General features: G+C 51.1%; 10 protein-coding genes across 18 annotated transcripts in view; 4 read left to right on the top strand and 6 right to left on the bottom strand.

Annotated features, from left to right (window-relative positions):
• Positions 1 to 2,924, bottom strand: part of LOC139165539 (uncharacterized protein AH6.3-like) — a 13,796-nt gene extending 10,872 nt beyond the window's left edge. The window contains exon 1 of the mRNA XM_070748721.1: positions 689 to 2,924. The gene's annotated coding sequence lies outside the window, so the exon portion shown is untranslated. The remainder of the gene's footprint in view (positions 1 to 688) is intronic.
• Positions 2,925 to 9,984: 7,060 nt separating this feature from the next.
• Positions 9,985 to 17,913, top strand: DNTTIP1 (deoxynucleotidyltransferase terminal interacting protein 1). 2 transcript variants are annotated; one of them, XM_070744322.1, is made up of 13 exons: positions 9,986 to 10,145; positions 10,235 to 10,305; positions 10,399 to 10,495; positions 11,416 to 11,514; positions 14,180 to 14,248; positions 14,353 to 14,409; positions 14,502 to 14,563; positions 14,775 to 14,820; positions 15,413 to 15,471; positions 15,598 to 15,658; positions 17,274 to 17,345; positions 17,432 to 17,487; positions 17,649 to 17,913. In XM_070744322.1, exons 1-13 carry the CDS (start codon positions 10,041 to 10,043, stop codon positions 17,809 to 17,811), a joined length of 1,017 nt encoding a protein of 338 aa, XP_070600423.1. In that variant the 5' UTR covers positions 9,986 to 10,040; the 3' UTR covers positions 17,812 to 17,913. The 2 variants fall into 2 exon arrangements, with proteins under 2 accessions (XP_070600424.1, XP_070600423.1); XM_070744323.1 differs by lacking the exon at positions 17,274 to 17,345 and having other exon boundaries at positions 9,985 to 10,145.
• Positions 17,914 to 19,660: 1,747 nt separating this feature from the next.
• On the top strand, positions 19,661 to 22,632 carry UBE2C (ubiquitin conjugating enzyme E2 C). The gene is made up of 6 exons (XM_070744324.1): positions 19,661 to 19,878; positions 19,966 to 19,993; positions 20,088 to 20,174; positions 21,035 to 21,239; positions 21,435 to 21,494; positions 22,398 to 22,632. Exons 1-6 carry the CDS (start codon positions 19,787 to 19,789, stop codon positions 22,454 to 22,456), a joined length of 531 nt encoding a protein of 176 aa, XP_070600425.1. The 5' UTR covers positions 19,661 to 19,786; the 3' UTR covers positions 22,457 to 22,632.
• Positions 22,633 to 26,065: 3,433 nt separating this feature from the next.
• TNNC2 (troponin C2, fast skeletal type) lies at positions 26,066 to 39,626 on the bottom strand. Of its 4 annotated transcripts, none has more exons than XM_070748717.1 (6): positions 39,448 to 39,626; positions 30,322 to 30,373; positions 29,353 to 29,496; positions 29,125 to 29,239; positions 27,466 to 27,602; positions 26,066 to 26,305 (listed from the first exon to the last, which is right to left on the bottom strand). In XM_070748717.1, exons 1-6 carry the CDS (start codon positions 39,466 to 39,468, stop codon positions 26,274 to 26,276), a joined length of 501 nt encoding a protein of 166 aa, XP_070604818.1. In that variant the 5' UTR covers positions 39,469 to 39,626; the 3' UTR covers positions 26,066 to 26,273. The 4 variants fall into 4 exon arrangements, with proteins under 4 accessions (XP_070604818.1, XP_070604820.1, XP_070604821.1 ...); XM_070748719.1 differs by lacking the exon at positions 39,448 to 39,626 and adding an exon at positions 36,881 to 37,451; XM_070748720.1 differs by lacking the exon at positions 39,448 to 39,626 and adding an exon at positions 32,383 to 32,555.
• Positions 39,627 to 40,639: 1,013 nt separating this feature from the next.
• Positions 40,640 to 45,455, top strand: SNX21 (sorting nexin family member 21). Its single transcript, XM_070744318.1, has 3 exons — positions 40,640 to 40,925; positions 42,286 to 42,443; positions 43,212 to 45,455. The coding sequence occupies exons 1-3, from the start codon at positions 40,640 to 40,642 to the stop codon at positions 43,881 to 43,883; spliced, it is 1,116 nt and encodes a 371-aa protein (XP_070600419.1). The 3' UTR covers positions 43,884 to 45,455.
• On the bottom strand, positions 44,254 to 48,812 carry ACOT8 (acyl-CoA thioesterase 8). 2 transcript variants are annotated; one of them, XM_070744319.1, is made up of 6 exons: positions 48,620 to 48,812; positions 47,739 to 47,875; positions 46,831 to 47,056; positions 46,318 to 46,475; positions 44,732 to 44,923; positions 44,254 to 44,613 (listed from the first exon to the last, which is right to left on the bottom strand). In XM_070744319.1, the coding sequence occupies exons 1-6, from the start codon at positions 48,745 to 48,747 to the stop codon at positions 44,492 to 44,494; spliced, it is 963 nt and encodes a 320-aa protein (XP_070600420.1). In that variant the 5' UTR covers positions 48,748 to 48,812; the 3' UTR covers positions 44,254 to 44,491. The 2 variants fall into 2 exon arrangements, with proteins under 2 accessions (XP_070600420.1, XP_070600422.1); XM_070744321.1 differs by having other exon boundaries at positions 47,994 to 48,732.
• Positions 48,813 to 56,583: 7,771 nt separating this feature from the next.
• On the bottom strand, positions 56,584 to 59,674 carry SPATA25 (spermatogenesis associated 25). Its single transcript, XM_070748716.1, has 2 exons — positions 59,614 to 59,674; positions 56,584 to 57,374 (listed from the first exon to the last, which is right to left on the bottom strand). The coding sequence occupies exons 1-2, from the start codon at positions 59,672 to 59,674 to the stop codon at positions 56,584 to 56,586; spliced, it is 852 nt and encodes a 283-aa protein (XP_070604817.1).
• Positions 59,675 to 61,718: 2,044 nt separating this feature from the next.
• Positions 61,719 to 84,150, bottom strand: NEURL2 (neuralized E3 ubiquitin protein ligase 2). Of its 2 annotated transcripts, none has more exons than XM_070744316.1 (2): positions 83,379 to 84,143; positions 61,719 to 61,926 (listed from the first exon to the last, which is right to left on the bottom strand). In XM_070744316.1, the coding sequence occupies exons 1-2, from the start codon at positions 84,058 to 84,060 to the stop codon at positions 61,811 to 61,813; spliced, it is 798 nt and encodes a 265-aa protein (XP_070600417.1). In that variant the 5' UTR covers positions 84,061 to 84,143; the 3' UTR covers positions 61,719 to 61,810. The 2 variants fall into 2 exon arrangements, with proteins under 2 accessions (XP_070600417.1, XP_070600418.1); XM_070744317.1 differs by having other exon boundaries at positions 61,740 to 61,926; positions 83,392 to 84,150.
• Positions 84,151 to 85,397: 1,247 nt separating this feature from the next.
• CTSA (cathepsin A) lies at positions 85,398 to 102,048 on the top strand. Of its 2 annotated transcripts, XR_011558494.1 has the most exons (15): positions 85,484 to 85,849; positions 85,939 to 86,050; positions 86,679 to 86,729; positions 87,512 to 87,598; positions 87,691 to 87,846; positions 89,301 to 89,392; positions 89,487 to 89,571; positions 89,682 to 89,773; positions 89,947 to 90,025; positions 90,613 to 90,758; positions 90,835 to 90,910; positions 92,432 to 92,521; positions 98,173 to 98,228; positions 99,929 to 100,033; positions 101,620 to 102,048. XR_011558494.1 is itself a non-coding variant. In XM_070744315.1 (14 exons), exons 1-14 carry the CDS (start codon positions 85,671 to 85,673, stop codon positions 101,701 to 101,703), a joined length of 1,434 nt encoding a protein of 477 aa, XP_070600416.1. In that variant the 5' UTR covers positions 85,398 to 85,670; the 3' UTR covers positions 101,704 to 102,048. The 2 variants fall into 2 exon arrangements, 1 of the variants encoding a protein (XP_070600416.1); XM_070744315.1 differs by lacking the exon at positions 98,173 to 98,228 and having other exon boundaries at positions 85,398 to 85,849.
• Positions 102,049 to 102,272: 224 nt separating this feature from the next.
• On the bottom strand, positions 102,273 to 116,920 carry PLTP (phospholipid transfer protein). Of its 2 annotated transcripts, none has more exons than XM_070744314.1 (16): positions 116,861 to 116,920; positions 114,750 to 114,873; positions 114,423 to 114,522; positions 112,507 to 112,635; positions 111,360 to 111,515; positions 111,143 to 111,206; positions 109,852 to 109,915; positions 109,662 to 109,753; positions 106,284 to 106,460; positions 106,134 to 106,193; positions 105,014 to 105,178; positions 103,966 to 104,033; positions 103,567 to 103,609; positions 103,387 to 103,450; positions 102,582 to 102,658; positions 102,273 to 102,490 (listed from the first exon to the last, which is right to left on the bottom strand). In XM_070744314.1, exons 2-16 carry the CDS (start codon positions 114,859 to 114,861, stop codon positions 102,383 to 102,385), a joined length of 1,479 nt encoding a protein of 492 aa, XP_070600415.1. In that variant the 5' UTR covers positions 114,862 to 114,873; positions 116,861 to 116,920; the 3' UTR covers positions 102,273 to 102,382. The 2 variants fall into 2 exon arrangements, with proteins under 2 accessions (XP_070600415.1, XP_070600414.1); XM_070744313.1 differs by lacking the exon at positions 116,861 to 116,920 and adding an exon at positions 116,585 to 116,756.
• Between the last annotated feature and the right edge of the window lie 19,999 nt (positions 116,921 to 136,919).

The raw sequence follows: 136,919 nt of genomic DNA, 5'->3' as shown, positions 1-136,919 counted from the left end.
TGGATTTTGTGGGGCCAAATGAGGGGTAGCCAATCCTCATAGTGGTGGATGCATATTCCAAGTGGTTGGAAGTCGTGCCCATGAATTCAACTACCACAAGTGCGACAATCCAAGCACTCAGGAGACTGTTTGCCACCCACGGATTACCAGGCACCCTAGTCTCGAACAATGAGCCCCAATTCACAGAACCCTTTTGTCCATCCAGCAATGGACAAGCTGGACAGATGGCATGACTGGCCAAGGAAGCTTTAGCTAAATTGGGTCCGGGAGACTGGCAGGAGCAAGGAGACCAGTTCCTACTCACCCAGCATATAATCCCAAGCACAGCAACAGATAAAAGTCCGGCTGAATTGTCGATGGGCCATAAACCTACATCACATTATACAGCAGAGAACAAACACGCCAAGCCCAGAAAGACCGTTGAGGGTGGGCGATAAGGTATTCACCAGGAATTATACTGGTGGAACCCAATTGGAAAAAGCTATAATAGAAAGCACCGGCCCTAAGTCATATAAACTTTGGCTGGAGGATGGCCGGGAATGGAAAAGGCACATCGACCAGCTCCAGACACAACAGGACACCACCCGTCTGCGATAGCCAGAGGACAACTCAGAAGAAACCGCCCAGCGAGAAGACTCTCTATCCCGCAGCCAATCCAAAAACAACAGAAATAGCCCCAGTGGCCTACCTGATCTTTCCAGGACTCCAGCGGTGGTGGTGCTGCAGCTTCAATGTGTGACGGCTGATTCCAGATCCTTCCAGGGGCCTCCAGCGGAGCTACAGCAGAGATCAACGCAGGAACTGAACTGTGTAGGTCAAATCGGACTACCAGGTGACCAATCTTCCTTCAGGCCTATATCATGTGGATCAACGCATGATTGACAACTAGGAACTTAGTGGAGGAGGAGTGTGGTGTACGTGAATACATGGTCCAAATTTACATGCCGGTCACTGATTGGTCAAACCACAATCGGCAAATTCAAGTGGCTGTCTCCAATCTTGGCAACTTGAAGACTTGTGGACTTCCAACACCCAGAATTCCACAGCCAGAGTAGCTGTAATCTGTAATTTTATAAAATCTTTTATGAAACATCACAAAACGTTTTAGAATATGTTATAAAACATTTCCTATGATCAAGTGAATCAGCCCACAATTTCAAGCCTAGTAGCATTAGGGATTCTATTGTGAGTAGAGGAGTGGATTACTCTTCTCCAGAAATTCCTCTGGACCTGATTAATCTTAACGTCTGATATACAGTGTGGATTCCAGGCAGATGAGCTGTATTCAAGAATTGGTCTGGTAAAGGTTTTGTATGCTCTAGTTAGCAATACAATGTTACCGGAGAAGAAGCTTCAAAAAATTATTGGTTGATTGTTTTCACTGTCAGAAAAGTCAAGACGGAAATCTTACACCACTTCAGACAAATTGTTGTCTAATCTCTTCTTAAAAGCCTCCAGGGATGAAGCTTGCACAACTTCTGAAGTTGTTCCACTAGTTATTTGTTCTCCCTGTCAAGAATTTTCTCCTCAGTTAATTGCTTCTCTTTCTGGTTAGCAATAGCGCTTAGACTTATCTACCACTTCCTAGTGCTTTTACAGCCCTCTCTAAGCGGTCTACCGAATCAGCCTCTTGCCCCCAACAATCTGGGTCCCCATTTGACCCACCTGGGAAGGACAGAAGGATTGAGTCAACCTTGAGCCAATGGTGAAATTTGAACTGCTGAACTACAGTTAGCAGTTAGCGGAAGTACTATACTCTAACCACTGCACCACCCCGACTCTCTAGCTGATTAGTTTCCGCCCATTGCTGCTTGTCCTGCCTTCTGGTGTTTTGGAGCATAGAAATAGTGGAAGACTGCTGCCATGTCTCCCATAGTCCTTCTCTCTCTTCATTAAAGTGGACAGACCCAGTTCTTGCAACCCTTCTCCATTCGTTTTGGCCTCCAGTCCCCTGATCTTCTTCGTTGCTCTTCCCTGCACTCTCTCCAGAATCTCCACCATCTTTTCTATATCATGACCACCAAAGCTGGATGTAGCATTCCAAGTGCGGCCTTACCAGGGCATTATACAATGCTAATACGTGGGGTTGCTGATAAGTCTTTGGCTTTGCCCGGAAAGAAGCGAGATGGGAAGGTGAAACTTTACATTTATTCCACATGCTCTCCACTGAGGTCAACACACAGATGTTGGTATTCCAACATCTGTAAGCCTTGAAGGAAGGATTTCAGTTATGCCTGAAAGCAGGCATCCGTAGCAGCCATGGCATCAGAAATGGTGTGAAATTTGGAGGAGGTTTGGAAACAGATGAGAGTCAGAGGGAGCTGGTGAATAAGAGAGTGGTCAACCAGCTGGAAGCCCAGCTCCACCAGTTTTGCCATGGTCGCTTGTGCAGTGTGAGTGGGGGTGTTGTCTTGCAGGAACTAGATTCCTTCGGATGGCTTGCCATGGCTTTTGGTCTCCAGAGCTGCCTTCAATTGGTCCAAATGTTCCGTGCAATGCCTTGCATTGATGGTGGGGCCCTTTTGAAGGTAGTCCACTAGCAGCACGCCCTCCTTCTCCCAAAACACAGACGCCACCTCCTTGGGGGCTGATTTTTGCACCCTGAACCTCTTTGGAGGAGAAGAACCACTGGGCCTCCACTCTTTTCACTGCTTCTTCATTTCAGGGTCCTACAAATAAATCCAGGTCTCATCCATAGTGACCGGTTGATCCAGGAAGTTCTTATCAGTCCGGAAACACCATGAGGTTTTCACTCGTATGCTGTTCTGATCTGTTGTCAAACGTTTAGAGACCCACTTTGCAGACGGCTTCTTCACGTCTAAATGTTCGTGGATGATGACACAAACATGTCCACGGGAAATCCCCATGATGTCTCCTATTGCTGTAGCTGGAATTCCACGACTCTCCAGTATGAGGTTGCGCACAGCATCCACGATCTCCGGAACAACCACCACTCTCGGTCGTCCAGGACATTCCTCACCACTGGTGCTGAAGTGGCCCGTTTTAAATCTGGCAACCCGGTTCTTAACTGTAGAATACGAAGGGGGTTGATTCCCCCAATGCCTGCGATATGTCAACACCATTCGTGGACTTCCCTTGCAGAAACACGAGTTTCATCTCTGCTCCCATTTGCTGCGAATATCACCTTACGTTCGGCCATTTTGTTTTCCCAGGTGCGTAGAGCAGTGTTGCCATAAGCTACAAACACAAAATTTTGAAAACATATATTAGACACATAAGGCTTTCAGGTGATGTAACATTCGTTACCGTAGAAAGAAAGAAAAAAGATCACAAAGCCAAAGACTTATCAGCACCCCCTCATATTTAACTGTGCATCCAGGCTACTTTCAAGGCAGAAATAATAATAATAATAATAATAATAATAATAATAATAATTATTATTATTATTATTATTATTATTATTATTATTATTATTATTATATTTGTATACCGCCCCTCTCCGAAGACTCGGAACGGCTCACAACAAATATACAATACAAATCCAATGATTGAAAACAAAACAATTAACACCCTTAATATAAAAACAATCATACATCCCAAACAAACCATACATAAAACAGGGCGGCCGAGGGGAATCCATTTCCCCATGCCTGGCGGCAGAGGTGGGTTTTTAGGAGTTTGCGAAAGGTAAGGAGCGTGGGAGCAGTCCTAATCTCTGGGGGGAGTTGATTCCAGAGGGCTGGGGCCGCCACAGAGGAGGCTCTTCTCCTGGGTCCCACCAGATGGCATTGTTTTGTCGACGGGACCTGGAAAAGGCGAACTCTGTGGGAACCTAATCGGTCGCTGGGATGTCTGACTGTCTCCCTGAATTCCTAAGAGTTTCCCAACAGGAGCCCTACACTAGATGGCTCTGAGGAGCCTGGTATGGAAATATCTCTGCCACGATGGTGCAACCAGTCAGGGTTCTCTAGTTCCGGTTGAAAGAGGAAGCTCATGGAGGTTCCTGGGTAATGGCTGCCTTTTAACCACATCTGCAATTTTGCAAATGTTGCTTAGGGGGTGGGAAGGAGAGAGAAGAGGGAGAAAGAGCGCACGGGACTGCAGAGGTTTGCATAACGTATGTATGTGTTGCACATAGATGTACATGTACATACATGTTTGGGGAGCCTCATGCCTGAGCTTTTATTAATGGGCAAACAAAGGGAGAATCTGCTTCTTTGATGCAAACTGCCTTCATACCCAAAGGCCCAAAGGCTTCCAGGCATATTTCCCTGTCCACATCCTCCTCCAAGCTAAGACCACCTGACTTGCAACAGGTCATTTGTTGACTATTGAAAACTACAAAGGGACTAAAAAAAAGTGGTGGCTTATGACCTTTTTTCGTTTAAAAAAAAATAATATTGATTTTCAAAAAATAAGACAGAAAAAATACATCTCAGTAGTCTTTTATGGATTCTAACCAGTTTTCATTGCAAATCTTATTTACAATTCAATATGCAATATGTTCATTCCAATAAACTAAAGATAGAGAAAAATAAAAATAAATAGATATATGTATATATGCATTTGTGGTGATTTAGATGAAAAGAGATCTAAATAAGTAGAGGTTTCTATTGATCTAACAGGTAGAGGATAAGTAATATACGTAGATATATTGATAAGAATTTATTTCATCTATTATTATTGTCTAAATCTGCTTTGTGTACTGTAATATTTCTGTTTGTTGTATACTCTAACATATTGTGTCACTATATCTTGTTTCTGTTTTGGATCCATTTATTTATTTATTTATTTATTTATTTATTTACTTACTTATTTACTTATTTACTTACTTACTTACTTACTTACTTACTTACTTACTTACTTACTTACTTACTTACTTACTTATTTATTCAATTTTTATGCCGCCCTTCTCCTTAGACTCAGGGCGGCTTACAACATGTTAGCAATAGCACTTTTAAACAGAGCCAGCCTATTGCCCCCACAATCCGGGTCCTCATTTTACCCACCTCGGAAGGATGGAAGGCTGAGTCAACCTTGAGCCGGTGATGAGATTTGAACCGCTGACCTTCAGATCTACAAGTCAGCTTCAGTGGCCTGCAGTACAGCACTCTACCTGCTGCGCCACCCCAGCTCATATTTATGCCACTTGTTCGATTTCCTATTAAGTTCTTTCACTCTTATAGCAACAGCATTTAGATTTTTATACTGTTTCACGGTGCTGCCCAGCCCTCTCGGAGCAGTTGGCAGGGACTCAGCCTCTGGCCCCCAACAATTACCCACTTTGGAAAGACGGAAGGTGAGTCAACCTTGAGCCCACCCAGATTCGAACTGCCAAACTGCTGGCGGCCGGTGATCAGCAGAGGTAGCTTGCAGGACTGCACCACCGAGGCTCTTCACGGTGACCGTTTCATCCTCCCCGTGGTCACATGATCCAAATCCAGCCACTTGGCAGCTGATTCATATTCATGACGGTCCCGTGGTCATGTGATCCCCTTGGGTGACCTTCCGACAAGGAAACCGAGTGCAAGCTGGCCGTGTTATTCACAACTGCAGTGATTCCCTCCAGGCTGCAAAATGGGGCAAAACTCACTTAGCAATGAAAATCGGGGGCTCAGTTGTGGTCCTAAGTCGAGGATCGTCTGTGTTATCTCAGCGGATACAGGAGAGAAATTGGGCAAGGGCCACCAAGTCCTTTCCCCCATGGAGGATTAGAAGAAGCAGCTGCTCCAACCTGGTCTGCAGTGTAATCGATTCTGCCTCGGTTCCTCATTCCTCCCCATTGCTCTGGCTTCCAGGGAAAAGGAGCAGCAAGATTACGTGGGAAAGGAGAGAAAAACTCCCCTACACCTGACACCTGCATCGCCAGTGACCCTTGGGCCTCTCGGCTTCCGTGGGATGAGTTTTCCGTTTCTATTTTTGTAAAGCAACCAGGGTCACTGATGTGATCTGATGGCTGCTATTAGTCCCGGCATTTCGAGGTTAAAAAAGGCCTGGAGAAAAAGCCATGTGCATATAAGAATTCACTTTTTTTTTCCCTTTCAGCCTGAGCGAAGCAGAGAAAGTGATGGACCTGAGAGTGATGGATATGAATTCTGATCAAACATTTTCTCTTCTCTTCATTTCTTTGCCTTACAACAAACAGACCACGTTTGGAATCCTGTGTCCAGTTCTGGAGACCTCACCTACAAAAAGAGATGGATCAAATTGAAGGGGTCCAAAGATGGGCTACAAGAATGGTGGAAGGTCTTAAGCATAAAACCTATCAGGAAAGACTTCATGGACTAAATCTGTAGAGTCTGGAGGACAGAAGGAAAAGGGGGGACATGATCGAAACATTTAAATATGTTAAAGGGTTAAATAAGGTCCAGGAGGGAAGTGTTTTTAATAGGAAAATGAACACAAGAACAAGGAGACACAATCTGAAGTTAGTTGGGGGAAAGATCAAAAGCAACGTGAGAAAATATTATTTCACTGAAAGAGTAGTAGATCCTTGGAACAAACTTCCAGCAGACGTGGTTGGTAAATCCACAGTAACTGAATTTAAACATGCCTGGGATAAACATATAGATTAGATTAGATTTATTGGATTTATATGCCGCCCCTCTCCGCAAACTCGGGGCGGCTCACAACAATAATAATATAATATAATAATATATCCACCCTAAGATAAAACACAGGAAATAGTCTAAGGGCAGACTAGATGGACCATGAGGTCTTTTTCTGCCGTCCGTCTTCTATGTTTCTAACAAACAATTAAGCAGCTTTGCTTTTCCTTGTCTTCTCTCACTTCAGAAGGGTGTGTGTGCTGCCTTGACTGCTCTGCAATGCCACCTCCCCTGTTAGAAAACCACTAGACAGGATAGTAGACACAACAGCTCACTTAGAAGAAACCCCCCCACCCCACCCCCAAACCTTGCCATCCTTAAAATCCGGACAGAGACAGGTCGTATGCGCCAGGGTGGCCTTAGCTAGGAGGGAGGCTTTGTGGGAATTCTTCTTCGTTTTATGATAGATGTGTAAGGACGCCCATCTCACAGCCTGGGTGGCTGACGGCAGCAAACGCTGCTTCTATTAGATTTAATCAAAGGTGACACACAGAGCTTCACGCAATGTGCCAGTTCCAATCACTTCTCCAGAATCCAGGAATGACCTTGCAGGGATCCTCCCAAAGGTGGATTTATTGTGCAATCTTCTTGATCTAGAAGTCAGAGAAGAAGGAAAGTCCTCTGCTCGTATCCCTGACTTCTCTTTATTCTTTCTTTCCCTCCCCCCCTCCCCCCCACACACATACACACACCTGAACACCTGGAGGAAAAGGTGAAAACACTGCCTGGCACCTGTTGACCTTCTCCTGGAGGCCCTGGGTGTCCTCTTTTTCCATTCTAGTTCTCCGAATCACTGCCAATTACGGTAATTCAGAAGTGGCCATCGGCTGGCTTGCCCTTCAGAAATCTGGAGCTCTGCCTTATAATAATAATAATAACTGAGTTGGAAGGGACCTTGAAGGTCTCCTAGTCCAAGCCACCAATACACCACTTCAGACAGATGGTTCTCCAACCTCTTCTTTAAAACTTCCAGTGTTGGAGCATTCACAACTTCTGGAGGCAGGAGGTTCCACTGATCAACCGTTCTGACTGTCAGGAAATTTCTCCTTAGTTCCATGTTGCTTCTCTCCTTGATGTGTTTCCACCCATTGCTTCTTGTTCTACCCTCAGGTGCTTTGGAGCATAGCTGGACTCCCTCTTCTTTGTGGCAACCCCTGAGATATTGGAAGGCTGCTATCATGTCTCCTCTGGTCTTTCTTGTCATTAAACTAGCCATGTCCAGTTCCTGCAATGTGCCTCCAGTCCCCTAATTATCTTTGATTCTTTTCTCTACTCTGCTTTCTAGAATCACAAACAAAATTGAATGCCATATTCTAAGTGTGGCCTTCCCAAGGCCTTAGAAAGTGGCATTAACCCTTCACGTGATCTTGATTCTCTCCCTCGGTTGATGCAGCCGAGAACTGTGTTGGCCTTTTTGGCAGCTGCTGCACACGGATGGCTCCTATCTCAATGGTCGTCCACCAGGACTCCAAGGTCCCTCTCACAGTTACTACCAGGGTGGCGCAGCAGGTAGAGTGCTGTACCGCAGGCCACTGAAGATGACTGCATATCTGTAGGTCAGCAGTTCAAATCTCACCACCAGCTCAAGGTTGACTCAGCCTTCCATCCTTCCGAGGTGGGTAAAATGAGGACCTGGATTGTGGGGGCAATAGCCTAGCTCTGTTAAAAAGTGCTATTGCTAACATGTTGTAAACCGCCCTGAGTCTAAGGAGAAGGGCGGCCTAAAAAGTGAATAGATAGATAGATAGATAGATAGATAGATAGATAGATAGATAGATAGATAGATAGATAGATAGATAGATAGACCACATATACTGTACCTGTGCATTTTCCTAAGACTTTCTGATTTCAAACTTCGAACTTTTTTCCGGTTCAAACCCAGTAATGGAAGCCTCCTTAGGAAAGAGAGAGATTCGGCTGAGGGAAGCTGGCTTTGGCAACAGGCCTGGAGTGGACGGAGCTGATGAAGTGGTGAATCGGATCGCATTCTTCCTGCCATTGGGAGGGAGACGGAGGGGGTTTTGAAGGGTTCTATTTTATAATCAGACTTTTACAACTTGTCTAGCCCCCTATGTGCGAGTTGGGCTGTAAAATATGCCGTAAATTAGTTTCAGAAAAAGAAACCAAAGTACCAGAGCCTGCCTTTTCATGATTTCTAATGCAGACAATGGCTTGAGGTCACGCCTCTCCTGCAGCAAACGTGTCAATTCTTTTTTCAAAAAAGGGAAGAAACCCACAGGAGGAAGCTCCAACAGGCTGCGCATTTCCAGCCTCAACTGGCTGCCCTCCGGAGACTTCCACGAAGCAACCCCCCCCTCATTTGCCCCCCTCCCATAGTCTCTAGTCCCACAAGCGGGGGCTACAGGAAGTCCTTAACTTACGACCTTAACTTACAGCCTTTCACAGAAGGTCTTAAGCATAAAACTTATCAGGAAAGACTCCATGAACTCCATCTGTAGAGTCTGGAGGACAGAAGGGAAAAGGGGGACACGATCAAAAAATTTAAATAGGTTAAAGGGAAATATTTTTAATAGGAAAGTGAACCCAAGAACAAAGGGCACAAGGGGGAGAGATCAGAAGCAACGTGAGACAATATTATTTTACTGAAACAGTAGTAGACGCTTGGAACAAACTTCCAGCAGACGTGGTTGGTAAATCCACAGTAACTGAATTGAAACATGCCTGGGATAAACCTAGATCCATCCTAAGATCAAATACAGGAAATAGTATAAGGGCAGACTAGACAGACCAGGAGGTCTTTTTCCACCGTCAATCTTCTATGTTTGTAGGTTTCATTTAGTGACCATTCAAAGGATGACCCTGAAAAAGGTCACTTATATAACCGATCCCCATGCTTATGAACGTTGCAGCCCTCCCCAGGGTCATGGGCTCAAAATTCAGAGGCTGGCCAAGAGACTCATATAAATCCAATAAATGAATCAATAAATTTATGACGGTTTCCATGTCCCAGGGTTAACAACCGCAGTGACTCACTTAAGCAATGAAGACCAGGAAGGTCGTCAAATGGGGGGAGGACTCACTTAACAACTGTCTTGCTCGGCCAGGGAAATTCTGGGCGGCCTTGGGGTCGCAAGTCGAGGACCCTCTCTATCTGCAGCCCCTGGGGTCCCACGAGGCCCATCGCCATCTCCCCCCTTCCAGGCCAACGCCTCATCCCACTTCCTTGGGGAGGGGGCAAGACAGTCTGGGGGGGCGTCTCCTTCACTTGGATTGGATGTGGAGTTTGGGGGGGATTAAGCGGGGGGCCCCTTCCTCCTGTCAAGAATGGGCCGGGCCCTTCCTCGTCGTTTGGGGGGGGGGGTGTCGGTAGCCCTACAACCGCTCGAGGGGGGTTGGAGGAGCTAATTCCCCGCCGTTGCCAGGCAACGCGCGCCGCTTCCGGGTCTGGCCGCGGCGCGCAGGTGACGTCAAAGGAGCGCGGCCGCGGCCCGGGACAGCGATCAGGGGAGCATGGGGGCCGCCCGGGAGGTCGAGCCGCCGCCGGCGCAAGACGAGGAGCCCGAGGACGACGAGGAGGAGGAAGCGGCGGGGGGCGACGGGGAGCCGGGGGCGGCGGTGAGGGCGGGGCCTGCGGGCGGGGGAGGGGCTTGCGGGCGGGGGAGGGGCGCCTCTGAACCCCTCTCCTTCTCTCCCCCCCCCCGCAGAGCCCCTGGAACATCATGATCAAGCACCGGCTGGTGCAGCGGCGCGGGCGGCGGTCCCAGATGATGACCAGGTGCCGCCCCTCCCGTCCCCGACCTGGTGGGGGGGAAGGAGGGAGGGAGGGGGCGTCGCCCGGGGCCCCCACCAACCCTCTCCCCCCCCGCAGCTTCACCGACCCCGTGGTCTCCATGGACCTCCTGCGCGCCGTCCTGCAGCCCAGCATCAACGAGGAGATCCAGGCCGTCTTCGGCAAGTACATGAAGGTAGGGGGCTGCAGGGAGCAGAACCCCCCCCCCCCCCACCTCCCAGGCGCCCCAGTGGGAGGCCCGGATAGCACCAGGGCAGGGGGCGCCAACCTGGGCCACTTTTAAGGCTTCTGGACTTCAACTCCCAGAATTCCCCAGCCCCCACGAAGGACAGAGTTGGGAGAGAAACACAGAAACCTAGAAGTCTGACGGCAGAAAAAGACCTCCTGGTCCATCTCATCTGCCCTTATACTATTTCCTGTATCTTATCTCAGGGTGGATCTATGTTTATCCCAGGCAGGTTCACTGTGGATTTATCTATGTCTGCTGGAAGTTTGTTCCAAGCATCTACTACTTTTTCAGTGAAATCATATTTTCTCATGTTGCCTTTGATCTTTCCCCCAACTGACCTCAGATTGTGTCCCCTTGTTCTTGTGTTCATTTTCCTATTAAAAACACTTCCCTCCTGAACCTTATTTAACCCTTTAACATATTTAAATGTTTCGATCATGTCCCCCCTCTTCCTTCTGTCCTCCAGACTATACAGATTGAGTTCATGAAGTCTTTTCTGATACGTTTGATGTATCAGGCCAGAAGGGTTCCAACTCTTCCAACTCTATCATTCTTGCTGGCTGGGGAATTCTGGGAGTTGAAGTCCAGATACCTTCCTGTTGCCAAGGTTGGGAAACACTGATCTAAGGCAGCGGTCTCCACCCTTAGCCACTTTAAGACGTGTGGAACTTCAACTGCCAGACTTCTTTGCTGGCTGTTGAACTCTGGGGTTGAGGTCCACAAGTCTTAAAAAGTTGCCAGGCTTGGAGACCCCTGCTCTAGGGAACCTGGTGGAGGGGCAGTGGGTTTGGGGGTGGTTACGCATCCGCCAGCGATGGTCGTAGGTCAGGGACTTCCCTCTTGAGCGGCTCCTCCCTTCTCCCCAGTTTTTCCAAAAGGCGGCAGGGAACGTGCGCGAGAACGTTGGGGAGGACGTGGACACCGAGCAGCTCATCCAGGAGACGTGTCGCAGCTGCCTGGAGCAGGTAGGGGGGGGGGCAGAGTGGGCAGCCCCCCTGGGCGAAAGGAGGACCCGGGCTCTGCTTGTTCTGCTCCGTGAAAGGGCCCGTCCGTTCTCTCTGTCTTCCTTGGGCAGAGGCTGCCGGGAGCCCCAACAAGCTCAGGAATGAGAGCGATCCTTCAGTGTAATACCCAGTTGCACTGTAATATATTATTATTATTATTATTGCATTATTGTTATTTATTAGATTTGTATGCCGCCCCTCTCTGGAGACTCAGAGCAGCTTACAACAACAATACACAATAGAAACACAGAAGACTAGCGCCAGAAAAAGGCCTCATGACCCATCTAGTCTGCCCTTATACTATTTCCTGTATTTTATCTTAGGATGGATATACAAATACAAATCTAATGGTTAAAAAAGAACAATTTAAAACCCTTAATATAAATAACAGTCATTTATTTATTTATTTATTTATTTATTCATTCATTCATTCATTCATTCATTCTCCTTAGACTCAGGGTGGCTTACAACATGTTAGCAATAGCACTTTTTAACAGAGCCAGCCTGTTGCCCCCACAATCCGGGTCCTCATTTGACCCACCTCGGAAGGATGGATGAGTCAACCTTGAGCCCGTGGTGAGATTTGAACCGCTGACCTACAGATTTAGCAGTGAGGTTTAATGGCCTGCAGTACTGCACTCTACCTGCTGCGCCACCCTGGCTCTATATGCATCTCAAATAAACCATACATAAAATGGAACGGCCCCGGGGGAATCAATTTCCCCATAATATAATGTAATAAATAATATAATATACTATTATTTATTTATTTAATTTGACATTGGTGCTGCCCAATCCCTAAGGGCTCAGGGCAGCTTACAATAGTACAAATTACAAAAACAATAAAAGAAGTCAAGCATAAAATCTAAACTATAAAATCATTATTAAGAGCCATAATAAACTAACCCGTCAACATGCATACATGACATTCATACAATCTGGCCATGATGGTTGTTAGTTCATGGCCTGCCGGCAAAGCCAAGTCTCCGTGGCCTTACAAAAAGCCATTAGGGTGGGAGCAGTACGGACAGCTGGCAGGGAGTTGATTCCATAGATAATAATGTAATGTAATAATATAATATAATATAGAATAAAATAAAGTAATATAGTGGACTCAGGCAGTGTACAGAATTATAAACCAAAATACAATATAAAACCCCACAATTTAAAAACAAGCATCCATCACTCATCCACTCCACTACCACCCTACTGGCCTGAGCAGGTGTTATCGCTCAATGGCCCCAGGCCTCCCAGCAAAGCTGAGTTTTTAAAGCCTTTGGAAAGACCAGGAGGGTGGGGGCAATACAAATCTCTGGGTGGAGTTGATTCCAGAAGGCTGAGGCCACCACAGAGAAGGCTCTTCTCTGCGGTCCTGCCAGCCGGCACTGCTTAGCCGACAGGACCCGGAGAAGGCCAACTCTGTGGGATGTGGCTGGCAGCTGGGACACTTGAGGCAGAAGACGGTGCTGTAAATAGTCTGGTCCCATGCCATGTAGACTCTGAATTGTGTTCGGAGACCAATCGGACGTCAGGGCAGCTGGCCGAGTGATGGAGATATATGGGTGTTTCTGGGCAAAGCCATAACAGCTCACGTGGCTGTGTTTTGGACTAAGTGGGGTCTCCGAACCTTCTTTAAAGGTTATACAAAATACGAAAGTGGTTGTAGGAATTGGGTAATGAAAAGAGGAGGCCTGGGGAGGACGTGTTAGCAGAGTCCTGATATTTGAGGGGCTGCCACAAAGGAGAGGGTGGGTCAAGCTCTTCTCCAAAACACCCGAAGGCAGGACAGGAAGCAGTGGGTGGGAGTTTACAAGGAGGGAAGCCCCCTGGAACACGGAGGAGCCTCCTAACGGAATCCGTGCAATGGCTTCTCTTCGGAAACTCTGCACGCTCCATCGTGGGGGCTCTGAAATGGGACACAGCCATCGGTCTGGAATGGTCTGGGGCCTCTCTCGCCTCCGGGTTCTTCTGCTTAGGAATGAAAGGAGGCCACGTGGTCCACTAGGCAAAGGTTGGAAAAGCTGGTGTGTCGTCATCCCCGCATTCTGCTGTGCCGGAAGGAGACGGAGGTTAATTCCTCTCCTATTTTCCCATAATTTTTTTCATCTTTCTGCATTTTATATTTCAGTAAACTAAATTTTAAAATTAAAGTTTCGCATTTTAAATTTTGATGTTACGCTTACAGGCCGCCCAGAGTCCTACGGAAGTGGGCGGCCCATAAATGTAACAATTAAGTTAAATTAAATTAATAAAATAGGATTATTGAGATAGAGTGATCATTGAAAGTGCATCTCTTGAGCTGTTCAAAATATTATTATTTTTATTATTATTATTTATTAGATTTGTATGCCGCCCCTCTCCGAGGACTTGGAGCGGCTCACAACAAGGAAAACAATACAATGAATAGAAATACAATATTTAAAATCACTTTAAAAACCCTTATAAAAAACAATCATGCAAACCACGCATAAACCTCAATGGCTGAGGGGTGTGCTGGTTTCCCCACGCCTGGCGACCTAGGTGGGTTTTATTTTCAAATAAGGAAAGCAGGCGCTGCCCAGGCCTCCCCAGACCCTTGGCATGTCCTCCTGGGGGCCACTCTGACCAGCCTCCCTCCTCCCTACAGGCCAAGCTCCTGTTCTGCGATGGGAAGAGGCCGATTGCCAGAGTTGCCCACGAAGTGGCAGCCATCAAGGTAAAGACTCGGGCCTCTTGGCTGGGCCCCTTTGCAGGGAGGACACACCTGGGACAGGTAGCAGCGCTCTCTCTCTCTCTCTCTCTCTCTCTCTCTCTGTGCAGCGAGCGAAGCCCCTGGAAGACGAAGTGAGCCAGCAGGGGAGCCCCATCCCCAAAAAGGTAGGCCCTCGGGGGGAGCGCCCGGCAGAAGGCAGTTGGCGCTCTCTTCCTATGGCTGGGAAACACTGAGGAGGGTCTTTTCTCCCTGGCAGAGGAAGGGGAGACCACCAGGACAGAGCCAGCCCGGTGACCGTGGGGCTTCAGCTGTCGGCACGTGAGTCCCACGCAGGGCCTTATTTGGGGCCTGTTTGCCCTCCCAGTGAAGCCCTGAGGGTGCCCCTCTGGCCCAAACACCCGGGGGCAAGAAGAAGCCAGGGCACGGGAAGAAGGGCGGGATTTCTTTTATGGGGAGGGCTGGAAGGTCCTCCCCTCCTTAGGACAAGTGCAACCTCCCAACCCCCCCCCCCCCCCCTCTCTCCTTCCAGGGCGAAGAGTAAATCCTGTGAACCGGTGCAGAGGGAGGGTCCCAAGGTATGCTGGGCACACACGGCCCCCTTGAGTTCACAAACCCATCCCTGGGGGGGGGGGGGCAGGGGAGGCCGACCTTTGTTTCCCTCGGGGGCCGAAAGAGCATTGCACATGCGCAAGTGCCCACACGCATAATTCAATGCCTGGGGAGGGCGAAAACAGCTTCCCACTCCCCCCCAGAGGCTGAACCTGGCCTCTTTCCCAACTTCTGGTGGGCCCAGTGGGCTCGTGTTTCACCCTCCCCAGGCCCCAAAGGCTTCCCTGGAGTCGAGAGAGGGTAAAAGCGCCCCCCCCCCTCCATCCCCCAGAGGCTCTCTGGAAGCCCAAGACGCCCTCCCAGAGCCCCTGAGAGCCAAAATCAGCTGGCCGGCACACACAGGCCCGTTGGAGCTGAGCTGGGGCAAGGGCTGGCCTGCCAGTGGATATGACTCCGTGTGGCACCAGTGGCCCCCATGCCATGGGTTCGCCATCACTGGTCTAGGGGCTGGATCTGGCCCCCACCCCCCCAGGGAAGCTCCCCGAGGGGGCCAAGGGGCATCTGATCCGTTTGTGGCTGTCACTGACCCGTGTCCAATTGCTTCTTCTGGCCTTGCAGTGGGACCCCCTGCGCCTCACAGAGACCACGAACTTCGTCCTGGGGTCAAGAGCCAACAAGTAAGGGGGAGCCAGCTGCATGGTCCTGGTCCTTCGGAGGGGAGGGGGTCAGACTAGATGGGCCAGGGGGCCTTTTTCTGCCGTCCATTGTGTGTCTCTATGTAACGGTTCCCCTTCTCGGTTCAGGGCCCTTGGGATGGGGGGCACCAGAGGCAGGCTCTACATCAAGCACCCCCACTTGTTTAAGGTCAGTCTGCTTTCTTTCCTGGAGGGGGGGTCGGGGGACATCTTCCTTCAGCCCCTCACGGCCACTGGGCGGGGGGGTGGCATTCCTTAATTTACAAACACACCCCAGACGCTTTCAGCCAAAACAACATCACGGGTCCTCGGCCATCAAGACTTGAGGTTACAACCAGTGGACCTGCCAGTGTGAATTGACCTGGCTTGGAGGTTCTGGGGGGGCCACTGCCCCCTCCCCCATGATAAGTTTAAGTTTAATCAGATTTGTATGCCGCCCCTCTCCGCAGACTCGGGGCGGCTCACAGCAACAGCAATACAAGACAAATCCAATATTAAATTAATTTTAAGAACACCACAAGTTAAAAACCAGTCATACACACTAGCATACCATACACAAATTTTATAAGCCTAGGGGGAAGGAACATGTCAATTCCCCCATTCCTGACGACAGAGGTGGGTTTTAAGGAGCTTACGAAAGGCTAGGAGGGTGGGGGCAACTCTGATATCTGGGGGGAGTTGATTCCAAAGGGTCGGGGCCGCCACAGAGAAGGCTCTTCCCCTGGGTCCCGCCAAACGACATTGTTTAGTTGACGGGACCCGGAGAAGGCCAGTTTGGGCCATTGGCTGCCAGCTAGCATTTGTGGGTGTTGCAGGGTCACATGACTCCCTTTTCTGGTTGACCGGTGAGTTGCCAGAAAGCACTGTTGGCTCCCCATCACCAGCCAAAGAGGCTCATTGAGTTCGGATGGTCCCCCACTTCCTTGTTTATGATTTATTTAATTGGATTTATCTGCTGCCCAGCTCCAGTTGGACTCTGGGAGGCTTACAGTCAGGGGAATACATTATTATTATTATTATTTAATTATTATTATTTATTAGATTTGTATGCCAACAATATAAAAACAAACGGGAACGACAACAATATAAACACAGAACTACAATCCTACGGGATTGGGCAGCATAGAAGTTGAATAAATTAATAATAGTAATAGTTTAATAATAATTTATTAGATTTGTATGCCGCCCCTCTGCGAGGACTTGGAGTGGCATAATTAAATTCAATTAAGCAATATAACAATATAAAAACAAACAGGAATTACAAGCACAATCGAGTCCCAGGTCCCTGTTCCAGGTCAGGAAGTTGTCGAGTGAGTTTTCACACCCGTTCCTGCCCCTGTGGCCGAGTGGGTCCCTGCAGTTGTTATGACCCGCTTGGGAAGTGAACTTGGTTGCCGAAAGTCACCACAGGGGGTCGTGTAACTCTGAGGTGCTGCGGCCGCCATAGCTCTGAGTCAGTGGCCAGAAGTCCCAGTTTTGACCACGTGACCCTGGGGGTTCTGGCCCTGCGTCCCTCTTTCTCGGTGCCGTTGCGAGTTTGAACGATGGTCAGTCGCGGAGTAGCTGCCACGGGCTCATTTGACCACAACTGCGGTCACTCACCTGCCACAAATGCTGTCAACTCAGGTGGGGTCGTGTGGACGGCCAAGCAGCTGGGACTCGGGCTTTCCCATCCCTGTCGCTCGGACGTTGGTCCCCCCTCCGTCCCTGAGGGACCCCAAGTCCTGGGGCAGCAGCTGCTTCCTGACTTCTGCCTCCCCCCCCCCCCCGTCTTTTCCTCCCAGTACGCGGCAGACCCCCAGGACAAGCACTGGCTGGCTCAGGAGCAGTACATGAGGGCCACCGGAGGGAAGATGGTCAGTGGGGGGGAGGGGGGCCCTGGGAGGGGCTGGAAGGGCCCCCACCTCCTCTGAATAACACCCCCCCCTCTCTCCCTGCACAGGCCTACCTGCTGCTGGAGGAGGACATCCAGGACCTGGCGGCCAGTGAGGAGTACAGGTGAGGCTCTCAGGGAGGCAGGGGAAAGGGGGCAGCCCCCTCCCAAGAGGATGGAGGGGGGCAAAAGGAGGGGGGGTCAGCTCCTATCCCTTGGAGAAGCTGTTGGCCCCGGCCTTAAACACCTCCCCCTGCTTCTCCCTCCCTCTTCCCCCCCCCCCCAGGGGCTCCCAGGAGCTGAGGTTGGAGGAGCTGAAGCCCTTCCCCATCCCTTCCTGGATGATTGGCAAGATGCAGAGATACATGAAGAACGTCCGCAGCGAAGGGGACCAGCCCCTGCCCCAGCCACAGCCCCTCTCCCTGCCCGAGGAGATGCGGGAGACCTAGGCCCAGCACCCCCCCTCCCTCCCTCCCCAGGATCCCCTCCTCATAACTATGTCTGGAATCTTGTATTTGCTTTGAAGGAATAAAGGCCTCGGGTGGTGTGGACTCGTGTTGCTCCTTGGAGGGTTGAGCGGGGGGTGGGGAGCAGCTGGCCAGGGCTGGGGGGCGAGGGGGGGCTCCCCGGGCTGGCCTGCAGAGGGGCACCGTGGCCCCAGAGCAGCCCTTAGTGCCCATCCACCGAGTGCCCAAGTTATGAAAGGCTGCATTCTAGCATTGCACCACCCGTGGCCTGGCAACAGTCAGGTTCACACATGGCGCCAGGCTCTGGTGTGGGTCCTGTCACTGAGCAGTGCAACCCGTGTTTACCAAGGTTGTGCACACACAGAAGCGTTTCAGTTGAGATTAGTTGTGAATCACCACTCAGCCACACACAGATATGCTAAATGGAGTCAAAGTTTACTTTCAGAAATGGCCTGTTCCTGTAAACCGTCCAAAATCATCATAAGTCAGAATAACAGTCCAAAGAGCCTTTCTTACCAGTGGTCTTTGTCCTGATCAGTAAACAAAGATATGGAGCCTAAACACATTTTCCCTGCAACACATGACTACAGTGCAGAGAGGTTGCAGTGAGTAGCCAGACAGAAAAACGGAAAACTCCAGAGAAACAAGATGTGAACTCTAGCTCCCTCTTGTGGCAATCTGCAACACCTGCAGCTGGTATATTGGCAACGCAACCATGAAGGGCAGAATCCAAACGGGTCCTTTTCTGTTAAGTGTGTGGCACCAATTCTGCCCTTGTGGCTCTTGGGGGGGGTGGGGTGGAAAAGCCAAGACCCACCTGGGCTGAGACACAAAAGACCCCCTACTCCCTTCTCTCCAGCGCCCCGGGTCTTCTGTGGGTTGGAGAAGGGGTGGGGGGCAGGGATACTTCCACTCTGCATCGGTGGGGCAGGAGAGGCTCCCCCAGGGGCCCGATCCACCAGGAGCAACAGAGCTTGCTTCTCGCCGCTTTATCACACCCCTGTGGAGCTGCTGGAGGAGGCCACCCAGCTAGTTGGGAGGGGGGCCTCTGCAGGTGAGGCCCAGTGATACATTCCCTAACACCCCCCAAAAAATCCCCCACTCTAGCTTAGCAGGCCAGAGCACAACAAGTGTAGCAGGCAGACGGAGAAGCTGGGCTGTTGCAAAGCAGTTTGATGTTGGTCTGACTGGACCTGGTTTCCCCTCCCTGGCTGGGGAATTGTGGGAGTGGAAGGACGGATGGGAAGAAGCCACCGGAATTAAGGGGAAAGTCCCCAACCGGACAATTGCCCAGAGCAAGGGCTCCCCTCCAGAGGTGGAGGCTTCTTCATCCCTGGAGGGTTTGTCTGAAAGGCCATAGAAGGGTCCCTCTCCCTCCCTCCCCCCCCCAGCTCTGTTTCCATTCTCAGGCTGAATCCACCAATCTTTAAACGGTGGGCGAGGCGGGAGGGTCCCTGGTGGCTGCAGGGATTCTTCCCCACTTCTTTAACCCAGCGACGGCAGAGGTCGCATCAGATGTGTTGTCGGGAGACTCCCACGAGCAAAGCCCAGGGCAAGTCCAGGGATTAACCAAGCCCGTGTTTTTCCTTGGGGGCTGGAAGAGCCTCGAGTGTCCACTCTCAGCCCGTGCGGTCATTCAGTGCCCCTGGACAGAGAGAACAGCTCCCCCTCCCCCAGGAAACGGCCCCTCCCCAACTTCTGCTGGGCCCAGGGAGCCCCCCCTTCCTCCGCCAAAGCCCCGCCCACATCGGGGGAGGGGGAGAGAGAGAGAGAAGCAACGGTGCGGCGGGAACCAATCGCCTTCCGCGCGCGCCGCCATTGGTCGGATCGAAGGCCGGGCGGCCGCCTATTGGCCGCGCCGCGTGGGCTTTGCAACATTCAAACTCGCGAAGGAGGCGGAGGCGAAGCAGCAGGCGAGAAAAGGGACCGAGCCTCGCCCGCCCCCCCCACGCCCGCCATGGCCTCGCAGAACCACGACCCCGCCGCCCGGGACCCCAGCAAGGCCGCCCAGGGGGGAGGGGGCGCCGCACGGGGATCCGTCCGGAGCAGGTACGAGGGGGGGGGGGGCGGGGGGGCGGCGGGGGGGGGGCTTGACCGCTCCCCGGCTGACCTCTCGCTCTCCCTCCTCCCCCGCAGGCTGCAGCAGGAGCTGATGGCGCTGATGGTGAGGCCCGGGACAGGCGGGGGGAGCGGGGGGAGAAGGGTCGTGGGGGGGGGGCTTTTCCGTGAGCGCCGCCTGCTCTCCCCCCCCCCCATAGATGTCCGGCGGCCCCGGCATCTCCGCCTTCCCGGAGTCGGACAACCTCTTCAACTGGATCGGGACCATCACGGGCGTGGCCGGCACGGTGAGTGGGGCGCGGCCCCGGTGCTCGACCCCCCCCCCCGGCCTGGGCAAAGAAAGAGGCGCCCGAAGCGGTGGGGGCAGGCAGAGGCTCAGCTGCCTGGGAGACGCCCCGCCCCGCAGGCAGGCCAGGAGAAGGGGCGCCCTCATGGGGCTCTGGACTCTCTGGGGAGGAGGCCTCCTGCCTTTGTGCAGCCAGGACCCTCTCTGGGGGGGAGTAGATGCCCCCCTTGCAGACACTGGAGCCCCCAAAGAATCCCAGAGGGTGCTTCACACCAGGAGACCAGCTGCCCTCCCCCTGCCCCCCCCCCCCGCCCTTTGAGCATTAGCCCTGGGACTTATATGCTGCTTCCTAGGGCTTTTCCTGCCCTCTCTAAGCAGTTTACACACTCAGCCCCTTGCCCCCAACACTCTGGGTCCTCTGTTGACCCACCTGGGAGGGAAGGAAGGAATAAACAGACAGAGGAGGGACGGAGGAAGGAAGGCTGTCAATCTTCAGCCAGTGGTGAGATTTGAACAGCCAAACTACAGCTTGAAGTTAACAGAAGGAGCCTGCAATGTTGCACTCAAATCATTGCACCACCCAGAGAGGGAGGGGGGAGCAATAGCATTCAGACTTATATCCCACTTCCTGGTGCTTTCACAGTCCTCTCTAAATGGTTTACAGAATCAGCCTCTTGCCCCCAACAAATCTGGGTCCTCATTTGACCCACCAAGGAAGGATGGAAGGCTGGGGCCAGTGGTGAGATTTGAACTGTTGGACTACAGCCAGCAGTTATTGGAAGGAGCCGGCCCGGCTGCCCTCTAACCACTGGGCCATCCCATCTCTTTTCCACCCCCTCTGCCCCCCAATTCCACACGCAGGTGTATGAGGATTTGAGGTACAAGCTGTCCCTGGAATTCCCCAGTGGCTACCCCTACAACGCCCCCACCGTCCGCTTCCTCACCCCCTGCTACCACCCCAACGTGGACCTTCAGGGCAACATCTGCCTGGACATTCTCAAGGACAAGTGGTCAGCCCTCTACGACGTCCGGACCATCCTGCTCTCCATCCAGAGCCTGCTAGGAGGTGAGGAGAATTGGGGAGGGGGGAGAATTGCCCCTGGAGCAGCTGAGTCCCACCCTGCAATGGGAGGGCCCGGGAGGGGCACCTGGCTCCATGCCACTGAGGCTGTGCTGGGGGGGGGGGGGAGAGATGCCAATGGCCACAATGTCAGGGAGGGGGAGGAAGGGGGGTTTCATTCTTGGTTTCCTGGCCCTTCAGAGCCGAACGTGGAGAGCCCTTTGAACACCGAGGCTGCCGAACTCTGGAAGAACCAAGCAGGTGAGCAGACCCAGTCAGTTTCAACGGGGGGGGGGGGGGAGGAATGAAAGCACGAGACTAGAAGCCCCAGGGGTCAGGGAGTTCTAGACCCACCATATGCATGAAAGGGGAGAAGACCCTGAGTTCTAGTCCTGCTTGAGGAGGGAACCACCAAAGGGGTTTTTCTCAGGAGGCAGCTGCCCTTGCTTTGAAGAGGTTTTGCTTCTCATCCAAGAAGGTTCTTCAGGTCTGGCGCGGGGTGGGGGTGGTGGAAGGATTGTGGACACTTAGAATAATGATGGCAAACCGGAGTAGAGTGGCCCCTCTACTTAAGAATTTAATTTGTTCCATGACCCGGTTCTTAAGTAGAAAAGTTTGTAAGAAGAAGCAGTTTTTTCCATAGGAATCAATGTAAAAGCAAAGAATGTGTGCGATTGGGGAAACCATGGGGCCGGTGGCCAAAATCCGGGTGCTTGGCCAGAGGGTTCCCTATTTGTGGCGGTCGTGGTGTCTCCCGGGCTCCTGTTTTTGAACCTTTCTGGCCCGCCGAGCCCATGGGGCAGCCAGGCTCTCCGAACAGTGAATGCCACGATTGCCTTCACCACCCAAGTTGCCGAGTGGGTTGCAAAACATTTCTCCCTTAGCAACATAGATTTTGGGCTCAATTAGCAACAGCACTTAGATTTACAACATCCAATTGCGTGGGGAGAGGGGGACAGGCACACAATTGTACACAAGAAGGACGGTGCCATTGTGTCTTTGTCCAGCTGTTGAGAGGGGGAGGGGGGCAGGATTGGATGCCCAGAAAACCCCTGGGTGGATTGGCCTCCGTCTCCAGCCTTGTTTTCTCAGAGCAAAAGCTTTTGAGCTGCAAAACCAACGTGTGGCTCCTTATTCTGCTCCCGTTGTCTCTTCTTTGCACAGCCTACAAAAGACGCCTGCTCGAATCCTACCAGAAACACACGAAGAGCCAGGAGACCTGACCTCCTTCCCAGGCAGCAGCATTTCACCTTGGGGGGTGGGGAGGTTAATATCTTTCCTTCTTCTGTCTTGTCCTTGGGTTTTCTGTACATCAGCCCCTCTTGTATTATAAGTCGTGTTAAAGTGATTTCTTCTCCCTGGTATTAATGTATAAATAAACGTGTTTTGCTTTTATAAAGTCAGGCCTGTTTGAGTTTGCGAACGGTGTTTCAACAAACGGGGGGGGGGGGAGTGCAGAGGAGAGAGACAAAGAGGATGAGGGGACTGGAGGCTTAAACGTATGAGGAACGGTTGCAGGAGCTGGGCATGGCTAGTTTAATGAAAAGAAGGACCAGGGGAGACATGATAGAAGCCTTCCAATATCTCAGAGGTTGCCACAAAGAAGAGGGAGTCAAGCTATTCTCCAAAGCACAACAAGAAGAAATGGGTGGAAACTAAACAAGGAGAGAAGCAACTTAGAACTAAGGAGAAAATTCCTGAGAGTCGGAATGGTTGACCAGTGGAACAGAAGTTGCCTCCAAAAGTTGTGAATTGCTCCAATCCTGGAGGTTTCTAAGCAGATGTTGGATAACCATCTGTCTGAAGTACTGTAGGGTTTCCTGCCTAGCAAGGGGCCTGGACTAGAAGACCCCCAAGGTCCCTTCCAACTTATTCTGAAATTTGGAATTTCCCTTGCACTGGCTGGAAGATGTGGGTGGGAGCTGGGTTAGAATTTTCATCTTGAAATTTCTACCTATTATTTCTCTGGACAAAATTGAGAAATAAATGTTGGCTGTCCAAATTATACACTGCTCAAAATAAAGGGGACACAAGCAACACAATAGAACTCCAGGCAAATCAAACTTCTGTGAAATCAAACTGTCCACTTAGGAAGCAACACTGATGGACAATTTCATTTTGTTGTCAGCACATTCAAAGTCTTCAAGGAGAATATTTCATTCGTTCCGATCCAGGACGGGCTCTTTGAGGGCTCCCTGGATTTTTTTGAACAGTGTATTTTAATGTCATCTGCAATGTGATGAAAAACGAGAGACATGTAGCTGATTGCAGTGGTTGTCACCATCTTGAGATCTTTTGGGGGTTTCTCTTTAAAACACTTGCCAGCTGCTATTTAATACAATATTTATTTATTATTCGATTTGTATCTCCGGGACTGCCTTCTGCCACACAAATCCCAGTGACCGGTGAGGTCCCAGAGAGTCTGCCTTCTCCAGGTCCCGTCAACGAAACAATGTCGCCTGGCGGGACCCAGGGGAAGAGCCTTCTCTAGCAGCCCCGACCCTCTGGAATTGACTCCCCCCCAGAGATCAGGATTGCCCCCACCCTCCTCGCCTTTCGCAAACTCCTCAAAACCCACCTCTGTCGTCAGGCAAGGGGAAATGGATCCCCCTTGTTCGTTTCTGCTTTACGTATGGTTTGTATGAGTTGTATGATAGTTTTTATGTTAAGGGAGTTTAAATTGTCTTTAACCATTGGATTTGTACTGTTCTGTTGTTGTGAGCCGCTCCGAGTCTCCAGAGAGGGGCAGCATACAAATCTAATTAATAATAATAATGATGATAATGCTCAGAGCGGTACTAAATACCCCACACACCTTTCCTTGTCTACAGTTTTAGAATTTCAAGATACAGTGTCCAGCTTGTGCAGAGGTTGGGGATCAGTCCATGGCCAGCCACACTGTCTGCAGAAGGCCTGAGGTTGATGGGCACTTGGGAGGGGGGAGTCTCACGAGGGAGTAGCTGCAGCCCCAAAGCCTCCTTTCAAGGGGTTCAAGGCCATCCTTTGCCCACCCACCTGGCCGGAAGCAGCAGGAGGACTTGCCAAATTGGCACAATCTTGAGTGGGCAAAGTGACAGGTTTGTGCGTAGGGAACAAACAACGTGAACTTTCAACTGGGGGAGGGGGGGATTCAGACTCGGGTTCCCCAGTGTGGGTGCCAGGGTGGTCAATTGGGACTTTGAGGAATGCCTTGACTTGGACTTTGTTTTAAATTTGGATGTTACCTGCAACCTTGACATACAGGTGAAGTACTTTTATATTTTATATTTTTGTTTTAAACAAACCTTGATTGTTAGCTAGTTTTTTTTAGTGAATGAAGCTGCAGTGAGAAAAGGTGGACACTGCTACCCATGGGCCTTGAGGGTGCAGGGACAGGACATGGGACGGGGGTGATTTTTTTTCACCTTTTGCCTAGTACCCCAGAAGTTGGGGTGGCAAAATTTCCAAGCTGCTCTGCAGACCAGGGAGACCGTGGGGAGACCAGGCTGGTGACCACCTGGAACTGAATTCCAGCTTTATGGGTTTCCTGAAATCTCAGATCTAGGTGAGTTCTGCCCCCTTCACCACTTTCCTTGCCAGAGGGGGGGGGGGGATAAGGGAATCTGGCGGAATGGTCTGGCCAAAGGGCATCCCAGCCCCCCCCCCCCCTGTGCCCACAGGGTATAATTGCAGAAACCTTTAGAATTCCCTTTTCAATCCCCCCCTTTTTTTCAGGTGAAGCCCCTCCAGCTCTGTTGCCAGGCAGCTCTAGAGAGACCCCCCCCTCCTAGGAGACCCTCACAGCTGAAGTCACGGGCTTTGGCTTCCTTGCAGGGGGGGGGGGGCAGAAAAGTCCCACAAGAGCCTCGGTGGTGCAGTGCTTAGAGGGCAGCCCTGCAGGCCACTTCTGCTGACCAGCAGTTTGGCAGATCGAATCCTTCCGAGGTGGGTCAAACCAGGACCCATATTGTTAGGGTCAAGAGGCTGGTTCTGTCAACGGCTTAGAGAAAGCTGGCTTCCCTCCCTCCTTCCTTCCTTCCTTCCTTCCTTCCTTCCTTCCCTCCCTCCTACTTTCCTTTCCTCCCTCCGTTCCTTCCTTCCTCAGCCTTCCGTCCTTCCGAGGTGGGTCAAACGAGGACCCAGATTGTTGGGGGCAAGAGGCAGATTCTGTAAACAGTAAATAGAGGGCTGGAAACAACTGAAGTGGTATAGAAGTGCCATTGCTATTTCTTTCTTGTCTCCCTCCCTCCTTTCTTTGTTTCTTCCTTCCTTCCTTCCTTCTTTCTCTTTCTTTCTGTTTCTTTCTTTCTTGGTGGCGCAGTGGTTAGAGTGCAGCCTGCAGGCTGTTTCAGCTATCTAGCTGTAGTTCAGCAGTTCAAACCTCACCATCAGCTGACTCAGCCTCCCATCCTTCTGAAGTGGCTCATACGAGGACCCAGATTGTTGGGGGCACCAGGAAGTGGTATACAGTATAAGTCTAAATATTTGGACATGCAGGTGGGGTGGGAGACACCAAGGTACCCTACCTGTCCCTGGCACAGAATTCTCCCTTCAGGCTGCACAGGAAGGAAGTCCTATGGCCTGAATCCCAGACCCCCCCCAGTCCTTCCCCCTCCATGGGGCTGGATTCCCCCAAAGGGAAGGTAAGCGACCCCCCTGCCTGGCACAATAGAACCCACTCAAGAGGGCAGGGAGGGCAGAGCTGGTGCAGGATGGGGGGATGCTTGGGGGGTGGAGAGGATTCCCTTGCCTGTGCCCTTCTCCCTGGCCAGGCGCCTCTCGGGGAGGGGGGCACGGGGGGGGGGGGTTCCGAGGAAGGAAACTCAGCCCCACAACAGCCCCTCTTGCTTCCACAGTCCCCTGCTCTTTATTGAGATGTTCAGTGTTCAAAACAGGCGTTCACAGCATGGGGCGATGGGATCCAGAGTTCGGCTGGAGGGGGTCTCTGAGCTGTGCAGAGGAAGCTGGCGCAGGAGCATGGGCTTTGGGAGCTCGGCAGGGCCTGGGGGGGAGTGGCCCCTTCCCTCCCGCCGGCCGGTCTTGCAGGAATGTCTTGACGCTTTACTGCACGCCCTCCATCATCTTGAGGAACTCTGTGGGGAGAGGGAGACGGGTCATGGGGGGGGGCCCTCGCAATCCAGAGGAGCAACCCCCTCCCAGCAGCCAAGGATGGCAACCCCCCCCCCCCAAAGAGGCCCCCAGCACCCACCCCCCAGCCCCCCCGCCCTGGATTCAGCCTGCTTGAATTGCTGGGGCAGTGAGGGCAAACCTTTTCTGGGTTAGGGGCCAAAGGGGCACACATGGGCATGATAGCACACACACAAGTGATAGTACACACGTGAAGGCTGCCCACGCCCATAATGAAATGCCCTCCCCCACGTGTGTGTGCGCAGCCTCATCCTGGAGGGGCTTCAGCAGAACCTTTGGGGGCCTCTGGGTGGAGAAAAACGGGCCTCCCAGGGCTCCAGAAAAGAGCTTGCGGTGGAACCTTTCTTCACACACACACACACACACACACCCTGTGAGAGGCTTCTTCAGGAAGGGCTCTGAAAACGGCCTCCCCCGTCCTCCGGAGTGCCAAAAATGAGCTGTCTAGCATGAACACGGGGGCTGGAGCTGACACAGGGCAACGGCTCCCGTGTCCTCGGATGTGGCTCCATGTGCCACCTGTGGCAAATATGTGCCCTGGGTTCGGCCTTCAGGGTGCCAGGGGATCCCAGGAGAGGCGTTGGCAGGGGGGCTCAGCCCCTACGGTCCCAGCCTCCACGGAGGGAGAAGCAGGGATGGGCTCCTACGGGGATGGTCAGTTACGCAGAACCGGTGGAAGATTAGGTGGGATTAAATAGTATATTTTGGATGTTGAGTCATAGTCAACAGAGAGGGAAATTGTGTCTCTTGGAGGCGAGGGGAGGCCAGGCACCCCCACCCCAACCTTTGAGGTGAGTGACGTCAATTTGGCCACCTTTAAGCCAGTCACATGACTTTGAAGCCACCCTGGTCACATGAGTCTTCGGAGAGGGGTGGCATACAAATCTAATAAATTATTATTATTATTATTATTATTATTATTATTACTATGATCGTCAAGCCACTCCCAACCGGTCACATGGCCGGCAAGCCACTCCCACAAAATAAGCCACACCCGTAGTGTGGGAGTAAAACCATGTGCAGCCCTTCCCTGGGGAGAAGGCTGAGGGCTGGGCCAGTGGGGGGAGCCGTCGGTCAGCCCCACGATGCTCCGTCTGTTGCTCACCGTCAAAATCGATGCGCCCGTCGTTGTTTTTGTCCCCGTCCCTCATCAGCTCCTGGACCTCCTCTTCTGTGACCGACTCCCCGGAGAGCTGGAAGATCTCCACCAGCTCCTCAGCATCCAGGAACCCGTCGGCATTCCTGGCAGGAAAAGGGGGCAATAGAGTGAGATGTCAGACAACAGACCCTCCAGGCTCATCTCAGAAACCTCCCATGGTGGAGCACCCACAACTTCTAGGGGCCAGCAGTTCCACTGGTCAATGGTCCTCACTGTCTGGAACTTTCTCCTTAATTCCAGATGGCTCCTCTTTTGATGAGTTTCCATCCATTGCTTCTTGTCTTCCCTTCAGACAATTTGGAGAATCAGTCCGGCCCCTTCTTGGTGCAGCCCCTCAAACACTGGACTGGGGGCCATCCTATCACTCCCAAACCTTCTGGTCTTTAGTCCAGACTGACTGAAAGGCCACAGCCGGTCTTCAGGTGTTTTAGCCTCCAGGCCTTTGAAGGGACGGAACAGCTGAGATTGGACAAGCCTCTCTCCCTGTGGGGTCAACTCTGGCCCGAAGCCCAGAGGAGCAAGATTGGCTCAGTGGTTAGAGGGCAGCACTGCCGGCTCCTTCAGATGACTGCTGACTGCACTTCAGAAGTTCAAATCTCACCACCAGCTCCAGGTTGACTCAGCCTTCCTTCCTTCTTTGGTGGGTCCAACGAGAACCCAGATTGACTCTGTCAACCGCTTAGAGAGGGCTTTCAAAGCAGTAGGAAGCGGCAGATAAGGTCTAAATGCTATTGGCCTTCCTTCCTTTCTTCCTTCCTTCCTTTCTTCCTTCCTTCCTTCCTTCGTCAAATGCAGACCCAGATTGTTGGGGGCAAGAGGCTGCTTCTGTCAATCGCTTAGAGAGGGCTGTCAAACCACCATGAAGTGGTATATAAGTCTACGTGCTAGTGCCTGTATAAGTGCTAAAATTCAAAATACAGTGATACCTTGTCTTACGAACTTAATTGGTCCCGGGACGAGGTTTGTAAGGTGAAAAGTTTCTATGATGAAACCATGTTTCCCATAGGAATCAATGGAAAAGCGATTAATGCGTGCAAGCCCAAAACTCACCCCTTTTGCCAGCTGAAGCGTTGGTTTTTGCGCTGCTGGGATTCCCCCGAGACTTCCCTCCATGGGAAACCCCACCTCCGGACTTCTGTGTTTTTGTGATGCTGCAGGGGAATCCCAGCAGTGCAAAAACGGGTGCTTCGGTGGCAACAGAAGTCCGGAGGTGAAGTTTCCCAGCGAGGGGAGTCTCAGCGAAATTGCAGCATCGCAAAAACACGGAAGCCCTCAAAACCCCAGCTCCAGAGGTCGCTTCGCTAGCAATGGAAGTCCGGAGGCGGGGCATCCCAGTGGCGGCGGCTTGGGTTTGTAAGGTGAAAATAGTTTGGAATAAGAGGCAAATAATCTTAAACCCCGGGTTTGTATCTCAAAAAGTTTGTATGATGAGGGGTTTGTAAGGCAGGATTAAAACCCCAATGAATAAATAAAACAAAGGCTGGTCCAGAAGTTGGTGAACAATCAATGGTTTGCCAGGAACATCTTCCCCGTCCCCGCAAGGCCAGCCTGCCTACCTCAGTGGACACCCCCCTCCCCTGCCCGAGGTCAAGGACCCAGGCCCACCTGTCAAAGATTCGGAAGCATTCGGCCAGCTCCTCCTCCGATTTTCCCTTGGCGTCCTCCTTCATCTGCCTCACCATCATCACCAAGAACTCCTCGAAGTCGATGGTTCCGCTGCCTGCAAAGGAGGGGGGGGAGCCCCAGGCCAGAGTCAGAGGAGGTGTGTGGGGGGGTCTTTCCAGCCCCCCTGCTCTCACCTCGCTCCCTCCCCTGCCTCCTGCCCCTTCTCACCATCCTCGTCCACCTCCTCGATGATGGCGTCCAGTTCCTCCTTGGTGGGCGTCTGTCCCAGCATCCTCATGACCGTCCCCAGCTCCTTGGTGCTGATGTCACCACCCCCGTCAGCATCAAACATGTCAAAGGCGGCTTTGAACTCTGCAGGGGGGGCACGAGGGGGGGGGCTCAGCCTCTGCCAGAGAAAGGCAGCCCCCCCCCCCCCCCCAACCTCACAGGCCTCCCTGTTGTCCAAACGCCCACTGAGTCCAGATGTCCGGAAGTGGCATTCTCGGTCTCCCTCCTGTTGCAACTATTCGTTTAGTGACCACTTGAAGTTATGACGACAGTGAATAAAGTGACTTAGGACCATTGTCTCAGCCCTTGGAGTCTCCCAAAACTCAGAGGATTGGCAGCTGGTCCATGTTTATGACAGTTGCCATGTCTTGAAGTCACCTGATTCCCCTTTTACGACCTCCTGACAGGGAAGATTCGCTTAATGACCACGCTCCCAACTTAATAACTGCAGTAATTCACTCAACCATTATAACAAGGGAGGTTGTAAAATGGGACACCTCGGACAGGGGCAGCATGGAAGTCCAATCGATCAACCAATCAACCAATCAATCAATAAATCGATCAATCAATCAATCAATATCAATAAATCAATAAATATCAATAAATCAATAAATGATTCACTTAACGACCATCTCACTTAGCAATAGACATTTTAGGCTGAATTGTGGTCATACGTCCAGGAAACTGCCCCCCTCCCTTGGCCAAACTCCACTAGGCTCTGGAACTGGTTCCCAGCGACTCTGGGGCCCCCCACCCACCCAGTAGCGGGTTCTAAATCCTCCTGCTGCTTCTGCTACCAGTTCGCCAAACTGGACTAAACTGGGAGCAACCCACCACTGTCCCCCCCTCTCCCTCCCACGTCCACCGCTGCCCCCCTGCCCTCCATGGCTTAGCCCGCTGCCCACTCACCCGCAATCATTTCCTCGCTGAGGTAGGAGCGGGCCTCAGCCTGCTGGTCCGTCTGCAAGGCAAGCAAGAGGGTGAGCGAGGGCGGGGAGGGGGCATCTCCCCCTTCTATCCAAGCTGACCTGAGTCCCTGGGCCCTTCGCGGCCTCTCTGCCTCCCAACCTTCGGCCACAGGGACAGGCAAGGCTTTGGGCACCACCCAAAAGCAGGACCAGGCACCCTCCCGGCTCCTTGGGTCCCATTGGTTGGGGGTCCAGGGAAGGGGGGCGGTTTGCCTTCTCTTTCTGCTCAAGACCCCCCTTCGACAATTGGGGGGGCCCCGTGGGACACAGAAGGCTGGACTTGATGGGCTCTGGCCCAATTCAGCAGGGCTCCTCTTAGGTTCTTAGATTCCCCCTTCCCTCCTTCTCTCCCTCCCTCCCTCTCCTTCCTTCCTTCCTCTTTTCTTCTTCCTTTCCTTCCCTCCTTCCCTCCCTCCTCCTACCTACCCTCCTTCCTTCTTTCTCTCCCTCTCTCCTTTCTTCCAAGTGCCTCCTCTATGTGGATTGAGGCAGGCAGGGTTCCCTCGGTTCCCATTTGTTGGGGGTCCAGGGAAAGGGAGGGTCCTGCCTTCTCTTTCTGCTCAAGATCCCCATGGACAATTCGGGGGCCACTGGGGTACACAGAATGCTGGACTCCATGGGCTTTGGCCCTATTCAGCAGGGCCCCCTTCCCTCCTTCTCTCCCTCCCTCTTTTCTTCTCTCTCTCCCTCCTTGTAGCTACCCTCCTTCCTTCCTCCTTTCTCTCCTTCCCTCCTTCCTTTCTTCCAAGTGCCGCCTCTGTGTTGGTTGAGGCAGGCAGGGTTCCCTCGGGTCCCATTTGTTGGGGGGTCCAGGGAAAGGGAGGGTCCTGCCTTCTCTCTCTGCTCAAGACCCCCATGGACAATTGGGGGTCACAGAAGGCTGGACTCGAGGGGCTTGGCCCCCATTCAGCAGGGCTCTTCTTGGGTTCTTAGGTTCTTCCTTGGCTCAAAGGGAGGAAGAAGCAGCCCCCACTAGGGGGGGTGTCCACTCTGGGGAGGGGCAGGAGAGGGAGGAATGGAACCCTGACATCTCTTCCAAGCATAGAGCCCCCCGGTTGAGGCCCAAGAGCCTCTGAGCTGGGGGAGCCCCTGGTGGACGGTCTCTAGGTCTGCCTGGCTGGACAATCCATCTGCCCTCCTCCTGGGCAGCTGCTGGTCAGGGTCCCCAGGGCCAAGAGGCTTCTTGAGACGGGGGCTATTCTTAGCCTGGCCGGAGCTCCTTCTATGGGCCGAGGCCTCCTGCCGGCCGGACCCGCACCTGTCCCCCCTCGGATTGGGTTACTCCTCCAAGACACTCTGGGCCATGCCAGATGCCCTCGTGACCCACGGCTCAGTTTTCTCCACCCCCGCCCCCCTCCTTTCTGTAGCCTCTGCAGCCCCCCCTCCCCTCTACCCTTCCCCACCCAAGAAAAGCCTCTTAGGGGCAACGCGCAGCAGCAGAAACTGCTCCTTCCCCCCTCCCACGGCCTCCCATGGCCTCCCAGCCCCCTGCCCCCCCCTGCCCCAACCTCCTCAGCCGCCTCGGCCAACGGGTCTCGGTGCCCCCCCCCCCCGACTTCACACAGAGCGGCTGCCCCAGAGCAGAGCTTGTGTCCTGGCAGCTTCCTCGGCCCAGCTGTGCCGGCCCTGGTTCTCCTGGTCTGTCCTGTCCCATCAGACACTCGGCCAACCACTCCAGCCGGCTGTCTGTGTGCACAGTCCGTGGCCCCGTCCGGCATCCTGGCAAGGAGGTCCAGCTCCAGCCGTCCTGGTGCCGTCCTTGAGACGGGCTCCGTGCCCACCCTCTGGCCCTGCTTACCATGTTGGCAGGTGTCACTCCAGAGGCGCCCACAGAACAGAACCTCCGTGTACCCCCGTCCGGTCCGAGCAGATGGCAAACGCTGCCCCGCCACCCACCCAGCCCCATTTGTACCCCCGGCGGCCGGGCAGGGACCCTCCTGGCCCCTCCGATTGGACCCTGGGAGAGGCAGCCCTTGGCAGGGCCAATCGCCTTCCACCTCACCTGCCGATTGGTCAGCCGGGCATTTTACCAAATTTAGCCAAGGGTCTCCTGGCGTGGAAGTGGGTGTGAGCGGAGCCCGAGGGGCAGTACAAGCCCTGGAGTGGGGGGAGAGGAATCCCCGTGGCCCCCTCCTCTCCACTACAATGTGTGGCAGAGAGGATTGCAAGGAGCTGTTCCTCTGCGCCCTCCCTCCCTCCCTCCCCTCCCCCATCCCGGCCTTGACCGAATAAAAATAGACTTCGTCCTCCTCTGCCCCATCTCGGCTCCCAGATGGAGGATGAAAGCACCAAGAGAAACACAGAAACCTAGAAGATTGAAGACAGGACAAGACCTCGTGGTCCATCTCGTCTGCCCTTCTACTATTTCCTATATTTTATCATAGGATGGATCTATGTTTATCCCAGGCATGTTTCAATTCAGTTATTGTGGATTGACCAACCACGTCTGCTGGAAGTTAGTTCCAAGCATCTACGACTCTTTCAGTCAAATAATATTTTCTCATGTTGCTTCTGATCTTTCCCCCAACTGATCTCAGATTGTGTCCCCTTGTTCTTGGGTTCACTTTTATTTGTTTTATTTATTATATATATAGTGTTTTAAGCACTTTTCGAAAGGCGGGGAGAGTGGGGCCAGTACAAATCTCTGGGGGGAGTTGGTTCCAGAGGACCGGGGCCATGACAGAGAAGACCCTTTCCCATGGCATTTTTTACCCAATGGGACCCCGGAGAAGGCCGACTCTGTGTGATCTAATCGGTGGCTGGGACATGTGAAGAAGACGACCGTCCCATAAATAATCTGGTCCACCAAAGCCTCTTCTCTCTCTCTCTCTCTCTCTCTCTCTCTCTCTCTCACACACACACACACTGTTTCCCCCCTGCCTGCACCTGGGGGAGGGGAGAGGGCCAAAGGCAGCCTCCCACCCCCTGGCCAGTGGTTGGGGACTCCACCAGGCAACCTGGACAGCGGGGGAGGGGAGAGGAGGGAGCCCCTTCACGTGCTGCCTACAAACCAGCCTGCCCTCCCCTCCCCCAAGTTGGGGCCCTGTCTGGGAGGGGGCGGCCCAGTTCCTGAGGAGGAGGGGAGCTGACAGGCAGGAGCAGCTGGGGCCCTCCCCCTATTAATAGACATGCCCAAGGAAAGCTGCGGAGGAGGCCAGGGGCAAAGCCAGCTAAATAAGGAAGCCCCCCCCCCACGCACACCTTGCCGGGAGGGGGCTGCCACTGGCAATGGCCCGGCAGGGGTTTCTACCCACAGTCCTTAGGAGGAGGCTGGGCAGCCCCTTGTGTGGGGGGGCAGAGGGTCCCCCTGCTTCAGCAGGGGGTCAGGCTAGAAGACCTCCAAGGTCCCCTTCCAGCTGGGCTCTTACTCCTTATTCCTTACTCTACACTCTACTTTATTCTACTCTATTCTATTCTTTCTTCATTCCATTATTCTTATTCTATTCTATTCTTTTCCGTATTCTCTTCTATTTTATTTTTCCATTCCATTCCATTCCATATTATATTCTATTATATTCTATTTCTACTCTACTCTATTCTATTCTTTCTTCATTTCATTATTCTATTCTATTCTATTCTATTCCATATTCTATTCTATTCTTCATTCCTTTATTCTACAGTATTCTATTTCTATTCTTGTCTAGTCTAGTCCAGGGGGCAGGCAAACCTGGCTCTTCTAGGACACATGGACTTCAACTCCCAGGATTCCTAAGCTGGCATGATTGGCTCGGGAATTCTGGGAGTTGAAGTCCACAAGTCATAGAAGAGCCAACTCTGCCTCCCTTGATCTGGTCTGTTCTATTCTATTCTTTATGTCCTGTCCTCCCTTCCGACTCTGGTATTCTGTTCTGTTCCCTTCCACCAAGGGCCGCCCAGGGCCAGGCAAGTAAGACACCCTCCCCATCCTGGTTGAGTGAACTCTGCCATGCTCAAATCCCCCTGGACTTTAAGGCCTGGCAGGCGGTGCCTCACCCTCCAGAAGCTGCCCTCCTCCCGCCTCCCCTGGGCCTCCACACAGAGTTTGGCCCCGGCAGGTGGGGCTGGGAGAGCAGGTGCAGAGGGGGCAGGCTGCCAGGGGGGGCGCCACACGCCAGGTGCCGCACTGACCCAGGGAGCCAGCTGGGAGCAGAGTTGATGCTGGGGCAACCCAGGACTTTGGCTTCATGCTCTGTCCCTTCTCTTGGGGTTACCACGATTGACCCTCAGCTGTTACTATTAGTGTTTATTAGAATTGGAAGGGACCCTGTAAGTCATCTAGTCCAACCGTCTGCTCAGGCAGGAGTCCCTACACCATTTTGGACAAATGGCCATCCAATCTCCCCCTTGAAAGTCTCCAGTGTTGGAGCTCTCACAACCTCTTGCAGGCAACTCCTGTTCCACTGGTCGATCGCTCTCACCTCCTTATTTCCAGGTTGAATCTCTCCCTGGTCAGCTTCCGTCCGCTGCTCTTTGTCTGGGTGCCTTGGAAAACAGCCTGACCCCCCTTCCTCCTCTCTGTAGCAGCACTTTAAGTATTGGAAGACTGCTGTCCTGTCTCCCTTGGTCCTTCCCTTCGCCAGACCAGCCAGGCCCAGTTCCTGCAACCTTTGTGTATTTTAGTCTCCTGGCCCCTAATCATCCTGGTTGCTCTCCTCGGCACTTTCTCCAGAGTTTCAATGTCTCTTTTGTAGTGGGGTGACCAGAACTGAATGCAGGACTCTAGGTGTGGTCTCACTAGGGCATCATAGAGTGGTATTAGCACCTCCCTAGTCCTAGATTGTATCCCTCTCTTCATGCAATTTAGGATCCCATTGGCCTTTTTGGCTGCTGCTGCACATTGTTGGCTCCTGTTTAGTTGACTGTCCACCAAGACTCCAAGACCCCTCGCGCAGTCACTGCTGTTGAGGGTGGTTCCACCCAGTTTCCCCACACCCCACAATGCAGGGCAGTCCCACGGCCAGAGGACTCCTCCTAAGACAGGCCCCCACCTGGGCAGCCCCTTCCAGGATTCCTCTTCCACTACAGGCTTCTCCAAAGTTGGCACCACTTGTGGGCTTCAAATCCCGGAATTTCCTATCCAGCAATGCAGCTGTGGACGGGACAAGAAGCAACGGATGGAAACTCACCAAGGAAAGAAGCGGTGGAGAAACAGGGAGGGATTTCCTGACAGTGAGGACCATCAACCAGTGGAACCACTTGCCTCTAGATCCTGTGGGTGCTCCGTCACTGGAGTTTTTTAAAAGAAAAGACCGGACAGGGATGGTATAATGTCTCCTGTTTGAGCAGGTGGTTGGACTAGAAAACCTCTAAGTCCCTTCCAACTGAACACACTCAAAACCGTAGAAATGGTGGTAGACTTTAGGAGAAGCCCTCCCATCCTCCCACCTCTCACAATACTAGACAACACAGTACCAACAGTAGAAACCTTCAAATTTCTAGGTTCTGTCATATCTCAAGACCTAAAATGGTCACCTAACATCAAAAACATCATCAAAAAAGCACAACAAAGAATGTTCTTTCTGCACCAACTCAGGAAGCTCAAACTGCCCCAGGAGCTTCTGATCCAGTTCTACAGAGGAATCATTGAGTCTGTCATCTGCACCTCTATCACTGTCTGGTTTGGTTCTGCAACCCAACAAGATCAACACAGGAGAATCAGAACTGCAGAAAAAACAATGGCTGCCCACCTGCCTTCCGTTGAGGACCTGTAGACTGCACGAGTCCAAAAGAGGGCGGGGAGGAAAATATTGACTGACCCCTTGCATCCAGGACACAAACTCCTTCAACTGCGACCCTCAAAACATCGCTACAGAGGCCACTTCGCAGTGTTCAAATGACGTCAGAGACCTTGACACAAACCTCTGGCTTTATATAAATAAATATGTTTAATGTTTATTATATTTGCAGCAGACAAGATAGTTAGGCACACAGGAGCCTCGTGTGGTTTTATATGTTGTAAGCTGCCCCGAGTCTTCAGAGAGGGGTGGCATATTAATTTAATTAATACTAATAAAAATAATACTAATAAAAATAAAAATAATAATAATAGTAATAAACAACAATAACAATAACAATAACAACAAAACAACAACACACAAACAACAAACAACAACAACAACAACAATAATAATAATAATAATAATAATAATAATAATAATAATAATAATAATAATCAAAGACAGGCAGTTCCTTCACTGCAATTGAGCTCAAAATTTACAAGTGAGACATTTGTTAAGTGAGTTTTGGCCCCATTTCACAGTTTTTCTTGTCTCAGTATGATTGACATAATGACTGAGGCAAGAAAAGCTGTGAAGTGGGACAAACATAAATTCCATCTGTCAAACTGCCGGGCAGCTGGTGATCAGCAGAAGTAGCCTGCAGTGCTGCACTCTAACCACTGGGCCACCGGCCACCAGGCTTCCCCCCTCCCCCCCACCCGGTGTTCAAGCCCCGCCCCCACTGGCTTTGAAGCCCAGCCTTTCTCTGGGAAGCAAACAAACTGCCTCACCTTTGAGACTCACCTGCCTGGAAGTCACCTGGACTGAAAAACAGGTTTGACCAGAACGGAGGTGGAGTGACCGCTTCCTCTGTTATCAGGACATCTTTTTACACAATGATGGTGTGCCACAGACATAAGATGTTTTCTCCGTTTCAGCAAAACATTTGACATGTTTTTTTCCTTAAAAGTGTGATCAGAGTCCATTGAATAAATGAATAAATGCAGTTGCATGGTGTGGCAGGGAGAATAATAGACTTAGACTAACTTTATTGTCACTTAATCTCCGACCTGATCTAAATGTAGTTCATAAAATCATATACCAAAATTTCCTTCCTGTTAGTGACTACTTCACCTTCAACCACAACAACACACGAGCACGTTATAGATTCAAACTCAATGTAAACTGCTCCAAACTCGATTGCAGAAAATACGACTTCAGCAACAGAGGGATCAAGGCCTGGAATGCACCACCTGACTCTGGTTTCTTCCCCAAACACCCAAAATTTTACCCTCAGATTGTCTACAGTGGACCTCTCCCCCTTCCTAAGAGGCTTGTAAGTGCACAACATGCCTGCCCTCTCGGTCATACTGTCCTATTTAATTGTTACCTTTTACTTATGTTTATACAAACTACTACTGCCCTATACATTTATTTATTTATTTATTTATTTATTTATTTATTTATTTATTTATTTATTTATTTATTTATCCAATTTTTATGACGCCCTTCTCCTTAGACTCAGGGCGGCTTACAACATGTTAGCAATAGCACTTTTTAACAGAGCCAGCCTATTTCCCCACAATCCGGGTCCTCATTTGACCCACCTCGGAAGGATGGGAGGCTGAGTCAACCTGGAGCCGGTGATGAGATTTGAAACCGCTGACCTTCAGATCTACAGTCAGCTTCAGTGGCCTGCAATACAGCACTCAGACCTGCTGCGCCACCCCGGCTCTTGGGGTGTTCGACAAATAAATAAAATAATAAATAAATAAATAAATAAATGAAATAATCAGCATATATGCAAATGAAATGTCATTGCATGCGCCTCCCAAAAGATCTCCACCTCCAATAAAGAGTTTGGTCCAAAAGGACAAAGGGCTTTGATCAAACTGCTCGAAGCTTTGAAAGCGGATCCTCACAGGCCGGTGTTTGGCCTTGGATAGAGAAAGTCTCTTGGGGATGTGCAACCAAAATGGGAAGGACACCACCACCACCACCACCACCACCAGAAAGCAGAAATATTATTCAACGTGATCCTAACAGCTTGGGAAACTGGGCTGAAATATCACCATGAAATTCCACAGAAGCAAACACCTAAGACTTGTCTTGTGTTGGGAGGGGAAACGCGGATTCCTCAGCTGGGAAACAAGGCTCTGGAGAATGAATGGAATAGCAGAGTTGCCAGAAAAGAAGCCAAGAGGAGGGACGTCCAGCAATGGTTCTTGGCCAGCTAGAAAGATTGACATGAAAACGTGATCTTCTACACCCTTTCTGAGTTTTGGTTGGTCTAAAACTGGTTGTTGGTGAGGTTTAATTCTGTGTTTATAGAATAGAGTAGAATTCCTTATTGGCCAAGTGTGATTGGACGCACAAGGAATTTGTCTTTGGTGCAGATGCTCTCAGTTGATGGGATAATTGATGGGATAATAATAGCAATAACAATAGCACTAGCATTTAGACTTAGATGCTGCTTCCCAGTGCTTTTCCAGCCCCCCCTAAGCAGTTTACAGAATCAGCCTCTTGCCCCCAACAATCTGGGTCCACATTTGACCCACACCAGAAAAATGGAAGGCTGAGTCGACCTGGAGCTGGTGGGGAGATTTGAACTGCTGAACTACAGCTAGTGGTTAGCTGAAGGAGCCTGCAGTGCTGCGCTCTAACCACTGCACCACACCCAGCTCTTACAACAACAAAAATTCCCTATTTGTCTGGAAGGAAGAAGGTTAATATTTCTGAAAGGAAGGGGAGATTGATAAATCTAATTTCTGTGTTTATTTGTTCTGGGAATTGGTCTAACAAGGAGCAGCCCCTGTGTTTGCTCTTTTGCTACAGTCTAGCACTAATTGCATTCTTGTAGTTAGATTTATCTCGAGGGTTCTTCTCACTTGAACGTGCCTGGGGTCTGAGCTCTGGCAATGAGCAATGCAGAAAGGCTTCAATCCTACACAGCTTTTCCTCCGGGAATATCTCACTACTAACAGGAGCACACAAAACTTTCGCCAGACCAATCCTTGAATGCAGCTCATCTGTCTGGAACCCACACCGCATTTCAGACATAAATGCATTAGAAAATGTCCGGAGATACTTTACCAGAAGAGCCCTCCCCTCCTCCAGTCGCAACAGAATCCCCTACACAAGGAGACTCACAATCCTGGGTTTAGAAAGCATAGAACTATGTCACCTTAAACACGACCTAAGCACAGCCCATAAAATCATCTGCTGCAATGTCCTTCCTGTCAACAACTACTTCAGCTTCAGCCACAACAATACACGAGCACACAACAGGTACAAACTCAAAGTAAACTGCTCCAAACTCGACTGCAGGAAATACGACTTTAGTAACTGAATAGTTGATGCATGGAACTCACCATCAGACTCTGTAGTATCATCACCTAACCCCCAAAACTTGACCCTTAGACTGTTGACCTCTCCCGATTCCTAAGAGGTCAGTGAGGGGCGTGCATAAGTGCACCAGAGGGCCTTCCATCCCCTGTCCTCATGTTTCCCTCTTACTAGTATCATGTATATAAACATTGCTATATCTTTGTCTACCTCCAATACCTACTTGACAAAACAAACAAACCAAGCAAGCAAACCAATCAATAAATAGCTGGAAGGGACCCTGGAGACTTTCTGGTCCATCCTCAACAGTCGGGGGTATAAAAGGGTGAAAAAAGTGACCACCTCTTCTTCCAGGGCCCCTGGGACTTTTAATCGGTCCCTAAATGAACTGTTGTAAGTGGAAGGCTGCCTGTCATGAAATAAATGAAGTCCAATATTGCAACCTGTTTTTCAGTGGCTTCCTGCTGTCCAGGAGAGCAGCTGCCCAGCCTTGGTGGTCCAGGGGTTTTAGTGTAGTCCTGCAGTTAAAATCTCACCATTGGCTCCAGGTGGACTCAGCCTTCCATCCTTCCCAGGTGGGTCAAACAAGGACCCAGATTGTTGGGGCCAAGAGGCTGATTCTGTCAACCGCTTAGGAAAAGCACTGTGAAGCAGTATATGTCTATTCCTCCCTCCCTCCCTCCCTCCCTGGATAAAATGAGGGCCCAGATTTGGGAAGAGAGACCGAGTCCGCCAAGAGCTCAGAGAGGGCTGGGAAAGCCCTACCAAGCGGTCTAAAAGTCCAAGGGCGACTTTCCTTCATTTTTCTTTCTTTCTATGTTTGGTTTCTTTAGATTGTTTTCATATGGAGAAACTTAATAAAGATTTTTTAAAAACAAAGTCTGAGGGCTCTGGCCGAGGGGTCGCCGGCCGGGTGGGAGCAGCCCCCCCCCCACCCCACCCCTCCGCTTCCTTCGTTCCAGGCCAACCGGGCGGGCGGGCGGCGGCGCTCTCCGGGACCGAGCGGCTGCAGAAGGGCGGCGCCGGCGGGCGGGTGGCAGAGGCGGCCGCGGGGCTCCGGTGGGGCGGCGGGGGGCCGTCCGGGGAGGGCCGAGGCCGCTTTCTGACCGCGGGGGCGCGCAGGGGGCCGGCGCGGCGGGGGCGAGCGGGGGCGGCGCTTGGCCGGGGCGAGGGCGCCGGGGGTCGGCGGGGAGCGCTGCTCGGGTCTCGGCGGCGGGGATGGCGGCCCGTCTGCTGCACCGGCTGCGGCAGGCGCTGAGCGGGGCCGGGGCGTCGGAGGGCGCGTCCGGGGGCTGCGCGGGGCCCGAGGACTGTCCGGAGAGCTCGGAGCTGGACGACGACACCGAGGGCCTGGCCACCCGCCTCAGCGGCACCCTCAGCTTCAGCAGCAATGAGGAGGACGGCGCCGGCGGGGACGAGGAGGAGGAGGAAGACGAGAGCGGGGGCTGCCAGCGAGGGACCCTCCTGGAGCTCCACCTGCCCGCAGATGCGCCGGAGGTCGCAGGTAGGGCGCCAAAGGAGGGAGGGGGGCAGATGCGCAGCCGATGAAGGCGCCCATCCGATACGCCAGCCCGGTCCGTCCCAGCGACCCGACGTGGCCCATCAATGGGACCCCCGGAAAGTGGGTCAAAATGCCCCTCCTGCTTTAGAAGGGACCATCCAAGGTGGGTGCCCCCCCTCCCCCGGCCCTGAATCTGGACTCCGGTAGAAAGGCAGCTCAACTCAGAATCAGAGCTGGAAGGGACCTTGGAGGTCATCCAGTCCAGCCCCTCCTCAAGCAGGAGACCCTCTTCCATTCCGGTCCAGTGGCTGCGGGGTCTCTTCTCCAGAACCCCCAGTGATGGAGCCCTCCCCCCACTGGACACAGACCGAGAGACCGACAGGACGAAAACAAGAATGCAATGGAAAGGAGGAGAGGAAATAAGTTTTGTTTTATATTTTTTATAAGGAGTTTTAATATTACACTGTGTATCTTATTTATTTATTTTTGGGGGGGTTGTGAGCCACCCAGAGACCCTTGGGAGTTGGGCCGCATACAAATTCAAATAAATAAATAAATTTGCATGTCAGAACCAGGCCTGTTTCCTCGGAGACGCCCATCATCCACGGCCTCCTCCCATATTCCTGGGGCTCCAAAGGGCTCAGTCACTGTTTCGGCCTCCTCTCCCCTCCTTCCCACCCAACCGGAAGAGGCCCCTCCCCAAATCTCTTTCCTTCCTTCAGAGTCCAGGGGTGGCCAAGGTGGCTCTTCTGTGACTTCTGGACTTCAACTCCCAGAATTCCTCAGCTAGCACAATTGGCTCAGGAATTCTGGGAGTTGAAGTCCGCAAGTCACGGAAGAGCCACCTTGGCCTCCCCCTGCTTTGCACCCTTCCAGAGCTTCCTTCGGTCTCTTATTTCTGTTACCCACACCTGTTGCCACCACGCAGGTGTGGGTAACCTGCAACCAACCACAGCCACCCTGGCGCCCACAGCAACCCACCGGTTCCTTCTTGTTAATGTACCTTTTAGTCCTAATCTGAATAAGAAAGAGATGGACGGGACCTTAGAGGTCTTCTAGTCCGACCCCCTCCTCGAGGAGCCCCTACACTTTTACAGAGACAGGGCTCTCCGGTCTTTTCTTTAAAAGTCCCTTCCAGTGATGGAGCACCCACCCCTTCCAGTGGCAGGCAGTTCCATCAAGCGTGTCACCACTGTCACAAAGTTTCAGCCCTGGACAAGGCCCTCTTCTCCCCCCCCCCCAAATGTACTGGAGAGGGAAGGACCCCCCCACACCAGATCCTTGGAATAGGGGCCCCTTTCCCAGGGGCTCCACAGGCTGACCCCCACCGACTCACCTGTTGCTCTCCCCCCCCATGGTTTAGAGCCTGTCCCCCCCCTGGCCGAGCAACGGGGGGGCCACCTGCTCACCCGCCAGCTGCAGGAGTTCTGGCGGAAGTCGCGGGGGAGCTTCGTGCCCCAACGCCTCCTCTTCGAGGTCACCAGCGCCAGCGTGGTCAGCGAGCGCAACTCCAAGCACGTGGTGAGTGACGGAAGGGGGCCAGAAAGGGACTGGGGAGAAAGGAGCCCTCTGGCCCCAGGTGCAAGGAAGTGGGGGCAGGGCCACCCCCAAAGCAAGACACAGGACTCTTGAGGAATGGGAAGGACGGAGGGCGCCCTGTTTCCCCCGGTCCAGTGATGGTGAACCTGTGGCACAGGTGGCAAGTGGAACTATGGCACGCAAGCTGTTGCCGTAGCTCAGCTCCAACGTGCAGGTGTGCCGGCCAGCTGATTTTTGACTCTCACAGAGGCTCTGGAAGGGCGTTTTTGGCTTCCAGAGAGCCTCCAGGGGGATGGGGGAGGGCGTTTTTAGCCTCCCACGGCTCCAGGGAACACGAGCCTCCTGGGCCCACCAGAAGTTGGGAAACAGGCCGTTTCTGGCCTCCAGGGGATGGGGGGAGCTGTTTTCGCCCTCCCCAGGCCTTGAATTATGAGTGTGGGCACTCATGCATGCACAATAGCTCTTGGTGCGCCATCCCTGCCCTAGTCTCCTCTGACCCCAAACGTTTTGGCAGGGTTGTGGGGAGGGCTGGGGGGGTCAGCTGGCTCTGACTGTTGCCTCTTTCCTTCTGCTGCTGCGTTGGGCACTCCGGGCTCAAAAGAGGTAAGTTCTTCTTGGAGGGGCAGGGGATGCTCGGCCTGCCCCCCCCGTCCTGGGACTCTCCATGGGCAGACTGCCAGGGGGAGGGTCAAGAGGCTGGGCGGCTGTTTCGTGCTCCCCCCTCACCCTGTTTCTCCCTTCGGCACCCAGCTCTACACCATCTACCTGATCCGGGCAGGGCAGTTTGACCAGACACCGGCCACCGTCGCCCGCTCCTACTCCGACTTCGAGCGGCTGAACCGAGTCCTGCGCCGCCGCTTCGGCAGGGAGATGGCGGGGGTCCCTTTCCCCCGGAAGCAGCTGTGGCGCAACTTCACCCCCGCCACCATCGCCAAGCGCAGCCGAGCCTTCGAACAGTTCCTCTCCCGCCTCTACGCCTCGGCCGAGATCCGCCGCTCGGCCGCCTTCCTGGAGTTCTTCTACCTGGACAGCCTGCAGGGGGCGCTGGGCTTGACCGGCAGGGGCCTCTACCCGCAGGCCTTGGCTGCTTGGATGACTGCGCGGCGGCTGCAGGAGAAGCTGGGCGCCTGCCGCTCGGGGCATTTCCTGCTGACCCTGGCCGGCCTGACCGTGTGCCACCAGGAGCTGGAGCAGTGGGCAGAGGCCCAGGAGGCCTGCCAGGAGGCCCTGCATCAGCTGGAGGGCCAGGCCGGCCACCTCCTCCGGGCTGCCCTCCTGCAGAGCCACGCCCACCTGGCCTGGGTGCTGGGCAAGGACAAGTGGCAGGCCGAGAGTCGCCTGCGTGGCCTGCGGGAATCGGGCGAAGGCCAGGAGCCACCTGCCACCTTGAAGGAGCTGCTGCTCGAACAGAGGCTGCCCTGAGGGGCTGCAGGGAGGGGGCGCCAGGTGAGAAGAAGAGGGGGGGAGCATCTGCCAGTCGGTGAGCTCTGCATCTCTGCTTGCCCAGTGTCCGGACGGTTCGGAAGAGGCTCCTGGGACACAGACCCACAATCCCCCAGTGAGGAGACGACATCCGCAGGGCTGGCTGGCAGAGGGGTGGACGGAGGGGCCTCCCGAGAGCCCCCCCCCCACAGGCTGTTCTCGATAGATTTGGGGGGAGGCTGCGAGGCGCTGCAAAAGGCGGGACTCCCGGGCCGCAGCCTGAGCAGTGAGCCGCTCTGCCCTCCGGCACGGATTCGGGTGGGGCCCCACGAACGTCTTCCTCCCCTCCAGAGACCACAGCTGCGGGGGGGACCCTTGATTCCCTTTATTAAACAGTCGGGGGGGGAAGAGAAGGGGGTCTGTGTAATAAATTAATATGCCCAAGGAAAGCGGGGTGCCAGTGCTTCCGTCCGTACATGGGGGGGGGCGTCCTTGTAAGCGACCGTCACCCAACAAAGACTTGGCCAGTGTGCGCGAGACGGGGGGGGGGGGGGCTCCCCTTAGGAGAGAAGAAGAACCGATGTGGGGCAGGGGCAGAACCCCCAGTGCTAGAGCTTGCTGGGGGGCGGCTGCTCTTCCTCCACGCGGATGACCCCTTCCTGGGCACAGCTGGCCGCCAAGACGCCGTCTCTGCGCCACAGGCGCCCTTGCACCAGGCCCCGGCTGCCACCTGTGGAGGGGAGGGGGAGGAGAACAGAGAGGCTGCGGCCACCTGCTGCTTTCGGAGGGGGGGTCTCCACTGCCCTGCCCACACACACTCCCCCTTGCAGTCGGGCAGAGGGTCTTACCGGCCCAGGGGCTCTCGCACTCGTACAGCATCCACTGGTCGGCCCTGAAGGGTGCATGGAACCACATAGTGTGATCGAGGGAGGCCAGGAACTTCACGCGGTGGTGCTGGTGGGGCAGGAGGGCCGTCCACAGAAAGGCGTAGTCCGAGATGTAGGCGGCCACACAGCAGTGCAGCTTCATGTCGCATTCGCCTGAAACGGAGAGGCCGGCAACTAGCACCAAGCGCTGCCTGGAGGCCGACCAAGGGGGCGGTGGGGGGGGAGCAGAGCGTAGGTGGGGCCACACGGGAAGAGGCAAGGTGGCCCTTCGGCCCAGGGAGGGGGGGGGAGAGAGGTTTTGGACATTCGTTCCCTGCAGTGCTTGTAATCGTCCCAAGGGCAGAATTGAAAAACCAGCCAACCACCCAAAGCTATAAATTTCTGCAGGATAGAAAATGTGGACAAAACCGCTCTGTGCTGGTCAGTCTGCCACCCTGGGGGGAAGCAGAGGGGGAGGATGAGCAGCCACTGGCTGTCATAGAAACCTAGAAGATGGACGGCAGAGAATGACCTCCTGGTCCATCTAGTCTGCCCTTACACTATTTCCTATATTTGATCTTAGGATGGATCTCTGTTTCTCCCAGGCAGGTTTCAAAATTCTTTTACATTGCTTTCAAAATAATGATCTGTTTTAACTAGTTTTATTTTCAATCCATTCATAAAATTTCTCCCAAATTTCATAATATTCCGAATCTTCTTTACCTTACACGAGGGTCGCCCAGAAAGTAATGCACCACCTTTCTTTTCTCAGCCTACACTGTTGGCGCGAATGCAAAATTTTAGATCTACATTATTTGTGCAGTCAGGAGTGTGTCTGTAAATTTTGTGTTTCTTCAGACATAGCGTAGTTGCAGCAGCGTCTGTAAGTGATGGACGTTACAAGCAGCATGTCGTCATTGAATTTCTCACTGTGGAGAAAGAAACTGTTGGGAACCTTCACAAGCGTTTGTGTAGAGTTGATGGAGAATCTGCAGTCGACAGAAGTACGGTTAGTCGCTGGGCACAGAGGGGGAGGCCATGACAGTGCGGAAATGGCTTCGTGGCCAGAACAAGGAGGGGGACCGGCCCTTGTGTCTTGCTGGAGGAAGGCCACAGAACAGGACGGAGATTATGTGGAAGATATAGGGAGTGTAGAAGAAACATCATTCATTCTTGTGTGTGAGTTTCATTGTGTTCAATAAATAATTGTTGAAGAAAAAAACCCGTGGTGCATGACGTTCTGGGCGACCCTCGTAGATTCATTTTGAAGGAGACAGTGCCTGGGCCCAGCCCCACAACAAGCACTTGAACTCAGGACTCCACTCATACAAACACGGTTCTGCCTGAGGGTGTGGCGCTGTCCTTCCAAGGGCCCCAACTGGCCCCCCAGCAGAAGGCGAGGTGGGCTCACAGGGGCTGCCCTCCTGAAGACCTACACTCCCCACGGGTCCTCCTCACGCCACAGGAGCCTCCGGCTGCTTTCTCCAGCTAGCTCTCCCCTCCCCTGGGAGCTGCCCAAGAGCCGGGCACGGTGAAGCTGCTCTTGGCAAGCAGGGTGGGGGCCTTACCGATGTAGCCCTTGGCGCGCACCCAGAAGAGCTGCTTGGGTTCCTGGGAGCTCTGGTGGAAAAAGTCAGGCGGATTCACCGGCTTCATCTCAATCGGGACTTCCTGGGCCAGCATTCTCTGCAGCCCCTGGCGGTTCCTCTCCAGGAGGTTAGGGTCCCTTTGGGGGGAAAAGGCAGAGGCTAGGAATCGCGGGGGCCATTGTGCCGGTACTGGAAGCAGAGTGGAGACTGGGACTCAGCCTCAGCAGCTGCAGCTGGACATGCCGATGGCACCTCTGAGGCCCCGGGTTCTGCACGGCTGCCAGGCACAAAGCCAGGAACCTGATGTGCTCCAGCTGCCAGAGAGGCAGGAGTCTCCAGGGAGTTTCCCAGGGGCAGTTAAACTCTCTCCAGGGCCCATATTCCTGCACCCCAGGGAGGAACGGCCGGACAGGCAGGAGCGGCTGGGGAATCTCCCACCGAGAGACACCGGGTGTGCCGTTGGCTCAGCGCCTGTTCCTCCCCGCCACTCACCGCAGGTACTTCTGGATAAGCTGCTCTTGGGTCAGCAGTTCCTCTGGCAGCGGCACAGCCGGCATTTGGAACTGGTGCTGCACCGGGCTGGGCTGCCCACGCTGGAAGGAAGCCTGGCATATGAAGATGGGCATCCCGTGCTGGACGGCCTTGACTGAGCGCACCGAGAAGCTCCTCCCGGTGCGAGTGCGCTCCACCTGGTACAGGACAGGCACAGTGGGGTCCCCTGGAAGCCGGAAGAGCCTGACGTGAGCCCCCAGGTGCCCCAGCCAGGGAGACGCCCCAATGGCCGTGAGAACCTGCTCAATCTTTCCCTTGGCAACAGGGCAGCAGTTTCAGGAGGCAGAGAGTTCCACCGCTCGGTCGCACGATAAGAAAACCTGCCTCATTTCTTTTTGATGATCATATTCATGTATTATCAGCATTTCTCCATCATTGTTAATTTTATGGTTGTAATATTTAGATAGAGCCTGGGTGGCGCAGTGGTTAGAGTGCAGCAGTGCAGGCTACTTTAGCTGACTGCTTGCTGTAGTTCAGCAGTTCAAATCTCGCCATCGGCACAAGGTTGACTCAGCCTTCCTTCCTTCCCAGATGGGTCAAATGAGGACCCAGATTGTTGGGGGTAAGAGGCTGGTTCTGTAAACCACTTAAGAGAGGGCTGGGAAAGCACTAGGAAGAAGTAGTAGATAAGCCTAAACACTATCATTTAATTTTGTTTACACTCCTTTCATTTTACTTCCTTTCCATTGTGTTAAGCCACCTAGGGAGTCTCCAGGGTGCGACAGGTGAGAAATAAATTTAACAAAATAAATAAATTGTAAGCAGAGCAGTTCACAGCACCCTCCTTTAAGTCTGACAGGTACCCTGGCTGGGCCCCCGACTCCTCCCTCCCAGAAGCTATTAATTACCTGCCCTCACAAAGTAGCAATGGAGTGAATGGACTTCGAGGTCATCCGTCACGGCCTTCGCTGCCGCCACCAGGGCCTGGCCCACAATCTGCCCTCCAAAAAGACGCTTCGTGACTGGCACCCAGTAGTGCCTTCCCCTAAGGAAGAAAGAGGAGAGTCATGGAGGGCAATGGCTGCCTCTTGTGGGGGGGGCTTTGGGGGTGAGGGGGGGGCAGTGGCTGCTCCCAAGCTCCCTTCTCTGGTGCCAAGACTCACGGCTGAATCCCAAGGATCCCAGTTGCCCTCCGTTGATGCAGGATCTCTGTGGCAACGTTCAGAGCCCGGAGCCAGATCGGCTGCTGCCCCATTGTTGGTTCACGAGGCAGACCCAGAGCGGCCACCTCCACCACTAAGCAGGGAGGGTTCTCCTCAGGGCTACTTCCACGGCTGCAGTGCAGGCAGAAACTCAACCGGTCGAGCCCTGAAGGTGCTTTTTAATTAATTTAATTTGACTTACATGCCGCCCATTCCCATAGGACTCAGGGTAGCTTAAAACAATAAAATAATGCAGGAATATAGTAAAAAGTCAAACATTAAGCAATGAAATCCCTTAAACTAATCGATCAATTATAATGAAAAATAAAAATGCAATTAAAAAACAAATTTAATTCTGTCACTTCAGAGAGGGGCAGCCTATAAATCAAATCAGTAAATAAAAAGCCCTGAACTATGCAATTGTTTCTTTGAAAAGGAAACTTTAAAGGAAAGTGCTTAAAAAAGCCCCTTCGGGCCAAGGGGGCCTGGGCGGGCGAGACTTCCCCGGGCCGAGCCTCCTCCTCCTCCTGCTCCTCCCAGCCCAGCCTCTCCGGCCCTCGGGCGCTCGGGGGATGGGGGACCCTGACCGGAAGAGGTCCACGTCCAGGGGCTCCAACTGCAGCACGCTGGTCAGCAGGACGCTGCGCAGGTCCCCCGTCGGGTCCGCCCCCTGCTCGGACTCGGCCACTTTGCCGGCTCCGCTGGAGGACGCCATCTTGGACGGTCACGTGGCCCCCTCGCCGGTGCGGAAGCGCTCTTTTCCTTTTGCCGGCTTCCGCTTCCGGCCAAAGGAGGAAGTTCGTCCAAACACCTTCAAATGATTGGCTGTCATGAGGGACTCTCCCTCGCTCCCTCTCTTTTGCCTTCCCTTCTTTCTTTCTCTCTCTCTCTCTTCTTTTTTCTCTCTCCGTTTCTTCCTTCCTTCATTTCTCTTTTTTCATTTTCTTTCCGTCCCTCCCCCCTTCAATTCCATTGTTTTTCTTTTCCTTCTCTTTCTTTCTCTTCTCATTTTCTTTCCTTTTTCTTTCTTTCTTCCTTTCTTTTTCTTTTTCTTTCTTCCTTTCTCTTTTTTCATTTTCTTTCTCTGTCCCTCCCCCCTTCCCTTCCATTGTTTTTCTTTCTCCTTTTTCTTTTCCTTCTCTTTCTTTCTCTTCTCATTTTCTTTCCTTTTTCTTTCTTCCTTTTTCTTTTTCTTTCTTCCTTTCTCTTTTTTCATTTTCTTTCTCTGTCCCTCCCTCCCTCCTTCCCTTCCATTGTTTTTCTTTCTCCTTTTTCTTTTCCTTCTCTTTCTTTCTCTTCTCATTTTCTTTCCTTTTTCTTTCTTTCTTCCTTTTTCTTTTTCTCTTTTTCTTTCTTCCTTTCTCTTTTTTCATTTTCTTTGTCTGTCCCTCCCCCCTTCCCTTCCATTGTTTTTCTTTCTCCTTTTTCTTTTCCTTCTCTTTCTTTCACAAGGCCAGACGTGATAGCTGTGTACAGCAAACCCTGTGGGGTCTTCAGTTCTGGGATCCGGGCGTGGCAGTCTGGCCAAATCTGGCCCGCTGCCCTTGCTCCAGACACCATTCCCCAGCTTTTCTCCTCACCTACTGCTCAAGAAAGTGCTTGTTTCAAGCAGAGCTTTGGCCTGAGGCTTTGCTGGCTGCAGATGCCAGAAGCCTGGAGCAGCACCGCCTTCAAATCTTGCTCGGTGTCAGCTGCAAGCAAGCAGAACCACTTGTGAATAGTCGCTAGAGAAACTTAGTCGCCTGTGTTACAAGAATCTCACTGGCGTGACTGTTTCTCCTGGGAACTATCAGATAAGGCTTCAAGGATTTTCCGGTGGAGGGGGGCGGGGTGCAGCCTAGGCTGCTTTCTGCAGTGGAAGGGCTCTTCAACTGGGCTCTCTTGCCACCTCCCTCCAGTCTCACTGGAGAATCCACCACATTTCATGGTTTGTGACATATGATAGCCAAATATGTACTCACAATACAGAGGCACAATTCACAATTCAAAGTTTTATTTTAAAGAAAAGGCATTTGTAAAAGCGGCCTCCAAGTCTCTCCCCAAGTGAATTGAGCTCAAGGAGAGCAAAGCACATTATAAAAAGTCCATACTTTTTATGTCCTGGACTTAATGCACGCCTAAAAGGCCTCTCCACACCCCTTTACTCTCCTGAGTCACTTCTGAAGTTATTCTATAGTCTAAAGGGTCAGCATGACAATTTCTCCATCGTAACAGATATCCTATCTTGTCCACTGATAGCTTCACCCTTGGCCGATGTTCTTATCTAACTGAGTTGTAGCCCGTTCATGGATGTGGTCCTGTTGCCTGGCCTTGGGGGTGTTCCTCTTTTCCAGGAGGACTTGCCACAAGTTTTGTTTTGTTTTGTTATTTTATATTTTATTTTATATGTATTTATTCATTCATTCATTTATTACATTTCTATGCCACCCTTCTCAGACTCAGGGCGGCTCATATTAAGAAAAAAAATACAACATCTAGAAATTTAAAATCCCAATTTCTTAAAAACCAGTCGCTCACATTCATCCAATCATGCATATAAATTCATTCATCAGCCGGGGAAATATGTTTAACTTAGTGGGCCCAATCCTCTTGGCAGAGGTGGATCTTTAAAACCTCACGAAAGGCAGGGAGGGCAGGGCGGTACGAATCTCTGGAGGGAGCTGATTCCAGAGGGCTGGGGCCCCCACAGAGAAGGCTGTGGGAAAGCTGACTCTGTGGGACCTAACCAGCTGCTGGGATACATGAGGCAGCAAACGGTTTACTGAATACATCCTGGGATAGTTTGTAACAGAAAAGAGTATTGTGGCTTATTTATTTATTTACTTATTTAAGAATAAATATTTTTTTAAGAAATTGGGGTTTTAGGATGTTTTTAGTTTTAGATTTCTAGATGTTGCTTTTTTTTCTTGATGTGTACACAAAACTCAGAAAAGAGAGAGAGGTAGAGAGTCACTTTATATACAGTTCAAACCTCCGGTGTTTGGAGTAGCTTCTTTCATTAGCTAGTGTCATTTGACACATCTTTGATGCAACATGCATGCTCACTAACTTTAATGTGCGACACTTCTTAACATCCCATCATAATCTTGGTATGATCTTGCTCATGCTCGTCCCCCCCCCCACCATTAGGGAGAGTCCCAGACTCCCAGCTGCTGTGATTCCACAGATTCTTCCCAGCCTGCCAAACCCAGCCAGGGAGGGAGCCTGGCCCTTGGCAGCTGCCCGGAGGTGGTTATCAGCTTTCTGAAGAGGTGGCGGTACCGGTTCCTGCCCCTGGAACAGGTGCAATCTTGAGAGCCAGTCCTCATTTGCCCAGAGTACCAACCCCAATAACAATAACAAGAAAATAATAATAATAATAATAATAACAACAACAACAACCCTAACCCTTGCAAATCACATAATCCAGTGATGTCGAACCTTTTTTCCCTCGGGTGCCAAAAGGCCATGCATGCACGCTATCACACATGTGCAAATGCTCCCACCCATAATTCAATGTGTGGGGCAGGCAAAAACAGCCTATCCTGCCCACTGGAGGCCCTCTGGAGGCTGGAAACGGACTGTTTCCCAACTTCTGGTGGGCCCAGTTGGCTCATGTTTCGACCTCCCCAGACTCTAAAAGCTTCCCTGGAGCCGGGGGTGGTGGTAAAAACTCTCTCCCCCCCCCCCCATCTACCCTGGAGGCACTCTGGAAGCCAAAAACACTTTCCTATAGCCTCTGTGAGCCAAAAATCAGCTGTCCGGCACACACATGCATGTTGGAGCTGAGCTAGGGCAAAGGCTCGCATGCCAGCAGATATGGCTCTGTGTGCCACCTGTGCCATAGGTTCGCCATCACTGACCTAGTCCAAAGAAGGAATAATGGATGGAAAGATTCCATTATTATAATCAAGGAGGGATTCAACCCGGAAATAAGGGGAAATTTTCTGACAGAGATAAACAACCAACCAGTGGAACAGACGTTGTCTTCGGAAGTTGTGGGTGTTTCATCACTGGAAGACTTTAAGAAGAGACTGGACAGCCATCTGTCAGAAAGGTCGTAGGACAGGGATGGCAAACCGATGGCACGGGGGCCACAGTTGGCACAGGGAGCCATATCTTCTGGTAGAATTCTTTATTGGCCAAGTGTGGTTGGACACACAAGGGATTTGTCTTTGGTGCAGATGCTCTCAGTGGACATAAAAGAAAAAGAGACATTTGTCAAGAATCAGGAGGTCCAACACATGACGATTGTTGTTTAGCAGAGTGATGGCATTTGGGGGGGGAAACTGTCCTTGTGTCTAGTTGTCTTGGTGTGCAGGGCTCTGTAGCGACGTTTTGAAGGTAGGAGTTGAAACAGTTTATGTCCAGGATGTGAGGGGTCAGTCTATATTTTCACGGCCCTCTTTTTGTCTTGCGCAATATGCATAGAAACAGAAACACAGAGGATTGACGGCATGTCCATCTAGTCTGCCCTTATACTATTCCCTGTGTTTTATCTTAGGATGGATATATGTTTATCCCAGGCATGTTTCAATTCAGTGACTGTGGATTGACCAACCACGTCTGCTGGAAGTTTGTTCCAAGCATCTACTATTCTTTCAGTGAAATATTTTCTCATGTTGCTTTTGATCTTTCCCCAACTAACTTCAGATTGTGTCCCCTTGTTCTTGGATTCACTTTCCTATTAAAAACACTTCCCTCCTGAACCTCATTTAACCCCTTAACATATTTAAATATTTCAATCATGTCCCCCCTTTCCCTTCTGTCCTCCAGTTTTCACCCTCCCCAGGCAATGAATTATGGGTGTGGACACTTGCGCATGTGTTGAAGTGTATATACACACTCTTTTGTGGGAAAAGGGGATGCCATCACTGGTGTGGGGTCTCCTGCTTGGGTGGGGGCTGGACTGGATGACCTATAAGGTCCCTTCCAACTCTGTCAATCTCTGTGTAACTCTAGGGCAGGCAAAGTTGGCTCTTTTATGACTTGTGGACGTCAATTCCCAGAATTCCTGAGCCAATAATGCTGGCTGAGGAATTCTGGGAGTTGAAGTCCAGATGTCATAATAGAACCATTGTTCCTCACCCCTGGCTCTAGAGAATGGAATGGAACAGAACAGAATAGAATAGAATAGAATATGGAATGGAATGGAACAGAATTTAAATATAAAAAATATAGAACAGAATAGAATAAAGTTGGGAGGGTAGAAGACGGGCAGGGGCCCAAAGCTCTGGCTCTTCTCCTCGCGAAGGGGCTGATGCACCCCAACACCCGTCCCTTCCTTTCCGGACAGCCACAGCTCGCCTTGAGCGGAGGGTCCCGGGTTGCCCGTCCGCCCAGCCTCGACCCTTCTCTGGGTTCACTCCCTAAATCAGTGTTTCCCAACCTTGGCAACTTGAAGATATTTGGACTCCCGCTCCCAGAATTCCCCAGCCAGCATTCGCTCCAAGGCCGCCTGAGGACCCCCGTCTCTTGGTCCCCCGAGGCTCCAATCCATCGTGCCGCTGCCTTCCTCCCGTCTCCTAGGCAACCAGCAGCGCCTGCCAATCCTGCCTGCTGAGATGTGTGTGGGGGCCACTCATAGGGGACAGGACTCGGGGGAGGACCGGGAGGGGAGGCGGCCGCTTCTTCTTCTTCTTCCTGCAGGCGCGGACTCAGCGTGGGGGGGTGGGAGAGGGGGGCTTCTCCGAACCAGCCAGGGCTTCGTCGGCCTCAGGGGAAGAGTCACTGCCCGCCCGGCTCAGGCATCTGGGCTGCAATTCTGGGAGTTTCCACAGATCTGACAGTTGCCACGGTTGGACAGCCGCCACCTCACGTGTCTCCCTGGAATTCCACCCGGGAACGCGGGTTGTGAGCACCACACACACACACACACACACACACTCCCCATGTTAACTGAGTTTTACAACCTTTTGTGCCCCCAGTTATGGTGACTCTGTGAAGTTGTTAAGTGAGTCACACGGTTGTTAAGCGAATCTGCCTTCCCCATTGTCTTTAGCAACAGCATTTACACCCAGGCCCCTCTGGAGACCCTGGGCCAAGGGGGGGGGGGTTGCCAGCTGAAGCAGAGAGCGAGAAAGTGTCCTGAGGAGCCACTAGGGGGGGCTGGTGTGACAGTGGGGGAGGGGTCCCAGTCAGAGGCTGAGGATGACATGAGAGTGGAAAGTCAGTGGATGGACCCTCGCTATAAATGATGGTGAACCTATGACATGGGTGCCACAGGTGGCACGTGGAGCCATATCTGCTGGCATGTGACCTATTGCCCTAGCTCAGCTTCAACATGCATGTATGTGCCGTCCAGCTGATTTTTGGCTTGCACAGAGGCTCTGGGAGGGATGGGGTAGGGTACAGGGCATCGGGCCAGAATACCTTTGAGACCGCTTTCTGCCGCACGAATCCCAGCGACCAATAAGGTCCCACAGAATCGGCCTTCTTTGGGTCTCGTCGACTAAACAATGTCGTCTGGCAGGACCCAGGGGAAGAGCCTTCTCTGTGGTGGCCCCGGCCCTCTGGAATCAACTCCTCCCGGAGATTAAAACCGCCCCCACCCTCCTTGCCTTTTGTAAGCTACTTAAAACCCACCTATGTTGCCAGGCATGTGGTAACTGAGTTACCCCTAGGCTATGGTAGATTTGTGTATGGTATGACAGAGTTGTATGGTTTTAATAATAGGGGTTTCTTATGTCCTTTTTTAACATATTGGATTTGTGACATTGTCTTCTGTTGTGAGCCGCTCCGAGTCCTCGGATAGGGGCTGCATACAAATCTAATAAATAATAATAATAATAATTATTATTATTATTATTATTATTATTATTGTTGTTGTTGTTGTTGTTGTTGTTATTATTATTATTTACTTTTACCCTTCCCTGGCTACAGAGAAGCCTTTGGAGGGTGGAGGGTGAAACACGAGCCTACTGGGCCCACCAGAAGTTGGGAAACAGGCCAATTTCGGCCTCCAGAGGATGGGGGAAGGTATTTTTGCCCTCCCCAGGCCTTGAATGGTGGGTGTGGGCACTCGCGCATGCATGACAGTTTGTGCTCATACTCTTTTGGCACCTGGGGAAAAAAGCTTGGCCATCCCTGCTACAGGAGGTTGCTCAGCAGGCGAGAGTTGTTGCAGAGCAACAGGTATTAGTGAAGTGACGTAGCCTCTTTAGGGTGTGTTGCACTTCCAGGCATTATAAAGTCAAAGGAACTTGGGAAATGGGGTGTGGAGATTCAACGTTGTTGAAGGGAAGAGATGTGAAACTGGGGATGTGCTTGGACAAAGCTTTAAAACCAGGGTTTCTGCCTCAATGGCACTCATTCTCAGCTGGAGGCTTGTGGCCAGGACTCTGGTGAGCGAAATCCAGAGGCTTAAATGATAAATGGACTTTCTCATCTATTGGAATGGTGATTAGGCCGAGCTTGGAAGTTTTTCCCAGCTCCCAAACAGAAAATCCTCCCTTCTCCGAGTCTTTTAAAACCTGCTTTTCGTTGTGTGCTTACTGTACGGAATATAAAACACACTTTAGCTTTTGGGGAGGAAAGTAGGGAAAATAATCTGCTTACCGGATATTTATCTGGATAGAGTCCTTAGTCTGGTCTATTTTATCCTCTGGTTAAGGGCTTAAAAATTATTTGGAGAGAGTAACAATGAAAGAGCTTGCAAGCCAGTAAGAGCTGGGAACATTGTTAGCACCTGGTTAGGGCTGGAAAGAAACTTACTCAGAGCAAGTTAGACCAATGGGGGGGGGGGAAACCCCTTGAAAGACTTAGAGCTTGGAAAACATTCTTTGCAGAGAGTAACAGTGAAAGAGCCTGCAAGGTGAGAGCTGGGAAGATGGTTAGCAGCTAGTTAGGGCTGGGAAAAAAGCTACATTCAATAAAGGATTTTGAGTCGGGGGTTTTGCTCCAAGGGCTGGGCACAGCACACAGATTATTGTCCACCCCATTCAGGGGGGGGCTCCCAGCAGCCCTGCGTGGAGAGCAGCCTGGCCCCGGAGGAGCAGCAGGGCAGGGATGGCAGGAGCAGCCAAATTGAGGTTCAGGGACACACAGTGAAGGGCTACCGAATTTTTTACCACCACACGGTGGGCGTGGTTTATGCCGGACACCCTGCATTTTCTTTCAACATCTTTCAATATAGAGCCAAGGTGGTGCAGTGGGTAGAGTGCTGTACTGCAGGCCACTAAAGCTGACTGTAGATTCAGCGGTTCAAATCTCAGCACTGGCTCAACGTTGACTCAGCCTTCCATCCTTCTGAAGGGGGTCAAGTGAGGACCCGGATGGTGGGGGCAAGAGGCTCGGGCTCTGTTAAAAAGTGCTGTTGCTAACATGTTGTAAGCCGCCCTGAGTCTAAGGAGAAGGGTGATATTTTTTTAAAAAAATTGAATAAATAAATAAATCTTTCAGTGCAAAATGGGTGTTCTGGGGGGGCTCCATTTTCACTCCCCCACTGCATCTCCGCCCCTCCCCCGTCCGGGCAGCCCCCCACCCCTGGGGACACACACACGGGGCAGACGAGGTCTGGTTTTTCCCACGCCTTTATGTCGGCTCTTCAGCCCGGCCCTCCCCCACCGCGCGGCTACTTGTCCAGCTGGCCCAGGAAGACGGGCAGGAGGCTGCGGTGGGAGGCCCGCCTGCGCTGCCGGTCCCGCTTGCAGGAGGAGCCCAGGCGCTGGAAGGCGGCCCACGGCCTCCTGGGGGCCCTTTCCTCGGGCTCCTCACCGGGCTCCAGGTTCTCCGCCACGAAGCACTGGGCGGCGTGGATCATGTCCTCCTCGCGCACGCCCGGCACGGGGACGGTGGGGATGCCGGCGATCATCATGGCCAGGGTCAGGATGCAGATGTTGGGGGGCCAGCAGGGCAGGCGGGGCGGGGGCTCTCGGTCCCGGTTCAGCTTGGCCGACATCATGAAGAGCCCCCCGCTGGGCAGGAAGCCCCACTGGCCCAGGGCGAAGTCCCCGCTGGAGCTGGGCAGCTGTGGCTGCGGCGGCTGCGGGGGGCCCGGCGGGAGGAAGAGCCAGCGGTCAGCCGGGTGCTCCAGCGAGAACTCCTGGGCCACATTCTGCAGGGGCAGCCGGCAGCAGGGGCCCCGAGGGGGCTCCCAGGGGTCGGGGCTCCTCTGCTGGAGGGCCCCTGGGGCCAAGCACGGCTGGGCGAGGCCGGGCACGGAGGAAAGTTGCGGGACACCGGCCGGCAGAGGCGTCGCCTGCTTGGCTGGCGTTTTCCTTCGCAGGAGCCCCGTCGGGCAGGGGAGGCCGGCGGAAGGAGAGGCCTCGCGCGGCACCTGGGTGAAGGGGCTCAGCCGGCTCCGTGGGGCCTCGTGGGACTCGCTGCTGCTGCTGCCACTGCTGCCACTGGTGGTCAGTTCTCCTGTCCAAGGGAACAACATCATCATTATTATGCCCCCTTGAGAGTCTTGCCTCAGAAGGGGAAGCCAGAAGAGCCTACGGTGTGTAGTGTGTAGTAAAGACTATGTGTTCCAATGTTGGTCTGTATATGTACTGAGTAAGGCTTGTGTTGTATATGTGTTGAGAATATTGGTTGCTGTGTCTGTGAATAGGACTGTTACTGACTATGATATTTGCCTCATGTAAATCATATTTATACAGTTAATGTATCTGGTCTGGTTATTTGAAATACTGCTCATATCATAAGAACCTAAGAACCTAACAAGAGCCTTGCTGAATCAGGCCAAAGCCCATCGAATCCAGCATTCTGTGTCCCACAGTGGCCCCCCAATTGTCCATGGGGATCTTGAGCAGAAAGAGAAGGCAGGACCCTCCCTTTCTCTGGACCCCCAAGAAATGGGACCCAAGGGAACCCTGCCTGCCTCAACCAACATAGAGGCGGCACATGGACATCCGTTTCAATAACCACCAATACACTTGGCATGAATCTGTCCGATGCTGCCTTGAAGCTCTCCAAGCTGACAGCTGTCACGACCTCTTCTGGGAGTGAATCCCATCAACCAAGGACCCTCTGGCTGAAGAAATATCTCCCTTTACTTGTCCTCACTTTCTGACCTGTGAGCTTTAGGGAGGAACCCCTCGTCCTAGTATTGTGTGATAGAGAAAATAATTTTTCTCCATCCACCTTTTCTATCCCCTGCAGGATTTTATACCCTTCGATCAAGTCCCCCCTTCAACGCCGTCTTTCTTTCAAGGCTGGAGAGACCAAGGCCTTGCAACCTGGTACCCTAAGGGAGGGGCTCCATTCCCCTGGTCCTTCTTCTCTTATCTCTGGAATATCAGCTGGGTCTCTGCTACCTCCCTGTTCTCCTCTGCTCAAGGGGAGCTCTGTTTGTTCCTGACCACCTAACAGGACGTGCCGCCACTTGACCTCTCCCACAGCCAACGATTCTCCAGCTACTTCCTGCTTCCCCCAAAGGGGCTTTTGCCCAATGGCCACCGGACTTTCTGGATGCTTTCTTTGAAAACGTTTCCCTCCTCACCCCAAAAGCATCTTTAGTTCTAACTTCGGAATTCCCCGAAGAAGCTTCATCGGGTGAGAAATGATTTCAAAGAGGGAAAAACAAGGAGCTTTTTGGAAGAGTCTCCTCCCTTCTGCCTCTCTCTCTCTCTTCTCAACCTCTGGTCCTGCCCTGGTGGCCCCCCAGGCTGATCAGGGTCGGGGGAAGCAGGGAAGGCGGCAATATTGTTTTACTACCACACTGTGGGCGTGGCTTATTTTGTGGGAGTGGCTTGCTGGCCATGTGACCAGGTGGGAGTGGCTTGACGATCATATGACCAAGGGTGGCTTCAAGGTCATGTGACTGGCTTAAAGGTGGCCAACTTGATGTCACTCCTGTCAAGGGTTTGGGCACCTGGCCTCTCTTCTCCTCTCTATTTACTATGACTGAACATCCAAAATAGGCTCTTTAATCCTATGTATATATGCCAGGTGTGTACGTACATATTACACACAGGCACAGAAAAATATACATTCTCTACTCTATAAAGTGTCTGTGTATGTACACACAGACACAAACACAGCTCTTCTAAAATGATACACATCCAACCTCATTTACTGTGATAGGAAAAACAGACCCAGAGCCCAGAAGGGGGGGGGGGGGGGAAATCATTTTTTTTCTACCGGTTTTGTGGACCCGATTGTACCCGTAGGAGCCCATACAATTACCCTCCCCTCCCCCATTAACCGTCTGCTTAGCAATCCGCCCCTCCAGCTGCCAGTTCGGGGAAAAGCAGGAAGAGGGGAAAGGAGACCACCCAGGGTCCCTCTGAGCTGTCACGGAGGGGAAGCGGTGGTGGCCGGCTGCTTCTTCTGCCCCGTCCCTTTGTCCATCAGTCCGGCTAAAGAGACTTGGGGAAGAAGCCCCTTTGGTTCTAGTTAGGGGTCAAACCCCCCAACTCTGCCCCCTTTGGAAAGAGCAGAGCCCAGCAGGACACAAGGGGTGGGGTGGGGGGTCCAGGCCATCAAACTGGCCCGGTCATCTGTGTGATTTGGCCGCAGTGTCCCCCTCATGCAACTGGGCATGGCTGTCTGGGGGTCCGTTTGCAGCGCCCGGCTGGGCTGGGGTCCCCATTTCTCGACGCTCCTGGCACGGCTGCCAAGCCAAGTTCAAACTGGGTTTTTTGGGGGGGCTGAATACCTTGTAGGGAGAGGGCAAAGGAGGCCGAGGAAGCTTTCTCCAGGCCCCCACCAAAGGCCATCCTCTCTGCTGCAACCTGGTCAGTGCGGCAGTGCCACCACTGTCCTCTGCCCCCCCTCCGAGTCCCCCCCCCATTCTAGAACCAGCATCACAGGGTGTGGGCCTTATGTCACACAGGGCCACTGAGTGGCCACCCGGAGGGTCTCTGCTCTGGTGGTCAGGTGGCCTGAAGTGACCTCCGCCCCCTCCCCCAGCCCAAACCTTCCTCAAGCTTGCAGTGCTGCACTCTAACCACTGCGCACCCCGGCTTAACTCCTGTAAACAATGTTCCTCTTAGGTAATCAATAAACCTATTTAGGGCGTGTCAAGTTTTTCAGCTTTCAATTGCCAAATATTATGGGTGCACAAAAGTTGTGATATGCCCTGGGGGGAAAAATATATTTTGGTTACTTTCAGATAGTGTATGTGCTTGGTTTGTGCGTGCTGGACTCGATGGGCTTTGGCCTGATTCAGCATGGTTCTTCTTATGTTCTTATGGTTTAAGTAACTACATAAATATCAAAACTTTTTAACATTTCTTTGTTTCATGTGTGCTTGTTTAAAATTGCATCGTGGTTCTGCCAGCCTTATGGAGGAGCCTACCTTTGTTGAGCACTGAATAAAGGTGTGACTTAAGAGGAAGCACCTGGACTCTGCCTTTTTCTTTGTGCCAAGCCACACCTGGTCCCAGCCTGCCAGGGTGAGTCCAGCCAGAGTCTTCCCTGGTGACTTAGAGAAACTGTGTGTGGTGGCCCCTCCACCTCCTGCTCAGCTGATCACGGATTCCGAGGATTGAGAGACGGGTGGGGGCTGGTATCCTTGGCCAGCGTACTTGACACCCGAGTCTGATAGCAAGGAGGTCGGAGAGGATGTGGGTTCAGAGGCTGAAAGCCAACCAGAGCCTGTAGCCCATGAGTGATTTGAGAGGAGGAGCCCCTTCTCGATGCCAGAGTGCGCAGGGTTGTCACAAGACAGGAGTGGCTGGGAAGGAAGAGGGCTCTGCCCGAATAGCTCTCTAGAACACGTGGCCAGGACTTTTGGCTACTTAAGGGTGAGTCTCGTGACAAATGGCTGAGGAAGTCAATGTTCGAATATGAGAGATGGACAATTGGATTGTGCTTTTGAACTATTTCTGTGATTTTACAAATTAAGAAACTGAAAGTTGTGTCTTCAGGCTTCCTATCAATCAACATGAGTCATGTTAATTAGAGACTGGACCAAAGAAAAAGTATTTGGGGAGTTTGGGCTTTTTGCCCAGGACTTTGATTAACAGCCTGATGGAGAGTCTGAGTGTGAGGAGCCTACAGAGGCTATAGAAACCCCACCCCCACCCCCAACTGGGGATTTGCATGTACGGGTGAGAAGGGTGCAGGGGTGGCCAGAGCAGTTAAGGAAGCTCAGAAAGAGGAAGTGAGCTCAGCTGTGCATAGTCTGCACTCCCAGGGGAGGGGTTGGGAGGGGCTCTTTGCAAGAAGCCAAGGTTTCTGCCTCCGGAGGAGAAGAGCCTGTGAAGAGTGTTTTTGCCTGACTAAAAGTACTGGACATTTATAGGGTTAATTTCTTGTAAATAGACTTTGGCTGAGAAGCAACTGTGTGGGATTTTATCTTATCAACTTGGCCTCATGCCTGGATTTTTTGGCAAGTTGAAAGACATTGTTTAGTTTTGTGCTTGGGCAGTTCAACAAATGTCTTTGTAAATAGACTCTTGTTCATTTTGAAACTTTTGTGTTTGAGTTTTAATTTGGGGCTAATTACTGGCCGGCTGCTGTGCAATTACAGTCCACTCTATATGTGTGGACCTATTTCTTGGTGGGCTCATCATCAGGACAGAACACTTGGGTACCAAACTCTTGAGGGGCTACAGAAATATCCTCACAGCCAGAACAATAGCCTTGCCCTGACACCGATTTTATTGAAAACCTGGGACTGCCCACACCCATCCAGTTCAGATTTATATGCATGAAACATTCACGCTGACCACAAGGGGGCGCTGCCCTCGTAGCACCTTCGGGGCTGCTCCTGGGGCATCAAAGGCTGCCCTGGTTCCCCCGGCAGAAACAGGAGCAGAATCGGCTGCGTCTTCCCAGGCGTTTGCACAACCAGGCCCATCCAGAAAGACCCGTCAGGCAGGTGAGGCAGGTGTGCCCGGCCAGGTGCTTCACTCGTACTTGCAGAGGTCCTTCAGCAGCGGAGGCAGGTCCAGCCAGTCAATGTCCAGGCGGTGGCTGATGTGCTTCTGGATGGCCGCACGGCAGAGGGTCTGCAGGGAGGGCACTGGGAGGGAGGGGGAGAGAGGGGGGGAGGGTGAGTGTGCGGAGAGGCAGGTTCTCTCAAACCAGCTTTAGAAATGAGGGTGAGACCAACACCAGTGGGTCCTTTGTGCAGCTTAATTCCTCTCTGGACTGGGCAAGTCCACCATTAATGGCCAGAGGTTCCCATCTCCCTCTTGCACTTCCAGCAGACTGGTGAGATTGTGGGGTATATTTTATTTAATGGGGCTGGGGGGAGGTGCCAACGGTAGAACATTTTATACATATAGAAACATATTTTCCTTGTATGGTGTGGCTAGTGCTAATTTGTAATCCCAGACTCTTCCCCATTCTGCTAAGTTTATGGCACATGCGAAGTTCTGGGCCCAGGTATCATCATTTCTTTCCCCTCCTCCTCCTCGGCTGTTTGGTCAGCAAGGAAGAGATTGCATAATCTTGTGCCCTCGTCAGACCACACCTGGAGTGCTGCGTTCAATTTTGGTCACCCCACTACAAAATGGACACTGAAACTCTGGAGAAAGTAGAGAGAAGAGCAACCAGAACGAGAAGGGGACTGGAAACCAAGATACATGAAGAGAGAGAGGTTGCTGGAACTGGGCATGGACAGCCTAGCTGGGTGGACATGACAGCAGTACACAGAAATTTGAGGGGTTGCCACGGAGAGGAGGGGGTTTTACCCTCCCCCAGTTCCTGGGAAGCCTTCGGAGCCCTGGGAGGGTGAAACACGAGCCTACTTGGCCCACTAGGAGTTGGGAAAGAGGCCGTTTCCAGCCTCCAGGAGGCCTCCAGGAGGCAATAGAAGCTGTTTTTGCCCTCTGCACGCATTGAATTATGGGTGTGGGCACTCACCCAGGCACGACAGCACATGCACATGCTCTTTCGGCACCCGAGGGAAAAAGGTTTCACCAACATTGCTCTAGACCAAGTGCAGAGAAGAGCAACAAAGAGAATTAAGTTATGAAGGAGAAAAATGATAGCAATAGCAAATAGCAATAGCATTTAAGATTTATCTACTGCTTCTTAATGCATTTACAGCCCTCTCTAAGCAGTTTACAGAGAGTCAGTCTCTTGCCCCCAACAATCTGGGTCCTCATTGGACCCATCTGGGAAGGAAGGAAGGAAGGAATAGGAAGAGCCCCTACACTTATCTACTGCTTCCTAATGCTTTCCCAGCCCTCTCTAAGTGGTTTACAGAATCCGCCTCTTGCCCCCAACAATCTGGGTCCTCATTTGACCCACCTGGGAAGGAAGGAAGGCTGAGTTAACCTAGAGCCGGTGGTGAGATTTGAACTGCTGAACTACAGCTAGCAATTAGCTGAAGGAGCTTACAGGGCTGCCCTCTAATCACTGCGCCATCCTGGCTTTAAAATGATGAGTTACTCTTTTATAAAGGATAGTTAATTACTAACAAGTACGTACGTATGTATGTATGTATGTATGTATGTATGTATGTATGTATGTACGTATACTGTATTTACATTTATACATATACGTTTATATATAAAGATAAGCTACAATACTCTTTTATAAACTAACCCAGGATGTATTGAGTAACACAAAGTAGAGTGACTGGAGATAATTCCTCCTGGAACAATCCAAGATGACTGGAGCGCCCGTGGTCAGTCTATAATGCAGGGAGATAAGAAAGACACCCAGGGCCGAAACTACCACTGGACAAGATAAGACAGCTGTGATTATGGAGAGAATTGTCATGCTGACCTTTTAGAATATGGAATCACACAGAAAATCCGATTCTATGTTCTAAATAAAGGGCTTGTGGCTACTGCCCAGACAGGGGGGAAGGCAGTGGGGCAGGGAAAACGGAGCCCCACCCCAGAGCCCCCAATTTGCACTGAAAGAGGTTGAAAGAAGATGCATAGGCCACGCCCACAGTGTGGTAGTAAAGATTTTGGTAGCCCATCACCGGTTGTGGGACAGGATGATTAGGCGTGGTGTGTATTGTGCAGAAAGTATAAAATGTATAGATTGTAAAATGTGCTTTTGTACTCAATCCAACTTGGGAAGAGACTTGGAGGCCACCTTCGCAAATACTTTCTCTCTCTCAATGAACCTTTGACTTGTGAATCAGATTTGTCCCAGTATTGTGAGTATTGAAATAATTAACGATCTTATCTCACATGTGTGATGGTCAAGGGAACTCCGCATGCTCAGGGGTGACATGGGAGCAGACTTCCAATATCTGAGGGGCTGCCACAAAAAAGAAGGGCCCTGAATGTGAGAAGACACACACATAAACTGGGTGGAACCACCCTCAACAGCAGCCGCTGCGAGAGGGGTCTTGGAGTCTTGGTGTACAACCAACTAAACAGGAGCCAGCAATCTGCAGTGGCAGCCAAAAAGGCCAATACGATCCTGAGTTGCATTAACAGAGGGATACAATCTAGGGCCAGAGAGGTACTAATACCAACCCTAGTTAGACCACACCTAGAGTCCTGCATTCAGTTTTGGTCACCACACTACAGAAAAGGCATTGAAACTCTGGAGAAAGTGCAGAAGAGAGCAACCAGGATGATTTAAGGGACTGGAATCTAAAACATACAAAGAGCAATTGCAGGAACTGGGCCTGGCTGGTCTAGCAAAGAGAAGGACCAGGGGAGACAGGAGAGCAGTCATCCAATATTTGAGGGGCTGCCACAGAGACGAGGGGGTCAGTCTGTCTTCTAAAGCACCAGGAGGCCAGACAAGGAACAATGGATGGAAGCTGACCAAGGAGAGATTCAACCTGGAAATAAGGAGGGACTTTTCTAATGATGAGAGCAATCGACCAGTGCAGGGTTAGGCAAAGGTGGCTCTTCTATGACTTATGAACTTCAACTCCTTGAGCCAATCGTGCTAGCTCAGGAATTCTGGGAGTTGAAATCCACATGTCATAGAAGAGCCACCTTTGCCTACCCCGGGACCAGTGGAACAGAAGTTGCCTGAGGAGGTTGTGAGAGCTCCAACACTTCAGACCTTCAAGGGGCAATTGGACGGTCATTTGTCCAGACTGGTATAAGCCCTCCTGCTTGAGGAGGGGTTGGACGAGAAGACTGGGCTCTGCCTAAAACTCAGAAGCACAAATGCAGCCTTGGGGGTCTCCTCTGCCTCCCCCCCTCCTTCCCCCCCTTCCTACAGGGCCAGTGTTGCAGGGGTCCTCTTGGGGGTCCCAGGGTCTTACCCCTCCCCCGGTGAGAGAAAGACATCCACGTTGCAGAGTGAAAGCTGCTCCTGGACAGAGGGATTGCCTGGCGAGAGTGGACAGCCAATTATCTATCTATCTATCTATCTATCTATCTATCTATCTATCTATCTATCTATCTATCTATCTATCTATCTATCTATCTATCTATTGGAGTTATATGCCGCCCTTCTCCAATTGTCTGGAAAGGCATCAGATCTCCTGCTTGAGCAAAGAGTTGGACTAGAAGACCAAGTTGAACAGGAGCGAACAGGGTGCAGCAGTAGCCAAAAGGGCTAACACAATCCTGGGTTATATAACCAAGTCTTTGTGGAAGGGCAGCATACAAATCTAAATAATAATAATAATAATAATAATAATAATAATAATAATAATAATAATAGCAACAACAACAACAACAACAACAGCAGCAGCAAACCAATAAAGGGAGGGATAGGGTCAAAATCATGGGAGATATTAGTTCCGTTTTATAAGAGTCCTGCCTGTAGCCTTGACCACCCTGCCACAAAATAGATGCTGAGCTTTTGGGGGAGAAAATGCGAAAAGCAACCAAGAGGTTTAAAGACCTTTCAAGCATTGGGTGGGGCCAGAGGAGAGATAAGAAGGACCAGGAGGGACAGGAAGCATGAAATGACCCATAGTGGCGCAGCTGCTTCTGCCGAGTGCTGGCTGTAGTTCACCAGTTCAAATCTCACCACCGGCTCCAGCCTTCCGTCCTTCCGAGGGGGGTCAAATGAGGACCCAGATTGTGGGGGGCAAGAGGCGAATTCTCTACACCGCTTAGAGAGAGTCCAAATGCTAAATGCTATTGCTGAGGGGCCGCCACAGAGAAGAGGGAGTCAGGCTCTTCCCCAAAGCACCAGAAGGCGGAAGAAACAATGGATAGAAACCAAGCAAGGAGAGAAGCAACCTGGAATTAAGGAGAAACTTCCTGAGGAGGACAATTGACCAGTGGAACTGCTTGCCACCAGAGGATGTGGCTGCTCCATCACTGAGGGTTTTGAAGAAGCCACTTGTCTGAAATTGCATAGGATTGCTCCTGGCTGAGCAGGGGGTTGGACTAGAAGACCTCCAGGGTCTCCACCAGCTCTATTCTGAGTGAGCAATCGAGGTCTCCTTCCCTTCCTCTTGAACTGGGTTCCTGGCAAGTCCTGGAATGAAATCAGCCCCCCCCCTTCCAGAAATCCTCCTGGATATTGAAAAAAATTCCCCGCAGCTGTTGAGTTCGTCCTGTTTATCCTGTGCAGCCTCCTCCCTCAGGAATAATCTCCAAAAATAATTTTGTTAATTATAACAGCAACATCAAAGAGGATTGTGGCGCCTGGGATGAAGAGCCAACGCCAGATGCCCTGGTGGGACACTTCCCCTGAAGCTCTGTCCCTCAGAAAATCTCCCGGATGGTTTGTCTGGATTCTGTCTTGCAACGGCTACAAAGAGCATGTGGCATATTTCGAAACACAGAAACACAGACGGCAGAAAAAGACCTCGTGGTCCACCTCGTCTGCCCTTGCACTATCTCCTGTATTTTATCCTAGGGTGGATATACAGGGGTCCCTCTACTTACGAACTTCATTCATTCTGTGACCAGGTTCTCAAGTAGAAACGTTTGTAAGAAGAAGCCATTTTTCCCATAGGAATCAATGTAGAAGCAAATAATGCAGGTGACTGGGGAAACCACAGGGAGGGTGGAGGCCCTATTTCCTCCCAGGAGATTCCTAGAGAGGCCCAACAGAGACTTCTCCCTGCCTTTTCCAGCCCTGTTTCCTCCAAGGAGATTCCTAGAGAGGCCCAACAGAGACTTCTCCCTGCCTTTTCCAGCCCTGTTTCCTCCAAGGAGATTCCTAGAGAGGCCCAACAGAGACTTCTCCCTGACTTTTCCAGGCCTGTTTCCTCCAAGGAGATTCCTAGAGAGGCCCCACGGAGGCTTCTCCCTGCCTTTTCCGGCCCTGTTTCCTCCAAGGAGATTCCTAGAGAGGCCCCACGGAGGCTTCTCCCTGCCTTTTCCAGCCCTGTTTCCTCCAAGGAGATTCCTAGAGAGGCCCCACAGAGGCTTCTCCCTGCCTTTTCCGGCCCTGTTTCCTCCCAGGAGATTCCTAGAGAGGCCCCACAGAGGCTTCTCCCCGCCTTTTCCAGCCCTGTTTCCTCCAAGGAGATTCCTAGAGAAGCCCCACGGAGGCTTCTCCCCACCTTTTCTGGCCCTGTTTCCTCCAAGGAGATTCCTAGAGAGGCCCCACGGAGGCTTCTCCCTACCTTTTCCGGCCCTGTTTCCTCCAAGGAGATTCCTAGAGAGGCCCCACGGAGGCTTCTCCCCACCTTTTCCGGCCCTGTTTCCTCCAAGGAGATTCCTAGAGAGGCCCCACAGAGGCTTCTCCCTGCCTTTTCCGGCCCTGTTTCCTCCCAGGAGATTCCTAGAGAGGCCCAACAGAGACTTCTCCCTGACTTTTCCGGCCCCGTTTCCTCTAAGGAGATTCCTAGAGAGGCCCCACAGAGGCTTCTCCCCGCCTTTTCCAGCCCTGTTTCCTCCAAGGAGATTCCTAGAGAGGCCCCACGGAGGCTTCTCCCCACCTTTTCCGGCCCTGTTTCCTCCAAGGAGATTCCTAGAGAGGCCCCATGGAGGCTTCTCCCCGCCTGTTCTGGTTACAGTTTCAGAGACACGGGTTTGTAAGTGGAAAATGGTTCTTTAGAAGAGAAAAAAAAGTCTTGAACACTCAGTTCTTATCTAGAAACCTTCCGAAGTAGAGGCGTTCTTAGGTACAGGTACCACTGTATGTTTATCCCAGGCGTGTTTAAATTCAGTTCCTGTGGATTTACCAACCACATCTGCTGGAAGTTTGTTCCAAGCATCTACAACTCTTTCAGTGAAATAATATTTTCTCACCTTGCTTCTGATCTTTCCCCCAACTGACCTCACATTGTGCCCCCTTGTTCTTGGGTTCATTTTCCTATTAAAAACATTTCCCTCCTTGTTGTGATTCAGCCTGAGGCTCCTCAGGGAACAGCTGGAACTCTGCCGGATCCATGCTCAGAGGGGAAGGACGATGAACAAGAGGGGGAGGACCAGGCAGAAGAGGAAGAGGAGGAGGGAGAGCAGCCTGAGACCCCATGGGGGGGGGGCTCTCCCCAGCGAGTAGCCTGGATTCATTAGATGAAGATGCCCAGGCTATCATAGATATGAGGCAGAGACGGGCAGCCCAAAGAAGGGGCCAATTAGCAAGGTATTTCCATCCCTGAATTGGTAACAGCTGGGTTTGGGTGTGGTTCTCCTCAGCAGGGTTGAAAAGGCAGGCCCGCCCTTCCTGTATTGTGGAGAGTTATCAATTGGGAGTCCTGTGACCTTGCTTCGATTCTTGGCGTCTCTGAACCTGGCTTGTGGCTTCGAAGGCTGAAGACTTGGGGGAGGCGTGGGTTTTATTACCTCCAGTGTTGTTTTTGCCAGCAAGAATCCTGTTTTATTGCCTGGCCGTCATGAAACCTCTGTGAAGCTTCATAACGTTCCTGTCTGTAAGAACAGTTTTTGTTACCTGTGTTTGCTTTCAAATGTATAAACTGCCTTTGCTTTTTACCAGTGTGTCTGGATACTCTTTTTAGTTGGTGTTGGCATCTGGGGGGACCCAGACAGAACACTCCTGAACCTTATTTAACCTTTTCACATATTCAAATGTTTCGATCATTTCACTTGTGCTCAAAATCTTTCCGGCGAACTCTGGGGATAACAGAATGACAGGATATCAGAGCTGGAAGGGACCTTGGAGGTCTTCTAGTCTAACCCCCTGCTCAGGCAGGAGACCTTATATACCATTTCAGACAAGTGGATGCCCAGTCTCTTTTTGAAGGCCTCCAATGATGGAGCTACCACAATGTCACCTGGAGGGACCTAGAGGAAGAGACTTCTCGGTGGCGGCCCCGGCCCTCTAAAACCAGCTCCCTCCAGAGATTCGTACTGCCCACACCTTCCTAGCCTCCTGTGAGGCTCTAAAAACTCACCTTTGCTGGCAGGCTTGGGGCCGTTGAGTGTTAGGCCTAGCTCCGGCCAAGGATTGGAATGTATACGGGATGAATGTGGACAATTGTTTTAATGAACTGGGGGTTTAGATCAGATTTTTAAGTGTAGATTTCTTACCTATTGTATTATTGTATTTATTTTTGTTGTGAGCCGCCCTGAGTCTGCGGAGAAAGGCAGCATAGCAAACAAGCAAACGTCTGGAGGCAACTTCCGTCCCACAGATTCATTGATCCATCAGGAAATTATAGGCTGGATTTCTCCTTGATTAATTTCCATCCATTGCTTTTTATCGGGTGCATTGGAAAATAATTTGACCCCGTTTCTTATATTTGGGGTGGGGGGAGTGTCCAAACTATTTTCCACAGCACCAAAGGAGACCAGGCAAGAAACGATGGATGGAAACTGTTGTGATTCCGTCTGAGGCCCCTCAGGGAACGGCTGATCCTCTGCCGGCTTCCTGCTCAGAGGGGGAGGATGAGGAACAGGAGGTTCAGGCAGACAGGGAGGAGGAATCTCAGGCTGAGGGAGAGGGAGGACAGCCAGAGTCCCCCGAGAGGGAGCTCTCCCCAGCAAGCAGCCTGGATTCCTCAGATGAAAATGCACAAGCAATCATAGATCTCCGGCAGAGAAGAGCAACACAACGAAGGGGACAATTAGCCAGGTACTTTCAGCACTAAAGAGGCAACAGCTGGGTTTGGGTGTGGTGCTCTCTGGAAAGGCTGGAAAGGCAGACCCACCCTTCCTGACTTGTGGAGTATTATCTTTGGGAGTCCTGGGACCTGGCTGTGATCTTTGGCGTCTTGGAATTCTGGTTTGTGACTTTGAATACTGAAACCTTGGGGGGAAAAGGTGTGGGTCTTATTCTCTACAGTGGTGGGTGTGCCAGCAAGAAGTCTGCTGTATTGTCTGGCCATCAGGACTCTGCTGTGAAGTCTCATAGCCTGCCTGTTGGGAAGAACAGGTTTTTCTCTGTGTTTATTTTTCAAACTATAAAGTGCTTTTGCTTTTACCAGCGTGTCTGGCTGCTTTTTCCAGTTGGTGTTGAAGTCTGGGGGAACCCAGACAGAACAGAAACTAGCCAAGGAGGGAAGCCACCTGGAACTCAGGAGGAACTTCCTGTCTGTGAGCACAAATCATTGGTGGAACAGCTGCCACTTAAAGGTTGTGGGTGCGGCATCACAGCACAAGCCTTTGCCTGATAGGATGTCGGTCTCCAGCTCAGGCAAGGGGTCACTCGGAGGCCTCTGAAGTCCTTTCCAAAGGTCTCTGTGATGGTTCACGTCCTGCAACATGGGAAGACGAATCAAGGGAGATATTTCTTCTTCACCCAGAGGGTTCTTGGTTGATGGGATTCCCTTCCAGAAGAGGTTGTGACAGCTGTCAGCCTGGAGAGCTTCAAGGCAGGATGAGACAGATTCATGGATGCCAAGTGTATCATAGATGGTTACTGAAACAGATGTCCAAGTGCTGCCTCTATGTTGGTTGAGGCAGGCAGGGTTCCCCTGAGTACCATTTGTTTGGGGGTCCAGGGAAAGAGAGGGTCTGGCCTTCTCTTTCTGCTCAAGATCCCCATGGACAATTGGGGGGCCACTCTGGGACACAGAATGCTGGACTCGATGGGCTTTGGCCTGATTCAGCAGGGCCCTTCTTGTGTTCTTATCTCTCTCTCTCTCTCTCTCTCTCTCTCTCTCATCTATCTATCTATCGATCGATCGATCGATCGATCGATCATCTATCTATCATCTATCATCTATCATCTATCTATCAATCATCTATCTATCTATCTATCTATCTACCTACCTACCTACCTACCTATCTATCTATCTATCTATCTATCTATCTTCCCTTGAGTCCCATTTGTTGGGGGTCCATTGAAAGGGAGGGTCTTGCCTTCTGTTTCTGCTCAACATCCCCATGGACAATTGGGGGTCACTCTGGGACACAGAATGCTGGACCTGCTGGGCTTTGGCCTGATTTAACAGGGCTCCTCTTGGGTTCTTATGAGGAAGAGGAGTGACCAGGCCCTGCTGCTCCTGCCTGTCACCTGCACTTGAAGGGAGGCCAACCCCTCCCTGCTCTTCTGTGGGACCTGAGTGGTTCTGCAGCAATTGCTCCCAAGTGGGAAAATGAAACACAAGTGAGTCACTGAGTTTTGAGAGACACCAGGCAATTAGAGAGAAACCTGGTTCCCTCCTTTCTAATTATTGTTTTGTCCATCAGTCAGGTCAGGGCTGTGCATAAGTGCACCATTGTGCCTACCGTCCCTGTCCTCATGTTTCTCTATTATTAGTGCCCATCTCGTGTTTATATACATGAGATGTATACTACCAAGAGGTACTTGGCAAAATAAATGAATAAATAAAAATAACCATTGAAATAGCAAAGTGCATGAAGACACCTCTCTCTTTCTCCCTCTGCTCCTAAGTCCCTCGAAGCAACAGCCTGTGTCAGGCGGCTCATCCACAGGCCTCAGGAGGAAGGACCGGGTAGTTGATGCACACAACTCACTACTAGACTCTGTAGTATCATCACCTGACCCCCAAAACTTGACCCTTCTTAGACTGTCCACTGTTGACCACTCCCAATTCCTCAGAGGTCAGTAAGGGCCGTGCATAAGTGCACCAGTGTGCCTTCCGTCCCCTGTCCTAATGTTTCCCTCTTACTAGTACCATGTATATAAATACTGTGTCTTTGTGTACACCAATACGTATGTGACAAAACAAATAAATAAGATAAATAAAACTTCCTGTGGTCAGCTGTGTCCAGATATACAGAGCTACGCAGCAGGACTGGACAAGATACCAGAATTTAATGTGTGGCAAATTCAGAACCATTGCAGAGAAATAATGAAGACACTTTTGTAGAAAAACAGTAGTAAATACTTTTACTCTTCAGTGCAAGCAAAATATCTTCTGTCTTGGTCAAACTTTGCTTTATCAATAGGCAGCAAAGCTCACTTGCATGTAAATACTCAGCCAACTCAGGTTTCTCCATATCAACACTGCAGCTCTAACACAATAATCAACTCACACTCAAAACTGCTCCAGCCAGATAACTAACAATATTCCCACCACCAAAACTCAACATAAACAGCCAACAGCTAACAATCATAGTAACGTTGCTTTGCATTTTATAATGCTCTGGACCAATCAGGTTGCAGTGGACACCCTATGACTCAGCATTTATTACTGTTTAACAAGCTTGCCTCCTTCTTCTACCTCATATGGTAACATAATGGAATGTCACCTGGGATTGAGCTCGTCCTTGACAGGCTGTGTTTCTTCCGCATGCTTGATATCGGCTGCCATAGCAACAGGGACGGGGGGGGGGGGGTCTCAGGTATTTGGGATGGGAAGAGAGCTGGTGTCGTCTCATGAGAAATGAAACGGAGGTTTGCACCTCCGCTCTGAGACTCCAGGTGGGAGAAGTAACTGGAGAGGAGCTTTCCCGCACCATCCTACTGGACGTTGATGGACCCTCAGTGCTGGACCCGCCCTGGGACGAGGGATTCTGGGTCACCTTCAATCCAGGGTTGGGTTGCTACCTGTGCAATAGGCCAGTGATTTTCAACCTTTTTGGAGCCGCGGCACATTTTTTACATTTACAAAATCCTGGGGCACACCACCAACCAAAATGACACAAATTAATTAAATAAATAAATAAATAAATAAATAAATACATACATACATACATACATACATACATACATACATACATACATACATACATACATACATAACCCCCTTGTATATACAATCCCATGTAACATCCCCTTATAAATACAGTCAATCATCAATCATCCCTACTCAAATTTATATCTCATTTCTGGGTACTTCTCCTGTCTTTCCCCCTTTTCTCTCTCATGTTTGTCATTTCTCTCTCTTCCTCCCTTTTTCCCTCATTCCTTTTCCCTCTCACTTCTCCTCTTTTTCCATCCCTATCTCTCTCCCCCCCCTTATGTGTGTGTGTGTATACACACTGGAACCATTTCCAAAACCAGTTGAGGGCTGGGGTTTTTTCTCTTTTATTCTTTTCAAAAAGAGGTGTGGGCTGGGGGGCATTTCTTATTATTTGGGTGCTTTTTACCATATGCTTCAAGAATCCCCCCTCTCTCTCTCTTTTGTTTCTCTCTCCTCTCATTCTCTGCCTCAATCATTTCTCCTTTTTTCTCCCCTTTTTGTTCTAATTTCTCTCTCCTTTCCTCTCCCTATCTGTCTCTCTTGCTTTCTCTCTCTCTTGCTATCTCTTTTTCTCTTATTTTCTCTCTCTCTCTTGTTCTCTCTTATTTTCTTTCTCTCTCTCTTGTTCTTTCTCTCTCTCTCTTTCTCTCTCCCTCCCTCTTTCTCTCTTTTTCTCACTTTCTCTCTTGTTTTCTCTCTCTCTCTTGCTTTCTCTCTCTCTCTTGTTTTCTTTCTCACACTCTTTCTCTCTCTTGTTCTCTCTCTTGCTATCTCTTTCTCTCCCCCCTTTCTCTCTCTCTCTTTCTCACTTTCTCTCTATCTTGCTGTCTGTTGCTGTCACTCACTTTCGTTCTCTCTCCGTTCTTCTCAGCGGAGGCCAGCGAAGGTGATATTCAATGTCGGGAGCGCGCGGGCAGTTGCGCGTGCTCCCTACCCCCCTGCTAGCCGCTCGGAATATTCAAAATAAGAAAAGCCTTCACCGGCGAAGGTTTTTCTTATTTTGAATATTCCGAGCGGCTAGCAGGGGGGTAGGGAGCGCGCGCAACCGCCCGCGCGCTCCCGACATTGAATATCACCTTTGCTGGCCTCCGCTGAGAACGGAGAGAGAACGAGAGTTGGGCCATTTTTTGTCTCCTGCGTTCCGGGTGCGGGAGGAGCCACGCCGAAAGGCAGGAGACAGCGGAGGAGGAGAGGGGGCGGGCGGGGGGCAGCGCCGAAAGGCCGAGGGGGCCGGAGGCACCGTGGGGAGGCAGGGGCGGCCGCGGCTCCCTTCCCTTCTGCTGCCGGCGCCTCCCCGCCCCCCCCCACGCGCTTTCGGGGAAGCGACGGTGCTTTGGGGAAGCGACGAGAAGCCATGGGCGCGAGGGGGACGACTTTCAAAGCAACCTTTGCCGGCCTCCCGTGGGAGGGTGCCAATAGTGGCGGCGGCGGGGCAATAGTGGGGGGGGGAACCGCCTCGCGGCACACCTGACCATGTCTCGCGGCACACTAGTGTGCCGCGGCACACCAGTTGAAAAACACTGCAATAGGCAACTGTACACGAGTAGCCGTCGCCAGATTGTACAATTTGTGTGCAACTGCTAGTCCTTCGGGTGCTGCCATCTTTTTAAAAGAATAAGAATAAGAATAATTTATTCACAACAACACTAAATAATGCTGTACAAATCCAATGATTAAAACTAAAGCCAAAAACCCACCATTTATCATTTAAAAATCATTTTCTTTCATTTTTGGTACTTTTTGCTTCCTGCGCATGAGCAAAAGAAAAACCTTGTGAAGGGGGGGCTTGCACACTGGAGATTTCGGCAATTTTTGTGTGGAAGCAAAAAAACCATCAAAATCTCACACACGGGTGCGTCCTCTCACAAGGTTTCAGCACATTGTTGCTGCCTGCGCATGAGCTGGGGATGCGCACGTGAGCACAGCGCACCAGTAGCAGCAGGCAAGAGGTTCCCTCCCTGCTTTCCACCTGTGACTTCAGCACCTTTGGGATCCGATCCGGCCTCGCTTTCACTACTGTCCGTTCAAGCACAGTCAAAGTAAGAGAGTCCCCAGGGAGTTCAGCAGCATAGAAATATAAAAACAAATATAATAAATATAATTAAATATAATTGGGGAACAATTTGTGACACAATTTCTGTTGAGTTTGATTTTTGAGCTTTTTTATAGTTAATTAGGCAGGCTGGTTTCAAAACTCTCATTAGTTTTCTCCTGCCACGTCACATTTTTCCTCTACTCCTTGCATATATAATTAGGCAACACGAGCATCCAATTGCATTTTTGACACGGCCTTCTTGGTAACTTCCTGGAAAATCTTGGTGCAGTCAGTGATGGGCAGGGTGAGCGATTCCACCAAGATTGGAAGGTCACGGAGTCATGGGATCAAGGCAGCTGGGATGCACATCGGGTGGCTGACTATTGCTGGAGCATCAAGTGAGAAGGTCCATAGATGTCCACACTCCAGAAAAAGCTATAAGCCAAAAGTTTTACCTTCATCTCTATAATTACCCTTCAATAAAACAAACAACTGTTTGTATGAACACAATTTAACTTGTAGTAACTATTTCAGCCTTTGTATGAATAAAATTATTCTTTGCAGTCAGTATATTTGATAACTTTTTACTTTCCCTTTTATGCACAATTTGTATGACTTTTGTGAGTATCCTGTAGCTTAAAAAGTTGATGCCATGGACAAAACCTGTGGGTATTTTTGGACCCAGAGGCCAAAAAACAAGTTGAAAACAAGTCACAGATTCAAGACAAGGGAATTGCTCTTCCCCAGTATAACTAAATGAAGTTCCTGGTCTCTAAATCAATGGAGTGGGCAGTGGGAGCTTTTCTTCCTTGAGTGTTGAAGGGAGACAGGCCTGACACTGAGTGACCCTGGAGCCTGGACTCCTCAGTGGTCATCTTGAGCTTCAGCCGCCCTCTATTAGAGGCAAGCTGGCCATAAGATATGGGAGGGGGGAGGGAATTGCTGTGCTGGAGCGAACTGGGGGGAGGGGGGGACTGAAACCATGCGTCATGCCACCCTGAGACCTTGACTCACCGCTCCAAAGCCAGAGGCCTGAGAGGGGAAGCAACAGGCTCTCCACTTGGCCGGACAGCAAAGGGACGTTACCAAAACAAACCCTTAGAATGTAACTAGGTATTTACAACCGAATCCCCTATGCAGCTAGACTCACAATCCTAGGTTTAGAAAGCTTAGAACTACGTTGTCTTAAACATGATCTAAGCACAGCCCATAAAATCATCTGCTACAACGTCCTTCCTGCAAATGACCACTTCAGCTTCAACCACAGCAACACACGAGCACACAACAGATGCAAACCTAATGTAAACCGCTCCAAACTCGACTGCAAGAAATACGACTTTAGTAACCGAGCAGTTGATGCCTGGAACTCACTACCTGGCTCTGTAGTATCATCACATAACCCAAAAAACTTTACCCTTAGATTGTCCACTGTTGACCTCTCCCAATTCCTCAGAGGTCAGTGAGGGCCGTGCATAAGTGCCCCAGCGTGCCTCCCGTCCCCTGTCCTAATGTTTCTCTCTTACTAGTATCATGTACATAAACATTGTTATATCTTTGTATACCACCAATACGTACTGGACAAAACAAACAAATGAAATAAATAAACTGGACAACAGATGGATAACAAGGGGGGAAGAGAAAGTGAACCAGGGAACCTTCACGCATGGATTTTAGTTCTGGCTTAGCTTTACTGTAACCACGTGGTCTTTAGTAAAAGTAGACTGGACCTTTCACACCAATGGAACCGAGGGTCTTTCTTTTCTAAGGAGCTGGGTCACGGGCAGGGGTGACAGGCCTCCAGCCCCACCGCTCCCCAAGGTCACAACTCCCCACCCTCCTGGCTTTCCAGAAGCCCATAAAGACCTGGCTTTTGTTATTTATTTGTTTATTTATTTATTGGATTTATACACTGCTCAAAAAACTAAAGGGAACTCTTAAACAACACAATATAACTCCAAGTAAATCAAACTTCTGTGAAATCAAATTGTCCACTTAGGAAGCGACACTGATTGACCATCAATTTCACCTGCTGTGGTGCACATTCAACTTTGTACAGAGCAAAATATTCAAGGAGAGCATTTCATTCATTCAGATCTCTGAGTGGTCTCTTTATTCTTTTGTGCAGTATATTTCCTGGCAGGACTGGAGCCCTTGAATGGCTTATGGTGGCCGTATGGGTGGATGGTTTTTTATGGCTTTATGGCTTTATTGGTGTTTTTATATTGCCGAATGGATGTATGTTTTAAATTAAGGGTTTTATAATTGCTTTTATTGTTTTACATTGCTTTTTTTATTGTTTCACATTACTGTTAGCTGCCCAGAGTCTGCGGCATAAAGGTTGCAGTGATAAACACATAATGCACAAATAAATACTAATTACATACTAATACATAAATAAATAAACTCCATGGCCAGTGAACGTCCAAGGGAAGATATTGGACGGGCTTTTCTGAAGGGGAAATGGCTTTGGGGTGGGGGGAGAATGCAGTAAGACGCAAGGCCTCAACAGAGGGATAGATTCAAGATTACATGAAGTAGAAGACCTCAGTGAGACTATACTGTGTCCAGTTTTGGTCACAACATAGAAAAGATGTTGAGACTCTAGAAAGAGGGCAGAGAGGAGCCACAGAGAGGGGGAGGGGTCACCAGACATGAACCAGACAGTCACCGACTTGTCTTCCATCTCATCGCTTGCTCCGGTCTTCCGTCGGCCAGGAAACATCAAGCGCATCTACCGCCTGTGTAGTGTGCCGCAAAGAGTCCTCTCCGGCCGAGGCATGAGAGCCCTTGGATCCACCCAGGGACTCCGCTTGGCTTTTCATCCACGATTCACTTATTATTTCTTAATTAGACTTCTGTGCTGCCTTTCTCTCACAACAAAAATAAATACAATAATAGAATATGTCAGAAAACTAAACTCACAATCTGATCATTAAAACAGCCCTCCGCATTCCTCCCATATACATTCCAGTCGTTGACCGAAGATGGCCTAACGCTCAACGGCCCCAGGCCTGCCAGCAGAGGCGAGTCCTGAGACTCTTGCAAAAGGCGATGAGAGTGGGGGCAGTACGAATCCCTGGAGGGAGCTGATTCCAGAGGGCTGGGGTCACCACAGAGAAGGCTCTTCCCCAGGTGACATTGTTTGGCCCAGGGAACTCTGTGGGACCTGACCAGCCGCTAGGATACATGAGGCAGAAGGCGGCCCCGTAAATAATCTCAGAAAAACGGGGCCGTGGAACATACAAACACCACAATTGAACAAAACATCCGTTGCCAGCAAGAAAATTGGGCGGAGCTGTTGCCTTTTGCAGAAGGAACGACAACTACGCTGTTCACTGCAGCATGGGATTTGTTTCTGGGCCTGAGCTGTCTACGGAGGCCGCCACTTCCATGCCCCTGACTCAGTGGATGGAGACGATGAGAAAAGGATGGGAGGACACCAAGAAAGCCCTCGCGCAAGCGGCAGAAGCCTACAAGAAGCAAGCAGGCCAGCACCGGTCGCTCCAAGTGCAGTAGCAGAATTGCACTGGACTCCACTGCCATGGACGTCACTGCATGTCCGCTTGAGATTTTGTTACCTGCCCAGGTGCGGTAACATAATTGTGCTAGTCTCTGCCAGCACTCAGAGCCACAGGGAGGGAGCACCCCTCACCCTTCTGCACGAGACCCCCCCCACCTGTCCAGATCGCCATTGTGGCTGCCCCCTCCCCCATCCTGGTGGGCTTCTCTCAGACAGGCAGGTGAGTCTGCGGAGAGGGGCGGCATACAAAGCCAATAAATGAATGAATGAATGAAGGAAGGAAGGAAGGAAGGAAGGAAGGAAGAACGAAAGAAAGAAAGAAAGAAAGAAAGAAAGAAAGAAAGAAAGAAAGAAAGAAAGAAAGAAAGAAACCAACCAACCAACCAACCAACCAACCAACCCCAGGACACTTAAGCCCTTTTGGTTTAGGTTTCTATTTACTCATTCATTCACTGATCTTTGTATTCTAACTCTGTTTTTAAAACGATGACCTGCCACGTCCCCTTCAACTCTAATAATGTCCGTGGGGTGAAAGCTGCATTACTGTTTTTTTTAAAAAAAATAGAATTTATTAATGGCAAATCTAATAAATGATCATGATAATGATGATGATGATGATGATGATGATAATTTTCAGTCTTTTTATAAAAACAATAAAACAATAAATATAGTAAGTGATTCTGCATTGTTCCATCATTGCATCTTCTTCTTTTGAGCTTCATCACATTTTATATATTTGAACAAACTATATTAATATGTTGTTACAATAGCTAAAATACTCATACGTTGCTATGTACATATTTGCATATTATGCTTCTATTTTAGCCCTTTCTTTCCATTTTTGTCTTTCTATGCTCGATCCACTGGCCCCGTCTATGCCGTACTTCGAAATACTCTGAGTCTCTCCAGCCTCGCAAGTCCATGGTTGGCCTGTCCATCTCGGCACATTCACCCATTTTACTGCTTGTTGTGCTTTCAGGGGGGGGTCCCGAATCTTTCCAGAATTGGGCAGAGGTGGTCCTAGGCCCTGTGGTGATATGGTAAAGCTACATTCGTGTTTTTGCAGCACAAACGTCCCAGAGACCTGTGGCTCCTTAAAGATTAAACCGTAGTCATTGTGCCACAAAATCTTTGTGGTTCACGGCCACTTTGGGATCCATAAAACCTTCCATCATCGTACGTGTGTTAATCTGCAAGATGTCAGAAGGTGGTCTGATTGGCAGGCCATTTCTCAGGTGCTATTGGGGGCGCTGACACTGACCCTCAGTTGTGGGGCCAGGGTAATCTCCCTAGTATCCCATGCTAATCCCCTTTCAGCCCTCCAGAAACTCCCGGGCCAGAGCTGCCCTGGCAATCTTCCCATCAAAGTCCTTCAGGACTGTCACTCATCTCTGGCGTGGGAGGTGCAGCTTTACTCCAAGTTGCCTGATGAGCAAAGAACTTCCTGCTTCTGTTGTGGGTGGGTGGTTGTGGTCTGTGTGCGAATATCAATGACAGCTCCTCTCCACAGAGTTACAACATGGCCACCCAAACCCTTTGGCTTCCTGTTCCCAGCATGAGTTTGAGAAACCCCACGGCAGGGCCTGCTCTGTGGTGGCTCCGGCTCTCTGGAACCAACTTCCCCTGGAGATCTGCACTATCTCCACCTTCCTGGCTTCCCGAAAGGCTGTGAAAACCTGGCTTGGCGCCGATGAGCTACCCCAACCAGCTCCGGCTGTGGATATGAATGATTTATTGGGAGGTTTTGAACTGTTATCACATTGTTCTTAAAATGTTGTATGTTGCCCAGAATCTGGTAGGAGTTGGGTGGTTTATATATCAAAAAAATTAAATCCTTTGGGATTTAATACAATATAAATATACAATATACAATATATATGTCTTCTCTCTTTTAATATTAGATTTGTTCCATTGTTATGTTGTCTTTTATTATTGTTGTGAGCCGCCCTGAGTCTTTGGAGAGAGGCGGCATACAAATCTAATAAATAATAATAATAATAATAATAATTATTATTATTATTATTATTATATTATTATTATTATTATTAAATACAAATACAAATATAAAATAATAAAATAAAATAAAAATAATTGAATTAAACCAGGTTTCCTTCCTCCAGGATGAACAGGGCACCCAGAGAGGAAAAACGCCCCGTGGTGGCTGGATTCTCCCTCCCAAAATTCATCCCAGGTTCCTCTCACCTGCTGCTGCCGTTGCGCTGTGCGCACCGCATGGGGCGTCTCGTGTGCGCTGTCCCCAGCGTGATTTTGCTTCCTCACATGCGCAGGCAGCAAAAATGCACTGAGATCTTGCGAGAGAATGTACGTGTGTGAGATTTCAGAGAATTTTTGCTTCCGCGCACGTAGGGAAGCCAACAATGACCAAACTCTTGCGCGCCTGAGCGTCTCCATGCGAGGTTTTGCTTCTGTGTCTGCATAGACAGCAAGAAGTTCCCAAAATTAAAGAAAAAAGATGGGGGTGCCCGAAGGACTGGCACTGGTCGCGTGCAAATTGCACAATTGGGTGGCCGCTACCAATGGGCAGTTGCCACCCAACCTTGAGGGCCCCCCCTGCTCCCCGCTGGGCTCCCTCGGAATAAGAGAGGCGGAAGGAACTTTGAGGGTCTTCGAGTGCAGCTCTCAAGCAGGAGACCCCGTAAGAGGGAGGGCGAGTCTTTCTTTATGTGCCAAAAGAGTGCGTATGTACGGGGTAGCACTCACGCATGGGCCCACACCCATCCCCTCCCACACACATGCGCAGACACACCGTACACTCCTCTGCGTATGCGCATAGGCCTCACTGAAGCCTGGGATGGTGGAAAAAATGGGCAAACCGGAAGTTCAGAGAAAGGGACTCCGGATTGGTCCGTCGGGCTGTTTTTCACACTCTGGAGCCTGCAAGGAAGCTTCTCTGAAGGCTCCAAGGGGCAAAAAAAGAGCACAACAGGCAGACTGGACATCTGTTTTCCAAACTTCTGGTTTGCTCATTATGTGGCCTTTCGCCCGTCAGGACTTCAGGGCAGCGTCCAGAGGGAGAAACAGCCTTCCCCAAGGCTGAACATCAGCTGGCTAGTGCTGGCATGCGCATGGGGCTGCCAGAGGGCAAGGCCTCACGGGCCCTCCGCCATGGCTCCATGTGCCCCATCAGGGCCCGATAACATTCCAGCCAAGGGGCTGTCCAGTCCCTTAAAAGCCTCCAGTGATGACGGAGCACCTGCATCTTCTGAAGGCTCCACTGGTCCCAGGGGTTAGTGGTCCTCCCTCCCCGTCATTCTTTTTTCCCCCTTCTGGGCTCTGGGGATGTTTTTCCTATCGCAGAAAGTGAGGGTGAATGTGTATAATTTTAGAACAGCTGGGCGTGTGTGTGTATACACATACAATTTACATAGCAGGTAATGTATATTTTTGTGTGCCCTTGTGTGTAATATGTATGTACACCTATGGCATATCTACATAGGATTAAAGAGTATATTTTGGTTGTTCAGTAAACTCTAAACTCTTCAACACCACCGATAACACAGCTGTTCTCCAAAAAGACCTAGACTCTCTCTCTGATTGCTCTAACACCTGGCAGCTCCAAATCTCAACCAACAAATGCTCTGTTCTCCACATCGGTAAAAAGAATCAGAACTTCAAATATAAACTAAACAGGCAAAATCTCACAGACAACCACCACTCAGTAAAAGACCTCGGAATACGAATATCAAATGACCGAACTGCCAAAGCCCCCTGCAACAACATCACCAAGAAGGCTCTAAGTGTAGTCAGCTTTTGCCCAAGCAATCTCACACTACTCACCAGAGCTTACAAAACTTTCGCCAGACCCATCCTCGAATACAGCTCATCCGTTTGGAACCCATATCGCATCTCAGACATGAACACCCTTGAAAATGTCCAGAGATACTTCACCAGAAGAGCCCTTCACTCCTCCACTCGAAACAGAAGACCCTACGAAAATAGACTAACAATCCTGGGCCTAGAAAGCTTAGAACTACGACATGATCTAAGTATTGCCCACAAGACCATATGCTGTAATGTCCTGCCTGTCAGCGACTACTTCAGCTTCAACCACAACAACACAAGAGCACACAACAGATTCAAGCTCAATATTAACCGCACCAAACTTGACTGTAAAAAATGACTTTAGCAATCGAGTCGTCAAGCTGTGGAATTCATTACCGGACTCCATTGTGTCAACCCCTAACCCCCAACACTTTACCCTTAGACTGTCCACGGTTGACCTCACCAGGTTCCTAAGAGGTCAGTAAGGGGCCTGCATAAGCGCACCATCGTGCCTTCCGTCCCCTGTCCTATAGTCTCTCCTATATCTCCTATATCTTCTGTTCTACCTCTTCTATCTCACCTATCACTTCTTTCTCTTTTATCTCTTATATTTTACTCCTATACTGTATTTCTCTTCTATACTCTCTTTGATACATTCTACTCGTCTATATCCTCTATATCTTTCATTGTGTATTATTGTGTATTGGACAAAACAAACAAATAAATAAATTAAATAAATAATAGTAAATAGAGAGGGAAATTGCATCTCTTTGACGCAAGGAGTCGCCAGGGACCCTAATCCTCACCCAGGTGTAGGCCAAGGTGGCTCCTTTATGACATGTAGACTTCAACTCCCAGAATTCCTGATCTAGCATGATTGGCCCAGGAATTCTGGGAGTTGAAGTCCACAAGTCATAGAAGAGCCCACTTGGCCTATTCCTGCTCTAACCCTTGACATGAATGACCTCAAGTTGCCCACCTTTCACATGACCTTTAAGCCACTCCCACCTGGTCACATGACAAGCCACACCCACAAATAAGCCACGCCCACGGTGTGGTAGTCTTTTTTTTTTTTTTGCAGCCCTTCAGGGCCTTGTAGTCCACCTGGAGTCCAGCAGCCCAAGCTGGACCCTTCCGGCCTTTCCTACTTGGAGCCCACCAGGAGCTCCATGGGGGGGGGGCGGTTGGGGGGGGGGTTCTCGGGGCGGGGGAGGGGGCAGCGGGGCCAATACGTACAGCCGTACTCCACCTGGACGAGGCGGACGCTCTTGGTGGTGGCGAAGACGTCGACCACGGCGTAGAGGGGCCGCGAGCCGGGCAGCCCCCTGGCCACGGCGCCCATGTCTTCCCCGTTGATGACCGTGTGCAGGTGGGCCGTCCCGTCGGGCTGCAGCGTGAACAGCACCCCGATGCGGCTCTTGCGCGCCGTGGGCGGCAGCACGTTGGCCCGGTAGAGCTCGTCCAGCAAGTGGCTGAAGCGGCCCGGGCGGCTCCGGCCCACCAGCTTGTCGCGCGGGATGCGGGCGTGGTCGATGAGCAGGTGGGGGCCGCCCGGGGGGAGGCCCCGCCGCCCGCTCGCCGCCGCCTCTTCCCCCCCGGCGCGGTTGTGGCTGCGGGTGACGGCGAAGACCCAGCTGGCGCCCAGGCCGACCAGGTCGGGCAGCGAGTACTCGGGCACGGCGGGCAGGCGGCGGGGGTCGTGGGCGGTCAGCCCCACGCGCAGGTGGCCGCACCAGCCGGCCTCCTTCTCCTCGATCTCCACCAGGAACAGCTGCCCGGGCTCCAGCGGCCGGTGGCTGAAGCACAGCCCGTGCGCGAAGCTCTCCACCCGCGTGGCCCGCGTGCCCGAGGCGTCCAGACGCACGTGCGCCCCGTGGACCTCGTGGAAGCGCGTGGGAGCCGGGCGCGGGGACGACATGGCGGGATCCCCAGGGAACCGGCCGGGGCTATTTCAAGGGGGCGGCCAGGGGGCGGGCGCCCTCCATCCGGGACGCCCGGCTCCAAATAGGGAGAGGGGCGGCCGGGACGGGTCCTAGCGCCCGGCGCTCCCGGGAGGGGGATTACGGGACCAGAAGGGGGCTGCGAAGGTGGGAGGGTGGCGTGTGCTCGCCCCCGGGGCTCTGAGTGCTGTCGGAGTCCGGCGCAATTCTGTTACTGTACCTGGGCGCACCTGCGTGTCCGCGCGTGATTTCGCTACCTGCCCAGGTGTAGTAGCATTGTTGCGCCAGACTCCGCTAGCACTTGGGGGCGACCACACGTCCCCGTCCCACCTCAGCAGCCCCCCTCCGCACGAGACAACTCCCGCCCCGCCTGTCCAGATGGGCAACTGCCGCCCGCCAAAGTGGGCCAGCAACCGACCCCCGAAAGCAGCCCGAACGTTGGAACCCCGCCTAGCCCGGGCATCGGGAGCAGCTCTTCCGAGGGTCGACTGCTGGCCCCTCTTGGGTCCGCTAGGACCCGGCCCGACTGCCCCTCACACTATCTGGAGCCGGGCGCCCGAGATAAACGTCTGAACCCGGGTGTAGGAGCCGGGCTTCTCCTGCCAGACAACCCCCCCCCCCTCCAAACAAAAAAGATCTTGGGAGCGCCCCCCCCTCCAGCCTTCCAGCGCTCGATCCGCGGGGCAGCGGGGCTTCCAGGGGCCTCCCAGTTGCAGCCCCCTCCTCCCCAGTGGGCTCCGGAGTCGCAGCCAGGGCGCAACGGGGCAGCCGGACTCGGGGGGAGGGATGGGCCCCGCACCTGCCTGGGCTGCCATCCGGGGGGGGGAGTGCAAAGTGACCGGCGCGGCTGTCCCCCTCCTACTCCCCCAGCGTCGCCTCCGGAGTTCTTGGGGCGCCCCGGGGCAGCGGCTGGTCCGGGCCGGGCGGGCGCTGGCGGAGGGGCGGCCAGCAGGCAGAGGGGGCTGCTCAGGTGGGAACGGGGACTGGGGCTCGCCCCCTTGGCTCTGAATCCTGGCGTGGTCCAGCGCAATTACGCGACTGCACCTGGGCAGGTAGCGAAGCCGCGGGCGGACACACAGGTACGGCACGGGCGCCCCTACGTCTCCGTGCGTGATTTCTCTACATGCCCAGGTGCGATAGCAGAATTGCGCCGGACCCCGCCAGGACTCAGAGCCCCGCGGTCGAGCCCCCGTCCCAGATCCACCTGAGCAGCCCCCCCTCCTTCTGCCAGGGGGGCGGGGCGGGGTGGGCGGCTTCGGTGCGGGGATTCCCGACCGCCGCTCCGCTCAACACCCCCCCCCCCCCTTCCGCCTCTGCAGCGGGGCGGGCCGAGGTGACGCGTCTCCCCGATTGGCGGCCGCTGGCTCCGGGCCCCGCCCCGCCCGTCAAGTGACCAGAGCCCGGCGGGGAGCGGCAGTCACGTGCGCCCGGAGAGCTTTGGTGCTGCTGTTGCCGCCGCTGGAGGAGCCGCCGCCGCCGCCGCCGCCGCCGCCCGTGCAAGGGAGCTCCGCCGGGGCAGCGCCGGGCACCTTTGTCGCTCTCCCCCTTCCCGAAGGCTCCTGAGCGCCGTGCGCTTCCTTCCCCGCCGATGGCGCCGCTGCTGCCGCTGGTGCTGGTGCTGGGCGCCGTCGCCGTCGTCTCCGCTTGGTCCGGCCCGGCGTCGACCAAGTTCGCCATCGCCTTCCTGCCGGGGCTGCCCAAGCAAGCGGCCTTCGAGCAGTACACGGGCTACCTGAGCGTGGACGGCGACAAGCACCTGCACTACTGGTGGGGTGGGCGGCGGGAGGGGACAGGACGGGGCGACGGGACGGGGACGGGACGGGAGGCTCCCTGCAACCGCGGCTTCTTCCCGGCAGGTTCGTGGAGGCGGAGGAGGCGGACGGGGAGAAGCCGCTGGTGCTCTGGCTGAACGGCGGTCCCGGCTGCAGCTCCCTCGCCGGCCTCCTGAGCGAGCACGGGCCCTTCAGGGTCAGTAGCCCCGCCCCCCGCTCCCTCGGGGGCCGCGTCTGGGTGGGGGGAGGCCAGCGGGAGCCCCCTTCCTTCCCCTCCCCTGTGCTGGGGGCCCTGCTCGGGTGGCTGGGGCATTTGTGAGGTCACACTCAATAGCAATGGCAAAAGCCCTTAGACTTATAGACCGCTTCACAGGGCTTTCACAGCCCTCTGGGTCCTCATCTGATTCACCTGGGGAGGGAGAGAAGGGAAGGGAGGGGAGGGGAGGGAAGGAAGGAAGGAAGGAAGGAAGGAAGGAAGGAAGGAAGGAAGGAAGGAAGGGGCTGCTTCCTAGTGCTTTTCCAGCGCTCTCCAAGTGGTTTACAGAGTCACCATTTTGCCCCCAATAATCTGGGTCCTGAAGGATGGAGGGATGGAGCCAGTGGTGAGATTTGAACAACTGAGCTACAGCTAGCAGCTAGCGGAAGGAGCCTGCAGTGCTGCCCTCTGACCACTGCGCCACCGCAGCTCAACTGTTGCCTTCTTTAGGAGGGGCTCCTGGGCCCTCCAAGCTCCCGGGGGGGGGGGGCAGAGAGCCTGGTTCTGGGGCAAAGGCTGCGGCCATCCCAGGGGTCTTGACTCAGGAGGCTCCCTTGTTCCCCTTCAGGTCCAGCCAGATGGGGCCACTTTGACCTACAATGAATATGCCTGGAATAAGGTGAGTCCCCCACCCCCACCCTCCAAAGCTGGACTGCAGCATCTCCTGTCTACCCCCACCCAGAGGGCGATAGCAATAGCATTGAGAGCAGTGATGGCGAACCTATGGCACGGCTGTCACAGGTGGCACATGGAGCCCTATCTGCCGGCACACGAGCCGTTGCCCTAGTTCATCTCCAACGTACATGGATGTGCCAGTCAGCTGATTGTTGGCTCAAACAGAGGCTGTTGGAGGGCGTTTTTGGCTTCCAGGAGCCTCCAGGGGGACGGGGGGGGGGCTTTTTTATCCTCCCCTGGCTCCAGGGAAGCCTTTGGAGGCTGGGGAGGGTGAAACACGAGCCTGCTGGGCCCACCAGAAGTAGGGAGAGAGGCTCTTCCCATCCTCCAGAAGGCCTGTAGGGGGTGGGGGAGCTCTTTTCACCCTCCCCAGGCATTGAATTGTGGGTGTGGGCACTCGTGCATGTTTTCTCAGCACCCGAGGGGAAAAAGGATCGCCATCACTGATTTAGACCTTATCTACCGCTTCCCTGTGCTTTTCCAGCCCCCTCTAAGTGGTTGACAGAATCAGCCTCTTGCCCCCAACCATCCGGGTCCTCATTTGACCCACCAAGGAAGGACAGGAGGCTGAGTCAACCTTCAGCCGGTGGTGGGATTTGAACTGCTGAACTATAGCTAGGAGTTGTATGGAGTACCCTGCAGTGCTGCCCTCTAACCACTGTGCCACCCCAGCAAGAGAACCCCCTCTGCCCCCCGTGGAGTCTCACCCCTCCTTCTCCCCTCCAGCTCGCTCACATCCTCTACCTGGAGTCCCCCGTCGGCGTCGGCTACTCCTACTCGGACAGCCAAGAGTACAACACCAACGATACGGAGGTGGGTGCTTGTGACCCTTGACCCCCCCCCGACCCCTTTGCCCTGGCCCCCCGGCAGGTGCCTGGCAGCTGCCCTCTCTCCTCCCCCCGCAGGTGGCCCGCGTCAACTACCTGGCCTTGAAAGAGTTCTTCCGCCTCTTCCCGGAACACCTGCCCAAGGACCTTTACCTGGCCGGAGAGAGCTACGGCGGCATCTACATCCCCACCCTGGCGGAGTGGGTCATGCAGGACGCCAGCCTCAACCTGAAGGTGGGTGTGCCGTGGGCCTCCAACGGGCGGGTGGGGGCGGTGTGGCCGCAGGGCTGCCCGGGGACATTGGCCCTGGCACTGGGCAGCTCTGCAGAGACGAAGGGGGGCAGGGCCGGGATTCCCCCAAACGGCAGCTGCTGTGGTTCCCGAGCCTCATGTGAGCTGCTCTTTTGGGGAACCAAAACTGGGGGGTGGAGAAGCGCTTCCCCATTTCCCCACCATCCAAGGGGGGGGGGCCTGACCGCCCACAGTAAGCCAACTCCTCTTGTCTTGGGCACCGGGGGAGGAAGGGAAATTGTATCTATTTATTTTATTTATAAATTTGTCAAACAATTATAGGATTATGGTAGTAGATGCTTGGAACAAACTCCCAGCAGACGTGGTTGGTAAATCCACAGTGACTGAATTGAAACCTGCCTGGGATAAACATAGATCCATCCTGAGATAAAATACAGGAAATAGTAGAAGGGCAGACGAGATGGACCAGGAGGTCTTTTTCTGCCGTCAACTATGTTTCTAGGATGGTAATTTGTATAAACATAACATTAGAAAAGTAATGATAAAAAGCTAATGCTAGAAGACAGTAGGACAGGGACGGTAGGCACAATGGTGCGCTTATGCACGCCCCTTCCAGACCTCTTAGAAAGGGGGAGAGGTCAACTGTAGGTAATCTAAGGTCAAAGGTTTTGGGGTTTGGGGAAGAAACCAGTCAGGTGGGGCATTCCAGGTGTTGATGGCTCTATTGCTGAAGTTGTATTTTCTGCAGTCTAGTTTGAAGCGGTTGACATTTAGTTTAAATCTATATTGTGCTCATATGTTGTTGCGGTGGAAGGTGAAGTAGTCACTAACAGGAGGGACATTTTGGTATATGACTTTATGAACTATAGTTAAGTCAGAATGGAGACGATGGGGCTGTAAGTTGCCTAATTGAAGAATTTCAAGTCTGGTGGAGTGAGGTGTTTTATTGTGAGAGGAGGAGTGAAGGACTCTTCTTGTGAACTATTTCTGGACTCTCTCGATTGTGTTGATGTCAGATATGCAATGTGGGTTCCATGCAGGTGAGCTGTATTCTAGGATTGGCCTGACAAATGTTTTGTAAGCTCTGGTTAGCAGTTCAATGTTACCACCAGAGAAGAAGCTTTGGAGGATTAGGTTAACAACTCTTTGTGCCTTTTTGGCAATGTGGTGGCAGGGGGCTCTGGGACTTAGGTCGTTGGGTGTGAGTCCTCCAAGGCCTTTGACAGAGTGAGGGTCATCTAGGAGTTCAATTCCTCCAAATTTATATTGGGTATTCTGATTCTTTTTACCAACATGTAAAACGGAGCATTTAGTGGTGGAGATTTGAAGTGGCCAGGCTTTAGACCATTCTGCTACGTGGTGGGGGTCTTTTTGAAGGGCAGCAGTGTTGGTGAAAGGGTGGGGGGCTGCTGGAGATGACCGGGTGTGTCTTTCAGGGTCTCTCAGTGGGCAACGGACTCTCCTCCTACGAGACCAACGACAACTCCCTGGTTTACTTCGCCTACTACCACGGCCTCCTGGGCAACCGGTGAGCCTCTGCCAGGGGTGGGGGGTGGGGGGAGGTGTCCCGGGGAGGGGCTGGTGCTGTGGGTGGCTGAGGGACCCCCGATTGTCCCCCGCAGGCTCTGGGCCGACCTGCAGCGCTTCTGCTGCTCCGGAGGGAAGTGCCACTTCCACAAAAGCCCAAATTTGAACTGCACGGCTGCCGTGAGTGACGGGGAGGGACTGGGGGGGGGCTCTCTGCCTGTTAAAGGGGGGGGGCATAGGGGGGGTGGAGGGGACTCCTTGAGGTCATCGGGCTCTCTCCTTCCTCCCAGATGGTGGAGATGATCCACATTGTGGACGAATCCGGCCTCAACATCTACAACCTCTACGCCCCCTGTGCTGGGGGGGTACCGGGGAAATTCAGGTGAGACCCTGGCGGCTTGCAGGCGGCCCCCCCTTTCCTTCCCCCCGTTCCCCCCCCCCCCCCGGTTCCTTGTGTCCTTGTAGGGTCGGGCAGGGCTCCCCCTGGTGGAGGAGGCGGGTGGGGGACCCCGGGAAGGCCGTTCAGCCCTTGTGACCTCTCCCCCTCACTGGCAGCTACCTGGACGGGACCATCGTGACGCACGACCTGGGCAACAGCTTCCTCTGGCACCCGTCCCGCAGCCTCTGGAGGCAGGTGAGCCAGAGCGGCTTGGGAGGCCCATAGGCAGACAGGAGCCCTGCTGGGGGAGGGGGCTGGAGGGGTCTCACAGGCGACCCTTCACTCTGAGAGCGCCCGAGCGTGGCCAGGAGGAGGAGGAGGCTCTGTGGGCAGTTTTCCTCTGGCCTTTGAAGGCCTGAAAGCAGCTGACGGAGGGAGGCAGGGAGGGAGAGAATGAATGAATGGTTGGCAAGTGAATAAATGAATGAATGAGAGAATGAATGAATGAATGGGTGGCTGAGTAAGGGAATGAACAAATCTAGTGAATAAATGAATGAGTGAGTGAATGATTGAATAAATGAATGAATAGCAAGTGAATAAATGGATGAATGAGAGAGTGAATGAATGAATCGGTGGCTGAGTAAGGGAATGAATAAATTAGTGAATGAGTGAGTGAGTGAGTGAGTGAATGGATGGATGGATGGATAGATGGATGGATGAGTGAGTGAGTGAATGAACAGGTGGCTGAGTAAAGGAATGAATCAATCGAGGGAATGGATGGGTGGAGGGGTGGATCTGCCCCCCCTCCTGCAGCGGCCGCTCTGCTTGGCCTCCTCCCTCAGAGCCTGCTGAGCCTGGGGGTGGCCAAGAGGGTGCGGCTGGACCCCCCCTGCATGAACACCACCAGCCTCACACAGTACCTGAACGACCCCCAAGTGCGCCAGGCCCTCCACATTCAGGACGAGGCCCCCGCCTGGGAGATCTGCAGGTGAGGGGGGGTCAGATGCATCGTGGAGGGGGGGGCTTCTGCAGGCCACCCCCTAATCGGGCCCCCTGTCCCCCAGCTTTACCGTCAGCCGTGGCTACAAGCGCCTCTACACCCAGATGAATGACCAGTACCTGAAGCTGCTCAGCAGTGGGGTGAGTGGCTGAGGTTGAAGGGGGGGGGGTTGCTGGTCGGGGGGGCAGGATGACATTATCCCTTGATGTCTCCCCCCCCCCCGGGGAGGGAAAACCCAGCTGGCCCTTCCTCCAGGCCAGGGGTCCTCAAAACCTTTTCAACAGGGGGCCAATGCCCAGTCCCTCCGACTTTGAGTGGGGGGCATGTGACTGGGTAGCAGGGAGGGGCCCTGAGGGGACGGTCAGGTGCGCGGGAACCGGTAGAAAAAAAATGAAATTTTTCCTTTTCTCCCCTTCTGGGTTCTGGGTATGTATTTCCTATCACAGTAAATGAGGTGGAATGTGTATCATTTTAGTTGTGTTTGTGTTTGTGTATGTACTGTACAGTTTATATCCTGTTGTAGATAATGCATATTTTTGTGTGTAATATGTATGTACACCTGTGGCATTTATACATAGAATTAAAGGGCATAGTTTGGATGTTCAGCCATAGTAAATAGGTGGGGAAATTGCCTCTCTTGGAGGCCAGCAGGGGCCAGGCCAGGCAACCTTGACGTGGGTGAAAGTCAAGTTGGTCACCTATAAGCCAGTCACATGGCCTATAAACCATCCCGGTCACATGGTTGTCAAGCCACTCCCACCTGGCTACATGGCCAGCAAGCCACTCCCACAAAATAAGCCATGCCCAACTAATTATCTCCTGTATTTATCAAACCCACCAGAATTGAACCTTGTTTTCCTTTAAACCTTGAGTTAATCAACACCTTTCACTAATCCAGGCCCTCCTGCCTCCTCCTCCTCCTCTTCCTCAGGAATTCTCCAAAACCCTTACAAGGGAAAAAAAGCTCTCATGAAATATATCTAATGAAAATAGAAAATAGTAAAAGAAATTGCAGCCCTTCCCTGCTAGGTGGGCATGAGGCGGTCATGTGACTGGGGGGGGGGGGACAATTGAACCGTCCAATCAACAAGGCAAACTTGAATTTGTTTTGCTCCTGGGGGGGGTTCTTTCCCTCCCTCCCTCCCCCTCTTTATCCATCTTCTGGTGCTGGAGAAGGCAGTTTTCGCCCCTCTTTTAGCCTCCTGGGACGTCTGTGTGCCCAATTTTTATTTATTTGTTTATTTATTTACTTATTTACTATTTATTTATTTGATTGATTGATTGATTGATTGGATTTCTAAGCTGCCCAATTCCCTGCAGGCTCTTTTCACTCCCCCCCCCCCAGCAGCCTCCTGGACGTAGCCAAACCCAAACCCTGCAGCCGTCCTCCCTGTGGTCTTGTCTCCGGGCCTTTCAGCCTCTCCACTGGTCTTCCCTGAACCTTTCCCCAAAGTCCCGGCCTCTCTCATAATAATAATAATAATAATAATAATTATTATTATTATTATTATTATTATTATTATTATTATTATTTATTGGATTTGTATGCCGCCCCTCTCCGTAGACTCTCTCGGGTCATTTGAGGGATTGCCAAATGGGTGGCAGGATTCCAGGTGTTTTATAAGGCAGGACTGCTAATTCTTCCCGTGAAATCTCTGCAGAAATACCGCATCTTGGTGTACAACGGTGACGTGGACATGGCCTGCAACTTCCTGGGGGACGAATGGTTCGTGGAGTCCCTGCAGCAGAAGGTGGGCGGTAACTACATTGCTTGTCCCAGCCCCCTTGCAGGGAGACGGGATGCTTAGGGAATAAATAATGCCCAAACAGAGGGGATTGGGCCCCCTTCTGGGTTGGGGGGGGGTGCGTGGAAGGCCCTGGGGCTCAGGGATGCTGGGGGGCATAGCCTCCTCCTGCGGGGATGCCTTACCTAACTCCCCCTGTGACCCCCACAATTGGGCCGGGTTGGGTGCTTCCCGCCCCCCTCTGGAAGCCCAGCCGAGACCCTCACAGCTGCCCCCAGCCCCCCCAAAAAAACCCGGGTCCTTTATAAAAATTATAAACAATGTCCGCCTTTCCTTCTGTATCATATTTTATTGTACCATCTTTGTCTTCTAATTTTTTTATCAATTTGGATTGACTCTGCTTTCTAAGTTTATATGCTAACCATCTGCCTGGTTTATTTGCATGTTCAAAATAATGTTGTTTTGCTCTTTTAATTTTTTCAGTTATTTGATTTTGTTCTATAATTCTAATTTTATGTTTAATTACATTTATTTCTGTTTTAAAGTCTCTGTTCTTGGTGTGTTGCTGCGATGCAAATTCCAATTGTTTTAATTCATTTATTAGTTGTACGTACTTTAATTTATTTTCCTTATTGTATTTTGCTGTATAAGATATTGTTAACCCTCTTATATAAGCTTTGAGTGTATCCCATATATTCTGTGGAGTGGTGTCTGGGGTTTTATTAATTTCGAGAAATATTTTTAATTCCTTTTCAATCCAATCTTTATATTTCTTATCATTTAGTATATTTCTATTCATCCGCCAAATATTCTGTTTGTTGTTCCTTCTTATATAAACCACTATTGGGTTGTGGTCAGCCCATGTATTAACGTCTATCTCTACTTCCCTTATTTCTTCTGCGACCATTTTTGATGTCCATACCATGTCTATTCTTGTCCAGATTTTGTGGGGATTAGAATAAAACGTAAATTGTCTTTTATGGGGGTGTCTTTCCCTCCATATATCATTTAGCAATAATTCTGTTTTCATTTTTTGAAAAGTACTAGGTAGTAGATTTCTTTTTGTTTTTTTCCTTTTATTATGACTCCCTCCCCCTGAATGGTCTAATTGCCTATTCACAATAGCATTAAAATCACCTATTATTAATACATTCTCAATAGCTAAATCTATTATTATTTGATGTAAATTTTTATAAAATGTCATTTGGTCTTCATTGGGAGCATAAATAGAAACAACCACTATAGGTCTAGGTTCAATATCAACTTGTACAATCAATATTCTACCATCATTATCCTTATATATCTGTTTGGAATTTATAGAATTCTCTACGTACATCACCACACCTCTTTTTTTTTGATCTGCTAATGCAGCATACATTTTTCCAATTTTGGGATTCAACAATAATTTTTGGTTATCTTTTTTGATATGTACTTCTTGTAATATTGCAATTTGAGCATTTTGATTTCTGATTTTAGAGAAGATTTGTTTCCTTTTCCTTGGTTCATTAAGTCCGTTAACGTTTACCGAAAAGATCTTTAGATCTTTAGTTGTTGTCATTTAGTGGGTTTTTTGGTTTCTCGCTGAGGCTGAACTCTTCTTATAGCACCTTGGTCCTGCTCTATTACTTGAGCTGTGGCCCCCAGTAGTTCCTCTTGTTGGATTGCTAGTATCTCCCCTGGTTGGTGTTGTGCTGGTTGTTGTTGAGCCTCTTGTTGTTTATCTGAAAAGTCCATGTGGCTGATGCCACTATTTTCAAAGAAATACCTAGCTTGTTCTACATTTTCCAGCTTGTATCTTGTAGAACGCCATGTCAGAGAGAGACCTTGTGGGATTAACCAACGATAGGTTATATTTTCTTTGATCAAAATTCTGGTAAGAAACTGATAATCTCTTCTGCTCTCTCTGACACTTCTTGGAACTTGTTTTAATATTTTTATTTCCACTCCTTGATGTTGGAGTTTGGAGTTTCTTGCCCAATGGAGTATGTCATCTCGCAAAGTTTTCCTGGTGAATTTGATATGAATCTCTCTTGGAAGATTGTGGCGACGGATGTAACTATTCGAAGTCCTGTAAACTTCATCGATTTCTTTCAGTAGCGCAGCAGGATCCTCCTGGAGTATTCCTCCAATCGTTTCCGCCATAGTCATTTTTAAATCTTCATCTTTTTCCTCTTTCATGTTCTGAAATCGTAGTCCATACGAAGCACGTTGCATCTCCAGCTGAATAATTGATTCATCATGTCTTCTGTGTCTTGCATCAGCTCTCCCTTCGAGATAATCAATCCTTTTTGCGTTTTTGTCGGATTTCTCTTCAACCTTTTTCACTCGATCATCACTTTCTTGTAATGCTTGTTGGATCACCTTTATCTGGTCTTTCACCTCGCCCATATCAGCTTTCAGTTGGGCCATCTCCTTTTTAAATTCTGCCAAGTCTGCTTTTATAGCTTCCCTTTGTTGTGTTGCATCCTCTTTTATAGCCTCTCTTTGTTGGGTGGCGTTCTCTAGAGATTTAAAGATAGAGTCCTGCATATTATTTAAAGTTTCTTGTAATGTTGCAAAATTGGGCTGCGTTGTTTTGTCTTTTTCTTTATCCTTGGAAGACATAGCTGAGGCCTGGTGGGTCGGGGAAGGACGTGGGGAGACTTGTGGAGAAGAGATTGTTGCAGTAGGTTGTTTTTTGACTGTTTTAACAACGGTTGAAGAAGTTGACATTATCAATTTTGGATCCGCTGTTTAGAATTTGAATTAATTTAAATCAATCTAAATTTATATATAGTGAAAAGGAGAAAATTTCTATAAATTCCAAATCTATTCAATCTGTTTTATTAGCGGTTACGCTTAAATTATAACTATTCAATTATCAAGAAAATTCAAAATTCAAAATCCAATATATATTGTTATTAATTATTTTAAAAATTTAAAAATTTAAAAATATAATAACTCAGGAAACAAATATAAAACTTTAGGAATAGAAAACCAATAAAAGTTAAAAATAAATGGTCTAATAAAAAGACAAAATAAATGACAGCAAAGAAAGAGTAATAACTATTTTAAAAAGGGAGACTTTGAAAAAGTACAGAAAAAAAAAAGGAAGAGAAAGAAGACTTAATAAGGCAGCAAGAAGAGGGAGAAAAAGGGAGAGAGAAAAAAGAAATGGGGAGTATTTCAATTCAAATAATTAGAATAGAGCAGGAAACCAAGGTTTGCTAACAATGCATAATCTTCAATTCAAACTTCTTTTTTTAAAAATAGGAATAATAAGAATAAAAAGAAGGAAAATCAGAAGGAGAACAAAAAAAGAGTTAATTAATCAAATGTATAGTTATGTTCTTCTTATAAATCAGGAAATTATATTAGATGAATAAAGAGTGTGAATCCCAATGTCAGAAAGTACAATTGTACTTAATCCCAATTGCAGGTCTCACGAAAACAAAAGTCAAATTAATAATTTTCTTGTAGTTAAAATGGAGTCTATGTTCTTTTCCAAATTCTAGACAAAGGCAAAAAAAATAGATCCCAAGATGGAGTCAGGTTAGAAGTCAGAAGTTCATATGATCAGGCAGATGTGAAAAGGTTCTCAGAAGAAAAAATAATCCCAAGGAAAAAAAGCAATCAGCAAGTAATCCAAAGTAGTTCAAAGGCAATCAGCAAGTAATCCAAGTAGGTTAATCCAAAGGTAAATATTCCAAAGGAAAGGTATCAGTTCCTTCTATTTCCCATTTATTTTCAAGTTGTTATATAATGATATTATGTTGCAAAGACAACAGGATGAGAAAAAATAAGGCAACAAAGTTATATTCCTCCGCTGTTAAGATATCAGCCCGGAACACGATGTTTTGACAGACTATAAAAAAGAAATTTTAATCATCTTTGCTAATTTCTTTTAAACATTGAAATCTTCTAAATAGTCATTTCCAGTTCAAGATCTTTTATTAAAGCATAGGGTAAAAAAAATGTTTTATAGATTCCGAAATTCAAATACAAAATGGAAACAATGAAAATGAGAGAGTTTAGTCTCGGCTGTTATTTGCGGATGAGACTCAGAAAAAAAAACTTTCACTTTCGCCTCGTTAAAGAAAGCTTTCCCTTGAGGCTTGCGAACGATCAAATCTTCAGATTTTGGTCTTGAAACAAAGAGGAAATTTTTTACCTTGAGTCCTTTAACAGATGTATTCTTTTTCAGTTAATTAAATGTAGAACTTTCAATTTAGAGCTTTTTCTCAGCTTCCCGCTGGGTGAGGGGAGAAAGCGCTGGCCGGTCCTCTCAGGCGAAGAGGATCGGTTCTCCCGTCTTCGAAGCTGCGGGGCGAACCGCTGCCTCTGGAGTCTCAGCGATGGCTCCTCGGGCAGAGGGGAGCCCCCTGTTCTGGGATCGGGCCATCCGAGCCCGATCCGATCGCAAATGCGACCTTCGAAGGGGGTAGAAGGGATCGCTTGGCAGAGCCCTGCCAAGGATGTCCCGCCGCGATCACCGCCAAACCGGAAGCCCCTTTATGCCAAAGACAATGTTAGTGAAGATGAGGTTTTTAATTACTTACAGGCCTCAAAATTACCACAAATAACAGAAGATCAACAGACTATGTTGGATGGTCCAATAACAATGGAAGAACTCCTAACTATAATTAAAAAACAGAAAAACAATAAGGCCACTGGTCCGGATGCTATACCGGCAGAATGGTATAAGATAGACAATGAAATAATAAGAAACTATATGTTAGAAATTTTTAATTTATGTAGACTTGAGGGTAAAATTCCGAAATCTTGGTCAGAATCGCTGACAACATTAATACATAAATCCGGCACTGACCCACTAAAAATCAAAAATTATAGACCCATATCTTTATTAAATGTAGATTATAAAATATTTATTGCCATTTATGCAGATAGACTTAAAAGAATTATAAATGGAATAATACATCAAGACCAAAATGGATTTCTACCAGGGCGACAAATTAAAAATAACCTTAGAACAGTAATAAACACATTAGAATACTATGAACAACACCCAGATAAGACAGCATCCTTAATGTTCTTAGATGCTCAAAAGGCCTTTGACAACGTTAACTGGACATTTATAAAAATGCAATTAAATAAAATGAGATTTGGCTCAAAATTTGTTAATTTAATAGATACTATATACTCAAAACAAACGACTAAAATAATATTAAATAATAACCAATTACAAGCACTTGATATAAACAAGGGAGTTCGTCAAGGATGTCCTATATCACCATTGTTATTTATTATGACACTTGAAACTTTATTAATTAAAATAAGAGCGGATTCCGGAATAAAAGGTTTAACTATAGGAGACGAAACTTACAAACTCCAAGCTTTTGCAGATGACTTAACGTTTATAATTGAAGAACCGATAACAACTGTTCCTTCCTTATTGCAAACTATTGAACAATACGGAAAGGTAGCAGGTTTAAAGATAAATAAAAGCAAAACTTCTTTCTTAACCAAAAATATGAATAAAATACAAGAAACTAAATTAGAAAATATTTCTGGAATAAAAACTGTAAAGAAAGTAAAATATTTAGGAATAAATTTAACAGCGAAAACAATAACTTTAAAAAATGATAATTACACAAAATTATTATCAGAAATTAAAAAAGATTTAGAAACATGGAATAACCTGAAAATATCATTTTTAGGAAGAATTGCCACAATCAAGATGAATATTCTGCCTAAGGTTTTATTTCTCTTTCAGGTAATTCCAATAAACCCAGGGGGAACTTTCTTTAAAACTTTGACAAACTTAGTTAAAAAATTTATATGGCAAGGGAAAAAAGCAAGGATAAAAATAAACTGTTTGGAAGACATTAAAGAAAGAGGAGGATTTGGTCTTCCAAACTGGAAATTATATTATCAGGCTGCCGCCTTAACATGGATTAAAGATTGGATAACCTTAGAGAATAAAAGAATATTAAACTTAGAAGGACATGATCTTATGCTGGGTTGGCATGCATTTATATGGTATGACAAGGAAAAAAATCACTCATATTTTAAAAGACACACATTAAGGAAGTATTTACTAGAGGTTTGGAAGGACATAAAGAAAAATCACTTCTTAAATGTTCCAGAATGGATAGCCCCCCTAGAAGCAATAACACACCCAAAATCTATAAAAGACACGAAAATATTTTATAGATATAAAGAATTATTAAATGATCAGATGAAACTAAAGCCTAGGAATAAACTACAAGATGAAGGGATAATAATAGATTGGTGGCATTATGCCCAGATTCGATCCAGATACCAGAAGGATATAACTCTTTACACTTTTAATAAAAGTAAGAATTTGCTAAGTCATTTAATTATTAATAATTCAGCAAAAATGATAGGGAAAATATATAAATTTCTTATTGCTCACAAAAATATAGAGTTGACTCTAAAAGACACCATGATAAGATGGTGCAGAAATATAGGTAAGGAAATAGATATAGATACTTGGGAAAAAGTCTGGATTAATAATTGGAAAATGACCAAGTCAGTTTCATTAAAAGAAAACCAAATTAAAATGTTTTATAGATGGCACCTTCCACCAAACAGGATAGCTAAAATGTTTCCTAAAACATCCCCACTGTGTTGGAAATGCAAGAAAGATATAGGAACTTATTACCATCAATGGTGGACATGTAGCAAAGCTAAAACTTATTGGAAGATGATTGAGAAGATATTAAAAGAAATATTAAAATATGACATAGACAACACCCCGGAATTTTACTTATTAGGAATTACTAATCAGACTTATAAGAAGGAAACTCTTTACTTAATCATACACATATTAACTGCGGCTAGAATAATATATGCGCAAAACTGGAAGGGGGAGGAAATCCCCAAGAAAGAAGAAGTTATAGCTAAAATATTAGATTGCGCCGAAATGGATATGATGACAAGACGATTAAACGATCAAGAAGATACAAAATTTTATGAAACATGGAACAACATATATAAATGGTTAGATAAGAAAAAATAAGAGATAGATCTGTTTTTACTTAGGTAATAACAACATTAGATGTATTTGTTGATGATTTTGATATAGTAGTTTATTCATAAGCGATATATTAAAAATTTTGTTTTATGTATGTTTAGCAATTGAGATTTGTTTGAATGTTTGATTAGATGAATATATTACACATAAATAACATATTAAGCATTTTTACTTATACCGTACTAATATTGCATTTAAGATTTGAAAATTTTTTACTAGACTTTTTAACATTTAACAAATGTTTGATTATGTATTCTTTTTTCTATTTGAATGTATACTTTCAAAAGAAGCGGGGAAATACATCCCCATTTTATGTTTAATGTTTGTACGTCTGTATGTCTGTTTTATGAAAAATAATAAAAAAAATTGAAAAAAAAATTGAAAAAAAAAAAAAACCCGGGTCCTCTTGCCGGCAGGTGGAGGTGGCCCGCAGACCCTGGATCTTTAAGGACGAGGATGACCAGGATCAGATCGGGGGCTTCGTGAAGGAATTCACCAACATTGCCTTCGTCACCATCAAGGTCAGAGCAGTCGAGGGGCCTCGTGTGGTCAATGTTTGCCCTCCCCTCCCTCCCAGGGATTCCCTCGCAGAGGCTGCTTGCTGAACGTCCCATTGGTCAATGTGCCACAAGACCCCCTGGGATGCCATGCTAGCAAGAGCATCACTTGGCCGGTGACTGGTCATGGAAACGGGTGTCCAAGGGCCTAGGCCTCTGTGGGGGGGTGGAGGCAGGCAGGGTTCCCTGGGGTCCCATTTGTTGGGGGTCCAAGGAAAGGGAGGGTCCTGCCTTCTCTTTCTGCCCAAGATCCCAAAGGACAATTGGGGGGGGCACTGTGGGACACAGAATGCTGGACTCAATGGGCTTTGGCCTGATTCCGCAGGGCTCCTCTTAGGGTCTCTTGGGGTCTTCACTGGATCACTCCACACAGGCACAGGGGCAGCAGAGCCAGTTCTAAAGTTTTTGTGCAAAAACCAGCATAAGAGACATCTTCTTTGTCCTCTGGACCTCCCCACGATCTATTGTCCACCCATCCATTGCCTTCATTTTGTTTTGGGAAGAATCTGAGCACCTTGAAGTTTTTTCCCAGCGTTCGACCTCGGGATTGGCCCAGGCTCACGTACCTTCCTCAGCCCCCCAAGTCTCCCAGGCACTCGAGTGCTTTACACAAGAACCCAAGAAGAGCCCTGCTGAATCAGGCCCAAGCCCATGGAGTCCAGCCTTCTGTGTCCCCCAATGGTCCCCCAATTGTCCATGGGGATCTTGAGCAGAAAGAGAAGGCAGGACCCTCCCTTTCCCTGGACCCCCAACCAATGGGACCCAAGGGAACCCTGCCTGCCTCCACCAACATAGAGGCGGCACATGGACATCTGTTTCAATAAACACCTATGATACACTCGGCATCCATGAATCTGTCTCATCCTGCCTTGAAGCTCTCCAGGCTGACAGCTGTCACGACCTCTTCTGGAAGGGAATCCCATCAACCAAGGACCCTCTGGGGGAAGAAATATTCCCCTTGATTTGTCCTCACTTTCTCACCTGTGAGCTTTAGGGAGGGGCCCCTCGTCCTAGGATTGTGTGATAGAGAAAATAATTTTTCTCTATCCGCCTTTTCTGTCCCATTCATGATTTTATGCACTTCGATCAAGTCCCCCCTTCAACGCCGTCTCTCAAGGCTGAAGAGACCAAGGCCTTGCAGCCTGGTTTCCTAAGGGAGGGGCTCCATTTCCTTGACCCTTCTTGTTGCCCTTTTTTGCACCTTCTCCAGTCCCATTCTATCCTCCTTGAGGTGCGATGACCAGAACTGTACCCAGGACTCCAAGTGTGGTCTCACCTTTGATTTGTACAGAGGCAACACAACACTTGCCGACCTGTTTTCGATTCCCTTCCTAATTGTGCCAAGCATGGAATTTTATTTATTTATTTATTATTATTTATTTATTATTTAGATTTGTATGCCGCCCCTCTCCGGGCGGCATACAAATCTTGCTTCTTCTTTTTTTACTTCTGCTGCGCAATGGGTTTCCCTGCCCCCCCCCCCTGTTGTTTCTGGCTGTGAGGAAGAATTTGTGACCCTCCCTGTCGCTCGGTCTCTCTCTCTTCCGCAGGGTGCCGGCCACATGGTGCCCACTGACCAGCCCCGGGCGGCCTTCCACATGGTGCAGCAGTTCCTCACCCGGCAGCCCTTCTGAGCTCAGGAACAGCGTCTTTCCTGGGGAGGCCGGCCTCGTCCCACTGTGGCGGTGGCTGCACAGCGTGGCTCCTGACCGGTGGAAGCCCTGGAGGGTCTTGGGCCCTGGGCAGGTCCTCCGGCCGGACCCCGTCTCCCCTCGCCTTTCTCTGCGCATTTGCACTGTCCTCAGGGAGGAAGCCGGTCCTCTCGCTGCCCTCCCGTGGGGGTGTGTGCGAAGGGGGGACCTTTCTCAGGCTCCATTCTGGCTGCTCTTGAAGGAGGGACTGGACGGGTGGTCAAGAGCAGCCACGTTCTCCTTTCTGGTCCAAGCAAGCGATTAAACCCTTATTTTTCTAATGGAAAAGGCGCAGAGAGTGATGTGTGGAGAAGAGGCGGCCTGGGCTGCAGAGGTTGGGGGGGGGAAGGGGGGCCTAAGGGTCTTCGTGAAGCAGAGTGGCTGCTCCCGTCCCTGGAGGCTTTGAAGAAGAGGCTGGACAGGCATTTGGCCTACCTGGCAGGGCTGTTGTGGGGAGTGGGAGAAGAGCCCCTCCCCACCCGCACCCCCTTTGCTTAAGACAGGAGGCAGAGTCGGGCAGCGTAGCTCTTTATTCAGCCGTCCCAGAGACCCTCGTGTCCGACAGGGCAGGCAGGTAAAGTTGGGGCCAGGTGAGGGACCAGATCTGGGAGGGGAGGGGTCCTTAGGCAGCCTGGGGGGCCAGCGAAGGTCTCGGTGTGGCCCGGAGCTTCTCGATGACCTCTCGCAGCCCTTTGGTGAAATGCAGGTCGGCTCCGATGGTGAGGTAGCCCTGAAGAGGCACGGAGGAGGGTGGGTGGCTGGGGGGGCCGGAGGGGCAGAGGGTCCCACCTCCAGGGGTCCAGGGGGGGAGTCCTACTTACCGAGTGGCTCCTGATGGCCTCCTTGGTGAAGTCCATGCCTTCGGGGAGGGGGATGCGGACCCCTTTCATGGTCTTCTCTGCAAGGAAGAAGAGGAGGGGGCTTTGCTTATTTTAGGTTTTAAAAAATAGACTTTATTTGAACAATTAAACAAAATTAACGAACATGTTTAACATTGGTTGAAGTCCTTAGGTTTACATTTCAGCAGTTTACCATTCTTTTTTCTATATACATTCTAGGTCAATTAAGTATATTTAGTATAATTTGTTCTTATTTAATTACCCAGTTATCACTTAAGCCTCGACTGAATTTATGGATGATTAAAAAAAAGAGAATGAAAAGGGAGAAAAAGAAGAAGAGGAAAGATGAAAAAACATTATTAGTCAACTATTTCTGTTGACTCCTGCATTCAAGCGAACTGTTTCTAAGTGTATTTATGCAATTAGTGGATTCTTAGTTTGCAAATACATAGTTATTGCACAGTAAGATACATTTATTTAGAGCAGTGTTTCCCAACCTTGGCAACCTGAAGAGATCTGGCTGGGGAATTCTGGGAGTTGAAGTCCAGATCTCTTCAAGTTGCCAAGGTTGGGAAACACTGATTTAGAGTAATATATACATATAAATATATGCAGAGGTGATGTATTGTTATTTCTTTATTTAATTCGACTTCCATGCTGCCCAATCCCGAAGGACTCGTGGACTCAGTGCTGAAACCTGCTTCCCCACTTAGCCCACCCAGGGGCAAAGGACCCCCCTGCCCCCCCCAACAGATCTGCCCCCCCGGTCCCCCCTCCCAACGCCTACCATTGAGGAAGGGCATGATGGTCATTTGCAGCAGGGTCTTCAGGGGGGCTTGCAACGGGAGGAGCTGGAAGGGGGAGAGAGGTTTGGATGGGTCCAGCCGAGCCCCTATTGCAGGAGAAGGGATCTGGCTGGGGGGGAGGGAAGCACTAGGAGCCCCCTAGTCGTCAGGATGAGACTTACTGCCAAAGACTCGAAGGCCGACTGGTTGGAGTAGATCCGGAACCTGAATGTGTGGAGGGAGGAAGAGCAATAGCGTTTAGACTTATCTACCGCTTCATGGTGCTTTGACAGCCCCCTCTAAGCGGTTGACAGAATCAGCCTCTTGCCCCCAACAATCTGGGTCCTCATTTGACCCCCCTGGGAAGGAGGGAAGGCCGAGTCCACCTGGAGCCGGTGGGGAGATTTGAACTGCTGAACTACAGCTAGCAGGTAGCTGAAGGAGCCTGCAGTGCTGCACTCTAACCACTGCACCACCACGGAAAGGGGGTCAGTGGTAGAAGTGCTACCAAATTGGGGCCCCTGATCACCTGCCACACACACAGAGAGACACCCCCCCCCCCAGGAAACACGCAGTCTTACCTTCGGAGATCCAGGTGCACCCGGAGAGCCTTGTGGTGCAGCACCACCTTGGCGCTTAAGCGGGATTCCTGCAAGGGGGGGTAGAGAGTCCACAATGGGGGAGGGCCAGGCGGAGCACAGCCTGCAGACCCCCCCCCCCAATCAGACCTCTTGGATCGCAGAAGGAAGCCCCTCGCTCAACACCAGGAGGTCTCAGGAGGAGCCTTGAGACTGATACACCGCTGCACAGTGTGGTTTGCAGAATCAGCCTCTGGCCCCCAACAGTCTGGCTCCTCATTCTGCCCACTTGGGAAGGGAGGGAGAGGAAGGAAGAGGAAGGAAGGAAGGAAGAGAAGGAAAGGAAGGAAGAGAGGGAAAAAGGCAGGAAGGAAAGAAAAAAAGAAAAGAAAGAAAGAAAGCAATAGTATTGAGCCTTATCTCCATCTTCACAATGCTTTTCCAGCCCAAAGCGGTTTGCAGAATCAGCCTCTTGTCCCCAACAATCTGGCTCCTCATTCTGCCCACTTGGGAAGGGAGGGAGAGGGAGGAAGGAAGGAAGGAAGGAAGAGAAGGAAAGGAAGGTAGGAAGGGAGAGGGATGGAGAGAGGGAGGGAGGAAGAGAAAGGCAGTGAAGGAAGGAAGCGATAAAGGAAGGATGGAAAGAAAGGAAGGAAGAGAGGGAAAAAGGAAGGAAGGAAAGAGAAAGAGAAAGAAAGAAAGAAAGATAGCAATAGTATTGAGCCTTATCTCCATCTTCACAATGCTTTTCCAGCCCAAAGCGGTTTGCAGAATCAGCCTCTGGCCCCCAACAGTCTGGCTCCTCATTCTGCCCACTTGGGAAGGAAGGAAGGGAGAGGAAGGAAGGAAGGATATAAAGAAAGGAAGGAAGAGGAAGGAAGGAAAGAAGGAAGAGAGGGAAGAAGGAAGGAAAGAAAGAAAGATAGCAATAGTATTGAGCCTTATCTCCATCTTCACAATGCTTTTCCAGCTCAAAGCGGTTTGCAGAATCAGCCTCTTGTCCCCAACAATCTGGCTCCTCAGGGGCAGGGGGGTCCCGGGGGGGTCTCACCATAATCAGGCTGGAGAGCAGGATGGGGGGCTGGTCCAGGGGGGCCAGGAAGATGTTGAGCAGGGCCGAGACCGAGACGGAAGTGCCGGAGGAGCGGATGGTGCAGCGAGGGGCTTCGGTCACCTGCAGCCTTAGGATGAGGGGTGCGTCCACCACATCCGGATTCTGGGGGGGAGGACAGAGGGGTCAGCCAAGGGTCAAGCCGGAAGACAAGTGGACCAGCTGGGTTCCCCTGGAGGGGGAGAAGGCGGCTTGCAGAAAGGGAAGCAGAAACTGCCTTGTGGCCTGGGCAGCGCTGCCTTCCACTCGCTCAGAATCAGGAATTGAAAAGAGGAACCTCTGGTCTTGCCTCCCTGGCTGGAAGAAGGCCGGTCGCCACCCAGTTGCGGTGGGGAAGACGGGAGGGGGCTGCTTGAGAAGAGCTGGGCAGGGGCAGCGGAGGGAGACAGATTGAGGGGGTGAGAGGCAAAACTGGCAGAAACGCTTCTGGTGGCCAAAGTGCAGAGAGCAACCAGGACGATGAAAGGGACTGGATACTAAAACATGCAAAGAGCCGTTTCAGGAACTGACCGTGGCCAGGGGACACGTGATAGCAATTGTCCAATTCTTGAGGGGCTGCCCCAGAGAGGAGGGGGGGAAATCAGGCTGTTTCCCAAAGCCCCAGAAGGCCAGACAAGGAGCAACGATTGGAAGCTGACCAAGGAGAGATTCAACCTGGAGATCAGGAGGAACTCTCTGGCGGTGAGAGTGGTCAGCCAGTGGGACAGAGGTCGCCTGCCAAGGGTGTGAACGTTCCAGCAACTGAGACTTTCAAAGGGAGACTGGACTGTCATAGGTCTGGAGTTGGAAGGGTCCAGGGTCCTTCCAAGTCTAATGATAAATTAAAATGAACCTCTTCTCCAAAGCCCCAGAAGGCCAGACAAGGAGCAATGGATGGACGCTGACCCAGGAGAGATGAGGTTTCCCCCCAGGGCCTTAGCAGGAGAGCCCTCCCTTGGGGGGTGGGGAGGTTGGGCTGGATGACCTCCAGGGCCCCTTCCAAATCTGTTAGAACTGTTCATTGTTATGGCGCTTTGCCCAGTCCAATGGCGTTCCCAATGGAGCTGCTTCCCAGCCTTACCAAGAGCATGATGCTGCCGAAGAAAGAGGCTCTCAGCAACACCTGCAGGTCCTTCGGCACCTGCAACAAGAGGGGGGGGGTGAGGGCAGGCGATGGGCAAGACAGCTGCTTCCCCCTCCCCCCCAGGAGACACCCCCCACCAGGCCCTACCTGGTCCCCTGCAAACTCCATGTTCAGGACCCCCGCCTGGTAGTAGGAGAAGAGGGCGGAGTCGAAGAAGTACTCGGAAAGCCCCATGTAGACCATGCGCTCCGTCTCCCTCAGCAGGGGCTCTGGGGCCACGTTGGGGAGGGTCTCGTTCTCATTCCCCAGAGGGAAGAACAGGCCCTGCCGGCAGAAGGGGGGGCGGTCACAGCGGGAAGAGGGCAAGAGCCTTAGCCCTTATATCCCGCTTCATAGGGCTTTATAGCGGTGGACAGAATCAGCCTCTGGCCCCCCAACCATATGGGTCCTCATTTGACCCAGGGAGGGAGGGAGGGAGGGAGGGAGGAAGGAAGGAAGGAAGGAAGGAAGGAAGGAAGGATGGAAGGAAGGAAGGAAGGAAGGAAGGAAGGAAGGAAGGATGGAAGGAAGGAAGGAAGGAAGGAAGGAAGGAAGGAAGGAAGGAAGGAAGGAAGGGATAGTAACAGCATTTAGACTTATATACCGCCTCCCAGTGCTTTTCCAGCCCTCTCTAAGCAGTTTACAGATTCAGCCTCTTGCCCACAACAATCTAGGTCCTCCTTTGACCCACCAAGGAAGGATGGAAGGCTGAGTCCTTGAGCCGGTGGTGAGATTCAAACTGCTGACCTACAGACAGCGGTTAGCTGAAGAGGGCTTCACTCTGACCCCTCTCTCCCCTCACTGCTGCCACCTGGACCCTGTGGGGCCACAAATCCGTGCCAGGGGATGAGATTGCTGTGTGTGGGATGCTACAGGTGGCCCTCCACTTACAACACTCCATTTAGTGACCCTTCAATGTGAGAAAAGGGACTCCTGTCCTGAGACTTTTGACCTTTGCAGCAGCCCCCCGCCCCAGTCACATGATCCAATGTCCAGTGGTTGGCCACTGGCAGGTCCTTATGCCTATTGCAGTGTCCTGGAGTCACCTGATCCCCTTTCTGTGACCTTTGACTCAAAGGGGGAAGCCCGGTTCACTTAACAACTGTGTTACTAACTTTATCCACTGACCCACTTAAGAAGTCCGGCTAGAGAAGCCATCCAGGGGCCCAATTCACTTCTCAGATTTCTCCCTCTAGCGCGAGAGAAATTGGGGGCTCGGCTGGGGTGGTTAAGTCCGGGGCGGCCTGTCCCCCAGGGAGGGGCTCCGTCCTCCTCCAGGCCCTTTCCCCAAAAGAGCAGCCGGACTTCAGGGGTTTCTTCTTTGAAGGCCTTTCCCTTTCCCTCCAAGGAGCTTCCTCGCTTCTCACTGGGTGTGTTTCCCAAGGAAGAGAGGGAGGCCTTTGCGACTGGCCGCCTCTCCTGGCCCCTTTCAAGGACAGCGGCTGAGTTGGGGGCCAATAAATGCAATAGGCCCCTACTTGAAAATAAAGAAGCACCACTAGGGCAAGGGACCGAATTAGAGAAGATTTTGAGAGGAAAAAAGCAATATCTCCGAGACCGCCTGCTGCCGCACGAATCCCAGCGACCAATTAGGTCCCACAGAGTGGGCCTTCTCCGGGTCCCGTCAACTAAACAATGTCGGTTGGCGGGCCCCAGGGGAAGAGCCTTCTCTGTGGCGGCCCCGACCCTCTGGAACCAACTCCCCCCGGAGATTAGAACTGCCCCTACTCTCCTTGCCTTTCGCAAGCTCCCACCTGTGTCGTCAGGCATGGGGGAACTGAGACATCTCCCCCGGGCATATACAATTTATGAATGGTATGTGTGTGTGTATGTGTGTTTAGAAATGGGGTTTTTAAATGTTTTTAGTAGAAATTTAGATTTGTTATAAATTGTATTTTTTGCACTTTGTTGTGAGCTGCCCGAGTCTGCGGAGAGGGGCGGCATACAAATCTAAATAAACATAAACATAAACATAAACGGTGCCGAGACACAGGCAGGTAACATGCGCAGGATGTGGACGCAGGCAGATGGGTCTGTGACCCAGGGATTAACCCGGGGGGCGGGGGGGGGCAAAGTGAATTGCAATAGATGCGCAAGAAATGATGAAGAATATAGTGGAGAATCTAAAAAAACCTAAGAACACAAGGTCAGGGAAATGAGAAGGAAAGTGTCACATAAGTGGTGTCATACACCTGCACAACCTGCATATTTTTATCAGAATGTTACGGGTGCCTGTTGGCAGGTGTTGCACGTGTTTTGGGAGTGTTTGGGAGTCCAGAAATTTTGGAAACAGGTGCAGGAGGAAATTAATAGGGTGTCAAATACACTGGTCAAAAGGAATCCAGGGGACCCTCCAAGGACCCATCCGAGATCGGAATGAAGGAAAGATTCTCACTGAAAACTTTGTTCTGTCCAAAGTCGAATGTGCTGACAACAGCAGGTGAAATTGACCGTCCATACGTGTTGCTTCCTAAGTGGACAGTTGGATTTCACAGAAGTTGGATTGACTTGGAGTTCTATTGTGTGGTTTAAGGGTTCCCTTTATTTATTTATTTTGAGCAGTGTATAAAAGGGGTGATTTCAAAGGAAAGGGCAGTTTTAGTGAAAAGGGCCGAAAGGGGAGAAGATAGGGACATTAAAGAAGCACCTGCAGAAAGTGCCCAGGTGGTAATAGTTTTAGGTTGGAAGGAGGCAACAAAACGGACAATACAAAATTGATACCGGTACATGGTGGAACAGAGTCACACTGAAATTATGGATATAAAGATGAATGTGATTAATGAAAAGAAAGTGCAGGGACTGATGGGACAGGGTCAGAGGTCACAGGGTCAGTAGAATTCGAGACCAAGGCATAAAGAATAAATTGGAATGACCTTACTATTGGTAAATATTGTAATGTTCTTGGTTTAAAATAATATTAAAAAGTGAACCCTCGTTTTGGTGGAGGGGCCTGAATGAAGGATGTGGGGTGGATGTGTTATTATTAAAAAATCAACAAAAATTTATTATTAAAAAAAAGGAGAGGGGTCGAGTGTGGCAGTACCATTTAAAACTAAACCCCCCCAAAAGCCCCCCACTTTTGCGAGCTCCCAGGGTTCGAGGAAGGGAGCCCGGAGGGGGGCCACCCAAAGAGGGGGTTCTATCATCTCCTCCTTCGGCAGCACTGAGCATCTTTTCATCCGCCCATCTCAAAATCACTTGGGTGCCACCACCGTGAAGGTAGGGGTCCCCCAAACGTCCCAACTTTACGGACCAGCAAGGGGGGGGACGGAGAGAAGGGAAAGGAAATAGTTTTGTGCCAGAGGCAGATGTGCACACAGGCACAACTCCATTTACACAAGCGCTGAGCATTCGCGCACATCCACACACAAGTTCCTGGCCCGTCCAGGAAATGGCCAGTTCTGAGCAGGCCCTGGCCCAGGGGTTGGTGGGGGGTTGGAGCCCCCCGCCATACGGGACCCCCTGCAGGGGGCACTCAGCAGGTACCTTGAAGTCCAGGTCAATGCTTTCCGAGGTGACCCGGGGGTCATTGAGCAGGGAGTAGTCGCTGCCCACGTATTCGTCCACGGGATTGCGCACTGCAGAGGGGGAGGAAAGAGTGAGGGGGCCGCCCCATGCGCCAGGGCTCCCCCTCCGCCGTCTGTGGCAGGGCAAGGGGAGGCCGCCCACCACTCACCGGGCACCGTGTCCAGCAGGGAGTTAAGCAGCACCAGCCCAGCGTGGTTGAGCGCAGGACAGATCTGGAAGGAAGGCAGAGAGGAGTCAGAGCTGGTGGCGGCTGCGTGGCGGCAGCTCTTCCAAAAAAGGTGGGACGGCCATTTGTCCAGCAGAGCAGAAGGCCTTCGGTCTAAGGGGGCTGGACTAGAGGACCTCTAAGGTCCTTTCTGTTGTGAGTGGTCCACATCTGGCTCAGCTGGTCACAGATTCCGAGGACCAGGAGACAGAGGAGTCCTGGCATTGCAGACCAGCGCTCTTGCCACCTGAGTCTGAGAGCAAAAGTGAAGGGGAATTGGAGACTGGGGAACCCCCAGACACTGTAGAACCCCCAGTTATGGGATTGAGTGAGTCAGAGGATGGTGGGGGATTGGAGGAGGAGAATCAGGAGAACACGGTCTAGGCATGGGTATCTGAAAAGAGGGTTCTTGGCGTTAGTAGATCTATGGGACACTTGGCCAAGCCTTGCCAGCATATAAGGGCTGGGGGGCGTGGCTTAAAGGCCATGTGCTTGGGTGGGAGTGGCTTACCGACCAATATAAGGTTTCAAATAGGTGCTTGGACTCTTTTTCAATTGATTAAGTCCCATTATTTGAATAGCCAGAAAAAGGACAAACGATAGACAGCATCATTTGTTGCACAGGAACATTTTCATGTTTTGTCCTGTACCCACAAGGTTCAGTAGGATAACAGATTAGGCAAGTAGCTCAATTTTCTTGAATTGCTATAAAAGTTCAGTTCTAGATAATGATGGAAATGATTAAAGCCTTTATGGGTAAAAAAAGTACTATTGAATTATTTTAAAAACAATTAAAGATCACACTAAGGTACTAGAGAAGGAAGGACAATAAAAAACAACATTGTGTTGTGTCCCTCCCCCACCCCCCACCCCCGTGGGGGCAGCAGCCCATTACTGGTGTGTGGCTCTTTATTTCTGACCGTTTCCCCGTCCAGACAGAACACTTTCCAACTCTTACGATTCTAGGAAGGGCCAGAGGTGGGGTGTCCAGGCGGGGTCTTTACCTGGGCTGGCCCCAAACCCCCAGCACAGGTACCAGGCGCCCTAATAGGCTACTCCCTAAGGCTACTCCAAGTAGCAAAGTCCCCTCTGCCCAGTGGAGCCACCGAGAGAACCCTGGACAGAGGAATGTGGGGGGCGGAGGTTAGAGGCCCAAACCAGTCTTTCCTTGCTCTACGCTGGACTTGGGGGGGGGGGGGGGGGAGACTGGCCCACCTGCCCCCTGTGTGCTCACCTGTTGGCCGATTACGTAGCGCATCCCTGTGGTGAGGAGGATGGCCACGAATTCATAGACCTTCCTGGAAAGAGTCAGAAAAGGAGGCTGGTCAAGCTGCCCCTCTCCCTGCCCCACCCCTGCTTCTCCTGCCCCAGGATCCTGGCAGCCCCCCACCCCTACCCCCCAGGGTCCCTCCTCCTAGGTGGGGGGGAGGGAGGGGCCAGGGGGCAGTTACCGGAGGGTGCCGCTGAAGCCGGCGTGCATCCGGGCGATGGAGGCGTTGCAGCTCATGTTGGCGATCTTGAGGCGCCCCCCCTGGTCCCTGGACAGCCTCAGGCGGGTGTGGATGTTGACCCCTTCGGCCCAGGTCTTGATGGAGCCGACGTCGTAGCTGGGCAGAGAGGGAGGGGGCTTCAGGCACACACAGGCGGCCCCTCTCCCGTCCCTAAGACGCCCCCCCTCTCCCTCCCCCCTGTGAGGACTGTACAAGTCAACTCAAGGCTGGAGAGCCCTGGGTTCGAAATGCAGGAGGCTGGTGGACGCGAGTGGGCACTAAGTCGTAATTGGGAGCCTGACATGGCAGCTGGCTTTTATTTTTAATGCGCTGGTTTTTTATTGGTTTTAATGTGGTCTATATGTCCTTCCTTCCCTCCTTCCTTTCCTTTCCTTTCCTCCTTCTTTCTCTTTCTTTATCTCTCTCTAGTTCTTTCTTTCTTCTTTCTTTCTTTCTTTCTTTCTTCTTTCTTCCTTTTCTCTTCTCTCTTTCTCTTTCTTCTCTCTCTTGCTTTCTTTCTTTCTTTCTTCTTTCTTTCTTTATCTCTCTCTAGTTCTTTCTTTCTTTTCTCTTTCTCTTTCTTTCTTTCTTTCTTTCTTTCTTTCTTTATCTTTCTTTCTGATGGGGAATCCCCCAGGGATTGTTACAGGTAGTTCCCGACTTACAACCACAATTTATTTATTTGTTTGTATCAATTTATATGAGGCCCAACTCCCGAAGGACCCTGGGCAGCTTACGACAAAGGAAATTGTGTCCCAGAATTTATGCTGCAGAAGGAAACTTTTGTTAAGGGGAATTTAGCCTCATTTCATTGCCTTTCTTCTTCCGCCGCGGCCCTTAAGCGACTCACGCGACAAGTGAATCTGGCTTCTTCCCCCATTGCTTTTGAAGCTACAAAAGGGGTCGTGTGGCACCCGCAACCCCCACTGGGACACATTTTGATCACAGGGATGCTGCAACAGTCGTAAGTGTGGGTCATAAGTCACACCGTAAGGGACATTGGAACGGCCACTAAACGAATTGTTTCAAGGGGAGGATTCCCTGCATCGGAAGGGGGGGCTCTAGAAACACCTGAAATAAACAGACGACCCTAGGGGGGGCCACTCACAAGAACCAGTAGAGCAGCTGCCGCCGGAACTGGACCCCGATGGAGCCGTTGTTGATGCGGAAGGCCAGGCCCTCGTCCGGCTGGAAGTGGAGCTCGGAGAAGTTCAGCTGCAGGTGGGTCAGCTTCACGCTGCAGGGAGGGAGGGAGGGTCAGTGGGGATGGGGGTCCACTGCCCTCTCTACCCCATTATCTCCCCACCGCTTCCCCAGCCACCACCACCCTGGGGCCAGTCCCTGCCCACCCCTCCTCCTGTGTGGGTCAGGGAGCGGCACAACCTCTGCCACGCGTGAGGGGCATGGGGGCCCTGCAGATCAGAGTTGAAGGGGGGGTTGAAATCCAAGGGTTTGGAGACCCCCAAAGGCTTCCCTGACTGGCCACTTCCACAGGCGCCAACGTTGTTGTGCTACCCCTGGGATCGGTTCCTGCCCAGCCCTGAGCAGAGACAGGCTGCTCTCTTCAACCCTGCACCAGCACCCGTGGCCTTTTTCCTTGCATAAGCTACAGCCACAGCATTCAGACTTATCTACCACTTCCCAGTGCTTTCCCAGCCCTCTCTAAGCGGTTCACAGACTCAGCCCCTTGCCCCCAACAATCTGGGTCCTCATTTGACCCACCTCAAAAGGACGGAAGGCTGAGTCAACCTTGAGCCGGTGGTGGGATGTGAACTGCTGAACTACAGCTAGAAGTCAGCAGAAGGAGCCTGCAGGGCTGCACCCTAACCACTGCGCCACCCGGTTCCTATCGCAGAGGCAGGAGGGAGGCTCCCCTCTATTGCTCTTCTCTGCCTCATTTGAGGATCTCGTGCAAACGATCCAGTTTGGATCAGGCCCTGCTAAATTCCCGAGGGGAAGCTCTCCTTACTGTAGGATGGGAGACAGACAATTCCATACGCACACACACACACACACACACACACACACTCCTACAACGGCAGTGGCCATTGCCTTCACGAATGCCTTAGGCCAGTTGGAAGAGTTGGAAGGGACATAGGAACCTAAGAACCTATGAAGAGCCCGGCTGAATCAGGCCAAAGCCCCTCGAGTCCAGCATTCTGGGTCCCAAGAGCCCCCCCCCCAATGGTCCATGGGGATCTTGACCAGAGCTTGTCATCTAGTCCAACCCCCCTCGCCCAAGCAGGGGACCCTACGCTAGACCGTTTCTGAGAGAGGGCAGCCCACTCTCGGCTCAGAAGCCTCCAGCCATGAAGCCCCCACCACCTCCGAAGGCACCTTCGGCTCCATGGGTTGATGGTCCTTCTCACGGTCAGGAAATCCCTGCTCATCCCCAGGTTGAATCTCTCCTCCATAGCAACAGTATTTCAAACTGGGTACCACTTCCCAGCCCTCTCTAAGCGGTTGACAGAATCGGCCTCTTGCCCCCAACAATCGGGGTCCTCATTTGAGCCACCTGGGAAGGACCGAAGGCCGAGTCAACCCGGAGCCTGGTGGGATTCGATCTGCCAAACTGCTGGCAGCCAGTGATCAGCAGAAGCAGCCTGCAGTGCTGCCCTCTAACCCCTGCGCTACCGAGGCTCTTAGCCCCCAATCCTCCTGCAGGCTCACCGGCCTCTTCCCGCTCTCCCCTCCGTCTCCCACCGACCTTGACCATAACTCAGCCAGCGCAGGGATCAAGCAGGGCCTGGGCAGCTGCAGGCCAGGTGGGCTATGGGGGGGAGGATGTGGGTCGAAGGGCCCTTGGGGGGAGCCAGGTCCCAAGGCCTGTGGGCTGCTGCCCGGATGGGGGGGACACACAGTGGGGTAGCGAAAATGGATCCCCACCCCAGAGCCCCCAATTTGCACTGAACGGTGTTGGAAGGAACTGCAGGGCATCCGGCACCGGCCACGGCCACAGCGTGGTGGTCAAACTTTGGGCAGCAGCCCTTCTGTGCCTGTGAGGGTCCGGCCCACCCCACTCACTTGCTGATGTTGTAGTGGAACTTGCCCTGCTTGCCGTGCAGGTCGGGGATGGAGATGCTCTCCAGCTCCTGCTCCACGAAGCGCAGCCCCTCCTGCTTCACTGCAAGAGACCCCCAACAAAGGCCCCGGCCCTCAGGTCTCCCCTGGCAAGTAGCCCCCAGCCCCAAACAATCAACCCGGCTGCACAGAGGCGAAGTCAGGTGTGTCCTTCTTACCTGGGTGGGCAATGGGCAGTGCCAACTGGGAGGGGGAAACGGGGGTCCCCAAGCCTAGACTCTCCCCCTCTCCCCCCTCCTCTTGCTCTCCGGCCCCTCCCCATCCACTCACCCAGCGCCAGGCCCTTGTCCGTGATCCGCATCTTGCAGGCGGGGGTATGGGCAGCCACGGAGGCCGGACCCAGGCAGGTCAGCAGCAAGAGGAGGCGGCAGTGCAGAGGCATGGCGGCTCTTTCCTACAAGGGGCAAGAGGTCAGTTTGTGGAGGGAACCCTCAGAATGGCCCCCACCTGAGAGCATCTGCCAACCCCCCCCCCTTGGACACCTGGGTGGGCAGCTCTCTCAGGCCCACAAGGGAAGGCCCCCTGCAGGGGAGGTGGGCAGCATAATTAGCTGAGACACACACACACACACACACCCCACACAGGTAAAGGCAGAGAGGGGGAGAGAGAAACATAGAAACGGAGAAGATTGAGGGCAGAAAAAGGCCCCCTGGTCCATCTCGTCTGCCCTTCTACTATTTCCTGTGTTTTATCTTAGGATGGATCTAGGTTGATCCCAGGCAGGTTTCAATTCAGTTACTGTGGATTGACCAACCACGTCTGCTGGAAGTTTGTTCCAAGCATTTTATTTATTTTTATTTTATTTATTTATTTTGTCCAATACAAATTGAAAGTTAAGGAGAATAAAAACTCACCTTGCTTCTGATCTTTCCCCCAACTGACCTCAGATTGTGTCCCCTTGTTCTTGGGTTCACTTTCCTATTAAAAACACTTCCCTCCTGAACCTTATTTAACCCTTTAACCTATTTCAATGTTTTGATCCTGTCCCCCCTTTTCCTTCTGTCCTCCAGACTCTACAGGTTGAGTTCATTAAGTCTTTCCTGATACGTTTTATGCTTAAGACCTTCCACCATTCTTGTAGCCCGTCTTTGGACCCCTTCAATTTGATCCATCTCTTTTTGTAGGTGAGGTCTCCAGAACTGAACACAGTATTCCAAATGTGGTCTCACCAGCATTCTATATAGTGGGATCATAATCTCCCTCTTCCTGCTTGTTATACCTCTAGCTATGCAGCCAAGCATCTTACTTGCTTTCCCTACCGCCTGACTGCACTGTTCACCCATTTGGAGACTGTCAGAAATCACGACCCCTCAATCCTTCTCTTCTGAAGTTTTTGCAAACACAAAGATGAGATGCCAGAGACCGGCAGCCAGAGACACGTGGGAGCCCCAGCGGGCTTCTAAGGGAGCCAGTCCGCGGGGCAGGTGAGGCTCCAGGTGGGCGTCTCTCGGCTGGAGTTCTGCGGAGACGCGGCCCCTCCCTCGCCACTCATTGCCTCCCCCCGCCTGGAGGGAGACGCTCCGCGGGCAGAGGTGGAGCGGGGCAGCCCAGCGGCGCCTCTTTCGGCCCCTTCCTCCGCTCTGCGCCCCCGGAGAGAGCAGCGTTGCCGGCACGCGCGACCCCCGCTCCGACTAGCAATCCCCCAGCCCGGCTCTCCTGCGCGAAAGGCCGCCGGCACTGGGGAGGACTCATTTAGCGGGCCCCTCCAGGCGCCGTCCGGGCGCGGCTCCCGTCTGCCGGGGGCGGGCGAGGGAGGAACGCGGCCGTCGAGGCGGCGCCGGGAGGGTCCCAGCCAGGCAGCCGCAGCTCGGAGCTCGGAGCCCGACCGCCTAAGCGGTCCCACCGCTGACCGTGCTTTCGCCACCGCTCCTTCGGCCGGACCCCACCCGAGCGGCAGTCCGCGGCAGAGGCGGCGTGCCGGGCGAAGTTTCTCCCAAGTTTCGAAGGCGAGGCAAGCGCGCTCTCTTTGCGCCCGGGACCCGAGCAGACCCGAGGCGTCTCAGAAGTTGGGGTGGGGGTGCGAAGAAAAGGGGGTCCCTCCTGCCCCCCCCCCTCCACCCGCCCTCCAGAGCCTCCTTCGCCTCCCGCCCGCCCGCCCCACTTGCCGGCATCCCCGCCGTCTCTTGTCCGGGCACTCGCGCTCTGCCGGCCGCCTTTATACGCCCTGGCGGGGGCTTTCCGCAACCCGCCCCAGCCGGAGGGAGGGAGGGGGCTCTGCCAGATGTGGGGCTTCGGCCGCTTGGGCAAGGACAGCCAGCCGCCGCCTCTCTCCGCCACCAGGGCGAGCTTGGACCCTGGTGGGCGCTGGCGGCAGCAACTGGGGGAGGGGCAGAGGGCAGCGCCCGGGAACCGGTACGGGGCTCTCTCTCACACACACACACCGCAAAGAGGCGTCCGCCCTGGGTCCCGGGATGGCTGCTTGCCCGGCGGGGCCCCGATGCCGTCCCGTCGGGTGGCTGGGAAGGGAGGGCAGACAGCCCCACCCCCACCCAGAAGGGCCAAGGGGGAGATTGCCCTGCCCTGCACCGGCTGCCCCCCCCCCCCTAGAAGGGAACTGCAGGCCTGGGGGGGGAGCAACCTTGGGCTGTGCCCTGGCCATCTGCAAGGTGCCACAGCTGCCAAAAAAGCCAACACCGTTCTCGGCTGCATTGACAGAGGGAGAGAATCCAGATCACGCGAAGGGTTAATACCACTTTATGAGGCCTTGATAGGGCCACACGTGGAATACGGCGTCCAGTTTTGGTCTCCAGGATGCAAAAAGGATCTTGAGACTCTAGAAAAAGTGCAGAGAAGAACAACAGAGCATTAGGGGACTGGAGGCTAAAACATAGGAAGGAGGGTTGCAGGAACTGGGTAAATGTCCAGTTTAATGAAGACAAGGACCAGGGGGGACATGAGAGCAGCCTTCCGATATCTCAGAGGTTGCCACAAAGAAGAGGGAGTCAGTCTATTCTCCAAAGCACCTGAGGGTAGAAAAAGAAGCAATGGGTGGAAACTAAACAAGGAGAGAAGCAATTTAGGATAAATTTCCTGCCACTTAGAACAATTGACCAGTGAAACTCCCTCCCTCCAGAAGTTGTGAATGCTCCAACACTGGAAGTTGTTAAGCAGATGTTGGATAACCATCTGTCTGGAGTAGTGTGTTAAGTGGAGGGTTGGACTAGAAGACCTCCAAGGTCTCTTCCAACTCTGTTGTTGTTATTGTTGTTGTTGTTGTTGTTAAGGTCCAGACTCTTTCTTTGGTCAGAAAGTGAGGACAAATCAAGGGGAATATTTCTTCACCCAGAGGGTCCTTGGTTGATGGGATTCCCTTCCAGAAGAGGTCGTGACAGCTGTCAGTCTGGAGAGCTTCAAGGCAGGATTAGATAGATTCATGGATGCCAAGTGTATCAGTGGTTATTGAAACGGATGTCCATGTGCCGCCTCTATGTGGATTGAGGCAGGTAGGGTTCCCTGGGGTCCCATTTGTTGAGGGTCCAGGGAAAGGGGAGGGTTTGCAGCTGGCTGAAGCGTAGACATCAGAGAGTTATTGTTAATGGCGAGTATTCTGAGCAGAGACAGGTTACAAGCGGTGTGCCACAAGGGTCTGTTCTGGGTCCTATTCTTTTTAATATGTTTGTGAGTGACATAGGGGAAGGTTTGGTAGGGAAGGTTTGCCTATTTGCCGATGACTCTAAAGTGTGCAATAGGGTTGATATTCCTGGAGGGGTCTGTAATATGGTAAATGATTTAGCTTTACTAGATAAATGGTCTAAGCAATGGAAACTGCAGTTTAATGTTTACAAAAGTAAAATAATGCACTTGGGGGAAAGGAATCCTCAATCTGAGTATTGTATTGGCAGTTCTGTGTTAGCAAATACTACAGAAGAGAAGGATTTAGGGGTCGTGATTTCTGACAGTCTCAAAATGGGTGAACAGTGCAGTCAGGCGGTAGGGAAAGCAAGTAGGATGCTTGGCTGCATAGCTAGAGGTATAACAAGCAGGAAGAGGGAGATTATGATCCCGCTATATAGAATGCTGGTGAGACCACATTTGGAATACTGTGTTCAGTTCTGGAGACCTCACCTACAAAAAGATATTGACAAAATTGAACGGGTCCAAAGACGGGCTACAAGAATGGTGGAAGGTCTTAAGCATAAAACGTATCAGGAAAGACTTAATGAACTCAATCTGTATAGTCTGGAGGACAGAAGGAAAAGGGGGGACATGATCGAAACATTTAAATATATTAAAGGGTTAAATAAGGTCCAGGAGGGAAGTGTTTTTAATAGGAAAGTGAACACAAGAACAAGGAGACACAATCTGAAGTTAGTTGGGGGAAAGATCAAAAGCAACATGAGAAAATATTATTTTACTGAAAGAGTAGTAGATCCTTGGAACAAACTTCCAGCAGACATGGTAGATAAATCCACAGGGACTGAATTTAAACATACCTGGGATAAACATATATCCATCCTAAGATAAAATACAGAAAATAGTATAAGGGCAGACTAGATGGACCATGGGGTCTTTTTCTGCCGTCAGACTTCTATGTTTCTATGTTTCTATGTCTTGCCTTTTCCTTCTGTTCAAGATCCCCATGGACAATTGGGGGGCCACTGTGGGACACAGAATGCTGGACTCAATGGGCTTTGGCCCCATTCCGCAGGGCTCTTCTTAGGGTCTTAGGTTCTTATGTGCTCCTGGCAGGAGGCCTGTCCTGCAACCAGGAGGAGCGGAGCTGCTGCCCTCCAGCGTCAGGGGGGGAGCCTGACTGTCCACGGGGGTCTCCCACCCCCTGCAAGGGGCCCCTGCACCACTTGGCTTCCAGCCTTGGCAGGAGCCTCCTTGAACTGCCTTGATCTCCCCAGGAAATGCCCTCCCCACCCCGTCTCTCTCCAGAGCGCAGCTTTCCTGCAACGGGGGGGGGGGGGGGCCAGGATGGCGCCCCACCCTCCCCACCTGCCAGGAATCTACTGCTAGAAATTTCTGTGTTTTGTCAGCCGTTTGGATCCAGCTGCCCTGAAAGGCCGGGGGGGGGGGCAGTTGCAGCCTGAGCCAAGAACTCTGTGTTTAGAGGGGGGGCAGGATGAAAGCATCCTCAAAGGCCCCCTTCCTGGACTCCCCCATCTGAGTCCTTTGAAAGACACAACACTGGGGGGGGGGGGTCTGGAGCCCTGCCAGGAGTCCTCTTCCCTCCCTCCCCCTCCCTTCAGAGCTCCACCTTTTTCTAGGCCAGTGGTGGAGAACCTATGGCCCACGTGGCAGAGGTGGCACATAGAGCCATACCTGCTGGCACACAAGCTGTGGCCCTGGCTCAGCCCCAGCACGCATGTGCACACTAGCCAGCTGAGTTTTGGCTCGTACCAAGGCTCGGGGGGGGGGGCAAACCAAGAAAACCTCAAAAACACAGCTACATGGCCCACCAGAAGTCAAGAAACACAGCAGTGGGGGGGGGAGGTTTGTCACACATGTGTGCAGGTTTGAATTATGGGTGCATTGAATTATGGGTGCGTTGAATTATGGGTGCATTATGTGGTGCATTGAATTATAGGTGCATTGAATTATGGGTGCATTGAATTATGGGTGCATTGAATTATGGGTGCATTGAATTATGGGTGCATTGAATTATGGGTGCATTGAATTATGTGGTGCATTGAATTATGGGTGCATTGAATTATGTGGTGCATTGAATTATGGGTGCATTGAATTATGGGTGCATTGAATTATGGGTGCATTGAATTATGGGTGCATTGAATTATGGGTGCATTGAATTATGGGTGCATTGAATTATGGGTGCATTGAATTATAGGTGCATTGAATTATAGGTGCATTGAATTATGGGTGCATTGAATTATGGGTGCATTGAATTATGGGTGCATTGAATTATGGGTGCATTGAATTATGGGTGCATTGAATTATAGGTGCATTGAATTATGGGTGCATTGAATTATGTGGTGCATTGAATTATAGGTGCATTAAATTATAGGTGCATTGAATTATGGGTGCATTGAATTATGGATGTGGGCTGTTATAAAATACGGGAGAACTTCTATAATTGACTAAAAGAAAGGAAGAAAGGATAAAAGAAAAAAACTAACAGAAAGACAGTTTAAAGATTAAAATTAAAATTTGTAGAAAAGTAAGCAAATTTGTAAATATGGAAAGCAATACATGAACCAAAACAAGCTAAAAATGTATATATCTCTGACTGAAATTCTGAATGAAAAGGGGATGTAAATATCCTTTCTCTGTTCTGTTTTTTATTTCCTTAGTAGTTACAATGTTTATACAGATTTATTGAAAGTTTAATGTTGTTACTGCTGCTGTTTAGTGTTTGGTGTTTGTTTTTTAAATTCAATAAAAATATTTTTTTAAAAGAAGAAAAAAGGGTCCGCCCTCCCCCCATTTCATCCTCTGCAACTCTAGGGGGGGGCTTGGTGGGGGAAGGGGGGTCTCCCATCTGCCTTCTCCCTCCCCACTTCCTCCTTCCAAACTCTGCCAGTCAGCAGTTCCTCTTCTGCGCCTGGTGGCTTCCTCTTCTTCCCCCGTCCCGAGGACTCTCAGTGGCCACAAGGTCATGTGGGCCGCCCGGAGCTTCTCCTGCCCCCCCCAGCCCCCCAGCACGGAATCGCCAAATCTCCAGAGAAACAGACTTGGCCTCCATCCCCTGCGAGGGAATTGAAACCCTGCGTGTGACGGGCGGAGGAGACCCAGCTCGGTCTTTGGAACCCCCAAAGTCCAAGGAGGGGTCATTTGTCCAGAGCAGTTGCTGGGGCAGAAGAGCAGGAAGGAGGATTCCCTTCCCCCTCATCCCCAGCGGCTCTTCCGCCCCCTGCAGGGAGCCCTCCGCTTATGGCCCCAGGTAGGCTGCTAGGTGAGGAAGGGCCCCCCACTCACGACCCCATTGCATTCGAACACACACATGTACAGTGTTCCCTCGATTTTCATGGGGGATGCGTTCCGAGGCCACCCGCGAAGACGAATTTCCGCGAAGTAGAGATGCGGAAGTAAATACACTCTTTTTGTCTATGGACAGTACCACAAGCCTTCCCTTAACACTTTAAACCCCTAAATTACCATTTCCCATTCCCTTAACAACCATTTACTCACCATTATTACTGGTACTCACCATTGAATAAGACACTTAGTGATCCTGATATTTATAAAAATAATTATTTATTAAAAATAATTCATTTTTTTGTTATTTATTTGCAAAAATTATTAGTTTGGCGATGACGAATGACGTCATCGGGTGGGAAAAACCGTGGTATAGGCTGTTTGCGAAGTTCGAACCCGCAAAAATCGAGGGAACACTGTCTACGTCCACCCTGGAGGTCTCCTCGTCCAACCCCCTGCTCAGTTTGTGATGATCTTTCGGAGATTTTAGATCACGTACAAATGAACATTTACATTTTTATTTATATACTGTAGTTTTTCTCTCTACGTAGATAAGTGCTTTGTGAACACACTGGGTTAATTTGCTTAATGTAAATACTGTTTCCCCGGTTCCCGGTTTCTGCCTCTGCTCTCTAACCCTGTTTGCAAAACAACCCCCATGTTCCAAAGGCCACACGTGGTCAGTGCCTTTGCAACTTTGAACGGCCCCTAAACAAAACTGTTGTAAGTGGAGGGAGGGCGCTACTGGTGCGATGTGCAGGCAGCTCCAGGTGTCTGGCGTGCGTGAGTGCGCGTCTGAGTGAGATTTGGCCTCTGCACATGTGCAGGAAGCAGAATCTCACGAGAGGATCATAGTCATAGAATGATAGAGTTGGAAGGGACCTCCAGGGTCATCAGTCCGGCCCCCTGCTCAGTGCAGGATTCATCAAACCATCCCAGAGAGATCACCATCCAGTCTCTGTTTGAAGACCTCCAGTGAAGGCGAGCCCACCCCCTCCTGTGGCAGACTGTTCCACTGGCTTATCACCCTTACTGTTAGAAAGTTTCTTCTGACATCTCATCTAAATCTCCTCCCTTGCAGTTTCATTCCATGGTTTCTAGTCCTTCCATGCGCTCATGAGAACAATGCTGGTCCCTCCGCTCTGTGAGAGCCCTTCAGATATTGGTAGGCAGCTATCAAGTCTTCTCCTTCGAAGACTAAACAGCCCTCGATCCTTTCACCGTGCCTCAAAGGACGTGGCTTCCAGACCTCTCACCCTCCTTGTGACTTTCCTCTGAACTTGCTCTAGTTTATCAATGTCCTTTTTAAATTGGGCCTCCGAGAACTGAACACAGAATTATTCCAAGTGTGGCCGTACCAAAGTCCTGCAGAGAGGAATAATGACTCCACGTGAGTGAGATTCTATGCGCCTCCTGTTGCACGCCAGGATTGTGTTGGCCTTTTTTGCAGCTGCTTCACACTGTCGACTCGTGTTTAATCTGTGATCTACCAATACCCCCAGGTCCTTCTCACCTGGGCTGCTGCTCAGACCTGGTCCTCCCATTCTGTATGTGCTGTTTTTGTTAGTTTTGCCCAGATGTGGGACCTTGCATTTCCCTCTGTTAAATACCACTCTGTTAGTTTCAGCCCATTGTCCAAGATTGTCTCGGTCTTTCTGAATCCTGTCTCTATCTTGTGTAGTATTAGCAACAGCACCTAGCTTGGTGTCATCATCAAATCTGATCAGTTTTCCTTCGATTCCTTCACCCAGATCATTTATAAGTATGTTAAACAGCACTGGGCCCAGGACAGACCCTTGGGGCGCTCCACGGATGCACGGCCCTGTGAGATTTTGGCGCAGAAGCAAAAAAACTACCAAAAATCGCCAAAATATCACACGCACATCCATCTTCTTGTGAGATTTCACTTCCGGCGCATGTGCAGAAGCCAAATCTCCCTCGGATGTGCCTGCCTGCCCACCAGACGCCCAGAGCTGCAGTTGCATTGCCATTTTGGCTACCGGTACGCAGTGTGGCCCATGCCGGGTACTCGCAACCCTTGACGGCTGCCTGGCTGGGCCTTGCCAGGGTCCTGGGCCACAGCCACCTCCTGCCATGCCAGCCTTCGTGGCTGGACCCTCTGCGGCCCCTCCATGAGCTCAGGCACTGCAGCTGCTGGGCAGAGCTTGGGTTTCCAGACGCTTCCCTGTAATCTGCTGCCACCCAGCACCAATCACCCTCCGGGCTGCACAGATGTTATTAGGAGGCCCCTCCCTCGCCTGCCTTCTAGTTAAAATACTTTCCCTGTGAATATTCGCCCCCTCTGGGAAAGGGAGGCTGCAGGGCTGTGGGCGGGAGGGAGGCCTGGCTTCTTTTGTGGCCAAAGGCTACTCAGGACTCACTCCCAGGAGGAAGCAGCCGGGCCTTAGAAACCTAGAAGATGGACGGCAGAGAAAGGCCTCCTGGTCCATCTAGTCTGCCCTTCTACTATTGCCCCTGTTTTATCTTAGGATGGATCTATGTTTATCCCAGGCATGTTTACATTCAGTTCCTGTGGATTTACCAACCACGTCTGCTGGAAATTTGTTCCAAGGATCTACTACTCTTTCTGTTAAATCATATTTTCTCATGTTGCTTCTGATCTTTCCCCCAACTAACTTCAGATTGTGTCCCCTTGTTCTTGTGTTCACTTTCCTATTAAAAACACTTCCCTCCTGGACCTTATTTAACCCTTTAATATATTTAAATGTTTCTATCATGTCCCCCCTTTTCCTTCTGTCCTCCAGACTCTACAGATGGAGTTCATGAAGTCTTTCCTGATACGTTTTATGCTTAAGACCTTCCACCATTCTTGTAGCCCGTCTTTGGACCCCTTCAATTTCATCCATATCTCTTTGTGTAGGTGAGGCCTCCTGCAGAGCCTGGGCAGCAAAGCGGAACCTCAGCAGCTTTGGAGCAAACACTTCAGAGAAGCGGCTGCAGGTGGAGGGAGGGTCTTCTGGGGAAATGGCTGTGCCAGTGGCAGGCAGAGCTAAATGCCGGGGGGCTTGGGGGTGTGGACTGTGGCACTGTTTGGGTTTTATTTCAGGCTCCTGTGGGTGGCAGCCCCCCCCCCACACCCTGCTAGACTCCAAAACAGCTGCCCAGCAGTGGGGGGTCCCTCAGAGCAGGCCACGCTTGGCCAGCAAACCTCCTGCAGGGCCTGGAAATCCTCCAGAAGGGCACCACAACCTTTGCAGCTGTTGAGTTTGCTGAGGAGGAGGAGGCCAGACAGCTGGAGGGACCACCCCACCCCCATGGCTGGCCTCCTTCCAGCCACTGCCCCACCCCTGGGCCTTTCCTGTGGGCAGGCAGTCTGGCTTCTGCTGGAGGAAACAGCTGTGGGCCTCTTGCAGCAAAGCCTCTGGGGCTCCAGCCTTTGAGGAAGGCCAGCGGGGGGCTTGGGGGGCATCTCTGGCCCCTCCTCAGGATGCAGCCCTCCTGGATCTGCCGGCTGAGCCCCGGCCCTTCCCAAGCGGAAGAAAGGAGCCTGAGGGAGCTGGACGGGACATGGGAGGTCTCCGGGTGACCTCGTGCTGCAGACCCACCCGGTCCTTGGCTTCTTTGAAGGTCTTCCCAGAGCTTTGATTAATTCCTTCCAGGAAAGAAGCTGGAAGGAATTAATGTTCTTTTTTAAAATTAATTTCTTTTTCTTTTAATTAATTTCTTTCTCTAGAGTTTCAATCTCTTTTTTGTAGTGTGGTGACCAAAGATGCCAGACTCTAGGTGTGGCCTCACGAGGGCTTTATGGAGTGGCGTTAGTCCCTCCTTAGTCCTAGATTGTATCTCTCTGTAGATACAACACAGGATCGTAGTGGCCTTTTTGGCTGCCGCTGCCCACGGCTGGCTCGTATTTAGTTTGGTTGTGCACCAAGACTCCAAGATCCCTCTCGCGGTTGCTGCTGTTGAGTGAGATTTCGCCCAGTTCATACGTCGGTCTTTGGTTTCTCTTGTTGTTTGGGCCCAGTGTGCAAGTCTTTCACGGTCCATCGGGATCCTGAACCTGTCCTCGGTGTTATTGGCTACTCCCACCAGCTTCGTATCGCCTGCAAATGTGGTTAGTTCTCCTTCTATTCCCTCATCCAGGTCATTAATGAAGATACCGAAGAATCCTGGGCCTTGGACGGAACCTTGTGGTTCCCCACTGCTTACCTTTCTCCATGTGGACTTGGACCCATTGAGGACTAGTTGTTGGGTACGGTTGGAGCCCGTCAGGCCCTCAGACTCGATTCGAAGGACTCTGCTCTGGGCTGGGGGTTGCAAGCCATCCGGGGAACCCCAGCCGTGGCCCGAGAGGGATCTCCCCCCCCAGGTGCCTCCTGACCCCTGGCACCATCAGCTCAGACCCCCTGGACTCGAAGCAAGCGGGGGAATCCCAGACAGGGAGGCACCAGGGCGAGCAGGGGCATCTCTTGTCTGCACACGTTGGGCTCTGCCAGGGATTCTAGTCCTCAGGGAGTCTCCGGAAGGCCTTCTTCGCCTCTTGCTTACCCCCCCACCCCAGGGCAGCCCCTCAGACACAGCCGGACTCTCTACAAGGGGGCAGCAGAGTGGGCCAGGCTCCCGACCTCCCCCCCCCCCCCCCGCCTCAAGGCACAGCCATAGGCACAACTAGCAGCCTCTGGGGGTCTCAACCAGTTACACTCCCACCAAGGGAGCATCTTTCTTTTGCAAAAAGGTTTTTTATTTCCCCCCGCTTCATATTCATACAAATATAAATGCATGTGCCTTATATACATCTCAAAGAAATACAGTGACATATTTATTTATCCTATTAGATTTCTATGCCGTCCTTCTCCAGGTTACCTAACAAGTCTCTTTTAAAATCATACCAACAGCCCTATCTTGTTAGTAGGTTATCAGTCTGGGCTAATGTTTGTTCCTCACTCCCCTCCTCCCCCTCTCCGCCTCCCCCACCCCCCTTCCCTCCTCTCACCCCCCCACCTCCACCACCTTCTCACAAACTGCTCCCTCCCTCTCCCTCTTCACCTCCCCTGGACTGACTTCCATTTGACATTAAGCAGACTGATAGTATATTGCTAACCGAATTATATTCTCTTGCCGTCCCTCCCCTTCTTGCATAATATCTTTAACGAAAGTTATAACCATTACACTTTAATTATTGGCATACACTTTAAAAAATCCCAAAGCCCCTGAGGGTGGAACAAGAAGCAATGGGGGGAGAGTAACTTTGAACGAAGGAGATATTTCCTGACAGTTAGAACAATTAACCTGTGGAACAGCCTGCCTCCAGAAGTTGTGGATGCTCCAGCACTGGAAGGTTTTAAGAAAAGGTTGCGCAACCACCTGTCTAAGTAGTGTGGGCTTTCCTGCCTAAGCAGGGGGTTGGACTAGAAGACCTCCAGGGTCCCTTCCAACTCTCTTGTTATTTACCACTTCCTTATAGTTTCTCCTCTGGGTTAAATCTTTATTACTCCCAATCTTGTCATTTTGTGTTTATTTTATTCCTAACTGTATTCATGCCAGGGAGGAATCTTCTTGTGCTGTTACATAACACCAGCAATATCCAAATTGGGTGGGTTCGCCCAGGGCGCCGGAAACACCCACCGGGGGCCTCTGGAGTCTGGGGGAGGGACAGGATCGCAGCTTGCTGCATTCTGGGGGGGGGGCAGCAATTTTACTTTCCTTCTGAAAAAGACAGCTAACCCAGGGAGGGGGGTTCTGCAACTCGCAGCTCTGGAGTCGCCTGGGGCTCTTTCATCCCTCTGCTGTGGCTCCGTCACTCAAAACATGAGCCACCGTCAATCAGCAATATGCGACATGAGAAAGTATTATTTCACTGAAAGAGTAGTAGATCCTTGGAACAAACTTCCAGCAGACGTGGTTGGTAAATCCACAGTAACCGAATTTAAACATGCCTGGGATAAACATATATCCATTGTAAGATAAAATACAGGAAATAGTAAAAGGGCAGACTAGATGGACCATGGGGTCTTTTTCTGCCGTCAGTCTTCTATGTTTCTATGTTTCTATGTTTCTATGCGACACCCAGCAGCACATGACTTGTTTTGAAACCCATCTCTTTTTTTTAGTTCAAAATGTTTTTGTTGCCTGTTGAAATAAAAACTTGCTTCCTAAGTAGTTGATTGATTACATAAATAAAACACACTACAGTATAGTTATTTTATACACAGCATAAGGGGGGAGAACAATGCGCGGCCTTCATCTCCACTTTAGATGTCAAAATGTTTTTGTGGCTCCTGGTCTTTTGTTTTTTTGTTTTTCCTGTGGGCAAGGGGTCCAAGTGGCTCTTTGTTTAAGGCTGCTGACCCCTGAGCTGGCCTGTTTCTGGACATCAGCCCCACAGGAGAATTTGGCTACAGCCTCACGCTTCCCTGCACAAGACCCAGAGCAACAATATGCGCATCAGGAAATGTTCTAGCATCACATGAGAAGGGAACCTAGAGGTCGCGTAGGACAAACCCCCCCCCCACCATCTGGGGGCCTGCATCTTAAACTAGCAGAGTTGGAGGGGGCCTTGGAGGTCATCTAGTCCAATCTCCTGCACCCTTTGAGAGATGGCAGCCCCCTCTCTGCTTAAAAGCTCCCACAACTTCTGTCTCACCGGTCAATTGCTTTCAGGGTCAGAAAGTCCCTCCTTATTTCCAGCCTGAATCTCTCCTTGGTCAGCTTCCATCTGTCATTCCTTGTCTGGCCTTCAGGTGCATGGCCCCCTTCCTCCTCTCTGTGGTGGCCCCTCAAATATTGGAATACTGCTCCCCTGTCTCCCCTGGCCGTGCCCATTCCCTGCAACCTCTCTTTGTACATTTTTGCCTCCAACCCCCTAATCATCCTGGTTGCTCTTCTCTGCACCTTCTCCAGGTTCAATGTCTGTTTTTGTAGTGTGGTGACCAAAACTGAATGCAGGGCTCTTGGTGTGGTCTGACCAGGGCTTTATGGATTGTATCTGTCTATTAATGCAGCTCAGGATTGCATTGGGCTTTTTGGCTGCTGCTGCTGCACAGGACTGGCTCCTATGTAGCTGATTGTCCACCAAGACTCCATATTGTGGGTGGGGGGTGCAAGAGGCTCGGGCTCTGTTGAAGAGGGCTGTTGCTAACATGTTGTAAGCTGCCCTGAGTCTAAGGAGAAGGGCGGCATAAAAATTGAATCAATCAATCAATCAATCAATCAATCAACCAGTCTATATGCGTACTTTTGGTTTTTCCTACATTAAGCGTAGGTCTTTACTTTTCTCTACATTAAATTTCATGTTGCTAGATGGGGTTTAATCCTGTGGAGACCCCTTGAGCAGATCTAGGCCCACGATGGTGAACCTGTGGCATGCTGACCCTTCTCTGCAGGCACATAAGAACCTAGGAAGAGCCCTGCTGAATCGGGCCAAAGCCCCTCGAGTCCAGCATTCTATGTCCCACAGTGCCCCCCCCAATTGTCCCTGGGGATCTTGAGCAGAAAGAGAAGGCAAACCCCCCCTTTCCCTGGACCCCCAACCAATGGGACACAAGGGAACCCTACCTGCCTCAACCAACATAGATGTGGTACATGGATATCCATTTCAATAACAACCGATAGATGCACTCGGCATCCCTGAATCTGTCCAATCCTGCCTTGAAGCTCTCCAGGCTGACAGCTGTCACGACCTCTTCTGGAAGGCAATTCCTCTGGGTGGATAAATATTCCCCTTGATTCGTCACGTCAGCCTTGGACCAGCTCAGCCCCACGGCGCATGTGTGAGTGCCTCCCGCCGCCCAGCTGATTTTCGGGTCAGACAGGCTCATGCGTTCCCCTCATTTCCTGCCCCCTGTGCCACCCCAGACCTCTGGAGACCTCTGGAGATTCCATCCAACGCTGTTTGGGCACGCAAGGCTTTCCCCCCCCCACACACACACAAACCGCTCTTTAAGGATGGGAGGCCAAAACGGGAGGGGGGGTCCCATGTGCATGCTCATTGGGTTGTGCACAAATGCACATTTTCAGCACCCTCACCATTCCGGGCTGTCAGTTATTCCTGCCAGCTTGGCATCAGGCTCAAATATGGCGAGTTCTCCCTTTTAAGTCGTTCCAAGTCAAAACATCCCTCGCAGATTCCTTAAATCTACTGGATTAAGTGTCACTTGCATTAAGTCTTTTTTTTCAATGTCCCAAAACAATACAAATGCCAGATACAAGGGGTTTGGTTTTTTTTGCATCAACAAGGCGCATGGTAGGACTTACTCAGAGCTTTGGAATTTACCAGCCGGAAGAGGTGAGGGCTTTGCTTTGTCCCTGGGGGGGAGAGGCCCTTTCCAGAGGGTTTGTTTTGGTTCCTCTCAAGTGCAGCCAAGGAAGGTTCCTGCAACAACACAAACCACCTTTTCCTGCCTTTGTTCCCCAGCGCCCAGCGGTTCCCTCCAGAAAGCACAACTGTAGTCGGTCAGCTGCTGTCGCCTCCAGGAACGGCAGGATTTTCTTCTGTAGAAGCGGAGAGACCGGCCTTCCGCCCAGCAGGTCTCCTTCGCCTGGAAGTGTTGTGGTGAGCTCTGGCCCAGCTCCTGCCCCAAGGACTGTGGATGTGGGGGAGACATCCACATGCTGCAGGCCTGTTTTGCCCCCAGTGGAATCTGCTGATGAAGGCTCCTCTGACCAAGAAGACATGAGTGACAGGGGGGAGGAGAGTGGGGCAGACAGCTCAGAGGGAGATCAATTCTCTAGCTCCTCCTTGGATTCAGAACAAGAGTTAATGATACAGCCACGCATGCGGAGAGCGATGCATAGGCAACAACCACTGAGAGATTATTATCAAAGAAAATGAGGCCACCTGTGGTTGGGTGGGGCTGTGGTCATTAGTGAGGCTGCTATAAAGAGCAGCCTGTGGGTTTGGCCATTGTGGAGGATTATCTGATCATTGTGTTTCGTGACTGCTTTACTGACTTTGACCTTTTGTGTGCTGATTTTTCCCCGCTTTGAAACTAAACCAGAGCAAAGTGTGTTTCACTTTGTGAAAAAAGGACTGTGAATTGCCTCACAGCTGCAAGCTAAGTATCACAGAACTGATAAGGGACTTGTATAAATTACCGGTTTGTTTGGAGACGGGGGCTCTTTGCTATCCCAAAAGAGGGCTTGGTTTAAGGGAATTTGCATTATAAAGAACATTGCTTTGAATTTTCAAACGTGTGTGTGTCTCTGAAATTTGTACCTGTGAATTTTTGGGAGGATTCTACCAGAGAGCCCGACAGAACAGGAAGTATCACAACTGGGAAGCCAATTCTGGACTGGCCGCTATTGGGGGGCCCTGTGCATTCGTAGGAGCCTAAGAGGAGCCCTGCTGAATGGGGCCCAAGCCCATCGAGTCCAGCATTCTGTGTCCCCCAAATTGTCCATGGGGATCTTGAGCAGAAAGAGAAGACCCTCCCTTTCTCTTGACCCCCAACCAATGGGACCCAAGGGAACCCTGCCTGCCTCCACCAACATAGAGGCGGCACATGGACATCCGTTTCAATCACCACCTATGATACCCTTGGCATCCCTGAATCTGTCCAATCCTGCCTTGAAGCTCTCCAGGCTGACAGCTGTCACCACCTCTTCTGGAAGGGAATCCCATCAACAAAGGACCCTCTGGGTGAAGAAATATTTCCCTTGATTTGTCCTCACTTTCTCACCTGTGAGCTTTAGGGAGGGGCCCCTCGTCCTTGTATTGTGTGATGGAGAAAATAATTTTTCTCCATCCACCTTTTCTGTCCCATGCAGGATTTTATACCCTTCGACCAAGTCCCCCCTTCAACGCCGTCTCTCAAGGCTGAAGAGACCAAGGCCTTGCAACCTGGTTTCCTAAGGGAGGGGCTCCATTTCCTTGACCCTTCTTGTGGCCCTTTTTTGGCACCTTTTCCATTCACAATACAGATGGTCCTTGATTTATGAACAGTTCCTTCAGTGAATGTTTGAAATTACAGCAGCACTGGAAAAAGGGAGGTGGTTTTTTTCATATTTTCAACCACTGCGGTGCCCCCCGTGTTCAAAATTTGGACACCTGGCAACTGGCTTCTACCTGTGACAGTCAGTGCCTGATGGGCCCGTGAACCCCTTTTGCGACAAGCAAAGTCCATGGGGAAGCCAGAGCCGTTTAATAGCCACCGGTCAGGTCCCACAGAGTCACCCTTCTACAGGTCCCGTCAATGAAACAATGTTGTCAGGCGGGGCCCAGGGGAAGAGCCTTCTCTGTGGCGGCCCCAACCCTCTGGAATCAACTCCCCCCAGAGATTAGGATTGCCCCCACCCTCCTTGCCTTTCGTAAGCTCCTCAAAACCCACCTCTGCCGTCAGGCATCGGGCAATTGATTCCCCTGGGCCGTTTCCGCTTTACGTATGGTTTGTATGAGATGTATGATTGTTTTTTATATTAATGGTTTTAAATTGTTTTAACCATTGGATTTGTACTGTTTTGTTGTTGTGAGCCGCTCCGAGTCTCCGGAGAGGGCGGCATACAAATATAATAAATTAATAATAATAATAATAACAACAACAACAATAGCCGTGTTAGTAACTTAAGAATTCACTTAACAACTCTGGCAGGAAAGGTGATGAAATGGAGCAAAGCTCATCTAACAAACGTCTCCCCAAAAGAAATTTAGGGCTCCGTTGTCATTGTATACAGAGAAGTACCTGAAACTACATGCCCCCCCCCCCGTCGGGCCCTTGGCAGGTTTTTCTGGCCCCTCCTCTGCCCCCAACCCAGGAAGGAACAGCCCCAGGAGGCTCCCACCTCTTTACCTGGCAGCCCAACAGGGGATTGACCTCCTCTAGGGCTTCCCCACAAGCACTGGTTGTGGGTAAACAGGCCCTCATTAACCAAGCCCTAATTAACCAGGGCCCAACCCCTCCGTTGAGGTTCCTGGGTCTGTGCAATAGTGAACACAAAAGGTAGTGGTGCTCAACCTGGGGGTCAGGACCCCTAAACTCAACCAAAGCTTCTATTCTGGCACCTTGGAACATATTTTTATAATCCAACCCATCAGGGGCTATCCCACTTTTCTCTGTTGGGATAGAGTTATGGTTGGGGGTCACCACAACATGAGGAACTGTATTCAGGGGTCGCATTAGAAAGGCTGAGAACCACTGATAATAGAATAGAATTTTATTGTCCAAGTGTGATTGGACACACAAGGAATTTGTCTTGGTGCAAATGCTCTCAGTGGACATAAAAGAAAAAGAGACATTTGTCAAGAATCATGTGGTACAACACTTAATGATTGTCATAGGGGTCAAATAAGCAATGAAGAAACAATCAATATTAATAAAAATCTTAGGAAACAAGCAACATGTTACAGTCCTACAGTCCTAAGTGGGAGGAAAAGGGTGATAGGAATGATGAGAAAAAGTAGAAGTGCAGATTTAGTAAAAAGTCTGACAGTGTTGAGGAATGATTTGTTTAGTAGTGATGGCATTAATAAGTGATCCACTTCAGTGCCCACTACATTCAGAGCCACACTTGGCCCTAAGCCCAGCTTAATAAAAGCTTCATTATTTATTATTATTTATTACTTAGATTTGTATGCCGCCCCTCTCCGAAGACTCGGGCCGGCTCACAACACGTGGAAACAAATCATAAATAATCTGACAGATTTAAAATATTTAAAGATTTAAAAAAGACCCCATATACTAACAGACGTACACACAAGCATACCATATATAAATTGAACATGCCCAGGGGGAGATGTCTCAGTTCCCCCATGCCTGAGGGCAAAGGTGGGTTTTAAGGAGTTTACGGAAGGCAGGAAGAGTAGGGGCAGTTCTAATCTCCGGGGGGAGTTGGTTCCACAGGGCCGGTGCTGCCACAGAGAAGGCTCTTCCCCTGGGGCCCGCCAACCGACATTGTTTAGTTGACGGGACCTGGAGAAGGCCCACTCTGTGGGACCTAATCGGTCGCTGGGATTCGTGCGGCAGGAGGCGGTCTCGGAGATATTCTGGTCCGATGCCATGAAGGGCTTTAAAGGTCATAACCAACACTTTGAATTGTGACCGGAAATTGATCGGCAGCCAATGCAGACTGCGGAGTGTTGGTGAAACATGGGCATACCTGGGTAAGCCCATGACTGCTCTCGCAGCTGCATTCTGCACGATCTGAAGTTTCCGAACACTCTTCAAAGGTAGCCCCATGTAGAGAGCATTACAGTAGTCGAACCTCGAGGTGATGAGGGCATGAGTGACTGTGAGCAATGAGTCCCGGTCCAGATAGGGCCGCAACTGGTGCACCAGGCGAACCTAGGCAAACGCCCCCCTCGCCACAGCTGAGATGGTTTTCTAATGTGAGCTGTGGATCGAGGAGGACACCCAAGTTGCGGACCCTCTCTGAGGGGGACAATGATTCCCCCCCCAGGGTGATGGACGGACAGATGGGATTGTCCTTGGGAGGCAGAACCCACAGCCACTCCGTCTTATCCGGGTTGAGTTTGAGTCTGTTGACACCCATCCAGGCCCCAACAGCCTCCAGGCACCGGCACATCACTTCCACCGCTTCGTTGACTGGACATGGGGTGGAGATGTAAAGCTGGGTATCATCCGCATATTGATACCTCACCCCATGTCCTTCATTGCTACCTTTATACACTATGTGCAATGTCAACCTAATCCAAACATAAGCCCTGTGTGGCGAGGCCCTTCGCACACAGAGCCTTAGGACAATCATCCCAAAGCCTCCAGTTGCCCTGAAAGTTTAAAAAGTTCCCAGGCGTGGCAGGCTTGTTAAAAGAAATCCTAGAAGCCCCAGTCAAGAGGCCCGAAGAAGCTCAAGCTTTGGCTCCAGGGACCCCTGGTCCTCGGGTCTGCAGCAATTCTAAACTTCCACCATTTTAGATTGTCCTGGACTCCCAGAATCCCCAGGTGCCAGCAGGTGCATACTCTGTAAATGTAGCTGAAGTCAGAACGGTCCCAAAGGTGGTTTTCCAAAAAGGCAGCTGGATTTACTTTGTTTTTGGTTTTCCTTTGAAAATATTTCGCCCCAAGAAACCTCTTCAATTCTAATTTACAAGTGAGGGGGAGTCTTAGGCGAGCAATGTTTCCAGGGGAGGGGGGATAGCCAAGAAAGTCCAGCAGCTTTTTCGTAAAACCACAGATGTTTTCAGACTTGCCTCTGGAAAGCTGTGCATATCATTTGCATGGGCAGTTCCACTGCCTTGAATCCTTGCTGGGCCCTTGGCTTTTATCAGGATGCAGAAAAACAGAGCTGGAAGAGATCTTGGGGGTCTTCTAGTTCAACCGCTGCTCAAGCAGGAGACCCTACTCCATTTCAGACACATTTATTTAATTATTGTTATGTCGGGCTCTCTGGTAGACTCCTCCCAAAAATTCACAGGTACAAATTTCAGACACACACACGTTTGAAAATTCAAAACAATGTTCTTTATAATGAAAATTCACTTAAACCAAGCCCTCTTTTGGGATAGCCAAGAGCCCTCCTCTCCAAACAAACTGGTAATTTGTACAAGTCCCTTATCAGTTCTGAGATACTTAGCTTGCAGCTGTGAGGCAATTCACAGTCCTTCTTTCACAAAGTGACACACACTTTGCTCTGGTTTAGTTTCAAAGCGGGGAAAAATCAGCACACAAAGATCAAAGTCAGTAAAGCAGTCACGAAACACAACGATCAGATAATCCTCCACAATGGCCAAACCCACAGGCTGCTCTTTATAGCAGCCTCCCTAATGACCACAGCCCCACCCAACCACAGGTGGCCTCATTTTCTTTGATAATAATCTCTCAGTTGTTGCTGCCTATGCATCGCTCTCCGCATGCGTGGCTGTATCATTAACTCTTGTTCTGAATCCAAGGAGGAGCTAGAGAATTGATCTCCTTCTGAGCTGTCTGCCCCACTCTCCTCCTCCCTGTCACTCATGTCTTCTTGGTCAGAGGAGCCTTCATCAGCAGATTCCGGGGGGGGGACGGGACGACAAAACAGGCCTGCAGCATGTGGATGTCTCCCCCATATTTATTTATTTATTATTTATTTATTACTTGGATTTGTATGCCGCCCCTCTCCGAAGACTCGGGGCGGCTCACAGCATGTAAAACAAATCATAGTAATCAGACAGATTTAAGATATTTAAATATTTAAAAAAAACCCCAGATACTAACAGACATACACACAGACACACCATGCATAAGTTAAACGTGCCCGGGGGAGATGTTTCAGTTCCCCCATGCCTGACGGCAAAGGTGGGTTTTAAGGAGTTTACGGAAGGCAGGAAGAGTAGGGGCAGTTCTAATCTCCGGGGGGAGTTGGTTCCAGAGGGCCGGTGCCGCCACAGAGAAGGCTCTTCCCCTGGGGCCCGCCAACCGACATTGTTTAGTTGACGGGACCCGGAGTAGGCCCACTCTGTGGGACCTAATCGGTCGCTGGGATTCGTGCGGCAGAAGGCGGTCTCGGAGATATTCTGGTCCAATGCCATGAAGGGCTTTAAAGGTCATAACCAACACTTTGAATTGTGACCAGAAACTGATCGGCAGCCAATGCAGACTGCAGAGTGATGGTGAAACATGGGCATACCTAGGTAAGCCCATGACTGCTCTCGCAGCTGCATTTTGCACGATCTGAAGTTTCCGAACACTTTTCAAAGGTAGCCCCATGTAGAGAGCATTACAGTAGTCGAACCTCGAGGTGATGAGGGTATGAGTGACTGTGAGTAGTGAGTCCCGGTCCAAATAGGGCCGCAACTGGTGCACCAGGCGAACCTGGGCAAACGCCCCCCTCGCCACAGCTGAGAGATGTTGTTCTAATGTGAGCTGTGGATCAAGGAGGACGCCCAAGTTGCGGACCCTCTCTGAGGGGGTCAATAACTCCCCCCCCAGGGTAATGGACGGACAGATGGGATTGTCCTTGGGAGGCAAAACCCACAGCCACTCCGTCTTATCCGGGTTGAGCTTCAGTCTGTTGACACCTATCCAGGCCCCAACAGCGTCCAGGCACCGGCACATCACTTCCACCGCTTCGTTGACTGGGCATGGGGTGGAGATGTAAAGCTGGGTATCATCCGCATATTGATGATACCTCACCCCATGTCCTTGGATGATCTCGCCCAGCGGTTTCATGTAGATATTAAATAGCAGGGGGGAGAGGACCGACCCCTGAGGCACCCCACAAGGGAGAAACCTAGGAGTCGACCTCTGACCCCCCACCAACACCGACTGCGACCGGCCAGAGAGGTAGGAGGAGAACCACTGAAGGACAGTGCCTCCCACCCCCAACCCCTCCAGCCGGTGCAGAAGGATACCATGGTCGATGGTATCGAAAGCCGCTGAGAGGTCAAGAAGCACCAGGACAGAGGATAAACCCCTGTCCCGGGCCCGCCAGAGATCATCCATCAACGCGACCAAAGCGGTTTCCGTGCTGTAACCGGGCCTGAAACCCGACTGCTGGGGACCTAGATAATCGGCTTCTTCCAAGGACCGCTGGAGCTGGAGTGCCACCACCTTCTCAACAACCTTCCCCATAAAGGGAAGGTTGGAGACTGGACGATAGTTGTTAAGCACAGCTGGGTCCAGGGAGGGCTTCTTGAGGAGGGGGCGCACAAGCGCTTCTTTATAGAGTGAT

The sequence above is a fragment of the Erythrolamprus reginae genome, chromosome 3 (assembly GCF_031021105.1).
Source record: "Erythrolamprus reginae isolate rEryReg1 chromosome 3, rEryReg1.hap1, whole genome shotgun sequence".
Classification (NCBI taxonomy): domain Eukaryota; kingdom Metazoa; phylum Chordata; class Lepidosauria; order Squamata; family Dipsadidae; genus Erythrolamprus; species Erythrolamprus reginae.
Note: the sequence above shows the minus strand (reverse complement) of the source record. Positions and strands in the feature narration are given on the sequence as shown.

Coding starts and splice junctions, on each gene's coding strand:
- DNTTIP1 (XM_070744322.1), top strand. CDS start 10,041: ATGGGGGCCGCCCGGGAGGTCGAGCCGCCGCCGGCGCAAGACGAGGAG. Junction 11,515..14,179: donor GTCGCAGCTGCCTGGAGCAG/GTAGGGGGGGGG, acceptor TCCTCCCTACAG/GCCAAGCTCCTGTTCTGCGA. Junction 15,472..15,597: donor CTGGGGTCAAGAGCCAACAA/GTAAGGGGGAGC, acceptor TTCTCGGTTCAG/GGCCCTTGGGATGGGGGGCA.
- UBE2C (XM_070744324.1), top strand. CDS start 19,787: ATGGCCTCGCAGAACCACGACCCCGCCGCCCGGGACCCCAGCAAGGCC. Junction 19,879..19,965: donor CGGGGATCCGTCCGGAGCAG/GTACGAGGGGGG, acceptor CCTCCCCCGCAG/GCTGCAGCAGGAGCTGATGG. Junction 21,495..22,397: donor ACTCTGGAAGAACCAAGCAG/GTGAGCAGACCC, acceptor TTCTTTGCACAG/CCTACAAAAGACGCCTGCTC.
- TNNC2 (XM_070748717.1), bottom strand. CDS start 39,468: ATGATACTACAGAGTCTGATG. Junction 29,240..29,352: donor CGAGGAGGTGGACGAGGATG/GTGAGAAGGGGC, acceptor CCTCCTTTGCAG/GCAGCGGAACCATCGACTTC. Junction 27,603..29,124: donor TGCTTCCGAATCTTTGACAG/GTGGGCCTGGGT, acceptor TTTTCCTGCCAG/GAATGCCGACGGGTTCCTGG.
- SNX21 (XM_070744318.1), top strand. CDS start 40,640: ATGGCGGCCCGTCTGCTGCACCGGCTGCGGCAGGCGCTGAGCGGGGCC. Junction 40,926..42,285: donor AGATGCGCCGGAGGTCGCAG/GTAGGGCGCCAA, acceptor CCCATGGTTTAG/AGCCTGTCCCCCCCCTGGCC. Junction 42,444..43,211: donor AGCGCAACTCCAAGCACGTG/GTGAGTGACGGA, acceptor TTCGGCACCCAG/CTCTACACCATCTACCTGAT.
- ACOT8 (XM_070744319.1), bottom strand. CDS start 48,747: ATGGCGTCCTCCAGCGGAGCCGGCAAAGTGGCCGAGTCCGAGCAGGGG. Junction 46,476..46,830: donor CTTATCCAGAAGTACCTGCG/GTGAGTGGCGGG, acceptor TTCCCCCCAAAG/GGACCCTAACCTCCTGGAGA. Junction 44,924..46,317: donor GCGCGCCAAGGGCTACATCG/GTAAGGCCCCCA, acceptor TCTCCGTTTCAG/GCGAATGCGACATGAAGCTG.
- SPATA25 (XM_070748716.1), bottom strand. CDS start 59,674: ATGGCCTTTGGTGGGGGCCTGGAGAAAGCTTCCTCGGCCTCCTTTGCC. Junction 57,375..59,613: donor CTTTGCCCTCTCCCTACAAG/GTATTCAGCCCC, acceptor TCCCTTGGACAG/GAGAACTGACCACCAGTGGC.
- NEURL2 (XM_070744316.1), bottom strand. CDS start 84,060: ATGTCGTCCCCGCGCCCGGCTCCCACGCGCTTCCACGAGGTCCACGGG. Junction 61,927..83,378: donor CGTCCAGGTGGAGTACGGCT/GTACGTATTGGC, acceptor CCTCCCTCCCAG/TGCCCTCCCTGCAGACCCTC.
- CTSA (XM_070744315.1), top strand. CDS start 85,671: ATGGCGCCGCTGCTGCCGCTGGTGCTGGTGCTGGGCGCCGTCGCCGTC. Junction 86,051..86,678: donor GCGAGCACGGGCCCTTCAGG/GTCAGTAGCCCC, acceptor GTTCCCCTTCAG/GTCCAGCCAGATGGGGCCAC. Junction 89,393..89,486: donor CACGGCCTCCTGGGCAACCG/GTGAGCCTCTGC, acceptor TGTCCCCCGCAG/GCTCTGGGCCGACCTGCAGC.
- PLTP (XM_070744313.1), bottom strand. Junction 109,754..109,851: donor CCTGCTGGACACGGTGCCCG/GTGAGTGGTGGG, acceptor CCCCCTCTGCAG/TGCGCAATCCCGTGGACGAA. Junction 105,179..106,133: donor TCGGCAGCATCATGCTCTTG/GTAAGGCTGGGA, acceptor CCTCCCCCCCAG/AATCCGGATGTGGTGGACGC.